The sequence below is a fragment of the Citrus sinensis genome, chromosome 5, assembly GCF_022201045.2.
Source record: "Citrus sinensis cultivar Valencia sweet orange chromosome 5, DVS_A1.0, whole genome shotgun sequence".
Classification (NCBI taxonomy): domain Eukaryota; kingdom Viridiplantae; phylum Streptophyta; class Magnoliopsida; order Sapindales; family Rutaceae; genus Citrus; species Citrus sinensis.
Window position 1 is genome coordinate 14,265,001 of NC_068560.1, and position 117,612 is coordinate 14,382,612.

General features: G+C 32.0%; 7 protein-coding genes and 2 non-coding genes across 19 annotated transcripts; 6 read left to right on the top strand and 3 right to left on the bottom strand.

Annotated features, from left to right (window-relative positions):
* Positions 1-20,429: 20,429 nt before the first annotated feature.
* On the top strand, positions 20,430-21,230 carry LOC127902537 (uncharacterized). Its single transcript, XM_052441839.1, has 2 exons — positions 20,430-20,593; positions 20,723-21,230. The coding sequence occupies exons 1-2, from the start codon at positions 20,431-20,433 to the stop codon at positions 20,983-20,985; spliced, it is 426 nt and encodes a 141-aa protein (XP_052297799.1). The 5' UTR covers position 20,430; the 3' UTR covers positions 20,986-21,230.
* Positions 21,004-23,985, top strand: LOC127902536 (probable cytokinin riboside 5'-monophosphate phosphoribohydrolase LOGL10). Its single transcript, XM_052441838.1, has one exon. The coding sequence runs from the start codon at positions 21,353-21,355 to the stop codon at positions 22,025-22,027; it is 675 nt and encodes a 224-aa protein (XP_052297798.1). The 5' UTR covers positions 21,004-21,352; the 3' UTR covers positions 22,028-23,985.
* A 145-nt stretch (positions 23,986-24,130) lies between these two features.
* Positions 24,131-30,404, bottom strand: LOC107178809 (uncharacterized). The gene is made up of 4 exons (XM_052441841.1): positions 27,544-30,404; positions 27,229-27,486; positions 25,554-25,689; positions 24,131-24,941 (listed from the first exon to the last, which is right to left on the bottom strand). Exons 1-4 carry the CDS (start codon positions 29,813-29,815, stop codon positions 24,428-24,430), a joined length of 3,180 nt encoding a protein of 1,059 aa, XP_052297801.1. The 5' UTR covers positions 29,816-30,404; the 3' UTR covers positions 24,131-24,427.
* LOC127902830 (small nucleolar RNA R71) lies at positions 29,190-29,298 on the top strand. Its single transcript, XR_008055468.1, has one exon. It is a non-coding gene; the product is annotated as a small nucleolar RNA R71 (small nucleolar RNA).
* A 4,379-nt stretch (positions 30,405-34,783) lies between the features above and the next one.
* Positions 34,784-34,892, bottom strand: LOC127902831 (small nucleolar RNA R71). Its single transcript, XR_008055469.1, has one exon. It is a non-coding gene; the product is annotated as a small nucleolar RNA R71 (small nucleolar RNA).
* Positions 34,893-40,241: 5,349 nt separating this feature from the next.
* LOC127902538 (uncharacterized) lies at positions 40,242-41,042 on the top strand. Its single transcript, XM_052441840.1, has 2 exons — positions 40,242-40,405; positions 40,535-41,042. Exons 1-2 carry the CDS (start codon positions 40,243-40,245, stop codon positions 40,795-40,797), a joined length of 426 nt encoding a protein of 141 aa, XP_052297800.1. The 5' UTR covers position 40,242; the 3' UTR covers positions 40,798-41,042.
* Positions 40,816-41,980, top strand: LOC127902535 (probable cytokinin riboside 5'-monophosphate phosphoribohydrolase LOGL10). Its single transcript, XM_052441837.1, has one exon. It carries the CDS (start codon positions 41,165-41,167, stop codon positions 41,837-41,839), a length of 675 nt encoding a protein of 224 aa, XP_052297797.1. The 5' UTR covers positions 40,816-41,164; the 3' UTR covers positions 41,840-41,980.
* Positions 41,981-50,124: 8,144 nt separating this feature from the next.
* Positions 50,125-78,480, bottom strand: LOC102609518 (protein unc-13 homolog). 2 transcript variants are annotated; one of them, XM_006465703.4, is made up of 27 exons: positions 78,126-78,479; positions 77,683-77,750; positions 77,209-77,384; positions 76,551-76,615; positions 76,039-76,372; positions 74,539-74,605; positions 74,237-74,390; positions 73,613-73,780; positions 73,173-73,283; positions 71,273-71,482; positions 70,464-70,565; positions 70,145-70,375; positions 68,632-68,706; positions 63,909-63,989; positions 62,813-62,992; positions 62,575-62,730; positions 61,426-61,518; positions 58,840-58,911; positions 56,673-56,790; positions 56,403-56,581; positions 55,155-55,236; positions 54,599-54,703; positions 54,388-54,494; positions 53,345-53,422; positions 53,097-53,192; positions 52,815-52,910; positions 50,125-50,550 (listed from the first exon to the last, which is right to left on the bottom strand). In XM_006465703.4, the coding sequence occupies exons 2-27, from the start codon at positions 77,688-77,690 to the stop codon at positions 50,377-50,379; spliced, it is 3,318 nt and encodes a 1,105-aa protein (XP_006465766.2). In that variant the 5' UTR covers positions 77,691-77,750; positions 78,126-78,479; the 3' UTR covers positions 50,125-50,376. The 2 variants fall into 2 exon arrangements, with proteins under 2 accessions (XP_006465766.2, XP_024952879.2); XM_025097111.2 differs by lacking the exon at positions 73,173-73,283 and having other exon boundaries at positions 78,126-78,480.
* A 17,496-nt stretch (positions 78,481-95,976) lies between these two features.
* LOC102609798 (uncharacterized) lies at positions 95,977-106,390 on the top strand. 10 transcript variants are annotated; one of them, XM_052440387.1, is made up of 8 exons: positions 95,977-96,159; positions 96,317-96,389; positions 99,980-100,076; positions 102,529-104,164; positions 104,265-104,853; positions 104,933-105,025; positions 105,367-105,468; positions 105,862-106,390. In XM_052440387.1, the coding sequence occupies exons 5-8, from the start codon at positions 104,662-104,664 to the stop codon at positions 106,255-106,257; spliced, it is 783 nt and encodes a 260-aa protein (XP_052296347.1). In that variant the 5' UTR covers positions 95,977-96,159; positions 96,317-96,389; positions 99,980-100,076; positions 102,529-104,164; positions 104,265-104,661; the 3' UTR covers positions 106,258-106,390. The 10 variants fall into 10 exon arrangements, 8 of the variants coding, with proteins under 8 accessions (XP_052296347.1, XP_052296346.1, XP_052296348.1 ...); XM_052440384.1 differs by lacking the exons at positions 95,977-96,159; positions 96,317-96,389 and adding an exon at positions 99,544-99,854 and having other exon boundaries at positions 102,529-104,000; positions 104,106-104,164; XM_052440382.1 differs by lacking the exons at positions 95,977-96,159; positions 96,317-96,389 and adding an exon at positions 99,544-99,854 and having other exon boundaries at positions 102,529-103,142; positions 103,221-104,164.
* Positions 106,391-117,612: the final 11,222 nt, after the last annotated feature.

Sequence of the window (117,612 nt, forward strand, 5' to 3'; positions counted from 1 at the left end):
AAGAATTCAAGGTGTCAGCTTTTGTTAACTTTATTAGTGTAAGGTGGGATCTTGGCCTTATAGATCCTGGTTATTTAAGTAAAGTGATAGTGATCAATGGTGCAATGAGACAAACTTTTGGGAGAAACAAATGGCCCCGTGAGAGGTTTGTGCTTGAGGTTACACTGCCCTGGAATGAAAAAAATGGAGCAATAAAAAATGATAATGAAATAAGATTGACTTCTATATGGAGGTGCTACCGTTGAATATGATGTATGTAGGTCGAAAGAGATTATTCGACGATGATATTCAGACTATTGCCGCAGAAGCACCACAACTTACTGAACCACCACCTTGTAAAACTAGTAGTAGAAATATTAAGAGTTCTCCAAGGAAGAGAAGAAGAGGCAAGAGACCTACCCCTGGCCTTGGATCCGATCGTCTTAGTCCATCAACCCCAACTCTTGAACCTATCATTCGATCACCATATGCATCTGAGTACATCAATATAAAACAACACTTGAGTCAATACATCAATCTGAATACATCAATTTGAAATAACACATGAACAGAAAACTGAACAACATATGCCAGGTGACAATGTATTAAGCATAGAACATATTTTTCAGAAGATTAAGACACCATCACCATCTGCACTTGAGTCAATACATCAATCTAAAACAACACCTGAACATTAAGCTAAACAACATATGCCATGTGACAATGTATTAACCACATAACAAGTTCTTCAGAAGCTTAGGACACCAACGAAATCGAATCTGCAACAAGATCAGCCGACAACAGAGTTTGTTAGTGATTTTAATTACATATACCCAGATTATGACCAAACTCTATTGCCTACTCCAATAGTTAACCCAAAAAATAACCAAACACCAGTACATGCAATTAGTCATACATCTGAACTAAAGAAAGATAATGATGTGACCAATGATTTCTGTAATGTTTTTGTTGGGGGATGAAAATGATGATGATGACTTTAGGTTGGGTGTGAATAACATAAATCCATCAATGTCTTAAATTTTTGAAGATAATTATTCATAGAGGGGTGAATCTGTCTCAGAGCTTGCCATAGTACCAATAGCTCCTGCTACATCAACATCTTTCTAGCCAATGGTTGAACCTGTGTAGTTAACACCACCAGAACAAACACTACCAACTCTTTATCATGAGTTTGCATTGCACCTTGAATTTTCATCTCAAGTTGACTAAGTCGAACCATTTGAGACAACTATAAAAGAGTCAAATACGATAAATAGAAGAAGTGGTAAAGTGCAACCATCTCATTTGTATGCCAACAAACGAAAAGCTGCTTTTGTCCAGGTAAGGGCTTCTCAAAGAATTGCACAGCGGAGGCAGGAGAAAAAACATGCTCCTGTTAAGCCTTCGAAAAGAAGTGGAAAGAAAATAAAGTTAAATTATGTAGACATTAAGTTTGTTCAGACCAAGCCTAAGCCAAAAAAGACAAGGCGAACTAGAAATTCATCAAGTGCTAGTCATTCACCACAGACATCAATGAATGATTTGCCTCATTCTCATGCTGAAGACGAGTTTCATTTATGGTTTGATTTAAAAAATGATGGCGATAATAGAAGCAAGATACGAAAGTAGTGGTAAATTTGATGATGATGATGGCAGTGATAACGATGATGGCTTGTTAGGGGGTTATGAAAGTGATAATGTTGATTTTAGTTTGATGCAATCATCAGATGATGTGCATCCATTCTGTACAAGGTCTCGTATATTAAGGGGTCAAATGTTTGAGGATGGTACAGATCCAATGAAGTTTAGGGTTAAAATGATTTTTAGAAAGATGAAGTCTTTTGCATGGGTTTTTTAAGATTTCTGTATTCAAAAAGAGTTTTCGAGGTAGAAAAGTGAAATTTGAGAGAATAAGGATACTGTGTCGTTGTTATGCATCCAATTGTCTTTTCAAGGTATATGCTTCATTGCAGAGACACGTTGAATGCTTCCAAATAAAAAAGTTTTTGTAATGTCCATATATGTTAGTGGATTGTGAAAAATCCAAAGCCAACAGTTGCTTGGATTGTCAGGAAGTAGCATAAGAAAATCACTATTGATCTTTCATTTTATGTGGAAAATATAGTCATTGACATCAAACAAATGTATGAAGTTGAGGTCAGTGCACATAAGACTTATAAGGTCAAAAGAAAACTTTTTGAGTCAGCAGGTGGTGGAGACCATGTTCAGAGCTTTAAGAACCTTTGGGACTATACTCACATCATAAAACAACATATGCTAGGTGCACTGGCAATGCTTCAAGTTACAAAATCAGGCACCCATGTGGGTAAGTGTAGGTTTCAAAGGCGCGTTATTAGTTTCCCAGGGCTTAAAGATGGTTTCAAGGTGGACTGTAGACTATTTATTAGTCTTGATGGATGTCATTTGAAGGGAACATTCGAGGGTGTTCTGTTATCAGTAGTTATACTTGATGTAAACCAAGAGATCTTTCCATTGGCAATATGTGTATATGAATCTAAGAACATTGATAGTTGGACATGGTTTCTGGGGCATTTGAAAGAGTACTTGGCTAATTCAAGGGAGTTAACTTTCATGACAGATAGACAAAAGGGTATATTGAATGCCTTAAACTTAGAGTTTTACGAATCACAAAATAGGTGTTTAAAATCTTAAAAAATAATTAAATTTTGACTTTTATTAATGTATTATATACTTACAACTTTTTCTACACATTTACAGCTTTGTATGATGATCTAGTAAACTGTGGTCGAAGTGATATATGGATAACTTGATTGTGTCAAAATTTGAGGGGACAATTTGAAGTTTTGTCATTTCTTTGGGGTAGCCCAAGAATAACATTTTGAGTTCTTTTTTCCTTGACAGGTATTGTGCGAGACATGTATTTTCCATTCTAACGTAAAGGTTTCCTAATGTACAGTTGAGAGACGAGTACTGGAAGGCTGTCGGGATTGTAAATAAGGATAATTTTACAAAAGCAATGAACAATATAATGAAGGTTGATGCAGATGCTTTCAATTGGCTAAGGAAAATCAACCCAAAATACTAGTGAGTTCATACTTTTGATAAATCAGTCAAATGTGATTATAAAACAAACAACATGACTGAGAGTTGGAATGCATAGCTTGAAGATATGAGAAAAGCACTAATAATCACCCTGATGGAGCATATAAGGAAGAAGATGATGCAAGTAATCATAGAAAGAAAGCTGAAATGTCAGGGATGACGCATTGAAGTTCCTTCTTACATTAATAAAAAGATAAACAAATTACTCAAGGTTGGAAGGTTCTGTCATGTTATACCAGTAAGTGAGATGATGTTGAAGTTGAGGATACCAACAAGTAGTATATGGCTAATAATAAGAAGTTGTATGTGGTTAATTTAGAGGAGCATACTTGTGACTGTGAGCTGTAGTAAATTAGTAGTCTACCATGCAATCATGCGATACTTTGTATTGCTTATTTAAGGGCTACTTATGAGCCATATATTACTGCTTGCTTTACAAAAGAGGCTTATCTAAAATGTTATTCAGGCATCATTCATCCTTTGCTAAACAAGTCTAAGTGACCACATATAGAGGCTGATGACAATTTTGTCTCTAAATATATCTAGACCACCTGGCAAGCCCAAGACTTGTAGAAGAAGGGAGGCTGGTGAAGCGTCATCCCACATGAGAAAATTCACAGTTTCATGCACATACTGTTAGGGATGGCAATGGGGAGGGGAGGGGAGGGGACCAATCTCCCCGTACCCATCCCCGATATTTTACGTATGTCCCCGTCAGAATTACTTGAGAGAATTCTCATCCCCTCCCCGAATAATAACAGGGGATCCCCAAGGGTCCCCGATCCCCGAATAACTAATACATTTTTTGTTTTCGATTTTAAGTTAATCATATTAAAATAAAAAATTCAAATAAAAGTAACGTTTGAAATATATCTTACATTAATATCCATTACAAAAGTCACATATATTAAATTAGTAAGTAACGCAGCATGTAAGGGATACAAACTTCTTTTACAAACTATCGTGAATAAATTAATAGTCTAATACAAAATTGTTACAAATAAAATCGAATTTATATTCAAAATTAACTTTTTCAATGGTGGCGTGGCACTTTATAAATGTGGACTATTTCCTTTACAACACAATAGTTAAGTCGGAGCAAATCAAGAGCAAATATTAGATTAAATTAGATATTAAAATTGTGATTCGAAGCGGGCAATTATAACATCTAAAAATAAATAAAAATAGATTTAAGTTTAAAACATTTAATGAATATTAAAATTAAAACAAAATTTTTGGCTAATAGAATTTACCGGGTTTTTTTAATGTCCTAAATAAAAATTTAGGACTTTAATTAGTTAATTAGGCCTAAAAGTTTAATAATATAAATATATTGATATTTGTTATTTTTACCAATATTTATAATTTTATAATTCAAATTTTATTATTTATTTACTAGTAATTTTAAAAAATAAAAATTAAATTAAAAATTAAAATGGGGAAATGGGTAGGGGATGAGGATTCCACCTCATCCCCGTCCCCTCCCCGAATAAGGAATTGGGTAAAAAAATTTCCCCGTCCCTTCCCCGAATAAGAAATTGGGTATGAAATTATCCACATACCCTCCCCGAATGAGGAAAATCCCCAAGGGTACCCGTCCTCGTGGGGATTTTTGCCATCCCTACATACTGTAGAGGCATCGGCCGCAATACAAGATATTGTCCTCATAATCCAGCCAACGCATGCAAGAAGACTAGATTAATGATGGTAAAGCTTATACTCCTACTTGGTTGATAAATTTATGTTTTTTACCCAATTATAACCAATTGTTCACTATCAGCTAATGACATTTTATTACATTCATAAAATTTAGATGCATTAGAAGACTTTAGCAGTAGTTTCAAGCTCTGGGGCATCATATTCAGGAATGAATGCTTTTGCCTCAAGGACAGGGACAAACACACCTACATAACCATACAGTTTTACTACACCATCAAGTACAACACCCATACTGACACCAGCAATAACACCAACACAACCATCTACTGTTGCAGGGAGTGCTTACGCTGCATTAGGTTTGTTTAACATTTATATTCAAAGGCATGACATATGTTTAAATATTTGGAAGATGAAGTTATTGATTTTGTTTGTTTATCAATGTAAGATAGTTTTTAATATATTTTAGCGTAGGTGTAATGTCAATGTGACATGAGTAACTTTGTTTAAAATTAGCGCAACAACTGTTATAACTTCAGTTTTGAGTTATTCATTGCTCTTATTTAATTTTGGCTTAAGTTTGTTAGTATTCCTTTTATCTAAGAGTTAGTTATGATACTTGCCTGATGAATAAGTTTAGGAGCACATTTGCTTTTTTAATCATGTTAGTTGAGATACTTTAGAGGCTTTTCTAGTATAAATTGAAGCTCTACTATCAGTTGAAATTTTCTGCACTTACAATTTATTACATACACATGATATAAGTTTCTACAATACATTTCATGGATGTGTTGTGTTTGCTGGTTAAATATAAGTGCTAGCAAGTGGTTCAACGAACAGACAACCAGTTGGACAAACATTAGAAGCTGCATTTGGAACACCACCTGCAAAAGAAATTTAAATTACAGAAGAAATAGCTAGTCCAAGAGGCACTTCACGATCAACCCCTCTTACAACAAAGATAAAGGGAGATCCGAAGGGCAAATCAGTCCTTCATATTTGTTGCAGGTTGTTCAACATGCTGTTGAGTTCAAATGCTTTGTAATGATGTATTAAATTTCCTGAATTGTGTTAAATTGTTTATAAAGTATTGTTGTTGGCTATTATTGCAGAGTATGCTATAGGTAAAGGCATAAGACAACATTATTCATTCATTAATTACATATTCACCATTAATAAATGATGCTAGTCATTTTGTATAATTTCGTATCTATGATGGTGTATTATGACAGTGAATAAATATGACAGTTGGAAAGTAGGAAATTTAGCCTAAATTTTTTAGTGTGTTGCAATTCATATTTTGGACAAAGGTAAGAGGAGCAGCAATAAAAATGTGCAGACATTCACCTAATTTTTTGTGAAATATTCATTGCAATATACATATATATAGTAACAACACTATCAATGTAATGAACTACAACTTTTGATAATGAAATATATCATTTTCATTACTTATGTTCGTGCTCTACTTATTTAAGCATTGTAATCATCGTATTTATTTATTTTCTACCCAAGATGATAAATGTACATAATAAATTGTAACAACATTATGATGATGGTATACAATAAGCTCTTTATTTTGTCTAATTTTGCAATAAGATTGGTGGTCATTGTTGTGAGCTTCTTATTTTCATGATGGAAATTTTGGATATTTTCTTCATCTTGCAACTTACCCAAGTCTCTTCCAATTACCTTGTACTCAAAGTTAGATGGTTTCCACCACCTAAAGTAATCGCAGCCTGGCTTCTCACATTTGTAATAAAGCCTCTTAGGATTTGTAGCAGATGTTAACATGAATATGTTAATAATATTGATTTTGATGATAACAAACTTTAAATGGTTTTTGATTAAAATGTTGGAGCTATTCCTTAATAAACGAAAGCCTTATAATCATTCCAATTATATTCATAAAAGATGGATCACTGTTAAATTGTAAATTAGAAAATGATTCTCTGCAAAATCTAGTTTAAAATGTGATTATGGAAATAAACGGCGAACATTTTATTTTAAACGGTTAACCGATTAAAACCAGAGAGCAACATATTGTCTAAGCTCTAACCGATTAAGAAAAACGGAAAACACAAAAAGCTGGGAAGACTACTGGAATTTAACGGTGAACCGTTTAGTGAAACGGTTAACCGATAAAATTCAGAATGAAAGATTATACCTGGAAACAAACGGCGAAAGCTTAACTGAAACAGATAAGGCTAACTTGTTTTGCAGGTTACTGGAAATAAACAGCGAACCATTAATTACAAACGACTAACCTATAAATTCCATAAAGGTTATTTTGTATAAATCTTTAACCATTTAGTATGAACTAACAACTGAAGTTTATCTTGCAGGTCTCTGGAATTTAACGACTAACGGGTAATCCTAAACGGCAAACCGTTTATTTGAAATTTGGCCCAACGGTAACTTTTGACCAGCCTAAACGGTTAACCGTTAATGTCTAACGGCGAACCGTTTTCGAGCAGACAGTCTAAAACGGCTAGTTTTTCAGCTCCAACTATAAATAAGCTTATTCAAATTCAAACAAGGTTGATCACAATATGACTATTGAGCTTATATTCGAGAATACAATCTTCATAAAACTTTAAAAACACATTCTTGTTTCATCTATTCACACATTGGGCATTGATTTATAATCTTAAATATTGTGTGAGAGAAAAATAATTTTTAATCTTTTACTTTGAGTGATTGTAAGTGTTAAGAGATTGGGCATTGTTGGGATATACTTGGGTTAAGAGATTGGGGATAATCTCTTGTTGTAAAGGTTCATTGACACCTTGGAAGTCAAGTGTAAGCATTTGAAGCTTTGGAGGCTTGCTTAGTGAAATCCTCAAGCCCGGAAAGCTTGAAGGCGTGGACGTAGACGAGGTTGGTCGAACCACGTAAAAATCTCTGTGTTTGAATCTTTCTTCCCTTATCTTTTTATATAGTATTTGATTTAATTGTTATTCCATTAAATTCATTTTAGATTTGAGTGATAATTTATTTTTAGAGTCAAATAATTTTTAGAATCCCAATTCACCCCCCTTCTTAGGTTGCACACTTGTATTTCATTTGGTAGCAGGGCTTGGTTATCTTGTTAGGACTTAACCGTCTAAAGTAAAAGATCTATGGCAACCTAAAATGACTCAACCTTTAGGGAAGGACAGTTCACAACTAGACCACCGTTCTTTAACGGAAATGACTACCTATATTGGAAAACTAGGATGAGAATTTATTTACAAGCACTAGATTATGAAATTTGGGAAGTTGTATGTGATGATCCGTTTTTGCCCCTAAATAAAAATTAAGTCGGGGAAGATATTCCAAAACTTTCAAGGGAATGGAATGAATTGGAAAAGAGAAAAGTTTCTCAAAATTCCAAAGATATGAATGCTTTATTTTGTGCACTTGATAAGAAAGAATTTCATCGAGTATCTAGTTATGAAAGTTCCAATGACATTTGGCACAAACTTGAAGTAGTCTATGAAAGCACAAATTAAGTGAAAGAGTAAAAAATTAGTAGGTACACTCGACAATATGAGTTGTTCCAAATGAAAAAAATGAGAGTGTGTACTCTATGTATACGAGATTTACGGACATAGTAAACACCCTAGAAGCCCTAGGAAAGGTCTTCTCAAATAGCGAGAAAGTTAAGAAAATCATTAGGTCACTTCCAAAAGAATGGAGAGCTAAAAGAACCGCTATTGAAGAGGCCAAAGATTTAAATACTTTACCTCTTGATGATTTAATTGGTTTTCTCATTTCATATGTAGAAGATTTGGCCGTAGAAAAAGGGCATGAGGAGAAGAAGAAAAACATTGCTCTCAAAGGTTCAAAATATGAGAGTGATGGGGAGAGTGATGGGGAGAGTGAACCGGATGATGAAGAGCTGGCCATGCTAGCAAGGAGGTTCAGAAAATTCTTCAAGAAAACCGGAGAGCAAAGAAATTTCAGAAACTTCAAGAACTAAAGGGAGAAGAAAGTGGTAATCACATGCTATGAATGCAAGAAGCCTGACCATATCAGAGTGCCCACTTATCAACAAACTCAAGAAGAAAGCCATGGTTGCAACTTGGGATGATAGCAATGAAGATTCAAGTGATGAAGAAGGGTCGCAAGAAGTATCAAACCTAGCGCTTATGGCAATATGAGGGGATGATGATCTCAATGAGGTAAGTGATCCCACCTATGATGAATTGTATGATGTTTTTAAAGAATTGCATAATGAGTTGATGATGATTGGTAAAAAGAATGTATGTCTTAAAAAGCAAATGGCAAAGCTTAAAAATGAAAATGAATCTCTAAATGCAAGAATTGCGTGCCTAGGAGTAGAGAACAAAACATTACATGATGAAATTGCATTATTAAATGAGAAACCTAGCATCTCACATGAGCATTTAGAATCACACATAGATGATTTGAAAAATGAAAACCAAATGCTTAAGAAAAAGAGCAATGAGTTGAATGAGATTGTTTTGAAATTTACAAATGGGCAAAAGATGTTGGATAATATGCTTAACTCACAAAAATATGGTTTTGATAAATGAGGACTTGGGTATAAGCCTAACTTGAAGCAAAAATATTATAAGAATTATTTTATTAAAGCTACCTCCACAAGTGATCATAAGATTGTATGTCATTTTTGTAATCAAGATGGTCATATGAAAAATAGATGTCCAGTAAAAAGAAATGCATTTGGGTTCCAAAAGGAATCACTACTAACTCTCAAGGACCCAAAAAGCTTTGAGTACCTAAAACTTGAGTTTTTCTTTGTAGGCCTTGAAGAAGAAGAAAAATAAATGGTACTTGGACAGTAGTTGTTCAAGGCACATGATCAGAAACTATGCATGGTTCTCAAGCTTCACCAAAATTGAAAATGGTGGAGACGTATCTTTTGGAGACAACTCAAAAGGAAAAATTCTTGGAATTGAAAATATTGGTAAAGTTTCCTCAACTCTAATTCAGAATGTATGTTTGGTTGAGAACTTGAAACACAACTTAATTAGTATTAGTCAATTATGTGACAAAAATTATAAAGTAATCTTTGATAAATTTAGTTGTGTTATTAAGAATTCATGTGATGGCAAGATCTTATTTGTTGGGAATAGATGTGGTAATGTTTATATCATTGACATAGAATGTGCATCTACTCTAGATAAATATTTTTCGGCATTGCATGATGATAGTTGTTTATGGCATAGAAGGTTAGGACATGCAAGTATGGATTTGATTTCGAAAATTTTAAAAAATAATTTAGTTAAAGGTCTTCCAAAAATTGGTTTTAAAAAAGATAAGATTTGTGAAGCTTGTCAATTTGGAAAACAAATCAAAACATCTTTCAAAAATAAAAATCATATTTCTACTTCAAAATCACTTCAACTTCTTCACATAGATTTATTTGGGCCTTCTAGATATGCTAGTCTAAATGGAAAATATTATGCATTTGTGATAGTGGATGATTATTCTAGATATGCTAGTCTAAATGACAAATATTATGCATTTGTGATAGTGGATGATTATTCTAGATATACATGGGTATTATTCTTAGCTAATAAGGATGATGCTATTGATGCATTTAAAGTGCTTTGTAAGAAAATTCAAAATGAAAAAGGGTATGGTATTGCATGCATTAGGAGTGATCATGGAGGAGAGTTTGAAAATCATGCATTTGAGACTTTTTGTAATGATTTTGGTATTGAGCATCAATTTTCATCACCTAGAACTCCACAACAAAATGGAGTTGTTGAGAGAAATAATAGATTCATTTAAGAAATGGCTAGGACTATGTTGAATGAAAATTCATTGCCTAAGTATTTTTGGGCCGAGGCCGTCAACACCGCTTGTTATGTTTTAAATTGTGTGTTGATTAGACCTAACCTTAACAAAACTCCATGTGAGCTTTGAAAACATAGAAAACCCAATATTGGTTATTTCAAAGTTTTTGGATGCAAATGTTTTATTTTGAACACAAAAGATAATCTTGGCAAATTTGATCCAAAATCTAATGTTGGTATTTTTCTTAGATATTCAAACTCAAGCAAAGCTTATAGAGTTTATAACAAAAATACACTAGTTGTAGAAGAATCTATGCATGTTACATTTGATTAATCTAATCCCTCCTCTACGGAGAAAGTTGTTGTTGATAATAATGTAGATGAAGACTTACAAAAAGAATCATCAAAAGATAATCAAAAGGATGCGTCTCATGGGAATCAAGATGAGCAACATGAAGAGATGAATGTAGAGCAAAATGAAAGTACTTCTCAATCACTCCCCAAAGAGTGGAGGTATGTTTCTTCTCACCCTAAGGATGTAACTTTAGGAGATCCTTTACGAGGTGTTACAACTAGATCATCACTTAGAAATACTTGTGAGCATAATGCATTTATTTCTCAAATTGAACCCAAATCCTTTGCGGAGGCGGAAAATGATGAATCTTGAATTATGGCAATGCAAGATGAGTTAAATCAATTTGAAAGAAACAATGTGTGGGAATTAGTTCCTAAACCGGAACATCAATCCGTCATAGGTATTAAATGGATATTTAGAAATAAGATGGATGAATCCGGTGTGGTTGTAAGGAATAAAGCTAGATTAGTGACTCAAGGCTACAACCAAGAAGAAGGAATTGATTTTGATGAAACATTTACACCCGTAGCTAGACTAGAATAAATTAGAATGTTGTTGGCATTTGCATGTTATAAAGATTTCATTTTATTTCAAATGGATGTGAAAAGTGCTTTTTTGAATGGTTTTATAATGGAAGAAGTGTATGTAAAACAATCCCCTGGTTTTGAAAATGAAAAATTCTCAAATCATGTTTATAAGTTATTTAAAGCTTTGTATGACTTAAAACAAACACCTAGAGCATGGTATAATAGGCTTAAGAATTTCCTGTTAGAAAATGATTTTTCAATGGGTAAAGCGGATACTACTCTCTTTGTCAAACATAAGGATAAAGACATACTTGTTGTTCAAATTTATGTTGATGATATTATTTTTGGTTCTACTAATGAATTGTTGTGTAAAGAATTTTCATCTTGCATGAGTAATGAATTTGAAATGGGTATGATGGGAGAGTTGAAGTACTTCCTTGGGCTGCAAATAAAACAAAATGAGGATGAAATTTTCATAAATCAAGCCAAGTATATAAAAGATCTACTCAAAAGATTCGGCATTGATGACTCAAAGACCAAAAACACTCCAATGAGCACAACAACCAAACTTGACAAAGATGAAAAAGGCAAAGAAGTGGATATCAAAATGTATCGAGGTATGGTCGGATCTTTACTTTATTTAACTACAAGTAGACCCGATATCATGTTTAGTGTATGTTTGTGCGCAAGATTTCAATCATGTCCCAAGGAATCCCATTTGCTTGTTGTTAAAAGAATTTTCCGTTATTTGAATGGAACCATAGATATTGGCCTTTGGTATCCTATGGGAACTCATATAGATTTAACATGTTATTCGGATGCGGAATTTGCCAGTTATAAAGTTGATAGGAAAAGCACTAGTGGAACATGTTATATCCTAGGTCACTCACTTGTTTCATGGTTTAGCAAGAAATAAAATTCTGTTGCACTCTCAACTACCGAGGCTGAATATATAGCTGCAGGAAGTTGTTGTGCACAGACTCTTTGGATGAAACAAACACTTAGAGACTATGGTATTAACCTAGAACAAACTCCTATTAAGTGTGATAATACCAGTGCTATAAATCTTTCAAAGAATCTCATTCAGCACTCTCGAACCAAGCATATAGAAATAAGACATCATTTCTTGAGAGATCATGTTCAAAAGGGGGATATTGCATTAGAGTTTATTTCTATAGAAAAATAACTTGCTGATATTTTTACCAAACCTCTTGGCGAAGAACAATTTTCAAAAATTCGGCATGAACTTGGGATGATGAAATTTTCGCATTAACGTCTCTATTCATGCTATTGAGTGTATTGAATTGATTGACTTATTGGTGATTTGATGATTTAATATTTATGAAATGCTTAAGCTTGATATTCAAATGATGTGAGTGCTTTGTTAATTCTTGATTGATTATATGAATTAATTGCTTGAATCATGCATTAAAATGGCTCATAAAACATTTTTAGATCAATTAAATGATCTTGGAATGTATTATTTGCTGGCCAAAAATTAAATCAAATGTGCGAAATTATAGATAAAATAAACGGATAACCGTTTCCAATAAGCGGTGAACCGTTTTATTCAAGAAACGAGATTATGATGTCTGTCTTATTACCCTTTCATCGTTTGATGCAATCGGTAAACCGTTTAAAAACAGAGAGCTCTCTAGCAGTTACTCCTTAGCCATTAAGAGATTAACCTTTCACCGTTTCCCATTCCTTACCCTCTGGAAGTTACCCTTTAACCGTTTTCGTGAATAAAAAACTGTTCAAAGGTTTTTCTTCTCCTTCTCCGGTTGCCCTTTCACCGTTTCGGCCATTGTTGCGCAGCCGGAGCTTCCTCTGCCCTCAAACCTTCATTTTTCTTATTTTTCTTGCCAAATCAAACCTATAACATCATTTCTTATCACCTTTAGAACACTTTCACCAATTCAAATCTTCAAATCAAGCCCAAAATAAAAAAAAATCCCAAATCCAAACCCTAAGTGCAGCCGTTCGAGTTTCTTCAATTTTTACCTGATTCTTGCCCTTTTTCAACCAAATTGAGCCTCAAAATCACATCCTTTACTTATTCCTAAACAAATAATCGGTTCATCTTCTTCTCCTCATGATTAGTATTAAAAATTGTTTAATTATCAAGCGATAATATGTTATTTTATGCTTATGTTATAATTTATATTTGTGTTTATGTAATATATTATGAATTATTAATTATGTTTTAAATATATTTAATTTTGTGTATTTTTATGTGTTTATTAGGAAAATTATTAATTTCACGTACTTCGAGGCTCCAAACAGATAAACGGAGGTCAAATTTGGATTCCGGAGGTCCGAAAACCTTAAGATCAGTCAAGATCGGCTTAAAATTGGGCTTGTGTAAAAAAAAGTTGACTTTTCCTGTTGACCGAGCACTGATTGGATGATGAAATGAGCTTACAATAGATATGAGTGCATGGGATAATTGGCAATCTTGACTAAATCTCAACCGTTCATGATTCAATGGCCATGATTGTGCCACGTGGCAATGGTTGGTGAAGCAAGTTGGAGGATCCGAATCTTTGTATTTGGGTCGACCCGATCCACCCATTAACCCGCCAAATCTCAACCGTTCTTTGGGTAAATCGGACGAGTCAAATGATGCCATGTGTGATGTTGACTTTTGAAGTTTGACCAGCCATTGGATCTTGATCTAAGGGTTGTGAGGAGCACATGCATGAAGCCTATGATGGACCGCAAAGCACTGGATTATGAATTTATTTTTCTATAAATAGAGCCTCATTTTTATGTTTTAATCATCTCTCTACAACTCTCTTCTTCTCAAATTCTCTCCATCTCCTTGTAATCTTGATTTCCAGGTGTGTTTTTAATATTTTGTATAATTATTTTCATTAATAAAATTAGTTTTATTTCCAATTTTAGTTGTTTTTATTTCTTTTAATTATAAGTAATTCAATTTTACTACTTCTTTTTATTTTAATTATGCTTAACTAAATAATATTAGTTAGGGGAAGGTGAAACTCTTAAGAAATAAATATGATTTAATCAAATTCTATGTTTAATTTTATAAATTAAATTATTTTCTATTTAATTTTATACATGTTTTATATTTTGAAAATTTGATTTATTGTAGACAAACAAATGAATTTGGCACAATAAATTCTTAAGATCTTAATATAAGGCATGGTGAAATGGTATTTTGACTTATTGTAGACAAATTAAATTTTGGCACAATAAATACTTAATCCATCATAAAATTAAAGGGAAAATAATAATAATTTGTATAATTAATCTTTTGAGTAATAAATCTAAAACAAATTGGCAAAAAGAATTTATTAAGTTTTATTTATTTCTAAGAGTGGATCCATAACCCTAACTAGTTCAATTCCATAGTTTCATTTAAATTAAGTTGTTTATATTCAAGTTTTAATTTCAATTTTTAGATAAAATAAAATAAACTAATTAAATCTTTTCTCTGTGGATCGACCTCGGACTCACCGAGTTATAATACAACAAGACACTCTTATACTTGGGAGTTAAAATTTACTTTTAAGTTGTGTCAAGTTTTTGGCGCCCTCTAGCAATTAAAGCGTTATATTAAGATTTATAAAATTCACATGCAAGTTAATAGTTGTTCATCTATCCTCTAAATTACCAAATAAATGAACTCTCCCAAATTCCTTTACCACATTGATGTTCACTCATTATCCAGAATATCATCAAACCTTCTTTTGTGCTCAAGTAATTAACACAATACTTATGGGGCTTCATTAAAAGAAAAACAACATTTTCGTTCTAAAATTCATTAGAAATTATATCTTTAGGCAATAGATTATTCACACATTACCTTGACCAATTAGCTGAAAATGCACAACATTGGGATACTGTTGGAACTTTTGAATTGACAAATAAGCAACAATCATCTCCATCTAGTGGAGGAATCCATAACCTTAGGGAAGATCATGATTTACAAGCAAAATTTGCATCCCTAGTTAGGAAAGTTGAAGCTTTGGAGCATAAAAAGAGTGATCAAGTAAAATCTGTTCAAGAAATTGCATGTAACATATGTAATTCGAATGATCATTTCACTCAAGAGTGTCCCACTTTGCCTGCACTTAAAGAATGTCTAAATGATCAAGCTAATGTTATTAACACTTTCAATAAACCAAACCCATATTCACAGACTTATAATCCTGGTTGGAAAAATCATCCGAATTTCAGTTGGAGGAATAATAATAATGCACAATCTTCACAAGCACCACCTCCACAAAATTTTCAAAATCCTCAGCCTTATGCACCATATGTTCCACCACCTTGGAAAAATCTGGAGGACACAATGCATTCATTCATCAGAAAGCAAGATGTTATTAACAATCAAAATGCACAAACTTTTTCTGATTTGAAAGATACACTTGCTAAAATTGCTTCTGCACTCACCATTCAAGAAAAAGGAAAATTTCCAGCCCAACCACAACCAAATCCTAAAATTCAACAAAATCCACCCACAGACCAAGTCAAGTCAGTTATAACTCTTCGTAGTGGTAAGGTTGTTGATAGACCTATGCCTGAACCTTATGAAAATGATGAAAATTCAAAGGGTAAGGAAGGACTAAATGAACTTACACCTAGTGAAGAAATAACTAGTGTTCCACCTGAACCACCATTTCCGCATGCATTGAATAAACCAAAGAAATCAAACCACTCTTCTGAAATTTATGAAATCTTTAAGCAAGTGAAAGTTAACATTCCTCTATTAGATGCAATCAAGCAGGTTCCTTCATATGCCAAATTTTTAAAGGACTTGTGCACTGTTAAGAGGAAATTGAAGGTAAGAAAGAGTGCTTTCATGGCCGAACAGGTAAGTACAATTCTGTCTACTAATAATAAGTTGAAATATAAAGATCCTGGTTGTCCTACCATTTCTTGTATTATTGGTAACCACAGAATTGAGCATGCTTTACTAGATCTTGGTGCTAGTGTTAATTTACTTCCATATTCAGTTTATCTTCAACTTAATCTTGGTGAGTTAAAATCAACTTCAACTACACTTTTGCTTGCCGATAGATCAGTTAAAGTACCAAAAGGAATAGTGGAAGATGTTTTAGTACAAGTTGATAAATTTATTTATCCTGTGGATTTTATTGTCTTGGAAACTGAACCTGTTGTGAATAATTACAAACCAATTCCTGTAATTTTAGGTCGACCATTTTTAGCAACTGCTAATGCTTTGATTAATTGTAGGAATGGTTTAATGAATTTATCCTTTGGGAATATGACTTTGGAATTGAATGTTTTCAACATGTGCAGGCAACCTAATGAAGAAAATGAGAATGAAGATGATACTGATGAACAAAAGGAATTGTTTGAATCTTGTATCGAGGAAAATATTCAAAAAGGGGATTTTTCTGAACTTTCTAATGTTTGTTTAGTTAATTCAATTGAGTCAAATAAGCAACTTAAACTTGATATTTCTAATATAAATTCGTTGCTTGATTCTATGCAGACTTCGCAAAATTATGATGACGAGCCAAAATTTGAGGAGCTTGGAAGTATTGAAAAGACAGAACAACAAGAAGCACCTAAAATGGAATTGAAACCTTTGCCTGAAGGATTGAAATATGCTTTTCTTGGAGAAGAACAAACTTATCCTGTTGTGATTTCTTCTACTTTAACAAGCGACCAAGAAGGTAAGTTACTAACTGTTCTTAAAAAGCATAAAAATGCAATAGGATGGACTTTAAATGACATTAAAGGCATTAATCCCTTAATCTGCACACATAGAATTAATTTGGAAGAAAATGCTAAAATATGTCAACAACCTCAAAGAAGATTAAACCCACACATGAAAGAGGTAGTCAAAACAGAAGTCCTTAAATTACTTGATGTGGGAATTATCTACCCTATTTCTGATAGTAAGTGGGTAAGTCCTACACAAGTAGTGCCTAAAAAATATGGAATCACTGTTGTTAAAAATGAAAAAGGTGAATTAATTCCAACACGAATTACATCTAGTTGGCGCATGTGCATTGATTATAGAAAATTAAATGAAGCCACTAGAAAAGATCATTTTCCATTACCATTCCTTGACCAAATCTTAGAAAGAGTAGCAGGACATCCCTACTATTGTTTTTTAGATGGATATTCAGGTTATTATCAAATTCCTATAGCACTTGAGGACCAAGAAAAGACCACATTCACATGTCCTTTTGGAACATTTGCATTTAAAAGAATGCCATTCGGGCTTTGTAATGCTCCTGCAACATTTCAAAGATGTATGTTAAGCATTTTTTGTGATATGGTTGAACATTGTTTAGAGGTCTTTATGGATGATTTGACTGTGTTTGGGAATTCTTTTGATGATTGCCTTGATAATTTGGAGAAAGTTTTAAAAAGATGTGTTGAAAAAGAACTCGTGTTGAATTGGGAAAAATGTCACTACATGGTTACTTCTGGAATTGTTTTGGGTCATGTTGTTTCTATTAAAGGAATTGAAGTTGACAAAGCAAAAATCGAAGTCATATCTAAATTGCCACAACCAAAAACAGTTAGAGATGTACGATCCTTTTTAGGACATGCAGGATTTTATAGGAGGTTTATAAAAAACTTTAGTGCCATATCTAAACCACTTTGTAACCTCTTATTAAAAGATGCACCGTTTGAATGGAATGATGATTGCCAAAAATCTTTTGAAAAAATAATTTGTCTTTTAACATCTGCACCTATTATGCAATCTCCTGATTGGTCTTTGCCATTTGAATTAATGTGTGATGCAAGTGATTTTGCTGTTGGTGCTGTTTTAGGACAAAGAAGGGATGGTAAGCCTTTTGTGATTTATTATGCGAGCAAGACTTTGGATAGTGCTCAAATGAATTATTCTACAACTGAAAAAGAATTACTTGCTGTGGTATTTGCATTAAACAAATTCCGTTCATATTTGCTTGGCTCTAAATCTGTTGTGTTTACTGACCATGCTGCTGTGAGATATTTGATGAGTAAACAGGATGCCAAACCGAGACTAATTCGTTGGATTTTGTTACTACAAGAATTTGACCTTACCATCAAAGATAAAAAGGGTGCTGAAAATGTTGTTGCTGATCATCTATCAAGACTCACATCCGAATTCTGCAATGATATAACACCCATAAATGATTCTTTCCCTGATGAATTTTTATTTTCTGTTACTTCAATGCCATGGTATGCTAATATTGTTAATTTTCTTGTTACAGGTAAAATGCCTTTGCAATGGAATGCTCAAGAGAAGAAGAAATTTTTTGTTGAAGTAAAGAAATTTTATTGGGATGATCCTTATTTGTTCAAATATTGCCCAGATCAAATTTTTCGGCGATGTATTCCTGATAATGAGGTAAGTAGTGTCATTAATTTTTGTCATTCTGAAGCATGTGGTGGTCACTTTTCTTCAAGAAAAACTACTGCTAAAATTTTGCAGTGTGGATTTTATTGGCCTACCATGTTTAAAGACACATATGAATTTTGCAAAAGTTGTGAAAAATGTCAAAAATTGGGATCAATTACAAAAAGAAACATGATGCCCTTAAATCCCATACTTGAAATTGAAATATTTGACTGTTGGGGAATTGATTTCATGGGTCCATTTCCATCATCTTTTGGATTTGTGTATATATTAGTTGCAGTTGATTATGTCTCAAAATGGATTGAAGCAATTTCTTGTCGAAATAATGACAGTAAAACTGTGATTAAATTTTTAAGAGAAAACATTTTAAGTCGATTTGGAATCCCTCGAGCCATTATCAGTGATGGAGGTAAGCATTTTTGTAATAAGTCATTTGAGTCTTTAATGAAGAAATATGGAATTACACATAAAATTGCTACCCCTTATCATCCTCAAACAAATGGTCAAGTTGAATTAGCAAATAGGGAGATAAAACAAATTTTGGAAAAAACGGTTAACCCAAACCGAAAAGATTGGTCTCTTAGACTTAATGATGCACTTTGGGCTTACCGCACTGCATTTAAAACATCATTAGGAATGTCACCCTATCGGTTAATTTATGGTAAACCTTGTCATTTACCTGTTGAACTTGAACATAAATCACTTTGGGCTATTAAAGCTTTTAATTCAAATTTGGTTGATGCTGGTAATGTGCGAAAATTGCAATTGAATGAACTTGAGGAATTAAGGAATGATGCATATGAAAATTCAAGAATTATTAAGGCAAGAACAAAAGCATTTCATGATAAAAGAATTTTTCGAAAAACATTTGAGATTGGTCAAAAAGTGTTGCTTTATAATTCTCGTCTTCATTTATTTCCAGGAAAGTTAAAGTCAAAATGGAGTGGCCCATTTGTTGTAAAAAATGTATATTCATATGGGGCCATAGAAATTGAGAATCCAAATAATGGTGTCACATTTAAAGTTAATGGTCAAAGATTAAAACCATATCTGGAACATCACCCACGTGACGAGGACACCGAAATTAATTTGGATGACCCACCAATTCTTGATTAAGTTTTTAATGATTTTTTTTTGTTTTACTATTATTTTACCGTTTCATTGTTTGACTTTTTTTTTTTCCTTAGATTGATGCACTGTACATAGTTTTTTTTTTACATTGTTTTTCTTGTGTAAGCGTGTTTGTTTGACAGTTGTACATTCTCTCATTAATTTTCATTTTACATCATGACCACCTCAATGAGAAAATACCTGTTCGCACATCTTAAAAGATTTCGGCGTATAAAATTTCACTTAAGAGGCCTGATACAAAGCTGTAAATCACATCCACTTTGGGATCTGCAACCACCAGAATTCGTGTCCTATGTTGAGGATCTAGAGGGACAACTCAGAACAGTAGAGAGTGGCATATATGAATTTCAAATGGAGCTTGAGGTTAACTCAATGAGAGGACGAATGTAAGTTCATTTTCCTTTTATATTGTGTGCTTCTTTTTGCTCGCTTTCACGCTTGATTTGATTTTGCAGATTTGTTTTTGGTGTGTTTTGATTTATTTTCCCGTATAAATGGCGGATAACGGTACTCCGTGACTTCTTAAGTCGGTATCTTCAGTTTCCCACAATAACTGAAACCCCAAAATCATACATGGAAGAAATACAACATAAACTCCATAAGCATTTTCCCTCTCTCCCTCAGAATGCCCTCAGGAAAATTTACAAAGCTCGTTGTGAACGACTGCGTTTGTTAATGATCAATGGCATTCCTTCTGACATTCGTTGGTTAATTGAAGCAAAGGTCCGATTAGCAGGTGAGTTTTCTGGTCAATTTGTTTCTTACATGCCTGGTTTTGGTAAAAGTACGTTTGCCAAGAAAAGGAGAGCTAAACGACTTGGCTCAAAATGTCATAACTGTGTGAGACTTGGTTGCAAACGACCAGATTGTAAATCTTTAGGAATGGTTTCTGATACTCGTGAAGATAAAATTAAATTCGTTAAAGATGGCATGAGTAAAGAATCGTTGGATGATATCTTACGATCTCTTGAGACGCATCGAAGCGGAATTGTGCAACGTGAGATTTACAATTTGTGGATACTATTCCAAAAACAAAGTGCACAGTTAAGTCTTGGGAATCTGACTCAAAAAGACCCTGTTTGCCAGTTTATAAGAAAACTGGATGGGAAGCCGATCCTCGACCCATAGAGGGCGTTCAAGCCGTTACTGGACGTAAAACCAGAGGAAGATGTGAGCCACAATCACAACTACCAGTAAATATCCTTTCACTTCACTGTTATTTTACTTTACTGTTATTTTATCATTTGCATTATTGCATTTAGCGATGTGATTTTGTATTTAATAAATATTTGGTTTTCTTTTACTGTTTGCTTTTTCTAATCATTACTTTCTTTTTACTGTTTGTTTTTGAATTATTGAGCCACGAGCTTTACTCGTCATTTGACAAATATTGCCAACCCATTTACAGCTGTTTCTCATTATTTATGTTACCAAGATCTTTAAATATGAGCTCATTTTTCAAACACTCACAACTTGTTTTTGAAAAATTAGTCCAATGGCATCATCTTCGAGTAAACAATTCAAAAATATTTGTGTGCTTTCTGGGTTTCACTATGGAAAGTACAAAGAGTTCGTTCAGGCAGCTGTAGATCTTGGTCGTGTCATAGCAGAGAGGAAACTGCATCTTGTATATGGAGGAGGTGAACGAGGGTTATCAAGACTTGTCTCAGAAGCTGTTTTTACCAGAGGAAGCCAAGTACTCGGCATTATCCCAAAACCCATGAAACCGCTAGTGTGCATGTCTGGCCCACCAATTGGAGAAGAATTAGTGGTATCAAGTATGCAAGAGAGAATATCTGAAATGATGAATCATGCTGATGCTTTTATTTTCTTGCCAGGAGATCTTGCAACTTTTGAGGCACTAATTACATTTGCATCTTGGGCCCACTTGAACATTCATCAAAAACCCATCGGTTTGTTAAATGTTAATAATTTTTATGACGGCTTGCTAACTTTTATTAACCATGCAATAAAGAATCATTTTGTTCCACATTCTGTAAAAAAACTCTTTATCTCTGCTTCTACTGCTAATGAGTTACTTGATCTTTTGCAAGCTTATACACCAGAGCCAGATCCACAGACTGTTGCACTGAATTGGTCGACTAATGACGGTAACGGTAACAGTAGCAGTAATAAGAAGTGCGATTTAGATTTAACTCTCCGTTTGTAAATATTTTCTGTTGTAGTGTTCATGTGATGTCTTCTACACTCTTTCTCTTTCCTTTTAAAACATTGAGGACAATGTCTTTTTCAGGTTGGGGGGAGGGAATAGTTGATAATTGTGGAATGTCTTAGTCCTGGTTATGTGTTTACAAAAAAAAAAAAAAAAACAAAAAACAAAAAAAAAAAATTTTTTTTTTCTGTAAAGACTAACTTAGGACAAATTTGAGTCGAAGATGGCAGGATATAGAGAATGTAGTCTCTCTAGAAACGCATCTTCTTAATCTTAAGGGTGTTGTTAAAAAAAAAATTGACTCTTTCTTCATCTTTGTTATTTGCTTTTAAGCTTCTGCATCAAGTTCAGGTGAGATCTCTTCTTCTTCTTCTTTTATTATTCTCTTTTATTTTTATTTTTTTGCATATCTGTAAAATTATAAAATGTTAAGATAATGTTTAGATTAGGTTGTGGGGTGGGGATAATTGACGTATATTTTAAATATGTGTGTTGTTTTTCTCTTTTCTCTTTTCTTTTCTTTGTTAAAAAAAAAACCAAAAAAAAAAAAAATTTGTTTTTTGTCTAGGATGGCCGTGTAAAGAGTCACGACTTTTGAGACGCATCCTAATAGTCTTGTTGTATTATATTTTGATTTTGAGATTCATAGTAAGTTGTTTTTGTTCCCTTTTCTTTGAATTACTCAAATTTGTGAACTCTCCACTTGGTTATTAAGTTATTTAATTGTTTACTCATTTAACAGGTATTATTGAATCATTCTTCACACACACACTATGACACATACTAGTGGGTTGTAAGTTAAAGTTTTACAGCATTTAGTTCTTTTGATTTATTAGGAATAGTATCTAAGGTAGTAGAAAGTGTATATTTCCAAAAACAAAAAAACAAAAAAACCAAAAAAAAAAAAAAAAATCAAAAAAAAAAAAAAAGAAGAAGAAAAAATGTTTTTAATTTTGTTATATCTAGAAACCCGAGTAATTAAGTCCGTAGGGGTGTTTCAACACCTAGTGCCCTAAGGTCAACTGGTCTGGGAGTCACTGGCATAAAGCTCGCTACATGGGTAATAGATATATTGTTTGTTTATTAGAAACCCGAGTAATTAAGTCCGTAGGGGTGCTTCAACACCTAGTGCCCTAAGGCCAACTGGTCTGGGAGTCATTGACCTAAAGCTCGCTACACGGGTTAGAAATGTAATATAAAAAAAAAAATGTGTGAATAATCTATTGCCTAAAGATATAATTTCTAATGAATTTTAGAACGAAAATGTTGTTTTTCTTTTAATGAAGCCCCATAAGTATTGTGTTAATTACTTGAGCACAAAAGAAGGTTTGATGATATTCTGGATAATGAGTGAACATCAATGTGGTAAAGGAATTTGGGAGAGTTCATTTATTTGGTAATTTAGAGGATAGATGAACAACTATTAACTTGCATGTGAATTTTATAAATCTTAATATAACGCTTTAATTGCTAGAGGGCTAGCAATAAGCTGGTTGGGGGGTGTGATTAGTATTAAAAATTGTTTAATTATCAAGCGATAATATGTTATTTTATGCTTATGTTATAATTTATATTTGTGTTTATGTAATATATTATGAATTATTAATTATGTTTTAAATATATTTAATTTTGTGTATTTTTATGTGTTTATTAGGAAAATTATTAATTTCACGTACTTCGAGGCTCCAAACAGATAAACGGAGGTCAAATTTGGATTCCGGAGGTCCGAAAACCTTAAGATCAGTCAAGATCGGCTTAAAATTGGGCTTGTGTAAAAAAAAGTTGACTTTTCCTGTTGACCGAGCACTGATTGGATGATGAAATGAGCTTACAATAGATATGAGTGCATGGGATAATTGGCAATCTTGACTAAATCTCAACCGTTCATGATTCAATGGCCATGATTGTGCCACGTGGCAATGGTTGGTGAAGCAAGTTGGAGGATCCGAATCTTTGTATTTTAATTTTATAAATTAAATTATTTTCTATTAAATTAAATGATATTCAGTTTTAAATATGATAAAATGAAATGAGCTTACAATAGATATGAGTGCATGGGATAATTGGCAATCTTGACTAAATCTCAACATAGGACACGAATTCTGGTGGTTGCAGATCCCAAAGTGGATGTGATTTACAGCTTTGTATCAGGCCTCTTAAGTGAAATTTTATACGCCGAAATCTTTTAAGATGTGCGAACAGGTATTTTCTCATTGAGGTGGTCATGATGTAAAATGAAAATTAATGAGAGAATGTACAACTGTCAAACAAACACGCTTACACAAGAAAAACAATGTAAAAAAAAAACTATGTACAGTGCATCAATCTAAGGAAAAAAAAAAAGTCAAACAATGAAACGGTAAAATAATAGTAAAACAAAAAAAAATCATTAAAAACTTAATCAAGAATTGGTGGGTCATCCAAATTAATTTCGGTGTCCTCGTCACGTGGGTGATGTTCCAGATATGGTTTTAATCTTTGACCATTAACTTTAAATGTGACACCATTATTTGGATTCTCAATTTCTATGGCCCCATATGAATATACATTTTTTACAACAAATGGGCCACTCCATTTTGACTTTAACTTTCCTGGAAATAAATGAAGACGAGAATTATAAAGCAACACTTTTTGACCAATCTCAAATGTTTTTCGAAAAATTCTTTTATCATGAAATGCTTTTGTTCTTGCCTTAATAATTCTTGAATTTTCATATGCATCATTCCTTAATTCCTCAAGTTCATTCAATTGCAATTTTCGCACATTACCAGCATCAACCAAATTTGAATTAAAAGCTTTAATAGCCCAAAGTGATTTATGTTCAAGTTCAACAGGTAAATGACAAGGTTTACCATAAATTAACCGATAGGGTGACATTCCTAATGATGTTTTAAATGCAGTGCGGTAAGCCCAAAGTGCATCATTAAGTCTAAGAGACCAATCTTTTCGGTTTGGGTTAACCGTTTTTTCCAAAATTTGTTTTATCTCCCTATTTGCTAATTCAACTTGACCATTTGTTTGAGGATGATAAGGGGTAGCAATTTTATGTGTAATTCCATATTTCTTCATTAAAGACTCAAATGACTTATTACAAAAATGCTTACCTCCATCACTGATAATGGCTCGAGGGATTCCAAATCAACTTAAAATGTTTTCTCTTAAAAATTTAATCACAGTTTTACTGTCATTATTTCGACAAGAAATTGCTTCAATCCATTTTGAGACATAATCAACTGCAACTAATATATACACAAATCCAAAAGATGATGGAAATGGACCCATGAAATCAATTCCCCAACAGTCAAATATTTCAATTTCAAGTATGGGATTTAAGGGCATCATGTTTCTTTTTGTAATTGATCCCAATTTTTGACATTTTTCACAACTTTTGCAAAATTCATATGTGTCTTTAAACATGGTAGGCCAATAAAATCCACACTGCAAAATTTTAGCAGTAGTTTTTCTTGAAGAAAAGTGACCACCACATGCTTCAGAATGACAAAAATTAATGACACTACTTACCTCATTATCAGGAATACATCGCCGAAAAATTTGATCTGGGCAATATTTGAACAAATAAGGATCATCCCAATAAAATTTCTTTACTTCAACAAAAAATTTCTTCTTCTCTTGAGCATTCCATTGCAAAGGCATTTTACCTGTAACAAGAAAATTAACAATATTAGCATACCATGGCATTGAAGTAACAGAAAATAAAAATTCATCAGGGAAAGAATCATTTATGGGTGTTATATCATTGCAGAATTCGGATGTGAGTCTTGATAGATGATCAGCAACAACATTTTCAGCACCCTTTTTATCTTTGATGGTAAGGTCAAATTCTTGTAGTAACAAAATCCAACGAATTAGTCTCGGTTTGGCATCCTGTTTACTCATCAAATATCTCACAGCAGCATGGTCAGTAAACACAACAGATTTAGAGCCAAGCAAATATGAACGGAATTTGTTTAATGCAAATACCACAGCAAGTAATTCTTTTTCAGTTGTAGAATAATTCATTTGAGCACTATCCAAAGTCTTGCTCGCATAATAAATCACAAAAGGCTTACCATCCCTTCTTTGTCCTAAAACAGCACCAACAGCAAAATCACTTGCATCACACATTAATTCAAATGGCAAAGACCAATCAGGAGATTGCATAATAGGTGCAGATGTTAAAAGACAAATTATTTTTTCAAAAGATTTTTGGCAATCATCATTCCATTCAAACGGTGCATCTTTTAATAAGAGGTTACAAAGTGGTTTAGATATGGCACTAAAGTTTTTTATAAACCTCCTATAAAATCCTGCATGTCCTAAAAAGGATCGTACATCTCTAACTGTTTTTGGTTGTGGCAATTTAGATATGACTTCGATTTTTGCTTTGTCAACTTCAATTCCTTTAATAGAAACAACATGACCCAAAACAATTCCAGAAGTAACCATGTAGTGACATTTTTCCCAATTCAACACGAGTTCTTTTTCAACACATCTTTTTAAAACTTTCTCCAAATTATCAAGGCAATCATCAAAAGAATTCCCAAACACAGTCAAATCATCCATAAAGACCTCTAAACAATGTTCAACCATATCACAAAAAATGCTTAACATACATCTTTGAAATGTTGCAGGAGCATTATAAAGCCCGAATGGCATTCTTTTAAATGCAAATGTTCCAAAAGGACATGTGAATGTGGTCTTTTCTTGGTCCTCAAGTGCTATAGGAATTTGATAATAACCTGAATATCCATCTAAAAAACAATAGTAGGGATGTCCTGCTACTCTTTCTAAGATTTGGTCAAGGAATGGTAATGGAAAATGATCTTTTCTAGTGGCTTCATTTAATTTTCTATAATCAATGCACATGCGCCAACTAGATGTAATTCGTGTTGGAATTAATTCACCTTTTTCATTTTTAACAACAGTGATTCCAGATTTTTTAGGCACTACTTGTGTAGGACTTACCCACTTACTATCAGAAATAGGGTAGATAATTCCCACATCAAGTAATTTAAGGACTTCTGTTTTGACTACCTCTTTCATGTGTGGGTTTAATCTTCTTTGAGGTTGTTGACATATTTTAGCATTTTCTTCCAAATTAATTCTATGTGTGCAGATTAAGGGATTAATGCCTTTAATGTCATTTAAAGTCCATCCTATTGCATTTTTATGCTTTTTAAGAACAGTTAGTAACTTACCTTCTTGGTCGCTTGTTAAAGTAGAAGAAATCACAACAGGATAAGTTTGTTCTTCTCCAAGAAAAGCATATTTCAATCCTTCAGGCAAAGGTTTCAATTCCATTTTAGGTGCTTCTTGTTGTTCTGTCTTTTCAATACTTCCAAGCTCCTCAAATTTTGGCTCGTCATCATAATTTTGCGAAGTCTGCATAGAATCAAGCAACGAATTTATATTATAAATATCAAGTTTAAGTTGCTTATTTGACTCAATTGAATTAACTAAACAAACATTAGAAAGTTCAGAAAAATCCCCTTTTTGAATATTTTCCTCGATACAAGATTCAAACAATTCCTTTTGTTCATCAGTATCATCTTCATTCTCATTTTCTTCATTAGGTTGCCTGCACATGTTGAAAACATTCAATTCCAAAGTCATATTCCCAAAGGATAAATTCATTAAACCATTCCTACAATTAATCAAAGCATTAGCAGTTGCTAAAAATGGTCGACCTAAAATTACAGGAATTGGTTTGTAATTATTCACAACAGGTTCAGTTTCCAAGACAATAAAATCCACAGGATAAATAAATTTATCAACTTGTACTAAAACATCTTCCACTATTCCTTTTGGTACTTTAACTGATCTATCGGCAAGCAAAAGTGTAGTTGAAGTTGATTTTAACTCACCAAGATTAAGTTGAAGATAAACTGAATATGGAAGTAAATTAACACTAGCACCAAGATCTAGTAAAGCATGCTCAATTCTGTGGTTACCAATAATACAAGAAATGGTAGGACAACCAGGATCTTTATATTTCAACTTATTATTAGTAGACAGAATTGTACTTACCTGTTCGGCCATGAAAGCACTCTTTCTTACCTTCAATTTCCTCTTAACAGTGCACAAGTCCTTTAAAAATTTGGCATATGAAGGAACCTGCTTGATTGCATCTAATAGAGGAATGTTAACTTTCACTTGCTTAAAGATTTCATAAATTTCAGAAGAGTGGTTTGATTTCTTTGGTTTATTCAATGCATGCGGAAATGGTGGTTCAGGTGGAACACTAGTTATTTCCTCACTAGGTGTAAGTTCATTTAGTCCTTCCTTACCCTTTGAATTTTCATCATTTTCATAAGGTTCAGGCATAGGTCTATCAACAACCTTACCACTACGAAGAGTTATAACTGACTTGACTTGGTCTGTGGGTGGATTTTGTTGAATTTTAGGATTTGGTTGTGGTTGGGCTGGAAATTTTCCTTTTTCTTGAATGGTGAGTGCAGAAGCAATTTTAGCAAGTGTATCTTTCAAATCAGAAAAAGTTTGTGCATTTTGATTGTTAATAACATCTTGCTTTCTGATGAATGAATGCATTGTGTCCTCCAGATTTTTCCAAGGTGGTGGAACATATGGTGCATAAGGCTGAGGATTTTGAAAATTTTGTGGAGGTGGTGCTTGTGAAGATTGTGCATTATTATTATTCCTCCAACTGAAATTCGGATGATTTTTCCAACCAGGATTATAAGTCTGTGAATATGGGTTTGGTTTATTGAAAGTGTTAATAACATTAGCTTGATCATTTAGACATTCTTTAAGTGCAGGCAAAGTGGGACACTCTTGAGTGAAATGATCATTCGAATTACATATGTTACATGCAATTTCTTGAACAGATTTTACTTGATCACTCTTTTTATGCTCCAAAGCTTCAACTTTCCTAACTAGGGATGCAAATTTTGCTTGTAAATCATGATCTTCCCTAAGGTTATGGATTCCTCCACTAGATGGAGATGATTGTTGCTTATTTGTCAATTCAAAAGTTCCAACAGTATCCCAATGTTGTGCATTTTCAGCTAATTGGTCAAGGTAATCTAGTGCATCTTCAGGATTTTTATCCCTAAATTCACCATTACACATCATTTCAACAACCTGTCTACTTTGGGGTATTAAGCCTTCGTAGAAATAAGTGACCAATCGCCAAGTTTCAAAACCATGATGTGGGCATATGTTAAGCAACTCTTTAAACCTATCCCAACATTGGTATAATGTTTCTCCATTTTTTTGAGTGAAAGAAGTGATTTGCCTTTTAAAAGAATTTGTTCTATGAGGTGGAAAGAATTTTTTCAAAAACTGTTCTTGCATGTTATTCCAAGTTCTTACTGATCCAGATCTAAGGTTTTGTAGCCAAGTTTTAGCTTTATCTTTTAATGAAAAAGGAAAAAGCTTTAATCTAATTATGTTCATGCTACAATTTTGGTCCGTGTATGTATTACAAACTTCCTCAAAATCTCTTAGATGCAAGTACGGATTCTCAGATTCTAAACCATGAAATGTTGGTAAAAGTTGGATAATACCTGGTTTAAAATTGAATCGAGATGCTTCTGGAGGAAATACTATACACGACGGTGCTCCGGTTCTGGTTGGATTCATGTAGTCTCTCAGAGTCCTTGGTTGATTCTGATCATGCCCATGTTGAGATTGGTTGTCTCCCTGATCAATTTGAGGATTAGGTTCGCCCAAAACGTTTTCGCCTTGATTCTCATCCATGATTGGTGGTGGAGATTGAGATCTACGAATTAACCTGCCACTTGAAGATCGAGACCAATGTCTCATGCAAGGGTTATGTTATAAAGATAATATTTACATAAATTGATAACAAAATAAAATAAAATAAATAAATAAGCAAATAATATAAGTATACAAAAGAAAATTAAATAACAAAAATGGTGGTTGAACCCACCAATTAAAAAAATAAAAAATGCAAAATTAAATAAATGCAGAAAATTAAATAACTGAAATTAAATAAAAGTTAGGAGTTAGCAGTTAGTAAGTTAAGAGTTAGTAATTAGAGTTAGTAGTTAAAGTTAGTTTGGTCCAAAATAAGTCCAAATATGTCCAAAGTATGTCCAAATATGTCCAAAGTATGTCCAAATATGTCCAAGTCTTGATTATGTTGAGGAATTTCGTCTAGGGATTCTATTGCAAATTATTTTTAATTTTATGGTCAAACTGTAATTTTTAGAAGTTTAGAATTAGCAATTTGGGATGAAAGTGAAACAATTGAAAGATATCGGGGTCCGAACGTAATTACCAGAAGATTGGGCTAGAAACGGAAACTGTTGGGGTGAAACGAGAATTATGAAAGATATGGGGACAAAAGAGAATTTAAGAAAAGGAAAAGGGGGCAAACGAAATTTTACATATAAGAGAAAAATAAAAACGGAAAAACAAACCAAATAAAAAACTTTTCCCCGGCAACGGCGCCAAAAACTTGACACAACTTAAAAGTAAATTTTAACTCCCAAGTATAAGAGTGTCTTGTTGTATTATAACTCGGTGAGTCCGAGGTCGATCCACAGACTGTTGCACTGAATTGGTCGACTAATGACGGTAACGGTAACAGTAGCAGTAATAAGAAGTGCGATTTAGATTTAACTCTCCGTTTGTAAATATTTTCTGTTGTAGTGTTCATGTGATGTCTTCTACACTCTTTCTCTTTCCTTTTAAAACATTGAGGACAATGTCTTTTTCAGGTTGGGGGGAGGGAATAGTTGATAATTGTGGAATGTCTTAGTCCTGGTTATGTGTTTACAAAAAAAAAAAAAAAACAAAAAACAAAAAAAAAAAATTTTTTTTTTCTGTAAAGACTAACTTAGGACAAATTTGAGTCGAAGATGGCAGGATATAGAGAATGTAGTCTCTCTAGAAACGCATCTTCTTAATCTTAAGGGTGTTGTTAAAAAAAAAATTGACTCTTTCTTCATCTTTGTTATTTGCTTTTAAGCTTCTGCATCAAGTTCAGGTGAGATCTCTTCTTCTTCTTCTTTTATTATTCTCTTTTATTTTTATTTTTTTGCATATCTGTAAAATTATAAAATGTTAAGATAATGTTTAGATTAGGTTGTGGGGTGGGGATAATTGACGTATATTTTAAATATGTGTGTTGTTTTTCTCTTTTCTCTTTTCTTTTCTTTGTTAAAAAAAAAACCAAAAAAAAAAAAATTTGTTTTTTGTCTAGGATGGCCGTGTAAAGAGTCACGACTTTTGAGACGCATCCTAATAGTCTTGTTGTATTATATTTTGATTTTGAGATTCATAGTAAGTTGTTTTTGTTCCCTTTTCTTTGAATTACTCAAATTTGTGAACTCTCCACTTGGTTATTAAGTTATTTAATTGTTTACTCATTTAACAGGTATTATTGAATCATTCTTCACACACACACTATGACACATACTAGTGGGTTGTAAGTTAAAGTTTTACAGCATTTAGTTCTTTTGATTTATTAGGAATAGTATCTAAGGTAGTAGAAAGTGTATATTTCCAAAAACAAAAAAACAAAAAAACCAAAAAAAAAAAAAAAAAAATCAAAAAAAAAAAAAAGAAGAAGAAAAAATGTTTTTAATTTTGTTATATCTAGAAACCCGAGTAATTAAGTCCGTAGGGGTGTTTCAACACCTAGTGCCCTAAGGTCAACTGGTCTGGGAGTCACTGGCATAAAGCTCGCTACATGGGTAATAGATATATTGTTTGTTTATTAGAAACCCGAGTAATTAAGTCCGTAGGGGTGCTTCAACACCTAGTGCCCTAAGGCCAACTGGTCTGGGAGTCATTGACCTAAAGCTCGCTACACGGGTTAGAAATGTAATATAAAAAAAAAAATGTGTGAATAATCTATTGCCTAAAGATATAATTTCTAATGAATTTTAGAACGAAAATGTTGTTTTTCTTTTAATGAAGCCCCATAAGTATTGTGTTAATTACTTGAGCACAAAAGAAGGTTTGATGATATTCTGGATAATGAGTGAACATCAATGTGGTAAAGGAATTTGGGAGAGTTCATTTATTTGGTAATTTAGAGGATAGATGAACAACTATTAACTTGCATGTGAATTTTATAAATCTTAATATAACGCTTTAATTGCTAGAGGGCTAGCAATAAGCTGGTTGGGGGGTGTGATTAGTATTAAAAATTGTTTAATTATCAAGCGATAATATGTTATTTTATGCTTATGTTATAATTTATATTTGTGTTTATGTAATATATTATGAATTATTAATTATGTTTTAAATATATTTAATTTTGTGTATTTTTATGTGTTTATTAGGAAAATTATTAATTTCACGTACTTCGAGGCTCCAAACAGATAAACGGAGGTCAAATTTGGATTCCGGAGGTCCGAAAACCTTAAGATCAGTCAAGATCGGCTTAAAATTGGGCTTGTGTAAAAAAAAGTTGACTTTTCCTGTTGACCGAGCACTGATTGGATGATGAAATGAGCTTACAATAGATATGAGTGCATGGGATAATTGGCAATCTTGACTAAATCTCAACCGTTCATGATTCAATGGCCATGATTGTGCCACGTGGCAATGGTTGGTGAAGCAAGTTGGAGGATCCGAATCTTTGTATTTGGGTCGACCCGATCCACCCATTAACCCGCCAAATCTCAACCGTTCTTTGGGTAAATCGGACGAGTCAAATGATGCCATGTGTGATGTTGACTTTTGAAGTTTGACCAGCCATTGGATCTTGATCTAAGGGTTGTGAGGAGCACATGCATGAAGCCTATGATGGACCGCAAAGCACTGGATTATGAATTTATTTTTCTATAAATAGAGCCTCATTTTTATGTTTTAATCATCTCTCTACAACTCTCTTCTTCTCAAATTCTCTCCATCTCCTTGTAATCTTGATTTCCAGGTGTGTTTTTAATATTTTGTATAATTATTTTCATTAATAAAATTAGTTTTATTTCCAATTTTAGTTGTTTTTATTTCTTTTAATTATAAGTAATTCAATTTTACTACTTCTTTTTATTTTAATTATGCTTAACTAAATAATATTAGTTAGGGGAAGGTGAAACTCTTAAGAAATAAATATGATTTAATCAAATTCTATGTTTAATTTTATAAATTAAATTATTTTCTATTTAATTTTATACATGTTTTATATTTTGAAAATTTGATTTATTGTAGACAAACAAATGAATTTGGCACAATAAATTCTTAAGATCTTAATATAAGGCATGGTGAAATGGTATTTTGACTTATTGTAGACAAATTAAATTTTGGCACAATAAATACTTAATCCATCATAAAATTAAAGGGAAAATAATAATAATTTGTATAATTAATCTTTTGAGTAATAAATCTAAAACAAATTGGCAAAAAGAATTTATTAAGTTTTATTTATTTCTAAGAGTGGATCCATAACCCTAACTAGTTCAATTCCATAGTTTCATTTAAATTAAGTTGTTTATATTCAAGTTTTAATTTCAATTTTTAGATAAAATAAAATAAACTAATTAAATCTTTTCTCTGTGGATCGACCTCGGACTCACCGAGTTATAATACAACAAGACACTCTTATACTTGGGAGTTAAAATTTACTTTTAAGTTGTGTCAAGTTTTTGGCGCCGTTGCCGGGGAAAAGTTTTTTATTTGGTTTGTTTTTCCGTTTTTATTTTTCTCTTATATGTAAAATTTCGTTTGCCCCCTTTTCCTTTTCTTAAATTCTCTTTTGTCCCCATATCTTTCATAATTCTCGTTTCACCCCAACAGTTTCCGTTTCTAGCCCAATCTTCTGGTAATTACGTTCGGACCCCGATATCTTTCAATTGTTTCACTTTCATCCCAAATTGCTAATTCTAAACTTCTAAAAATTACAGTTTGACCATAAAATTAAAAATAATTTGCAATAGAATCCCTAGACGAAATTCCTCAACATAATCAAGACTTGGACATATTTGGACATACTTTGGACATATTTGGACATACTTTGGACATATTTGGACTTATTTTGGACCAAACTAACTTTAACTACTAACTCTAATTACTAACTCTTAACTTACTAACTGCTAACTCCTAACTTTTATTTAATTTCAGTTATTTAATTTTCTGCATTTATTTAATTTTGCATTTTTTATTTTTTTAATTGGTGGGTTCAACCACCATTTTTGTTATTTAATTTTCTTTTGTATACTTATATTATTTGCTTATTTATTTATTTTATTTTATTTTGTTATCAATTTATGTAAATATTATCTTTATAACATAACCCTTGCATGAGACATTGGTCTCGATCTTCAAGTGGCAGGTTAATTCGTAGATCTCAATCTCCACCACCAATCATGGATGAGAATCAAGGCGAAAACGTTTTGGGCGAACCTAATCCTCAAATTGATCAGGGAGACAACCAATCTCAACATGGGCATGATCAGAATCAACCAAGGACTCTGAGAGACTACATGAATCCAACCAGAACCGGAGCACCGTCGTGTATAGTATTTCCTCCAGAAGCATCTCGATTCAATTTTAAACCAGGTATTATCCAACTTTTACCAACATTTCATGGTTTAGAATCTGAGAATCCGTACTTGCATCTAAGAGATTTTGAGGAAGTTTGTAATACATACACGGACCAAAATTGTAGCATGAACATAATTAGATTAAAGCTTTTTCCTTTTTCATTAAAAGATAAAGCTAAAACTTGGCTACAAAACCTTAGATCTGGATCAGTAAGAACTTGGAATAACATGCAAGAACAGTTTTTGAAAAAATTCTTTCCACCTCATAGAACAAATTCTTTTAAAAGGCAAATCACTTCTTTCACTCAAAAAAATGGAGAAACATTATACCAATGTTGGGATAGGTTTAAAGAGTTGCTTAACATATGCCCACATCATGGTTTTGAAACTTGGCGATTGGTCACTTATTTCTACGAAGGCTTAATACCCCAAAGTAGACAGGTTGTTGAAATGATGTGTAATGGTGAATTTAGGGATAAAAATCCTGAAGATGCACTAGATTACCTTGACCAATTAGCTGAAAATGCACAACATTGGGATACTGTTGGAACTTTTGAATTGACAAATAAGCAACAATCATCTCCATCTAGTGGAGGAATCCATAACCTTAGGGAAGATCATGATTTACAAGCAAAATTTGCATCCCTAGTTAGGAAAGTTGAAGCTTTGGAGCATAAAAAGAGTGATCAAGTAAAATCTGTTCAAGAAATTGCATGTAACATATGTAATTCGAATGATCATTTCACTCAAGAGTGTCCCACTTTGCCTGCACTTAAAGAATGTCTAAATGATCAAGCTAATGTTATTAACACTTTCAATAAACCAAACCCATATTCACAGACTTATAATCCTGGTTGGAAAAATCATCCGAATTTCAGTTGGAGGAATAATAATAATGCACAATCTTCACAAGCACCACCTCCACAAAATTTTCAAAATCCTCAGCCTTATGCACCATATGTTCCACCACCTTGGAAAAATCTGGAGGACACAATGCATTCATTCATCAGAAAGCAAGATGTTATTAACAATCAAAATGCACAAACTTTTTCTGATTTGAAAGATACACTTGCTAAAATTGCTTCTGCACTCACCATTCAAGAAAAAGGAAAATTTCCAGCCCAACCACAACCAAATCCTAAAATTCAACAAAATCCACCCACAGACCAAGTCAAGTCAGTTATAACTCTTCGTAGTGGTAAGGTTGTTGATAGACCTATGCCTGAACCTTATGAAAATGATGAAAATTCAAAGGGTAAGGAAGGACTAAATGAACTTACACCTAGTGAGGAAATAACTAGTGTTCCACCTGAACCACCATTTCCGCATGCATTGAATAAACCAAAGAAATCAAACCACTCTTCTGAAATTTATGAAATCTTTAAGCAAGTGAAAGTTAACATTCCTCTATTAGATGCAATCAAGCAGGTTCCTTCATATGCCAAATTTTTAAAGGACTTGTGCACTGTTAAGAGGAAATTGAAGGTAAGAAAGAGTGCTTTCATGGCCGAACAGGTAAGTACAATTCTGTCTACTAATAATAAGTTGAAATATAAAGATCCTGGTTGTCCTACCATTTCTTGTATTATTGGTAACCACAGAATTGAGCATGCTTTACTAGATCTTGGTGCTAGTGTTAATTTACTTCCATATTCAGTTTATCTTCAACTTAATCTTGGTGAGTTAAAATCAACTTCAACTACACTTTTGCTTGCCGATAGATCAGTTAAAGTACCAAAAGGAATAGTGGAAGATGTTTTAGTACAAGTTGATAAATTTATTTATCCTGTGGATTTTATTGTCTTGGAAACTGAACCTGTTGTGAATAATTACAAACCAATTCCTGTAATTTTAGGTCGACCATTTTTAGCAACTGCTAATGCTTTGATTAATTGTAGGAATGGTTTAATGAATTTATCCTTTGGGAATATGACTTTGGAATTGAATGTTTTCAACATGTGCAGGCAACCTAATGAAGAAAATGAGAATGAAGATGATACTGATGAACAAAAGGAATTGTTTGAATCTTGTATCGAGGAAAATATTCAAAAAGGGGATTTTTCTGAACTTTCTAATGTTTGTTTAGTTAATTCAATTGAGTCAAATAAGCAACTTAAACTTGATATTTCTAATATAAATTCGTTGCTTGATTCTATGCAGACTTCGCAAAATTATGATGACGAGCCAAAATTTGAGGAGCTTGGAAGTATTGAAAAGACAGAACAACAAGAAGCACCTAAAATGGAATTGAAACCTTTGCCTGAAGGATTGAAATATGCTTTTCTTGGAGAAGAACAAACTTATCCTGTTGTGATTTCTTCTACTTTAACAAGCGACCAAGAAGGTAAGTTACTAACTGTTCTTAAAAAGCATAAAAATGCAATAGGATGGACTTTAAATGACATTAAAGGCATTAATCCCTTAATCTGCACACATAGAATTAATTTGGAAGAAAATGCTAAAATATGTCAACAACCTCAAAGAAGATTAAACCCACACATGAAGGAGGTAGTCAAAACAGAAGTCCTTAAATTACTTGATGTGGGAATTATCTACCCTATTTCTGATAGTAAGTGGGTAAGTCCTACACAAGTAGTGCCTAAAAAATCTGGAATCACTGTTGTTAAAAATGAAAAAGGTGAATTAATTCCAACACGAATTACATCTAGTTGGCGCATGTGCATTGATTATAGAAAATTAAATGAAGCCACTAGAAAAGATCATTTTCCATTACCATTCCTTGACCAAATCTTAGAAAGAGTAGCAGGACATCCCTACTATTGTTTTTTAGATGGATATTCAGGTTATTATCAAATTCCTATAGCACTTGAGGACCAAGAAAAGACCACATTCACATGTCCTTTTGGAACATTTGCATTTAAAAGAATGCCATTCGGGCTTTGTAATGCTCCTGCAACATTTCAAAGATGTATGTTAAGCATTTTTTGTGATATGGTTGAACATTGTTTAGAGGTCTTTATGGATGATTTGACTGTGTTTGGGAATTCTTTTGATGATTGCCTTGATAATTTGGAGAAAGTTTTAAAAAGATGTGTTGAAAAAGAACTCGTGTTGAATTGGGAAAAATGTCACTACATGGTTACTTCTGGAATTGTTTTGGGTCATGTTGTTTCTATTAAAGGAATTGAAGTTGACAAAGCAAAAATCGAAGTCATATCTAAATTGCCACAACCAAAAACAGTTAGAGATGTACGATCCTTTTTAGGACATGCAGGATTTTATAGGAGGTTTATAAAAAACTTTAGTGCCATATCTAAACCACTTTGTAACCTCTTATTAAAAGATGCACCGTTTGAATGGAATGATGATTGCCAAAAATCTTTTGAAAAAATAATTTGTCTTTTAACATCTGCACCTATTATGCAATCTCCTGATTGGTCTTTGCCATTTGAATTAATGTGTGATGCAAGTGATTTTGCTGTTGGTGCTGTTTTAGGACAAAGAAGGGATGGTAAGCCTTTTGTGATTTATTATGCGAGCAAGACTTTGGATAGTGCTCAAATGAATTATTCTACAACTGAAAAAGAATTACTTGCTGTGGTATTTGCATTAAACAAATTCCGTTCATATTTGCTTGGCTCTAAATCTGTTGTGTTTACTGACCATGCTGCTGTGAGATATTTGATGAGTAAACAGGATGCCAAACCGAGACTAATTCGTTGGATTTTGTTACTACAAGAATTTGACCTTACCATCAAAGATAAAAAGGGTGCTGAAAATGTTGTTGCTGATCATCTATCAAGACTCACATCCGAATTCTGCAATGATATAACACCCATAAATGATTCTTTCCCTGATGAATTTTTATTTTCTGTTACTTCAATGCCATGGTATGCTAATATTGTTAATTTTCTTGTTACAGGTAAAATGCCTTTGCAATGGAATGCTCAAGAGAAGAAGAAATTTTTTGTTGAAGTAAAGAAATTTTATTGGGATGATCCTTATTTGTTCAAATATTGCCCAGATCAAATTTTTCGGCGATGTATTCCTGATAATGAGGTAAGTAGTGTCATTAATTTTTGTCATTCTGAAGCATGTGGTGGTCACTTTTCTTCAAGAAAAACTACTGCTAAAATTTTGCAGTGTGGATTTTATTGGCCTACCATGTTTAAAGACACATATGAATTTTGCAAAAGTTGTGAAAAATGTCAAAAATTGGGATCAATTACAAAAAGAAACATGATGCCCTTAAATCCCATACTTGAAATTGAAATATTTGACTGTTGGGGAATTGATTTCATGGGTCCATTTCCATCATCTTTTGGATTTGTGTATATATTAGTTGCAGTTGATTATGTCTCAAAATGGATTGAAGCAATTTCTTGTCGAAATAATGACAGTAAAACTGTGATTAAATTTTTAAGAGAAAACATTTTAAGTCGATTTGGAATCCCTCGAGCCATTATCAGTGATGGAGGTAAGCATTTTTGTAATAAGTCATTTGAGTCTTTAATGAAGAAATATGGAATTACACATAAAATTGCTACCCCTTATCATCCTCAAACAAATGGTCAAGTTGAATTAGCAAATAGGGAGATAAAACAAATTTTGGAAAAAACGGTTAACCCAAACCGAAAAGATTGGTCTCTTAGACTTAATGATGCACTTTGGGCTTACCGCACTGCATTTAAAACATCATTAGGAATGTCACCCTATCGGTTAATTTATGGTAAACCTTGTCATTTACCTGTTGAACTTGAACATAAATCACTTTGGGCTATTAAAGCTTTTAATTCAAATTTGGTTGATGCTGGTAATGTGCGAAAATTGCAATTGAATGAACTTGAGGAATTAAGGAATGATGCATATGAAAATTCAAGAATTATTAAGGCAAGAACAAAAGCATTTCATGATAAAAGAATTTTTCGAAAAACATTTGAGATTGGTCAAAAAGTGTTGCTTTATAATTCTCGTCTTCATTTATTTCCAGGAAAGTTAAAGTCAAAATGGAGTGGCCCATTTGTTGTAAAAAATGTATATTCATATGGGGCCATAGAAATTGAGAATCCAAATAATGGTGTCACATTTAAAGTTAATGGTCAAAGATTAAAACCATATCTGGAACATCACCCACGTGACGAGGACACCGAAATTAATTTGGATGACCCACCAATTCTTGATTAAGTTTTTAATGATTTTTTTTTGTTTTACTATTATTTTACCGTTTCATTGTTTGACTTTTTTTTTTTCCTTAGATTGATGCACTGTACATAGTTTTTTTTTTACATTGTTTTTCTTGTGTAAGCGTGTTTGTTTGACAGTTGTACATTCTCTCATTAATTTTCATTTTACATCATGACCACCTCAATGAGAAAATACCTGTTCGCACATCTTAAAAGATTTCGGCGTATAAAATTTCACTTAAGAGGCCTGATACAAAGCTGTAAATCACATCCACTTTGGGATCTGCAACCACCAGAATTCGTGTCCTATGTTGAGGATCTAGAGGGACAACTCAGAACAGTAGAGAGTGGCATATATGAATTTCAAATGGAGCTTGAGGTTAACTCAATGAGAGGACGAATGTAAGTTCATTTTCCTTTTATATTGTGTGCTTCTTTTTGCTCGCTTTCACGCTTGATTTGATTTTGCAGATTTGTTTTTGGTGTGTTTTGATTTATTTTCCCGTATAAATGGCGGATAACGGTACTCCGTGACTTCTTAAGTCGGTATCTTCAGTTTCCCACAATAACTGAAACCCCAAAATCATACATGGAAGAAATACAACATAAACTCCATAAGCATTTTCCCTCTCTCCCTCAGAATGCCCTCAGGAAAATTTACAAAGCTCGTTGTGAACGACTGCGTTTGTTAATGATCAATGGCATTCCTTCTGACATTCGTTGGTTAATTGAAGCAAAGGTCCGATTAGCAGGTGAGTTTTCTGGTCAATTTGTTTCTTACATGCCTGGTTTTGGTAAAAGTACGTTTGCCAAGAAAAGGAGAGCTAAACGACTTGGCTCAAAATGTCATAACTGTGTGAGACTTGGTTGCAAACGACCAGATTGTAAATCTTTAGGAATGGTTTCTGATACTCGTGAAGATAAAATTAAATTCGTTAAAGATGGCATGAGTAAAGAATCGTTGGATGATATCTTACGATCTCTTGAGACGCATCGAAGCGGAATTGTGCAACGTGAGATTTACAATTTGTGGATACTATTCCAAAAACAAAGTGCACAGTTAAGTCTTGGGAATCTGACTCAAAAAGACCCTGTTTGCCAGTTTATAAGAAAACTGGATGGGAAGCCGATCCTCGACCCATAGAGGGCGTTCAAGCCGTTACTGGACGTAAAACCAGAGGAAGATGTGAGCCACAATCACAACTACCAGTAAATATCCTTTCACTTCACTGTTATTTTACTTTACTGTTATTTTATCATTTGCATTATTGCATTTAGCGATGTGATTTTGTATTTAATAAATATTTGGTTTTCTTTTACTGTTTGCTTTTTCTAATCATTACTTTCTTTTTACTGTTTGTTTTTGAATTATTGAGCCACGAGCTTTACTCGTCATTTGACAAATATTGCCAACCCATTTACAGCTGTTTCTCATTATTTATGTTACCAAGATCTTTAAATATGAGCTCATTTTTCAAACACTCACAACTTGTTTTTGAAAAATTAGTCCAATGGCATCATCTTCGAGTAAACAATTCAAAAATATTTGTGTGCTTTCTGGGTTTCACTATGGAAAGTACAAAGAGTTCGTTCAGGCAGCTGTAGATCTTGGTCGTGTCATAGCAGAGAGGAAACTGCATCTTGTATATGGAGGAGGTGAACGAGGGTTATCAAGACTTGTCTCAGAAGCTGTTTTTACCAGAGGAAGCCAAGTACTCGGCATTATCCCAAAACCCATGAAACCGCTAGTGTGCATGTCTGGCCCACCAATTGGAGAAGAATTAGTGGTATCAAGTATGCAAGAGAGAATATCTGAAATGATGAATCATGCTGATGCTTTTATTTTCTTGCCAGGAGATCTTGCAACTTTTGAGGCACTAATTACATTTGCATCTTGGGCCCACTTGAACATTCATCAAAAACCCATCGGTTTGTTAAATGTTAATAATTTTTATGACGGCTTGCTAACTTTTATTAACCATGCAATAAAGAATCATTTTGTTCCACATTCTGTAAAAAAACTCTTTATCTCTGCTTCTACTGCTAATGAGTTACTTGATCTTTTGCAAGCTTATACACCAGAGCCAGATCCACAGACTGTTGCACTGAATTGGTCGACTAATGACGGTAACGGTAACAGTAGCAGTAATAAGAAGTGCGATTTAGATTTAACTCTCCGTTTGTAAATATTTTCTGTTGTAGTGTTCATGTGATGTCTTCTACACTCTTTCTCTTTCCTTTTAAAACATTGAGGACAATGTCTTTTTCAGGTTGGGGGGAGGGAATAGTTGATAATTGTGGAATGTCTTAGTCCTGGTTATGTGTTTACAAAAAAAAAAAAAAAAAACAAAAAACAAAAAAAAAAAATTTTTTTTTTCTGTAAAGACTAACTTAGGACAAATTTGAGTCGAAGATGGCAGGATATAGAGAATGTAGTCTCTCTAGAAACGCATCTTCTTAATCTTAAGGGTGTTGTTAAAAAAAAAATTGACTCTTTCTTCATCTTTGTTATTTGCTTTTAAGCTTCTGCATCAAGTTCAGGTGAGATCTCTTCTTCTTCTTCTTTTATTATTCTCTTTTATTTTTATTTTTTTGCATATCTGTAAAATTATAAAATGTTAAGATAATGTTTAGATTAGGTTGTGGGGTGGGGATAATTGACGTATATTTTAAATATGTGTGTTGTTTTTCTCTTTTCTCTTTTCTTTTCTTTGTTAAAAAAAAAACCAAAAAAAAAAAAATTTGTTTTTTGTCTAGGATGGCCGTGTAAAGAGTCACGACTTTTGAGACGCATCCTAATAGTCTTGTTGTATTATATTTTGATTTTGAGATTCATAGTAAGTTGTTTTTGTTCCCTTTTCTTTGAATTACTCAAATTTGTGAACTCTCCACTTGGTTATTAAGTTATTTAATTGTTTACTCATTTAACAGGTATTATTGAATCATTCTTCACACACACACTATGACACATACTAGTGGGTTGTAAGTTAAAGTTTTACAGCATTTAGTTCTTTTGATTTATTAGGAATAGTATCTAAGGTAGTAGAAAGTGTATATTTCCAAAAACAAAAAAACAAAAAAACCAAAAAAAAAAAAAAAAAATCAAAAAAAAAAAAAAAAAAGAAGAAAAAATGTTTTTAATTTTGTTATATCTAGAAACCCGAGTAATTAAGTCCGTAGGGGTGTTTCAACACCTAGTGCCCTAAGGTCAACTGGTCTGGGAGTCACTGGCATAAAGCTCGCTACATGGGTAATAGATATATTGTTTGTTTATTAGAAACCCGAGTAATTAAGTCCGTAGGGGTGCTTCAACACCTAGTGCCCTAAGGCCAACTGGTCTGGGAGTCATTGACCTAAAGCTCGCTACACGGGTTAGAAATGTAATATAAAAAAAAAAATGTGTGAATAATCTATTGCCTAAAGATATAATTTCTAATGAATTTTAGAACGAAAATGTTGTTTTTCTTTTAATGAAGCCCCATAAGTATTGTGTTAATTACTTGAGCACAAAAGAAGGTTTGATGATATTCTGGATAATGAGTGAACATCAATGTGGTAAAGGAATTTGGGAGAGTTCATTTATTTGGTAATTTAGAGGATAGATGAACAACTATTAACTTGCATGTGAATTTTATAAATCTTAATATAACGCTTTAATTGCTAGAGGGCTAGCAATAAGCTGGTTGGGGGGTGTGATTAGTATTAAAAATTGTTTAATTATCAAGCGATAATATGTTATTTTATGCTTATGTTATAATTTATATTTGTGTTTATGTAATATATTATGAATTATTAATTATGTTTTAAATATATTTAATTTTGTGTATTTTTATGTGTTTATTAGGAAAATTATTAATTTCACGTACTTCGAGGCTCCAAACAGATAAACGGAGGTCAAATTTGGATTCCGGAGGTCCGAAAACCTTAAGATCAGTCAAGATCGGCTTAAAATTGGGCTTGTGTAAAAAAAAGTTGACTTTTCCTGTTGACCGAGCACTGATTGGATGATGAAATGAGCTTACAATAGATATGAGTGCATGGGATAATTGGCAATCTTGACTAAATCTCAACCGTTCATGATTCAATGGCCATGATTGTGCCACGTGGCAATGGTTGGTGAAGCAAGTTGGAGGATCCGAATCTTTGTATTTGGGTCGACCCGATCCACCCATTAACCCGCCAAATCTCAACCGTTCTTTGGGTAAATCGGACGAGTCAAATGATGCCATGTGTGATGTTGACTTTTGAAGTTTGACCAGCCATTGGATCTTGATCTAAGGGTTGTGAGGAGCACATGCATGAAGCCTATGATGGACCGCAAAGCACTGGATTATGAATTTATTTTTCTATAAATAGAGCCTCATTTTTATGTTTTAATCATCTCTCTACAACTCTCTTCTTCTCAAATTCTCTCCATCTCCTTGTAATCTTGATTTCCAGGTGTGTTTTTAATATTTTGTATAATTATTTTCATTAATAAAATTAGTTTTATTTCCAATTTTAGTTGTTTTTATTTCTTTTAATTATAAGTAATTCAATTTTACTACTTCTTTTTATTTTAATTATGCTTAACTAAATAATATTAGTTAGGGGAAGGTGAAACTCTTAAGAAATAAATATGATTTAATCAAATTCTATGTTTAATTTTATAAATTAAATTATTTTCTATTTAATTTTATACATGTTTTATATTTTGAAAATTTGATTTATTGTAGACAAACAAATGAATTTGGCACAATAAATTCTTAAGATCTTAATATAAGGCATGGTGAAATGGTATTTTGACTTATTGTAGACAAATTAAATTTTGGCACAATAAATACTTAATCCATCATAAAATTAAAGGGAAAATAATAATAATTTGTATAATTAATCTTTTGAGTAATAAATCTAAAACAAATTGGCAAAAAGAATTTATTAAGTTTTATTTATTTCTAAGAGTGGATCCATAACCCTAACTAGTTCAATTCCATAGTTTCATTTAAATTAAGTTGTTTATATTCAAGTTTTAATTTCAATTTTTAGATAAAATAAAATAAACTAATTAAATCTTTTCTCTGTGGATCGACCTCGGACTCACCGAGTTATAATACAACAAGACACTCTTATACTTGGGAGTTAAAATTTACTTTTAAGTTGTGTCACCTCACATCTCTCTAAAAAATTTCAAACTTTCTTACTATTCACCATGGCTGCACCCCTTCAAAGAAATCTCAGGAGAAAATCTATGCCTCCAAGGAATCCTATACCACCACGGGAAGTCTCTGAATTCGAAAGAATTCATTTCCCCATGCCTTCCTTGGCCAAGCGATTCAAGGATCGCTTCAATGGTAGAAAGGTACTTGACTCTTTTTATGTTGAAATAGATGATTTCAGTATCTTAGTTGTATGTGGTAGAAGCATTAGTGATATGCTTCAGCCTTCGGAGTCTGCCATTGACTTTGATGACCGAGTTTATCCCAATTTAGTGCGAGTCTTTTATTCAAACATGGAAATCTCCGCAACTCACCTAGATAGGATAGTTACTCAAGTCGGCGGTGTGCCTATAGAATTTGATGATGAAGACCTAATTGGCTTTCTAGGTATCTCTAGTGAGGGTCATGATATTTATACCTCTAGGAAAGCCATTTCTTTTGACGGTTTTATTCATGTTGATAGAGTCCGTAATATTTGTCGCCGTCGAGACTTGTCTGATGAGATCTGTAATCTACCTTTTCGGTCTCAACTTTTACCTCTCCAAGTTCGCATTTTTCATACTATTTTACAGCACATAGTGACACTTAAGAAGGGTCACTCGGATGAGGTTACGAGGTTGGACGTTGGCCTATTAGATAGCCTCATTTCATGCCGTCCCATTAACCTCGGTTATGTTATTGTGCGGCATATGTTGAGTACTCTCGCGATTAACCACCGCTTGCTTCCATATGGCAGTATCATTACTAAGATACTGCGACACTTTGAGGTGCCTCTTCTCGATACCAGTTATATGGAGACTAGACGGATTGACCTAGAGGCCATGACTAGTATCGGTTTTTCTAGAAAGAATGGAGAGTGGATAAAGACTAAAAATTCCAAAAATCGGGATACCTTGATTGCTCCAGAGGACGATCGGATGCTCAACGATGTCTATCCTCCCAATAAGCTTCTAGATTTTAGATTAGGAGCTCATCCCCATCCTCCGCGTCGCCGTTTTGTCCCCCGGCCTCCAGCTGACTCTGACTCTGAGGAGCGTGTGATGGATGCTGACATTCCCTCCTCTTCTGAGCCGCCTCTGGCTCTCGAGCAGCCTCTTGCTCCTGAGCCATTTGTTGTTCCTGAGCAGCCCTCTTCTTCTGAGCCACCTCCAGCGCCAGTTCAGCCCCCTGTTTCGGATGTTATGCAGCAGTTGGTTGCTGATGTTCGCAGGATTTCGGAGCGGCAGCAGCTGATTATCTATCGTTTGGACACTTTCTCCTGTAACCAGTAGCAGCTACGTTCTGACTTTCAGACCTTCCAGCAGCAGAGCATTGATCATCAGCTTGAGCTTATTGCTGGACAGTGCACTCTTCTCTGCTATTTCGGTTATGATCCGGGGAGCACATCTTCTCCACCTCCATAGTTTTTGAGTTCTATTTTCGCACATACATTTCATATTTTGTTTGTTTGTGTGTTGCTATGTGTATTTTTATGTATACACTACTACATCTAAATGATCTTGATGGATTTTGATGACATGTTTTTGTGATGTTCTTGATGTTGGATGACTTGATATTGACTGATTTGATATTGGTTGATGGAGTTGTTGGTTTCTTGGTAAATGGAGTTGTTGGTTTGTTGAATAATGGAGTTGTTGTTACTATATTTTGGAAGTGTTTTTAAATCTCATCTTGTATTAGTGGTTTTGTTCATTTTTAAGGGGAAACTCTGCCAAAATTTTTGCTCGCCAAAACTGAGTAACTTCTTTCTTTAACGGATTTACGGTTTTCTTTTCTCTCTTTTCTTTTTGATGATGAAGGGGGAGATAATTATGGGGAGATTTAAAATGAATTTAAAAATGCTTTCTTGAGCAAAAATCTTTTTATTCGACATTTCTTAATTTGGCCATACATTTAGGGGGAGCTTTTATTAAAGGGGAGCAAAATATTGAATGAAGTTTATCATCATAAAAAAGGGGGAGATTGGTAACATGAATATGTTAATAATATTGATTTTGATGATAACAAAATTTAAATGGTTTTTGATTAAAATGTTGGAGCTATTCCTTAATAAATGAGAGCCTTATAATCATTTCAATTATATTCATAAAAGATTGATCACTGTTAAATTTTAAATTAGAAAATGAGTCTCTACAAAATCTGGTTTAAAATGTGATTATGGAAATAAACAGTGAACCGTTTATTTTAAACGGTGAACCGTTTATTTTAAACGGTTAACCGATTAAAACCAGAGAGCAACATATTGCCTAAGCTCTAACCGATTAAGAAAAACGGAAAACACAAAAAGCTAGAAAGGCTACTGGAATTTAACGGTGAACCATTTAGTGAAACAGTTAACCGATAAAATCCAGAATGAAAGATTGTACTTGGAAAGAAATGGCAAAAGGTTAACTGAAACAGATAAGGCTAACTTGTTTTGCAGGTTACTGAAAACAAACGGCGAATCGTTAATTACAAATGGCTAACCTATAAATTTCAGAAAGGTTATTTCGTATAAATCTTTAACCATTTAGTATGAACTAACAATTGAAGATTATCTTGCAGGTCTCTGGAATTTAACGGCTAACGGGTAATTCTAAATGGCAAACCGTTTATTTGAAATTTGGCCCAACGGTAACTTTTGACCAGCCTAAATGGTTAACCATTAATGTCTAACGGCGAACCGTTTTCGAGCAGACAGTCTAAAACAGCTAGTTTTTCAGCTCCAACTATAAATAAGCTTATTAAAATTCAAACAAGGTTGATCACAACACGACCATTGAGCTTATATTCGAGAATACAATCTTCATAGAGCTTTAAAAACACATTCTTGCTTCATCTATTCACACATTGGGCATTGATTTGTAATCTTAAATATTGTGTGAGAGAAAAATAATTTTTAATCTTTTACTTTGAGTGATTGTAAGTGTTAAGAGATTGGGCATTGTTGGGATATACTTGGGTTAAGAGATTGGGGATAATCTCTTGTTGTAAAGGTTCATTGACACCTTGGAAGTCAAGTGTAAGCATTTGAAGCCTTGGAGGATTGCTTAGTAAAATCCTCAAGCTTGGAAAGCTTGGAGGCGTTGACGTAGGCGAGGTTGGCCGAGCCACGTAAAAATCTCCGTGTTTGAATCTCTCTTCCCTTATCTTTTTATATTGTAATTGATTTAATTGTTATTCCATTAAATTCATTTTAGATTTGAGTGATAATTTGTTTTTAGAATCAAATAATTTTTAGAATCCCAATTCACCCCCCCTCTTGGGTTACACACTTGTATTTCAGCAGATTCAGAAACTTTGATTGTGGCTTATTCACCACAGTCAATACACGATTTGTTTCTAAACTTGATGACCTTGCTGTTCACTTGCAACTTCTCTTCTTCGTCTTCATTAAAAACGTTGGTGGAACTTTCCCTAGAGGATGACATTCTCACTGCTTTGTTGAAGCTTTTGTAGCAATACTTGGATTTCGATGCTTTGGGGCACGTGGTTATGTACAGGGGTCTTTGTAAATTTATGAAGCAATGCTGTGCACAGTTAATTTGAATTTTGAACTAGTTGGACACATGTAAAATTTTATGCCATTTATCATAATTTGACATACGATGGCATAACTTGTAATTTTCCTAACTAATATGCCTAATTAAGGAAAACTAATTACTTTTTCAGGCGCATGAAGTCATTTCTACATTTATTTTTTTAATCTTTTATTCACAATTTACATATTAATATTTTAATAGTTAACTTTTTACATTTTCAATGACTTAACATATATCAATTATTTTTGTTGACTTGATAAAGCTGTTACAAGAATATTCTATTAGGGTAGGAATACTTTTGTACTTTCATGAGTCAACAATAGTTAATAATTAAAGATAACGAGTTTTGAGAGTAGATTAATGTTTTCAATAGTAAGCAGAGTGATTTGAATATTGTCACTTCATTAGGGGATAGCACGAAATTAACCTAGTTTTTAATGAGTATAAAAAAGTTTAGTAAATTGTTTTAAAAGTAGAATTTAAAATGAAATAAATAAAATCTAATTTGATAAATTATTTGAAAAAATTATAAAATAAAATATATGTGCTTCCATGTTTTATTTAATTTTTATTTAAATTTTAAATGAAAATAAGAAAGACATGCGCCATAACAATATTGCGCAAATAAAACAGAAAAATATATGGGCCTTGATGCAATTTAAATGCGGGAACACGAGACATAATAAAAAAGCTATTTTCTACTCTTGTTCACAAAAAGTACCAAATAAAATATTACGTTAGAAAATATCTTGTTATTTTCTAAGATATTTTCCATTCATATGTTCTATTTTATCACAATGATACTCACATTTTCATAGAAGGGAGGAACTTGAAACTCTTAGTATCATGATAACCGAGTAAATGGGGAGCCGGTGGTTGCTAAGGAATATAATTAAGAGACAATTATTGTTTTTCGAAGCAAGACAAGATTACACAAATATTTGTAATAAATATTATTTACAAAGTCTGTTCGATGTGTTGAATTACTTTTGTTTATTTATGTTTCCATTAAGTTACACTTAACAGGTCATTCCACCTTGTATTTTTATATGTCAATTCTTTTAAAAACACTACACATTAAAAATAAGACTTAATTTTCCTCATTCAATTAAAGTTAATTAAGTAGAGAGAATTTTCTCTCTTATAAAATATGAGTGGAACTGATATCCTTCAAATATTAGAGATGATAAAAAATTTAAAATGTGCTTCATAAATTCAATATAAAATAATCTAAAAAATTATTTGATTGTAAATATCACTACTTCTCATATTGTAATATAAGTAATTAAAAGAAAAAAATGTCATCACCAACAAGTCATTGTTACATCTTTGTCTCATTAATTGAGTTCTTCTAGGATTATTAGATTGGCAAGCATAAAAAATTTAAAATGTGCTTCATAAATTCAATATAAAATAATCTAAAAAATTATCTGATTATAAATATCACTACTTCTCATATTGTAATATAAGTAATTAAAAGAAAAAAAAATGTCATCACCGACAAGTCATTGTTACATCTTTGTCTCATTAATTGAGTTCTTCTAGGATTATTAGATTGGCAAGCATTTTTCATCCAAGTTACACCAGTCAATAGTCATAAATATAAAAATACGAAGGAATTGTTATTTTGAATCTCTGCATGAAGATGACTCTAAAAGCTAATTAAATTGTCAGATTAGAACACAACAGTAGTGTCTTGAACCTCTTTAACAATAGCAACGTGCTGCAAACTTGCTTGGTAGTCTACACATTGGATTCAGAAAGATCTTCGATGACAATTGTCTATTCATATTGCACAAACACTTTGAAGATGAACTAGAAAAATTTCTTACATATTGTACAAATGCAAAAACCAAAATTAAAACTGAATAAAACAAATGTTTAAAGGTACTTCAAGACAAAATCTTGTCGAAAAATAGAATTACTTTCTGTTGGACTGAGAGTGTATATTCACACAAGTTAAAGATACAAATTTACCTTCCACTTCTTTCTTTGGCACGATTACCTCTAAGATGAAGACTTGGGTATCTTGTATTGTTTCTTGAGAAAATGGGAGGCCTCTGAATCACTCCTGTGGCATAGTATTCTCAACAGGGTTTCGCTGTCAGCACCTAATTTGCCTCTCGTACCCAGCATATCTTGAGAACTTCCAGATCTCAAATCATCAATCAACTCCCGCGTCTGCAAATGATTATTGATTAGCATGGCGAAAACTCTAAGCTGCAAATAGTTCTCAAAATTTATAGGGTTGTAAAGCTTGTTGATATTCCAACAAAAGAATATGAAGATTCAGTTCTGTGACAACTGAGGCACGATCTAGACTTCATCTAGTAATGTTACTATAACTGCAGGAAATAATTTTTTCATCATAACTTCTAGTAAGGAGACTCTAACTATGAAATAAAAGTTGATAGTGTCTGGCAGGTAATGGTTTTAAAGATAAGGTTTTCCAAGCTACAACACTTCAATACCATATAGACCCTGACAGCACACGGTAAATTAAACCGTGCAAAACAGGGTTGAAATAAGAGATTCACAATAAATGCTCCATTAAGTTAAAAGAGTTGATTTCGTATTACCTCCTCCTTAAAATAACAATCTTTAAAATAATCCCAAAACTATTGTAAATCTCAACTCCCTCCATTTTTGTTCAAAAGATAAGGGCAAAAGTGGGGTGTGTTGATGAATTTTTTTTTAGCCTCTGAACCGAAGGAGGGTAAATTGATGTATATAATAGTTTGAAGAATATTTTAAAGATTGTCATTTCACGGGAGTAATCCAAAATTAACCCAAGTTAAAATTTCAAACATATAATGATATTTTGGATTGCTTTCTTCTACTTAACTTTAAGCACAACTAAAGCTTATGGTAAAATACCTCTACCTGGTAGCGAATATTTACAACTCATACACTTGATATCCCGTGATTTCATCCCACATTAATAGAGGGTTAACAACAATAACACCTCGAACCCAAACGCTAAATTTACTTCCCTAATAATATATTGGATTAAATGCATAATATACTCTTCAGAAAACCATTATAAAATCCTAATAACCTCATTTTTTTTCCTTTTTAGTGAAAGTGATGACTTTTCATTGATCAACAGCCTCATCAAATACAAACTTTCTGGAATAATGCATTTTCTTCATGACACCCTTTTTTTAGTTGTAAAACCAAGAAGCTCTATGTAGGAAAAATGGATTTTTATTTTTTCCTCACCCTACCACGATACTGGACTAATTACAGGCTTATTCTTCAGTAGTTATTCTACTAAATGAACTGCATAATGTCCTAGCGGAAAATGTATTATCAATTCTATGTAACCAACAAAAAAGGAATAAATTATTTCTATGCACGACTGCATTTCTAGAACACAGAACAAGAAACTTCATGGAAAAAGGACTCTTCTTCTTTACATGTTTTATCTTCGATGAGTCTGAATATTATTGCCACCAGATTTTGCAAAATTGCAACCAAGGGGAACATCTCCCTTTAAGAATAAAGGAGAGAGGATAAGTTCAACCACAGTAAAGGTTATCGGTCGTGCCAGCTAGTTTAAATTGTGTGACTCACCATAACCATCAAATAACTTGATAAATTAACAAAAAAAATTATGATAGTTCTCACGAATTAACACTTCAGATTGTGGAGTGTTTTTATTTTTTATTTTTATATTTTTTTGTGATAAAAAACAAAGAAACATGTATTAGGAAGAAATACATGTACAAATAGTGAACAAAAAAAGAACCCCTTGAGATCACAAAGAGTTCTATACAATAGAATACGGATCAGTTGTAAGTAGAGGAATATAAGATCTAACAACAAAGACAAACTCGAAAACAGAGTTAAGCCAACACCCCTTACCAGATCATGGAGATTTTGGTATCAGAAAACAGTTACAATAATCATCAATTCATGCAAAGTCTATCAACTAAAAGCTGAAAATAAGGCAATAATGGTCCACATCACGGGTAAATTTTGATTCCCCCTTTGTAAATTGACACACTTCAGTTTACCACCCAAACTATTGAAATTTGAAAACATCAACCCACCCCCATATACCGTTCAAAAGATTAGGGCAAACGGGGTTGCATTAATGAAAAACTTGAACTGTATATGAGGGCATATTGATGTTTTCAATAATTTGGGGGTTAAGTTGAAGTATGACAATTTATTTAGGGAGTAAATTGAAATTTACCTAAATCCTAAACAACAGGGGGAAAAAATTCTACCTCTAGTAACGAAATAGGAATCCTACTCCAACACAAACAAAGGAAACCAAGTCTAACCCAAATAAATTACAAAACACGACTCAAACAAGCTAAATAAAACCTAAATTAAACAGAACTAAGGAAAAATAAACATAACTCCTAAAGAAGCCTAACTGGTCTTGCATCACTTCGGTTCCCTTAAACATTCACAATGAAGATGTAATAACTAACCTCATAGCCATGCAGCTTTACTACATGCCGAGCACGTGCTACTTGATTCTCTACTACTCCTCTTGGAAGCCCATCTCCTCCAGAAATAAAGAATTCCTATAAAATTAAGTGTGACATTAAATCATACTTAAAAGCATTTTCAAGAGGGCAAAGACTCAATTTTCAGCATATCTCTAAAAGCAGCTTATGAAGATTTCTTTTAAATGAGACTACATCTTTATAATACACAAGAACCCTGAACTCCCAATTATTTATATCTGACAAGAGGCCATCTGCAAATACCTTTAAGATCTCTAAGTCTTCTTCTAGCTGTTTTGCATCACTGGGGAAGAAGACGCGAAATGGGCCACCATTTAATAGCACACGGAGTAAACCATCCTGAAAAATATATGTAGAATATATATAATTAATAAAAATAAATGCATGAATGTAGAATGTATATAATTAATAAAAATAAATACATGAATATAGCACCATAATGTATACTTCCAACAATCTTTTCAATTTTGTAAGTGAAGGAAGGAACAGACCAGGGATGCTTGAAGTAGACCAGTTACAACGCGATCCCTTAGCGGCTCCACAATAACATCACATAATTTACTTAGTTCCTGAAACAGTATGAATGGCAGTTAGCCCCAACCTTAATTTCAATAGAATATACTAGTTTTAATAAATGCACATGATCATATGATTGACCCAGAGAATTATAGACCATTTCTATTGGCTTAAACTTTATAGATTAGAGGTTTCTCAACATTCATATCAGATTTTTTTTTTTCCTCAACAGTCATATCAGATTCAGAACCTGTCTAACACAGTGAGTTTCAATCATTGATAAATCCGCGTGCTGTTAATAAGGTATAGTGCAGAGTTCAATCCATACGTGCATTTGTATTTAGATCCATGTTTCTTTGAGTGTATTTGGTGGATCTACACGCCAAGTATTGTATTTGGTCGCACATATGAAGAGATCCATTGGGTTGAAATATTTGTTCAAACCTTATCTATTAGCTAAAGATTTTAGAATTAATCATGTGCCAACAACAAAATTTCCTTTAATTTAGCACCAACAGCCCTAGCAGGTAGATTGACAACAATAGTGCTCCAGTCCAAGTGTAAAATAGTAACGACAGTTTAAAATTACCAAACACAGTATAGATACCATATTTTTCACAGTAAAAGATGTTGCCTATGCATATATTACTAAATTGAATACTATTGCACCAAAAAGAATTCATGTCTTGGCACTCATGTTGCTACCATGCAAATTGGTGGAAGTCCAAAACTACACCTCTAGCATTTTCAAAATCATATGTAACTCAGGCTGCAGGTGACCAAGAAATTACAGTAATTCAAGAAAGCAACCGTAGGCAAATTGTGTTGCTTGGAGACCTACATTTTCAAGATTAAATACTAATGTTTCTTAATAGAGAGCAGTATAATACTTCAGCAGGATAAATTTTAAAGTCCCATGCTTTCTTTTGTGCTCTTATGCTACACAAAGGAAAATAGGGCAGTATCAAGACAGTAGCCAGTAGTCAAATGTATTTCTTACAGCACACACATTTCTTACCACATCCAGCGGTTCAATTAATGATTCCAACCTAGATTTGGAAACACTAGGTTTATACAAGTTGTCAATAAATGGCTCCCTCAAATCCCAAAAGATAATTTTAGTACCTGTGCAACAAGCAAAAGGTATACCAGTGAACAAGCTTTTTTCCCAAGAAATTAGACTTGTGATGCTAAGAATAAGACTAAATGTAAAAAATAAACAAATGTACCAGTAAACTCGCAAATCCGGTCAATAGCAGCATTTATATCCTTTCTACTGCCATCAAATGTGTCATTCTTAGTGAAACTTTTAGATTTCTCCTCCACTAATTTCTCTGTCAACAAAAGGACCAGTGGGAGAATTTGTAATGGTTAAAACTTTTGAGGAGACCAACGTGTACAACTTTTCCAACAGAGAATAATCAGGGCAATCCATCAATTATTTAGGTAAGCTATAAAGAACATATAAATTTGTTATCAAGACAGATGCAATGCAGATTTTATGCAAAGTTCTGCATCACCAAAAGGCAGTCAAAATCATAAGATAATTATCTGAGAAATGATTTGTCAGCCCAAAAACCACGATGATAATTACTTCAGAAGTTTCATCAGCCAAGATCAAGCTATGCCCCATTATTATTTTGAGCATCAGCTCAGAGAGACAAGGAAACTTTGCAAAAGGCCATTATGGTTATACATACCCTTATCAAGATGGTTATGTGATTTAACCAAACTCAAATAACTAGGATGATTTAAAACAATGATCACAAGTTTAGAGATACATACTGAGAAAATTTTCATGGGGCTTTTTCCTTGTCCAGCGCTCCAAAATGCTATCTTCCAACTTATTCAGTTGACTAATTGCATACTGTTAATGGCACAAATAATTTGTATCAGCAATAACTAAGCTACAGATATCTACAAATAAGTTTTTAAATAAAATGCATTACTAGAATAGTTATAATTGTTTTGAATTTATTGAAACAATAAGTCATTAGCAAATTTTTTATAATGGATGGAAATCAGTGTGCAATGATCTTTAATCTTTATGGCTATTATGAGGTCTGAACCAAAACCAACACTATCAGCATGTTAAGTTACTGTTTGGCCCAAAGCTCAAGCGACTAGGTGAGGGCCAAAATGGGTATTCAATTTCTAGAACTCCCTTGCCATGCATTTGCACGTGAACCAAAAGACAACTACCAAAGACTTGACAAACAAATCACACAACTTATTACAGCTTATTCAATTAGAAATCACTTGGTCAAGCTGACTCTTACGCCGTGCTAAATTACCGATTGACCTAAAAGTTTAAGCTATTAGATAAGAGCCCAACAAAATCTTTCAAGCTCTTATAGGCCACACTAAATCCTAATGCAACCACTCTAGGAAACATTTAACTGTCAATTCCAAGTGCAGACTCGAAAAATTCTTCAGGAAATCTAAGGTAAAAGCTTAAGTTATAGGTGGGAAGGCCCAATTGCTTTTAAGAAACCAGAAGAAAACTGATGTAATACAAGTAAATTTTGGGACTCAAGGACATAAAGATGTTCGTCCTTGAATAATCAAGCACATGTTTAGTCTTTTTGCAGTTTCACCCATGACAAAGTTGGAAGCTGCCATTTCTGGGTTTGACTATGTACCAGCTTGATATTGTTATCTGAATATGGAAAATGTAGAATGCAGTATGGTAAAAGTCTGTAATTTTAGCACAATCTGAACTTTTTGAAAGTGGAAACTGAGATTACAATTGCTCATTATCATTGTTATATGTGTCTTCACCTTCAAAGAAAACAATTTCTTCAGCTGTGGGAAGAACTAACAACTGGCATAAAAAATTGAATGTTGAACTCTAATATTTCAACTTCTGAATTGGCTATGCTAATCATAAACTTCAGAAATTCACTAGAACAGCAATAAATAAATAAAATACCCCACCCAAAGGAAATAAAGAAAGGCAACGTAAGTATTATACAAACATTTAACTTTTCTCAAAAAAATAAAAAATATAAAAGGTGAGGTTAGAACACTCACATGTAGTGTATTTAACTGAACACAGAGAGCAGCTGTAGTCAAGATGTTAATTTCACTTGACCTTCTTTCCTCAGAAATCCTAGGGTCAAGTATTTCCTTCTTCACAAATGCCTTTATTCCAGCTTCCTTCCTGTATCTCGTGAGGACAGGTTCAGGTGGGACTAAATCCTCCTTGCTCCCTACATGATATCCCATAGTGGAAGTGTAAGTCTCTGTGGAAAAGGATCAAACATAATCTATCGACTTAGAGAGTGCATATAAAGAACATACCCAACTTATCAGTAACATGGTTTGCATACACTTGAAAGGCATTATCAATGCCGCGGAACAGTGCATTTAATTCAGTAGACCTCATTGGAACTTGAAGAGCAAAAAACTGATCAACTGTCTGCAATAAAAATCATTCACAAAGAAATAAATAGTACAGCTGACATACTGGACTAAGAGATATGTTGGTAGAGTTAAAATATCAAAGCCAATTCTAGTAAATAACTTCTTAAAACAGTCAGATTCTGAACCTCCACTAAAAGATTCTGCAATTGAAGTAAAGGAGTCTGATCAAATTTTGGTGTAAATTTGACTTGTATGTTGATTGAGACAATCCTTCATAATTGGTTGAATAATCCTAAAATAAGTTAATAACAACATACAATGTTGTGCCTTCTAAAGTTATTAGTTATAAATTGGAAAATAATCTATTTGGTGGCACACATAAAATGTTTGATAATGAATAAGTTATTAGTCATTCAAGGAAAGATTTAATTTAGGAATCTATAATGATAAATGAAGATAACATCAGGCAATATGGCTGAAAAAGGGAAGAAAATCACGGTTTACTATTTTTGAGTTCGTAAACAATTTGCATTTGAAAAAATTCTCATTTTTTTCTAGTCTGCAGTTACAATATAATATTTGGCCCCTCACATTTTATAAGAAACTTAATTATCATAACTTATTCAGTACCAAACATTCATTTTTAGAAAAAAGAGTGCAGTAATGTATCACACATCTAAATTACGTAGCATTTCACATTAATAAGACCAATCCAAAATGCAATTAATAGCCAGCTGAACATTTTTCTGGAACTCAGATCTCAAACTAGCTAACTCAAAAAAAAAAAAAAAAAAAACACTACATTCATTGTCGGTGTTATCAACTATTGTCTATATCATAAATATGTAGTCTTTCAAAGTTAATAGCACCTGAAGTTCAATTTATTTATTTATTTTTACAAGAAAACTATGAATATTTATATTGATATGAAGAACCAGGTATCCACCCAAAATCAGTCAAAGCTATACAAAACAGTAATATTCCCCAAAAGTCTGACTTAATTCAAAAGAGACTGCCCCAACCCAATACAAAAATGAGCAGGATACAATCTAAATTCCTAAAGCTCCCCTTAGGTTGTTACATTTTCAAATCAACCTTGTTTGTTGAGTAATTAAAGTGTTTGACACCAAGTTTGTCTAGTTTCTACCATATACATGCAAATCTAAAATCTAGAATATTAGAGGGAGAAAAAAATATTTGCATGACAGGTAACAAAGGGAGACATGAAAAAGAATAAGGACCATGTATTTCTAACCATCCTAAAACCGGGATTTACTTCTAGAAAGACCAGATTTCAAGTTTTGTGTGTGGCTAAATTTTAAGTTAGGTTTCAGGTTTTGGGTAGAGTTTTTAAGCTAAGATCTTCAGCCACATCTGTAAAGGCACTGCATGAGGATTTCTGTGTGTGTGTCAAGGACTCCTTTCTGAAGATGATCATGTGCGCTACCGTTGAGTCTTGTTCTTCCCACACCCCCCCCCCCTCTCCTCTTCTTCTTCTTTATATTTCTCCAAGAGGGAAAGACGAGGAAGGTGAGGGGTTGTTTATAATAGTGTTTGATTTAATTTTTATGCTAGGTTATCTTCAGTAGTATTATAGAGTATTACTCCAGTGTTCTTGGAACATAATAATGGTTTTGAGTAGATATCTCCTTTATTGGTCCCCATGAGAGGTAACAAAGTGAGACATGAAAAAGAATAAGGACCATGTATTTCTAACCATCCTAAAATCGGGATTGACTTTTAGAAAGACCAGATTTCAAGTTTTGTGTGCGCTAAATTTTAAGTCAGGTTTTCAAGTTTTGGGTAGAGTTTTTAAGCTACGAATCCCTCTAAAAATTAGAGATAATATCCTCTAGGAAATAACTGCCTTGATCTTCTGGCAACTGGTTGGTTGAACAAAGTTATCATCATCAAGGGTATATGTTCCATATTATAGTAGCCATTCAATGTTCTCAGCATCGTGCCTTGTACTGATAATACCTTCCACAACTACAATGGTGTATTAAGGAAAAAGAAACCAATAAAAATCCGTACAAATTATGTCATTTGCAAGACAATGTGATGAAAATAGGCAATAAGAACACAAACAAACAACTCCTCATACCTCCTCAACAATCCTATAAACTTCAACAATAGAACTCGCATGCCGCTGTTGAGGCGAGATTGGGTCCCAACGCTGCAAAAAAATTATTAAAAAAAGCAATATAATTAATGAAAAAGCTGCAGAACACCAAAAAGTATATTAAAATTACAATTGGAATATGTTATTGCAAAACCATCAATTTTAAGTCTAAATTGCAGAATGGATCACTGAAATAAATTTGAGCAAATTGAACAGCACACATACATTTGCTCAATTCCAAAGGAGAGATTATAAAGTGAGAGATTCAAACTCACTTTGATTACCAATAGAATCAGTGTTCAATTTTGACATCTTACAATGTACCATAACCACAGAGAAATCATTTGTGGAGACAAAATAAAGCTTGGTTGGTTGTTGGCCTTCAGGCAAACTTGTAGATCAATAAGTTCTAATAGCAATACTTCTTGTTTTGTGTACAAATGCTGGTGATTGGACTGTGGCTGGCCATTGGCCCAAAGGGAAAGAAAATAGTATGTTTAAGTTTGAAACTTTCAAGAGACTATTTTGAGTGTGTATTCCACAGTAGCATAACAAATGTGGGCTTCGACAATAAAGTTTGTGCATGATAAACAAATAGAAAGTGAAAGAAGGGGGAAAAAAGATTGAGAGAAAGGAGAGAAAATTCAGAAGAAATAAAGAGGTAATATAAAAAACTTTTTTCAATCATCATCATATCATTCATTCAAAGTGTAATTCAATACTGAAGACTAAGGCCCTATTTATAGTGGCAAAAGGCCTAACCAAAGAATCTACTTCCGATGAACACAAATAAGGAAAACAACAAATAAGCAACCAAATATGACTCAAACAAGAAAATAGAGCCTGCTCAAAATAAATTTAAGCTACAAAGGTAGTCTTGCTATCTTACATCGTGACTGACAAATATCACAAAAGTTTCAATGAAAAATTTATATTCTGATCAGCGTACTTGTAGCAAAGCATAGAGGGTTCATGTTGCCTAATAGTGTTGACTGCATCCAAATGGAAATAAATTATAACAGCTTAAAGAAAAAGCAGTGCACAAGGAAGGTTATGCAGATTATTAATTTCAATTAATGCTCAAGTTAGTGCACTTTCACATGGGAAAGCAACAAATGCCCTCCCTTCAAAATGGACAAAACGATCCACTTTGAAAGCTGATCATTTAAAAGGAAACTCCTCTCTAATGTGTACATCATTTTTCTTTCTTTTTTTAAAATAACAAACAGAGAACCTTTTATAGAATATTAGAATGGAATAAATATTACGTAAGTGAACCAGAGGTCCACAAACTAAAATCTTCCAACAGTGAAGAACACTAAAGCTATACAAAACTTTGAAAAAAGAAACCCAAGAAACAGGAATAAGAATTCAAACCAAAAAAATTAACCCAAAACTGCATTGCAATCAAGCTGAAATGAAAAAGAATGAGGAATCTTGAAAATCTTTGGAAGTTGACCCTCAAATAGAAGAAAAGAATCGAATCCTGTCCCATAATCCATTAATATCTTGCTCTTTTTCCACTACAAAAAATACGGCTATTTCTTTCTTGCCAAATCACCAAAAAGAGAGCTAGGACTGTGTAATGTGTTCAATTACTAAAACATCTCTGCTACAAACAAATGAGAGTATCATAAACCAGTAGACAGAAGTTTCAGGTACCAAAACTGCCCATCCCTCCTAGATACATTTTCGTATATTTTCTAAGTTCATTTATTTGTCTCTCAATCACTCTCCATTGCTGTTACATCAAGAAAGTTTGAAACAGCTTGTGGAAATTAATTATCCTTTTGGGAAAAGAAAAAAAAAATTGAGGTTCTAAGTGTGCTGTCATTGCTCCTTTGTGCGTGATCTGATAGGAAAGAAATGATCATATATTTGAAGATGACAGGATTAGAGAAAAGGGCATTGTTTATGGGACAACAAAAATCAGTTTATTACATCCTAGTGGACTTCTGCAACTAATAAGTTTTAAGACTAATCTTTCTTTTTCATTCTCTTACTTGTGAAGGAGTTTTGGGTTGTTTTTATTTTATTTTGGTGACATGGATTTGGCACAGCCAATGTTGGGGCTTAAAGCTTGGAGCTTTTCTTGTGCCTCCTTCATTCTGGGGCTGCTTTAGAGTCACTGATATTTTTATTTACTCAATTATCATCTTCCAATTCATGGATGAAATAGGTTAGTTTTAGATTATCCCTTGACTTTTCATATCTAAATATCTTCCATACAACTCTTTCTCTTAAGAAAAAATAAAAAAAAGCTAACAACACCTACCCAGCAATCTCATCAAGGAAGAAGCACAACACACTTCTTGTGAATATAACAGAATCATTAAGGAAAGAAAATTTCTTATGATCTAATTTAACATGTCTAAATGAAGTAGGTTTATCAGCACCGTGAACAATCAAAAGAAAAAATGGCAGGGCCTATACATGTAGAACAGCTACAGTTCATTAAAGAAGAAGTAGAGAGCAGCATTCTCAAGTCCTGGAACCCAATAACTGGCTGAAGAAACAAAAAATGCAAAAGTTTTAATTGAGAAGTAGCAAATAATCTCAAGTACTTACCTCTTGTTGAATTGCTCGCTCCACCCAACTTAAAATTCTTCCAAGCTGGGAATTGATCCAACGCAGTACCAATGTTCCAGATATAGACTCAATCTTGACAAAATGTAAAAGACTTGTTAATTTAGTGAAAAACCTAAATAAGATAAATTGGATTTTATCATCATCATCATCATCATTATTTTCTGATAAGAAACTCAAAATTTTATTAAAGATGACCGATCAATAATGTGAAGTGGACCAGATTTCCACCAAGCAAAAAACTAGAACTTTCCTATCACAAAAACATCCAATATTTTGTATTTACGTAAATATGAAAACTAGGATGTTGAAACAATTTCTATTTAGCGAACAAAAACATAGAAATGAGAAGTTGGATGTTGAAAAATGGTATCTTGAGATAAAGCAGAAATTGTGAGAGAGTTGGCTACACCAACCATAGCATACCAAAGAAAACATTGAACCGTAAGATTCAAAGGAGGTCCCCTAAAACATGTATTCATTTGATATAACTACAAATAAAGCATTCATTCCCTAGCAATGGTAAACAGCCTAGAGATGAGCATTTATTGTGGTCGCCTATCATTAGAATTTTGGGGTCTACAGCATTCCCTACCATAGGTATACTAGCAATGCTATGATTCTATAAATTTTAATGAGGGTATCGATGCAGAAAGGGTGAAAAAAAAATCCGTTTTTAATTTTACTATGCAGGCATTGGTTTGATCCATGTCCTCTAGTCATAATTAGAAATCAAACCGATCCAAGGTGCAGATTGGTCCAATCTAAAGCTAGAAGATTCAGCACAGAACCCTGTGAAAAGAGTAAAAAGCATACCATTGAAAAATCATTAAGCATCTTGTTTTATGCCATACACACATATGTATTCCAAACAAGCCACTCGAGATGTGATGGCCTTTATGCCCAAATAACATCAAGTTATGGGACAGCATATTACCACTACTGGTTTTTCTTTCCTTTTTCTTTTTTAAACTTTAGCTCAACAGATCCAAAATTCCTTTCCCATGAAATACAGCTATTCTCTAGTTCCAGGATTTGAAAGTATACTTTACTTCATATTTATAGAAAAGAAGAAGAAAAGAGAAACAATGAATAAAAAACCTTACATGCAATTACATCGTCTTGTCTTACCTGGTATGGCATTAATTTTCTGCAGTAGACAGCTGCAGTCTCCTCTTCGCATGTGGATGTGATAAGTGATATTATATACTGCTCAAGGCTATCAGCAGCTGGAAATACAGATGCCACATCCTCAGTCAAATGTTCGGCACCATCACTAAAAGGTTTCTGAGGATGAAAGTTCGTTAAGATCAGCAAATTAATGATATATGCTTGTATGAACCCAAATGACAATTATAAACTAGCTTACCAACTTGTTCCCATATAGCTTGTGAAGAAGTGAGGCAGAAACAATAGTAGCTTGTGGATGCCTCTTAGATAAAATAGGCATGAAGATGCTTGAATCTCTTTTTAGAAGTTTTTTGGTCTCTTCTGCAAGCAAAGCCAAAGGATGTTCATGGATTTCTGATTTATCAACAACCTGCAGAATCTGCACTGAAAAGTGAACATCAGAATATGAGGGAAATCAATTCGACCTCTCATTGTTGCATAACTAAGACTACAGGAAATCTGAAAATAAAAATATTGGGCATTTTTGTATTGCATAAAATATGTATTGGACGACTGTACAGGCATTTTCTTTATTCACCTCAACTGGAAGCATTTTTAGGGTGATTTTTTGATGTGATTCAGCTTTGTACAACAATGAGTTTTTTGGTTTCTTAAAAATCATAATAGTCATTAATCACCTCGGTTAAGTTTCCGGGTTTGAGACAATATTTGTAACATTGATTGCAAATATAACTAGTTGACAATGGAACTAAGATAGGACAACAGATAGAAGAGACAGAAACGTAACATGCTTCCTTCTCCTATTAACTTTTTTTTTTTTTGTGTGAAATATAACCGATTACAACTAAGCATATAAAAATATATATACACCCTAAATTTTGGCACACGTGTTACATGAGCGAAAATGAGAAATAATTCATAATAAATAGTAGGGCAAACTTCCTTTTACCCCTCAACTACAATGACAATCTTCAATTTAATCCCAAAAATATGAAGACCTCAATTTACCCCATTATTGTTCAAAAGATGAGGGGAAATGGGGTTGCATTGATGAATTGTTTTTGGTTGTCTTAACTGTAAATGGGGGTAATTTAATGTTTTCACATTTTTGAGGGGTAAATTGATATTATTATTCTAAGTAGGGGATAAATTGAAGTTTACTCTAAATAATAAGAATACTATGATATTGTTATTCTAAGTAGGGGATAAATTGAAGTTTACTCTAAATAATAAGAATACTATGATGATGTGGCTTTTGAACATAATTTCATGCAGTTAAAATAAATCGAACTTATCAATTAATATAATCCACCAACATTGACGATAAGATTTACCCTTGCAAATGAATTCTTAATGGATGAAAAGATGTTCAATTCGATTTGATCTCGGTCTGTGACAGACACCGATTGCATTGCCTGCAGAAAATGTTAATAGTGTGAGTCAACAATGTAAAGATATAACTATGGAACAAGTAGAACACTTTTCTTTTTAGGAAAGATAGATACAACAAATTGGACTAAAAGCCCACGGAAGAAATCAAAACAGCAAAAAAACTTGAAACAACCACACTCATCTGCCAACACCATCCAACAATTATGTAACAAGGTCAACACTCATTAAAAAAAAATTCCAGAAGTAAAGATGCTATGATCTGCAAAATCTTTGCTTCTCCACCAAAGAATAAACTTGCAGAATTCAATAATTATTTTAGACACGTAATGAAGGATATACAGTAATTTATGAAGATTGTCTCTTGGAACATCAGACGGTTGGGTGATGTTAGAAAGAGAGGGATTATAAAAGATGTTATGAAGAGAATAAAGCCAGATATTTTTATGATTCAAGAAACCAAGCAAAAAATGCTTGGTAAAAAGGAAGTAGGCAGCACTTTTGGTACTATATTTAAGGAATGGATCTTTGCACCATCCTCCGGGAAATCAGGTGGCTTGGCAATGATTTGGAATAGAAAAGCAGTTGACATTGTTGATTGACTAATGGGGGAGTTCTCTATTCCCATTAAAATTGAGAGGTATAATGGCAGTGAGTGGTGGCTGTCTAGTGTTTATGGTCCTTGCAGACCTAAGGAAAGGACAGATTTTTGGCTAGTGTTAGCTGGTCTCTGTGGCCTTGTAGTCCTTACTGACTTACTGTTGTGTGAGGGGAGATTTCAACGTTGTTCGGTTTCCATCTGAAAAATCAACTGGGGTAAGGGAGAATACCAGCATGAAGATCATCAAAAGTTTCATCAGAGATGCTGAATTAAAGGATCCAGGCTGGTCAATGTTTCCTTTACCTGGTCTAACTTGAGAGAAGAATCAATTTGTTGCAGGATGGACAGGTTTTTGTTCTCTAATGGGTGGGAAGATTTCTTTTCCTTCTTTCAGGTAAAAGGCCTTGGCTAGGGTGGCCTTTGACTATCGGCCTATCTGGATGGATACCAATTTCAAAAAGTGGGGTCCTATCCCTATTAGATTTGAGAATGTTTGGCTTCAACACCATTCTTTTAAAGGTTGCTATAGAAAATGGTGGGAAGAGACTTCAGTTACTGACTAGGCAGGTTATAAATTTATGAGGAAGTTGAATTTGGTAAAATGCCATATCAATGGCTGGAACAAAGAAACTTTTGGAGATGTTGAAGGGAAAAACAGATGTTCCTTGATAGAATTTTGGAATTGGATAATTTGGAAACTGAGGGGAGGTTGAATGAGGAATTAAGAAAAGAGAGGAATGATGTAGAAAACCAGTTTGATCATGCAGTCTTTAAAGAGAACATCATGTGGAGACAAAAAACTGAAATTCAATGGGCCAAAGAGAGGGATACCAGATAGGGATGGCAAAAATGCCCAGCCCATTCCCACGGGCTTTGGCCTGGGCTTCGCACATGAGGGCCTGGACAAGGACTTAGGAAAAAAAGCCCGGGCCAAACCCAAGCTCTCTATTTTTTAAAAAAAAAAATTATAAATTAGAATAATAAATTGAAATTTGAAAAAAAATGGAAAAAAAAAGTAAGCTTAAATTCCTAATTTATATATCAATAATGAATAAAAAAACTTAAAATTATAATACTAAACTCTCTTTTAAGTGTTAATTAGTTGAAAGAGTGCTTGAATTAAAGAATCCAGTACTAAAAAAATTAAATTTTTAAACTTTTATTTACTTTATTTATTGTTTTATTTCGAAATATTTATTTTCCTTAATTCATTGTTGATTATAACAACTTGATTATTATTAACTCATTTCAAGTTTACAACAATTTAAAAAAAATTGAAAAAATAAATAAAGGCCCAAGCCCGGCCCAGGCCCGGGCCCAGCCTTACACTTCTTATCTACTGTTTGAAGCCCAGGCCCAAGCCCTTAATTTGCCAACCCTAGACACGTACTCTGTTTGTGGAAGATGAGAACATTGAAAAAGAGACTTTTTTCAAGAATTTTTATTCCAAAGATTAGGTCAACAGGCCAGGGTTTCAAGGGTTAAATTGTTGTTCTATTTCTGAATTGAAGGCTTTGTGGTGGGAGAGACCATTTGAAGGGGATGAAATAAAGAAGGGTGTCCAAGATTGTTGCAGAGATAAATCTCCTGCTCCTGATGGGTCTCCTTGGCAGTGTATTAGGATTGTTGGGATATTTTGAAGCAAGATTTGTTTGAAGATTTTTACAATTCTGGTGTTGTGAACTTAGTTACTAATTCTACATTCATACGCCTTATTCTGAAAAGGAATGAGCCAGCGAGGTTAAGTGATATCAGACATATTAGTTTGGTGACTAGTCTTCATATGATCATTGCCAAAGTGTTTTCTTTAAGACACACAGAGGTGTTAGGGGAGACTGTTTCTACTGCTCACGGTGCTTTTGTAAGAGATCAACAGATTTTGGATGCTATCTTAGTTGCCAACGAAACTGTGGAGGACTATGGAAAATCTAGAAAATCTGGTCTTGATTTTAAAATTGATTTTGAGAAAGCTTGCAACCACGTAGTTTGGGATTTTTTAGACATTGTGATGGAAGCCAAAGGATTTGGACAAAGATGCAGACACTGGCTGATAGGTTGTCTTCAATTAGTTAGCTTTTCAATTTTTCTCAATGGAAGACCGAGGGGCAAAATTCAAGCTTCTAGAGGCCTTATCAGGGGGACCCTCTTTCTCCTTTTCTTTTTACTTTGGTGGTAGATGTTCTGTGCAGATTGATGGAGAGGGCTCAGGATGTTAGATTAATTGAAGGATTTGTGATTGGGAAGGACAAAGTAATGGTTTCTCACCTTCAGTTTGCTGATGATACAATCTTTTTTCACTCTGGTGTTGAGGAAAAGTTTACCAACCTTCTTAAAGGGTTGACTTTTTATTTTGGGCAGTTTCTGGGTTGTGAGTAAATTTGAAAAAGAGCTCTTTTTCTGGTGTTAATATCTCTGAGAACAATTTGCTTGACTTTGTTTCGTAAGTGGGGTGTGAGTGGAGATTGACCTTTGAAATACTTAGGATTACCTCTAAGAGGGAATCCCGCAGCTGTGGAATTTTGGCTCCTGTGTTAGAAAAAGTTGAGAAGAGATTGGATGGGTAGAAGAAAAGCTTGTCTCTCTAGAAGAGGGACTAGGGAGGTTAACATTGATTGAATCAGTTGTCTAGTCTGCCAACTTACTTTATGTCTCTTTTTCACATTCCTATTTCAGTTGCTAAAAGAATAGAGAAGGCTACGCGGGATTTTTTTGTTGGAAGGAGTTGGGGAGAGAAAAAGGGATCATTTGGTGTGAAGTTGAGAACAGTGACTCAACCTATTTGTGAGGGAGGTTTAGGGTTGGGTAATTTGGTTAAAAGAAATAGAGCCTTGCTCGGTAAGTGGCCATGGACATTCCCTTTGGAAGTTAACTTTTTTTTAGCATCTGGTCAATAAAAGTAAGTATGGCATGCATGAAAATGGGTGGGACACTGTTGATGTTAAAAAAGGACGGGAGATGCCCTTGGGTAAATATATCAAAGGGTAAAGCTGGTTTTTTGTCAAATTTTAAGTTAGTTATAGGTAATGGACAGAAAATTAGATTCTGGAAGGATGTTAGGGTGGGAAAGAGAACGCCTAGTGAGTCTTTTCCTTAGTCGTATGGTCTTTCCTTAGGTCATAATTGATCTATAGCTAGTATGGTGAGGTTTTCATCAATGCAGTGGAGTTGGGACTTCAGATTCATTAGAAACTTCAATCACAGAGAGCTTCAACACAGTTCTGATTTGCTTGGGATTTCAGAGGGAGTTCATATTCATAGCATAAAAGAAGATAAGAGAGCTAGGACTATAGAAATATCAGGAATTTTTTCTACCAAATCATACTTTCTCAGTCTTATAGATGACACAAGCCATATTTTTGCACCCCGTGATTTGGAAAGCTAAAGTTTCCTCAAAGGTGAATATGATGGTATGGGCTGTTGCTCAAAGGAAGATTACTACTAATGATGTAAAACAGAAGAGAAGACCAAGTATGCTTTATCCTCGGATTGGTGTGTCTTGTGTAAAAATGCTTTGGAAAGTATTGACCACTTATTTCTTCACTGCCCAGCTGCTTTCTTCTTATGGTCCAAGCTGGTTAGACTTTTAAATTGAGTTGGGCAGCACCTGCAACAAGCTTTTCTGTTCTCCTTAAAAAAATTTTGAGATTGTGCACTTATGTCTATATTTTGGGTTCTATGGATTAAAAGAAACTTAAGAATCTTTTAGAACAAAGTGATGGAGGATTACATGTTTCTTTGGGACATAGTTAAATTCTGGGCTTTTCTATGGACTTCTATCTCTCCAGAGTTTAAAGATTTGTCCTTCTTTATTTTGATTAATTGGGAAGCACCTATGGTGTAATTTCATTGGTTAGAATTTTGATCTTACAGGATTTACAGTCCTTGGGCTTGGGGATTTTTGTCTTTATGGGCTTCTTGTCCCTCCTCTATGTATATTCCCTACATCTAATATACTTATCTTGTTTCCGAGCAAAAGAAAACAAAAAGCAAAAGAAAACCAAAAAAAAAAAAAGAAGCAATTAACAGCAGGTATATAACATGTCCAGAAAGAAGTATGGTCGACATACCATTTCAGGTTCTTCCAACAGAAGCCTTCGAGCAAGCATTGCGACTGATACTACATTTTCCATCATCACTGGGCACTACAAAGATTCATGAAGGCGATTATAATTCTACATAGCATAACTAGGAAGATGGCCTTAAAAAGGCACACGAAAGAAAAGTATGATAGTTAAAAAGTTATGAACAATAAATAAATAAATAACTTGGGAGTTGTGATTATATCCAAAAACATATGCGCAAAAAATGGAACAGGTTGAAGCCTCTCATCACAAAAAAAGTATAAAAGTATCGAATTATGAGTATCGAGTTTATATATACCCCATATCATTGATAATATTCTATTGAATAATTTAAAATTTACCTAAGGTTTCAAATAAAATAGGAAGGACAAAGAATGGTATACATTATCTCACACTTGTGCTATTAGACACACAAATAGTGTTCAATTACATATTTAAGGCTCAAACATATTGTTTACTTAAGACATAATCATCAAGCTAACGGCACTAAAATTTAGGAAATTTTTAATAGACAACTAATACAAAACTCCATGAGCATTTCTCAGTCATCAAATAAAATATGTAGCTTCACAAATTCCATTATCACTTAGTATCCAAAATTGTAGGTTATAAACCGTTTCATACATTAGCTCTAGATTTTGGTCGACTTAATGAGTACGGATGCTAACAAGTCGAACTGAGCTGGATATTTGGTTATTCAACCGAACTCCAGTAAATAGATAAAAGTTTAGCTTGAGTCAAGTTTGATCAAGACTCAAAACAAAGCTCAAACTCAACTCAAATTGCCACTTTGAGGTTAAAGTTCGAGCTCAAAACCTATTGATGAAAAGCATGTTTTAAATCAAAATGGTCTTTTCAAATCTATAAAACTGTTCTCAAAAATTCAAATTTTTAGAGAACTTCTACTGATTACGCTCAAGAAATGTCTTTTTCAATGAACAACAGCTAGCCGGGCAGATGGAAAATCTTTGTTTCTAAACTGTAGAATTTGCAATAACAGCCTTAAACGTAACATGAAGCTCAAACTTGGCCTTTTGGTTAAAGAGATGGAGTCAAATGAAACATATTTAATCTGAATACAATTAGTCTGCTAGAACTTAGTTCATTTGCTCCGTACTAATGAAAAAGAAAGAATTCAATTAACCCTTCCGAAGTCATAATTATAACAAAAGATTCTCCAATAGTTTTTTAATTTCAGAGACAACAAAATAAATTAAAATATACATATCCAATTGCAACAACAAGAAATCTCGAAACTGAAAGGATGATGATGGTGGTGGTGGTGATAACAATAGTAATAACAATGATAACAATACCAATAGTGATAATAACTAGAAAGAATAGGAGAATGCAGATTAATTAAAGTTAAGATAGCATACTAGGAACATTAATAGCACAGGCACATGTACAACTAATGCCAGATCAAACACATAGATTTAGAACTATTATCGAACACAATCAGTAAGCCATAAAATTGACAGGTCTGCAGGAAACCAACCTCAGCAAAGTGCAGATGGTAGTCACCCAGCTGTTTATCAGCCCATTTTTGGATGGGTAATAAGAAAGAACGTAAGAAAGAGAAACTCTGCGAACCCCCTTCTGCTTCAACTTTTGAGAGTAAACTTTTTAAGTGTAGCCTCTCTTGTGGACCTCGTTGTTCTTTCAGCGGTATTTTCTTCAACTGGTCAATGGCATGTTGCAACATTCCTTGCTCACTTGTGATAACATACTGGGATGATACAAACAGTGACTTCAATGACCTCATGATACTTGCAATCAAGATTAAAAAAAAAAAAAAACACATATGAAAGTATTACCTGACGAAATAACACCAATGCATAGCATGTGTAATGCATTGTCTCCGTGATTCCTAAAACACGCCATGTCGACTTTAAGAGCTCAAGAATTTCTTCCACTTCCTGGAAATAAAACAAACTACAGTTGCTCCAAAGAAATTACAAGCAAGTAAAATGAATCAATCCTTATTTCACCAAACTATTTGCTGATTTTACTTTAAATAATAGACAGACACATATAGGATGATACAAAGCTAAAAAGATTGTGTAGATAGAAAAAAGATTAACAAAATGTGAAAAGGTTTTGACCAACTGAAAATGAGGGCATCTCCTAAAAGGAAACTATTTAGCATGAGAGGGTTAAACAAATTCAAGAGCGATATCAAAGCTAAAGCCCTTCCCAATGTACAAAATCAAGCTAAAACTTCTTTCGTTCTAAATGATGAAGAAAATTTATATATCCAGACAATTTTTCTTTGATTGATAGCCTAGCTGGATAATAAATTCGAAACAGTACTTAAAGATTTTAAGAATGGATACTTTTAGCATAAGCAATTATATTTTGATAAGAAAACTAAGAGTATTTGTATTAATAAATAATGGACGGCATAAGCAATTACTAATATTCTAATAAGAAATGGAGTTTTGGCATGACCAACTATTGATCACAAGAATTTTTAGACAAAATAAATCATTCACTCTGGCAAACTTTAGTCTAAAATTCAAGCAAAAATTGCTCAAAGATAAATGACATTCCAAATCCTTGAAAATTCGAGATGTTCTTCCTCAACATCATGCTACCATGATCTTTTAAAGAAAAATTTAATCACCTCTGTAAGCTTCCCCTCATCTAAAACATCAAAGACACTGAGAAGAAGCTTCTCATACAGTCTAACATTTAGATGATAACCATCTGCCCAGTGGCACACTTCACCAGTTAAGTCACCCCGAGCTGGCCTCTCAGCAAGTGGAATGGCAATCTCTCTGAGAGATCTCAGACATTCTGTTCGTTGGAGTTCACCAGTTGATGATGGAAGAGACTAATAACAAGGAGAAGAAAAAACAATGCAAAGAAGATAAGGGCACTGGTAAAGCACACCTAAAACATTCCAACATATGAATAGATGCATGCTAAAAGTTAAAGTCATAAATGCCATATTAACAAAAGTGGTAGCATAAACTTAAATAGTAATGAAAAGAATTATACATGATCAGCCCGGAAATATAAGAAAATAATGAACAGCGGGGAGGGGCATTACAAGAGTTAAACAAAAACAATCAAGACTATAAAATTATACTGCTCGTAACTAAGACAAAACTTTGTTTATTACTAGAGTTAGTTTGGTGGTGATATGTTATAACAATAAACTTAAGAAGATGAACAAAAAAAAAAAAAATTGTTGGATCAGTGCACGCATGGGGCAACATATGAGAGAAGATAGCAAAAGCTGGTGGAGGAAAGACCGTCACTTCCATTTTTAATACAAGACAATTTTGCCAGATGCAGACCACCCTTAGAAGTTAAAATATTTAATTGAAATTTTCAACTGCTTTCTGAAGGAGACAAGGGGGAAAAAAATCTACTAACCATTTTCGAACTAGGATTGATAGGAAAAGTATTAAAAATTAAAGCACATGTTGTCAACAACATCAATGGTAGAAGAGAAGATCAAGCAATAAAAAAGTTTAAAAGCTATATCTAAATTAAAAGTACTGAAATATCCTTTTATCAAAGGCAGATCCTTGTTTCTTATTAAAATGAAATAACATATTAAGAATATTTAGCAGATTGGAAAAGAGTAAAAAAAGGAGGAAGGAAACTCTCAAAAAAAGGAAAAACTCTTTCAATCTTGGGATCTTATTGCATAATTTGGTCCTTTCTCAATCGACAGTGGTCAATGGTTGCACGAAAGAAATAAGGTTCTAGCATGGAGATATTAGGTGAAAGTTAGTTATTTTTTATGGCTCCATCAGAAAGCCTCAGGTGTGATAAGATTGGCATATTTCACCAGCTTTAGGTTACAGTCAAAGCTATGTCAATGCTACCTTGAACAAGTTTTCAAAGCAGTGGGAGCTCCAGCTTTGAGAAGTCAGCCCTGCAGAAACTTCCAAGCATGTTAATGCTAAATTAACATGAGAGAGTTCATATTTCTGTCCCCTTTGTTTAACAAGCTTAGAAGCTTCTTCAATTAGACATTTCTCTAAGATATCGAAAATTTATAATCTTTAGGTGTGTGCTAGCTGCTCAACTGCACCAACTCACATTGTTCTTTATGGGTAAGGATAATTAGTAGTTGTTATTGACAACTACAAACAGAATTACTTTGTTCCCTTCCCCCCTGGATATGCCAGTTTCTGTTACTACTGGAGTTTCAAAGGCATCATGTCCTTATTGCATCGTTCAGCATTATAAATGCTTTTGGTCGATTTCAGCATCTGATTCTCAGCCTTATGCGACCAAGAGGCTATAACAGCCCGCAGACACAAAAATATAGTGAAAGAGTGGTATGGAATTTCCAATTCATATCATTCAATTAAAGCATGCAATATCCAGTTTTCAGTAGCATTTGAAAACAAAAACTAGACAAATCTTAAATATGAATACTCAAATATATATATTTCGAACAAGAGATTCTATGGCTAACCGAGAAGGAAAGAAATTTATTGTTTCAATTCCATCACGAGAAGCATTTTATACTGTTTGTAAAAACAAGTCCATGATATTTATACCTCAGATTCCTCAATCTTTGCCAAAAGAATACTCAATTCATTCACTCTTCGCCCAGATTCCCCGAACCCAACAACAGGGTGATTAATAAGCCCCTCCTCCAACATGTTTAACTGCATTCATGCAAGTTATTAATGTCACTTGGAAACGAGTGACGCATGACCACCATCCAGTTTTCCACCAGACTAGTGCTACACATCCCAAATTTGTTTATCCCAAAAAATTATCCCAAATGATGTAGTATTCATCAATTGGTTGGTGAGATAATCAATTAGCTCACTTGGATCTTATAAAGAATTATCAACCACTTGATTAATGACACATCATTTCAGATGAAATTTGGGATACAAGATTCAGGACATCTATTATTACTCTTTTTACCAAAGGTAGAACATAGGGCAAAATGAGACAAAAGATAAAAATGGATAAGATACAGACATACCTGCCTTTTTTGCCAGCGTATATAGGACTTCTTGTCCGAAAATTCTGTGCGTGAAATACAGCATAGCAGTTCCAATGGAATAAGTAGGGTATCCATCCTTTTTCCAACTTTTCCTGTAAGAGCATTAAGCAGACCTTGTCTTGTCCTAATGTCCATTGCTTCAGAAATCTGCATCCATAAGTACATATGGGAAATGAAATTGCCACAACAATTTTTTTTTTAATTAAAAATAATTGCCACAACACTTGGAAAACCAGAAAATCACAATTTATAGCAAATCACAACTTAAACACGCATGAGATGATAGCTAAGAGTAAATAACAACAATATATTGGTGTCTGCTTAAAGGGCTAGTTGCAAAACAGTTATTTTATTTTATTTTTTATTTTAACCTTTTCATAATAAGACACTGAAAACGTGTTAAGGAAAAAAGAAAAAATAATTACTTAGTGGCTTAGGAATCCACAAAGCAGCCAAAAATTTACGGTAAAGAAAGAATGCAGTATAAGGTAAAATACAAACAGTTGAGATTTTATGCATCCACTAAACAGAAATAATCCCTGCCACCACAGCAATTGTGGCACAAAGAGGTAGATTTCCCAATAAAACAACTAATTAGAATACCTCCATCTGAACACGCATGGTCTCCAACAAACCAACCAAACCAGGAGCACGTTGAGATTGGGTGACAACATTATCATTTTTACTACGACCAAGCTTCTTCATCAACTTTGACTTTTTATCTTTCCTTTTTTCCTTAGACGGTACGATAAGGCCACTGTTTATATAACAGAAAATGAATAAGATAAGTAAGAGAAATATAAGAACAGAGGCAGCGTAGTTCAGAATGAGATGACAAGAGGAAAATGTCATAAAAGTAAGATGGGAAAATTTTATGCAAAAAATATATAAATGAATAAGCTTACCCAGCAGCCCCAGCACAAGCCAAAAGGACTTCATATGCAGTTTCACGAAGGTCATCATCCGTAATACCTGAAAACAGCAAAAACAAACAAGTATCCATAGCTTTAGCTAGTGCATTTTAATTCACAACACCGGTTCAAGCTTCTTATGAGCTTACTCGTGCAGATCATCAGATAACTTGAGGCAACTACCATATCACATGGCTTTTGAGGCATGTAATAACCTCAGAAAGAGAATTCACAATACATTAATGCATACCTATATCATCAACACCGCTAAGTTTACAAGGCAGGAACCTTTCAAACACATTTCTTATACTGGTACTCACCTCTTTATGGTTACGGAGAAAAAAGGAGTCTCATAAAGCCTTAAATCCACAGTTGAGTTTACATGATGTTATTTCTTATAAAATAAAAATTAAAAAATAAGCAAAAAAGAAAAGGCAAAGAGATTGACATGTTGTAATTCCAGTGGACTATTCAAAGTCTTCTAGTAAGAAAGAAATATTTAAAGAAAGGGACATGTTAATCATTGGAATACTTATTTGTAGATGGCAATACAAAAATAGAAATAAAAAGTATAGACATTTGTCTTTCAAGTGAACTATTCAAAGTCATCCAATGAGGGAGACGAGTTTTAGAAAGCTTCAGTTGATCATTAGCATTCTTATAGATAGATGAAAGTAAACCTTTGAATATGCTGTAAGAGGATACAAGCATTTTGTTATTAAGGAGAAAAATCAAGCCCCCAACAAGTTTGAACCCATTACACAGTAGATGTGAGGTTATTCAAACGAACTACTTCATGCATTCCAATGACTAAGGCAGTTATTTTTTTATAAGAAACAATGAATGTCTGCCTCACTTTCATAAGACACAGGGATTAAGTGTGCTGGAAGAAGCAGTGCAGTCGTGAGGCAATTACTTGGTTTATAGGAAACTATGAATAATTAAATTAATCATATTCAAATATAAGTATTAAAATTATCCCCAAGGGATAGCCAAGTTGGTTTGGCCTCTTGTGATGGATGTAAAATTTCAAGGGTTCAACTACAAGGGAATATATTTTATTTGGGTGGGGTGTCTAGTGACTTAAAAAAAAAAAATGTAAGTATTACAATAGGGTAGAATCAAAGCTATAAAAAATAGCAATGGCACCCAAAAATCTGTTTTGAATCCCAAAAAATCACCCACCATTATAAGAAACTAAGCTAAGAAACTAAGCAGGATTAAACATCCAATCACCAAGATAACTAAGACATGGTTATGTTAAAAATTTAAAAGTAATGTTAATTCTAGTATCATTTGCATACTCTGATAGGCTTTGCTGTGACAAAATGAAACTAAAACAGCCATGTGTAACACCTTTCCAGAAAATGACACAACCAATTTCTACCCACAATGCAAGCTAATAATGAATCCCTTCCAATTCTTTTGCTTATGTCTCCATTATGGCATATGTAGAAATTAACATATTAAGCACACTTTGTTAAATGTCATTACCTGTAGTAAAAGAGGGTAATTTCACCACAAGATCAGAAGCATCATTTAGACGCCGTCTTGAAACCTGATGACTATTAATTTCCTCAATATCATCATCATCCTCAAAATCTTCAATGTCATCCACAGTTAGTTCTCTTTCTTGTGTAGAGTTAAAAGACTCCGACCTAGATGCAGCCGACACAATAGGAGATGGTGCAAAAGCAGGAGGTGGTGTTGTAACAGGAACTGGAGGTGGAGTCAAAACAGTAATGGGGGGTGGTGCCCTTCTTGGAGGTGAACCAGAAGATTGAGGATTTGTGACCAAAAAGAATTCATCAGCTGAGCCTCCATTATTCTGGAAAAGGCATACCACGTGATCTTTAAACAGATAGATGACGCAAAATAAATAAATAAATGCATGTGCCAGTGAAACTAGACTTTATTAACCAATATATCATGAATAAGAAGCCTCTATGATGAGGGTGGGCTAGGACAGTTAATATTAAAATACTAATAAGTAGCCAATAACTCACCATTTGGGGTAAATCAGTGTGGTCATGAAAATCTCTAATAGCCTCAGAGAGTTCAAGCATTCCACCTACATTAATAAACAAAAATGAAGTCACTAAGAAAATAGAAACTAAACACAAACAATTATGGCTCAAGCAATTAAAACAATATGGGTTATTATCTTATGACTAGTTTAAGAATGGCAATATATCAAATGACTACAAGAAATATGATGATCTATCATTTTACTATCATATCTTTACAAAACATATCATTTCACTATATTTCCCGTTAGCACTATTATTTAACCAGTTAGTTGACTAACAAAATACCAATTTTGCATTTTTGCTCTTTATATGATTTTTTTTTTGTTAAAAAAACAAATAAACTATTACAAGATTATAAATTCAAAAGATAAAGTAGCTAAAAATAATCCCTATAAGCCTATGAATTTAATATCCAATATCTCTATTTGTGTAGTTTTTTTTCAAGAGTAAAATTGGTACTTTATTGGTTAACTAACTGGTCAACTAATGGTACCAATGGAAATATAGTAAAATGATAAGTTTTGTAAAGATATAATAGTAAAATGATAGACTACCATACTTCTTGTAGTTGTTTAATATATTGTAATTCTAAAGTAGTCAAATGATAATATTCCAAACAAGATACATGCATTACCCTTTTTAGCACAACCAAGGACATAATCAACACTGACTTGGTCTAAATCCACATCGTCAAGTGTAATCGCACCAGGAGGCATTATAACTTTCTTAATTAAGCTACCAGAAAGTATGAAATCCAAAAGAATGCGTCGGTCGCGTCGATATCTCTGTAGAAGCTCCAAGGCATCTTCCCTAAAACACCAAATGCCATTTATTTCATTATTTATAGTAATACTGTCTTCAGGAGCATTCTCGATACCATTATAAGCATATTGCAATTAGCAAATAGTTAAAAACACTCTTCAGTCAATTTTGTAGTGTTCTGATGATGCACTTAAGTGCATTTTGGATTCATGCTTCTCCATATTTTATTTCTGAAAGCACCATACTAAAAACCACTTTCAGAAAAACTCACTGCTAAAACCAACAAAATGTTTTTTTTTTTTTAATACAAAAGTATAGAATGAGATATTGATAGAAAGACGCGTACTCTTCCATTGTAAATTGAAGAAAGAATCAGAACTAAATTCCGTAAACTTCGACCGCTACCTCCACGACCTGCCAATGATTAAAGAAATTAGATTCTATCATCACACACGCCACACTAACTATCAATTGAGAGATGATATTATAATCGTACTGGATCCAGCAAATTTATATCATCACATTCCAATTGAGAAAAAAAAAAATGCATCTGATTTGGTTAAATGTAACTCTCTTGATTTAACTCTCTAGCAACCAAATAGAGCATGCCGACTCAAAAGAATAAGGAAGCAAATGATCAACAAAATAAAGTCTAATTCCTAATTAAGAAAAAAAAACACTGATTCAGTTTAAGTAACTTTCTCGGCAACCAAACGGAGCATGCCGATTCAAAAAGTAAAGAAGCAAATGAGCAAGAAAATGAAGTTGAGAAATGATAAGAAGACGTACTAGAGTAGATTCAGAATTGCGAGAGACTTAAACGACGCCCGTTTCGGCGGAATTGGATCTTTTGAGACTTTGTTTGGAGAATGAGAGATCGCAGAAGCGTCAATGAGAAGGCAAAGATTGAGATGTGGCGAAAAGCCGAAATACAAGAAAAATGAGAATAACGATTTCTACCGAACTGATATTTGAAATGGTACGTTTTAGAGACTGTGGGCTATCTGATCACTCTCCGAAGTTTCCTTTGGGGTGAGAGACTGAGACTTGAGTGTAGAGAGATAAAGGCTCACTACTCACAAGATTCAAGCAGCAAATCCGAGTTGGAGAGAACTTTTTTGTCTTTTTTGATTTTTTTTATTATCATATTCAGATATAGCGATAGAAGGGGAGCCGAACAATAGTAATACAGCGCAGCATGGCATGTCATGCGGCTGCCTTATGTTATTTTTTTCATATTGCGGACGTAACCGGCCACACTTATCAATTGTGAAACAGAGAATATTAAAGGTAATTATCAAACAATCACCCTCATTTAAAAAAAATATCAAACTAATCAATTCAAACTAGAATACTACGAAAGACCCCCTCAATTTAACTTGAAACTATACTACTACTTTTTTTTCCTTCCTGAATAATATTAAAATATATGTAAACTATATGAAAATTCTATACTAATTAGAATAATAATAAATTAATAATATTAATTTTTAATATTACATTATAAAGTTAATGATGTTTTACATAAAAATTTTATCAAAATATTTTATCAATTTTTTGACAGTGCAATACGTTATAAATATGTAGACCTATAATATTTGTATATTAGACAAGTCTAAAATATCTAATGTTTGATATTTTTTAAATAATACTCGTAAATCTCTTGTGTAAGTTAATTCATATAAATTTATGTAAGATTAATTACTTTATTCATAACGATGTGTATTTTTTTATGATTACATTTATTCACTATTTTTAAGTCACAATAATTTATATAAGTACTTGTAATTTACAATTATAAACGTAATGATAATTTTTAATCTATTTCTATTAGTGTTATTGTGATTGATGATATCATAATTCAAAAACTAAGCCTTTTTTCTCTTTTAATGTTGTTAATAACTATCATGGCTAGCACTTGGCTAATATTAATTTGATTAAACTAAATTCATTTGTGACATTATTTTTTTTTTAACTAGTAACATTGTTAATCTAATATTATTATTTTAGGGATATGGTTGGGAGAAGCTAAATATAACTTTTTAACTCATACAATCCCTCATGAATTTAACTCGGTAGCAAGCTAAATAAAGAAATCACCCAACCGTTCCTTTGGGGTCGAGTAATATTGTTATTTATAATTACGATTCTTATTCACATTGCATTGTAAATATTAGGAAAAAAGATAATGACAAGCCCCTGTTTGTGAAATTGTCACAAAAAGACCTTTATTATTTTAAAAAAAATGGTCACATACACCCTTTTTGGACAATTATACCCCTTAACCAAAGTGAACCATGATACTTCTTATGGACATAATTGTTCAAAGCAAGATTTATGTGGCAATTTTGCTAAAGCATGAAGGATCAATGCACTTTCTATTAAAACATTGGGTAATTACAACTTTAATACTACTAATATTGAATAATTTAGAAACATTTTTTTTTTAAATGAAGTCAAATTATTTGAGTAATTTGCAATATCATATATCATTATGTGATTATATACTAAATATTGTGCAATTCATTTATATGTATTACAAAATTATTACAATATTGGTAGATTATAAAATCAAGTATCATTGAAATATAACATTTAAAAATAAGTGTAACATTAGATAAAATATAATTTATGTATCCAAGTGTGTAAAGATAATATTATTAAATTTATTTGTGTTAATAGTTTGTTGATATTTTTTATTTCTACTGCTATAATAAAGATCTAGAATGAAATGTATTAAAGTTTGATTAAGGCAGTAAAACTACCACCAAAATGAAAAGTTGATTTATTAAGTTTTAATTTCTTAGAAATTTTTTCCTTTATAAGTTTGATGACTTTATATAGTTTAAGTACTATTAAACCTTACTTAATTTGTTCAATTTTTCTCCACATAGAACTTCATAAATTAGCAATGGCAGACCAACATGGTATTTCAACATGAAAAAATTTGTTTAACTTGAAGAGCATTTAGGTAAAAAGTTGATACATCTATTCATTAGCTATTTAATATCACTTTGTTTATTTAGTTTAAGTATTGATGCTTGGCTCCCTTTAATGTAGTTAATTTAGATGATTGATGTGGTTTTGGTATGGCTTTTTTGCTATTGTGGAGTTTTGGCAAATGTCAATATTAGTGAAATTTTTGGAGTTGCTTTTACTTCCGATAATGTGATATTGCGAACTTTGGTGTTTTCTTGTTTTGTTACTATTGATTTATAGTTTGTAATGGATTTTTTTATTTATGTGTTTTATGAATTGTGACTTTGTTATGTGTTGGGACTTTTACTATTTTGTTTTGAATTGAGGACTTTTCATTTAGTGTGTAAACACATAGTTAATAAAAGGTAAAAAGTAAAAATTGTACAGTTTAATTAATACCGGTGAAAAGTAAAAACCATAAAATCCAATTCAGTTAATACAATTGAAAATGAATTTGAAAATGGAGAATCAAACCGAACCGCACTAAAACTTTTGGTTTAGTTCTATTCAATTCTAAATTTCATTTGGCTCACATTATTTGGAATTGATCTGTTTCGGTATGGTTCGATTTGGTTTTGGACCAAAACCAAACTGAACTGTGAATTGCCCACTCCTAGTATAACATGGGATTTATCCTCAAAAGCAAGTTTAAAAAAAATACAAGGTTTATACTCTATATTTTGTAAAGGTTATTGGAGCTTATCGCACTATTGACTTTGACTAATTAATGATACAAATTAATGGGTCATCAAGAGTTATTGGTAAATATTTATTCATTGGGTTTCAAAATTGGGCACGATATTATTTTGATGGACGTGTTATAGCATCATGACTATTAGTAATTATGAATGTTTAAATGCTAAGTTAAGAGACCATCCTCATTTACCCATTCACAATTAATTGATCAAATTCTAAGGGCTTTGTAAGATTGGTACTAAGAGTGTCATGCAGTGGCAATGAAGACAAATTCTTAGTTGAGAGAGTGGGTTGAAAACGATTTTAAAAGAAAAGAGAAAACTTTTTAAACCTACCATGTTATACAATTAAATTTATATGAGTATATTTTAAGGGATTCAACATTCGATGCACAAGTTAATCTACGTGATAGACTTTGTACTTGTGAATTTCAACTTGGCCAAGTACTGTGCAAGCATTTAGTGGTTGTTTATAGATATTGTTCACTGTCATGCTATGATTTGTGTTCCTTTTACTGAACATGTAATGCATGGGTGATGACATATGCCGAATCTATTTGCCCAACATGACTTTTTTTAATAATATTTTATTTTTTGTCAATAAGTTATTATTACTTGGTTAATGGTGGATACATGAGTGGGATGGTTCTCTTTAACTTTTTAGAGGACAATGTTACCATTTGAGTGACGTTATAGATAGGTACCAACTTACTACCAACAGAAGAGTTATTAAATATAAAACACTCAAGTACTCGAAATGTGATTGAATGATGTTTTGGATTTTTGAATGCTACATAACTTCATTACAACAGAAATGTCTTTTTTTGATATAGAAACATAAATGGATAATGAATTAACTCTATATATTGGCAATGACTTAGAGGTTATTAATACCATTGAGCCCTCAATGAGTGGATTATTTGGTGACAAATTTTGGCCTAAGAGATTTAGAACACATGGCACACAAGTAGACAAGCACGAAGGTTTTTTTATGACCTTATAGAATTCAAATTATTTTACATTGTATTATACTATTATTTGACATTTGTTATTGTATTGTTCGTTGACATTGGATAATATGCTATTACTTTTTAGATATTCTACTATTCTTAGAGTTTGGATATTGTATTGTTATTTAAGATTGGATATTATATTGTTTTTTTACATTGGATATTATATGACTCTTTGAGTTTGAATATTGTATTATTCTTTTATATTGGATTGTATTATTGTTTGACTATTGATACAGTATTTGAATAAGTAGAATGAGTTTCGTTCCCATTTTAACTCCGAGAGGTTGGGGTATGAACAAAATTTTTTGAACAACTGCTGAAAATAATTCATTGATTAACTCATTGGAATTAAGCCGAAATATATATGGAGGTCTGATTGTGGTTTTAAAATGGGTATTTGCAATAAATAGAAATCAAGATGGAAGTGAAATTGCTAGGTTATGGTTTGAAAGTTTCTCTTCCCATTGAATCTCAAGTGAAGTGGTTCAAGAAAAAATATTGTCTTATGCAAAATATCTTATATGTTAGTAGTTTTGGTTGGGATAATGAGAAGGTGATGATAACATGTGAAAATGGTGTTTTTTATGAATATGTTAAGGTAAAGTTTCAAACTTTTGTGTTATTTATACTACTTGATTTTATATTACTGATACATTGTTTTTATTTTCTTAAATAAAAAAGAAAGGATACAATTGGCTTATTTAATAAACTATTTCCACATTATTACAACTTAGGTGATATTTATGGCTGAGATCAGGCAACTAGAGCAAACGCACCGATAATGCAGATGATGATGAGGAAGAATTTCATCAAGGTGAAAAATTTGGCATCAGTTTAGGAGATAAGTCAAATAATTAGCGTTTATGGAAGATTTCATTGATGATATGTCATATACTCCTTAAATGAATACTGCTCCTCATCAACAAGTTAATTTTGTTCTAAGTTATTTAATAAATAAGTCTAGGAAAAGAAAAAGTAAAAACAAATCATTTGATCACATGTGCTCAAATATTGGGACAATGGTCGAGTCGCTGGCAGCAATGGTCCCTAAGCTAGATGGTTTGATTAATGTACTTTCTAATGATAAGAATATATCTGATTTACAAGGCAAGTTATATGGAGAAATAAGCAAAATTGAAGGCTTGGCTGATGAAAAAATTATATGATGCAACTACTATGTTGATTTTAAACCATGATTTGCTTTATGTATTCTTTACCTTAAATAATCACCTCAAGAAATGATATGTTATTCAAATGCTTCATCGTGAGATATAGTCTGATATCAATTACGATATTGAAACTATGTACTTGTGTTGTTATGTTGGGATTTTGAACTTATGTGGTAGGTGACTTATTTAACTAATGGTGCTTGAACTTCTATATGTATTATGAAAGGATTTTTAGTTTTATGTTGGTGGAACTTATGTTTTATTGGAAATAATTTTGGATCTATGTATACATTTTATGTTTGCTAGTTATTCTTTTTACTTCAATTTATTAGCTTTTTACTAATGCATAATAGAATGGCAACTTGCTAGTTGTATGTTTGCTATTTTTTTTTTTAGTCCAAACAAGTTTTATAAAATTACCCATGGATTTCATAATATTTTCACATAAATATTTTATTATTAATTAATAATAATAATAATAACGTAATAACAATGATGATGATGATATTATTATTTAATTACAATTACAATTATTATAATTTATTAGTTTTATAATTATTGTCTTTATTGTTATTATTTTCAATTTTAGTATTATTTGCATTCTTATTACTGTTAATAGTATCATAGATACAAATTTTAAAAGAGACAATAATTAACAAAGGGCATTTTAATAACTTGCAACAGTTCATTCAGATTCTATGATAAAGTAAACATATCAACATAAATAGAGTTCATTCTTATTTTGATTTATATAACTCAAGTAAACAACTTATTCTTATTCTAATTTCTCATTTTCATTCCAACTCATTCTAATTCCAACTATTCCAGTTCTTGCTTAGTAAACACATCATAATAATATACAAAACATTGATTATTTTTTATTGTAATTATTTTTAATTATGTATAATTTAAATATTACAATTTAAATTAAATGTATTATCCCATGAATGGTTGGGGATAAAATTTTAGCTTTAAAAATGTAATCCTAATGGTACCTCTATAACATATTTTTGTTACTATTCAAAATTATATAGTGGACCTTTGGTTACTTATCCCAACTTAACTTGTTGGCCCAAACCTAGATTAGTATTATTTGCACCAAAATATTCCTATCCCATTTGCTTAGGCTTGGTAGAAAAGCCCGGGCCGGCCCAGGCCCGCGGGCTTTAAGCCTGGCCCGTGGCTTGAAAGTATAGGTAAGGGCTCATAATTAATAAAGTTCATAACATATGGGCTCAGTCAAGGGCCTAAATGAATATAATAAATAATACAATATATATATATATATATTATATATTATGGATAACGGCTTTATATATATATATATATATTTTAAAAAATGTATAATATATTATAAAATTGAAAAAAAAATTAAACAAAACAATAAAAAAATCGGGCAAAGGGAAAGGGCAAAGGTTTTGTCACAAAATGTCAAAATTCCTAAATTGGTAAATCTCTATTAGTTTTTTTTATATTAGTGGTTGATTTGTATGTTATGTACGGTACTTGTATTGTTAGTATTTTTATATTTTGTGTTGGCTAATTATGTATTAGAGAATTATATTTAAGTTTTTAGCCTATTGTAATATTATGTATTGGATAATTATGTTTTGAAAATTTATAGTTTTATTTTTTAAAAAAAAATTTGAAAATTCGTAAAAGTCCGGGCCCGGCCCGAGGCCCTGCCCCGGCCCGCCCAAAGTCCGCCCAACTTGGATGGGCTTTGAGAGGGTCTGGACTTATTTAACATTATATGGGCCTGGTCCTGGGCTTGGCAAAGCCCGGCCCAGGCCCTTAAATTGCCAACCCTACATTTGTTGGTGATAACTTTGAGCAAGAAATATTTAGGGTATAATAGGTGTAGCATCCCTCATAACCCATAAGCCCTCACAAAGAATGAAGAAGGAATTGAAAGGCCAAGGGTATAATTGAAAGATCTCAAAAAATAAGCTTTAGACACCTTAATAGCTTGAGAACAGCAGAGGATGTCTTCTGTAATATACCAAAACTGTCACATATTAGCTTGAGACTACCGAGATAATGACAGCTCCACTAATAAAGCCATAACACATCATTAAATCTTCGTCCACCAAAATTTTCTCCAAAATATCTCAGTATAAGTCACATGAATCAAATATGTGAGACTATGACCACAAAGGCAGTCGTCAGCTCCATCATTAATGAATTTGGTCACTTCACAACTCAATTGGTTTATTTAAAATGAGCCAATTAGGAGTAAAGGGCAATTCTATAGAGGGCAGATGTTCAATTCTAGAAAGCCCAAAAGCCTCAATGAGAAAGGCCAGATTACTTACATACCCTTACTTGAGAAGGGAAATAGTTAGTGACCATTCGACATATGTCTAAAAAGACATAAGATGCCCTTAGGGGCATTTCTCTTTATAAGATTAGGTTAGTCTTACCCAAAAAAAAAGACAAGTTCCCTCACTTATATGAACACAAAAATTCTCTCTTTTAAAAGGTTTCTTTGACACCCTTCATCTCTTCAACCTTCAGTTAATTTGACTGTTGAAATGTTGTCACCAGACACCACTAACATCACATTTAACAGTTATTTTCTTTGATTTTAGCTTTGTCCCAATCATGACCATCCTTAGAAAACTATCTAGAAGAGACTTAGTCTCTGTTATCACCAAAATCATCTATCGAAGTGAAGATCTCATGGTGTTTTTAGGCTTAACCAAAATCAGACTAAAACACCAAGATATTTAATTGCAACCAAATGTGCCTTATATGTAGAAATTTTTGAATGAAGGTTTTTACACTTCTATGAAAGTGTGGAAATTTTTTTATATCATATGACTTAATAGTTAAACAAAAAAAAAAAAATTGATACAGTAACAAATTAAAAAAAAAACTTAATTCTCATTGTATTCAATATGTGTTTTTTTGGTATTTTGTTGTTCTCATTGTATTCGATACTTTTTTATATATATATTTTAATAGCATCACCACTTTAAGTATAACACAATCCAAACTATCCTCGGTAGTATCGGAGGGATATCGACTTTATCCATATTAGTGGAAAAGAAATCTGCCCGTATTTCATTGAATTTGAATATACCGGAACTCAATTAAAGTGAGAGGGTAAGTGAGTCCTAGATGATTAACTCTATAATAGTACAATATAGATTTCTACTTTCATGAATATCAGAGAGATATATGCTCTATACATGTGACTATTGGAGAAATCTAACCTTACAGAGATTTATAATAAAAATCTACTAGACTATCTTTTATTAACTTGATTATAGAACAACATAGATTTCTAACTTCATTAATATCAAAGGGTATTTGATCCACCCAAATTAGTAAGAGAAATTTACCCCCATTAAATTAAATTTACTCATGTTCAAATAAATTAGTAGGAAAATTTAGATCAAATCTATCATGGCACAATCTAAATTTGTTGATATCTTATCCACCCATTATTACACTTGGTCTTGCTTTCAAAATTGACTTTGAGAAAGCTTATGATCACGTTGATTAGGACTTTTTAGATTTTATGTTAGAAGCTACGGGTTTTAGGCAAAAGTGGAAAAGTTAGATGAGGGGCTGCTTAAATTCAGTCAGTTTTTTTATCTTCCTGGATAGTAGACCTAAACTTAAGATTCGTACTTCTACTAGTCTTCGATAAGAGGGCCCTCTCTCTCCCTTCTGATTCACAATTGTTGTCAATGTACTCAGCAAATTAATGGACAAGCCCCAAGAATCTAGGTTGGTTAAGGGTTTCTCAATTAAAATTTTGGCTTTTCATCTCCAATTTGCTGATGACATAATTTTCTTCCATTCCAATTATATAGGAAACTTTCATAATCTTCTCAAAGTTGTGGATTTCTTTTGTGCAATTTCTCGTTTAGAAATTAATTTGAGGAAGAGTTCAATTGTAGGCATAAATTTCCAAAATCAAAAGTTAATTGACTTGGCTTCTTTAGTTGGGTGTGAGATTGAAAATTGGCATCTAAAGTACTTAGGATTACCTATTGAGGGGAAACCTAGGAAAACTGATTTTTGGACTCCAGTCTTGGAGAAAGTTGAGAGGAAATTAGATGGGTAGAAGAAACCTTGTGTTTCCAAATGATAGAATCTAACTCTTATCCAATCTGTTATGTCCAACCTTCCTACTTATTTATGTCTTTATTTTAAATTCTTGTGTCAGCCGCTAAAAGGATAGAAAAGACTATAAGGGATTCTTTGTGGAAGGCATAGAGGAGGGTGAAAAAGATCATTTGGTCAGTCATAGGGTAGTTTCTCAACCGTAATCCAAGGTCTTAACATGTATATATCTGCGGAATAGAAAAGAATACACCAACCCTAAGAGCCCCTGGGATTAATTGTGGATCCAACGCAATAATAGAAAGAGTTGCGTTTGGTCTTATATTTTGTATTTAAGATCTTGGATATCTAGATAAATATGTAGCAAACTTTATTTATTTTTAATTAAAAATGTTGGAACTTTCATTAATAAACAAATTCTTAAAAACCGTATAATATTTCTAGACTTGTTTATGAATTTAGCTAATCGTTAACCTTAATCAAAAAAATCATTCTTTGCAAAAGTCTGTTAAAATACTGATTTTGGAAAATAACGGTGAACTGTTTACTGAAAGTAGTTAATCAATTATTTCCAGAGAGGTGCTAGTTTGTAACCATGAACCGTTTAGCAAGAACAACTAAGCACAATTTGTTTTACATGTTTCTAAAACTAAACTGCTAATCGATATTGTTAAACGACTAACCGATAATTTCCAGAAAAGAATTACATTCTAACCATAAACTGTTTAGCAAGAACAGATAGCCAAAATTTGTTTTGCAGGTCTCTAAAAATAAGCGGCTAACCGATAACTTCAAACGCTAAATTGACTATTTGAAATCTCAGCTCTTAGCACAACGGTCATTTAGACTAATTAAAACGATAAACCAATAGCAATTAACGACGATATGATTTCTTTTTAAAAGTCAACAACGGCTAATTTTAGCTCCAACTATAAAATAACTTAATCAAATTCAAATAAAGATAGATCTAAGAGTTATCATTAAGCTTGCTACTGAGCATATAACCATTACTGAGCTTTAAACTTGTTTTTGTTTCTTTGATTCACACATTGAACATTCGTTTGTAATCAAACACATTGTGTGAGAGAAAATTCATTTGTAATCTTTAGGGGTGTTCGCGGATCAGATTTTACGGATTGGACATCAATCCATATCCGATCCATGATTTTGTAGATTATAATTTTTCAATCCAATCCAATCCACGGATTGATAAAATTTAATCCAAATCCAATCCATACATCTGCGAATCAGATACGGATTTGACTCAATCCATATTCAATCCATACGTCTGCGGATCAGATGCGGATTTGACTCAATCCATATGCAATCCATCATTTTGCGCATTAGTTTTCGAGTTAAAAATTTTTAGTTCTCTCCAACTAATGAAATAAAAAAATCTAATATAAAAATAATTTTGCTACTAATTAAATTTAAAATTGAATAAATTTAAATAAATTAATTGTTTAAATAAAGCTAAAATAATACATTTAAAGTTTCAAAATATAACACATTGAGACTAATTATTCAAATAAAGCTACAATAATACGTTCAAAGTTTCAAAATATAACATACCAAGCTTAATTGTTCAAATAAAGTTACAATAATACATTAATATAACACCGAAATTAATTGTTCAAATAAAGCCACAATTAATTGGTCACTCAATTGGGAATCAATTCTTCCTATTCTTTTCTTGTTTTCTATCTATTCATTGGGATGTATTGGATGGCCAAAACGTTTTTGTTTATTTTTCTATCGCAAATCATAAACCGAATTTGATTGTAGTTGAGTAATAAACGATCTTAATGGATGTTTGACTGATATACGCGCGTTGCTCTGTGTTTGCTATAGTATTTTGTCTTAATTATATTTATTTTATTCTCTATTTCGGCTGACCACTCATTTAGGGATACTAGCTAAGAAAGAGCCTAAAAAAGATCTGACTTAGTGGATCTTATTAAGACAATACTTGATTTTGGGTTTCCCAAGTTAAGTTAATCTCAATTTAAATAGGGTCATGTTTGATATAAAATTAGTGATGAACAAGACATAAGGATTCACCTTGTAGGGTAAATGAAACCTAGATTGATTAATGTTATATTTAATGTTGGTGTAACAATTGGTCATTGTTAGGTTGCATTAGATATAAGATATCCAACAAGCGACAGTTAATGATGCACAAAGGATTCTGCCCAGTGTTGTAGTAGATGTTGTAGCAACGGTATTGTAATTGAAAAATAATCAATGCCATTAAGTGAATTTATTCACTCAACCATTCCATTCTCATTGGTTTTATCTTTGTGTTTGACGTGAGAATTTTCTTTACTGCATTTTTATTAATTTATTAGTTTTACTAGTTTCGTTATTTTTAATTAGAACAAAACTACACTGTTAATTGTTAAGGTTGTTGTAGCAAATCTGATAACATTAATCCATGTGGAGACGATCTGAATACTCATCAGTATATTACATGTTGTGTACACTTGCACATTGACACACATAGCATTAGAGATTGAACACACTAGTTTCCTTTAGAAGTTAATTCTCTTTAATGTTATATTATAAAAAGTAAGTATGGGTTGCATAAAAATAGTTGGGATGTAGTTGATGCTGTTAAATGTTAAGGGGGTACAAGATGTCCTTGAGTGTTTAATTGAAAAGGGAAAACATATTTTTATCCAACATTAAGTTGATGTTCGTAGTGGGCAAGGAGTTAGACTTTGGGAGGATTGTTGGATTAAGAAGGTTGCTCTCAATGATCTTTTCCATCGATTATATAGGCTTTCTTGAGGTCATGAGTGCTTTATAGCTAGCATGTTTAAGCACTCTATTATGAGTTGGAGTTAGGATTTTATGTTGTTTAGAAACTTGAATGATAGAGAATATGATCAATGATCTGAATGAGGATAAGAGAGTTTGGAATTTGGATAAATCAGGATGTTTCTCTATTAATTCTTACTTTTCTTAGTCTTATAGATAAACCCGCTGCCCCCTCATTTCCTCATTCTTACCTGATTTGAAAAACTAAAGTCCTACCAAGGTGAAAATGATGGTTCGGTCTATAGCTCATAGAAAAATCAGCACGAATGACATTGTTCAGAAAAGAAGACCTAATATGGCTTTATTTCCATAATAGTGTGTTGTTTGTAAAATGCATTAGAGAATGTCAATCATCTATTTCTACACTGCTCTGCTACTTGCTTTTCGTGGTATAAATTACTTCAATCTAAGCTGATCAGCTCTTGCCTCATGTTACTCCCTCCTATTGGAAAGTTTTTCTTGATTAAAAGGGAAAAAAAAAAGCAAGGGTTTTATAGGATTATGCAGTTTTGGCTATTTTTTGGGTTGCATGGAATGAAATAACACTATAAGAAATTTGATATTTTAAGATGATATTTTTTACACCACTTTGAAACTTGATCATGAAATGATATTTATTGTGACGAATTTATGAAATCATATCCGATTATTTTGTCCTGACTTGTGTTATATTTTATGACCAATAATTTTATTTTGGGACACAATATTTGGTCTCTAATTTAACATTTGTATGACAATCATTATTTTAGTCACTGAAAAACATATTATTTTGGCATAAAAATTTCCCTCCGAATTTAAAACATTTTGGGACAATCTTTCTTCATTTGTGACAAAAGAAATAGTTGCAAAAATATAAGTATAGGCAACAACACTATTGCGTAACTAAAGAATAAGTGTAAATTTAACTAAACTATCCGTAACACATATATTAGTCTCTAAAGCTATTTTTATTTCTTATAATTTTAAGACCTCATTTTTCGGTCGTGGATGTGTAATTACAGGGAGAAAATGAAAAGCAGTAGCCGAAAGTTTTTGTGACCAAGTTATTTCTTTTCTGAGACAAACCATGAATAACGCATAATATTAGTATCTAAAGGTATTTTGATTTCTTATAATTTTAAGACCTCATTTTTTAGTTCTAGATGAGTCACTATGCATTGCTTGGTCTCTAATTCAACTTTTGTAATGAACATTATTTTAGCCACAAAAGGACAAGTTCTTTTTTTCCTTTTCTGCACAAAAGTTCCCTTGAAAAAATAAACATGCCATGACGATATTATTAATATCATTAAACGTAATAATAGGTGACGAAACTATAATAAAAATAAATTGGATGATATTTATCATTCATGACTCCTTTTTAAAAAAAAATTGTAAGCAACATACTAACTTTAGTTTATACATAATTACTTATAATAAAATGTAATTAAAAGATTGGACAAAATTATTTTTTAAGTTTGTATAAACCATTAATTGACTTAATAATAATAATAATAATAATAATAATAAGGGAAATTATCATTGCACCACTTTTTTCTTATGTTCATTCAACCACCACAAAATTCTAACATGTTTTATGCACCACTTTTTTTTTTAAATTTGTATCAATTAGCCACTTTTGCACTAATACCATTAAATAATTTAAACGAAATCATAATTTTATCTCTAAATAAATTAAAAGACTATTTTATCTTATAAAAAATTTAAAAATAAAAAATTATAATTATAAAAATACCCTAAATTTTAATAAAAATAAATCCTAAAATTAAAAATTTTTTAATAAAAAAATATGATTATAAAAATAATTGCAAATTTTTTGGATATAATAAAAATCCCCTAAATTATTAAAATTTTGGGATTTATTTTTTACAAAACAAAATCAATTATTTTAATAAATTTTGTGAAATTATATTTTTTAATAAATAAATTCAATTATTTTTTATTAAATTTTTTTTAAATTATAATTTTTTTAATAAAAATAATTATTAAATTTTACAAAATCTAAATTTAATAAAAATGAGCTAAGCACCTTTATTTGGAATTTATTTTTTATTAAAATTAAGGGTAGTTTTATAAGATGAAATGGTCTTTTGTTTTTCAAAGTTTTTATTAGATAAAAAGGTCTTTTAATTTATTTACGGATAAAATTATCATTTCATTTAAATTATTTAACGGTGTTAGTGCAAAAGTGGCTAATTGATATAAATTTAAAAAGAAATGTAGTGCAGAGAACATGTTAGAATTTTATGGTGGTTGGATGAACATAAACCAAAATAGATGTGGTGCAATGATAATTTCCCTAATAATAATAATAATAATAATAATAATAATAATCATCATCATCATCATCTACTGTTACTTACTCCCTGGAAGCACCACCAAGGAAACCAAAGCCCTCAGTTAATGAATGGAGTTTTTCACCTCTTATTAAATGTTTTGTTCTTCATAAAAATATATCCATCTTCTTCTTATTCCCTTATCAAATTATCAAATTCAAAGTTACCATTTCAAATTTTCCTTTTAAAACCAAAAACCCATCTCTAAAAATCTATTTCTTCTTCCATTTTTTATTCTTATTCTTCATAAAGCCTATGTTTCATGGTAGGAATCAATTTCTTAACGAGAAGAGAAAAGCCCATTTTGGAAAAGACTTAATTCGATTGGGGATTTTTAATTTGTTTTTGTAAATTATTTAGAGATTGAATCGTTCGTACTATCAATTGATTTGGCCACTCACGGGGTTTTTCCACTGTGAGATAATTTAGTAAATTTTGCTCTTATTGTTTATTAAGTGTAGTAAGATGGGTCCTCTAGTTTCTTGTAATTGCATCTCTCTCGAATGCATTAACTGCTCGGTATTCGCTTCTTTGTAAGATCTGGAATTATGAGGAAGCTACCCTTCTCAACAATTTTGATAATCACAACTTTCTTGACAAAGGAATATCAAAACTCTGCCTTGTGAATGAACTTGATGCTAGCCTATGCTTGTTGTTTCACGTAATATTGTTTTTTTTACTTTTTTTTTATTTGTTGCCGATTGAAATGTTAAATGTCCTACATTTTCTTGTTTTATTATTTGGTGTAGGCAATGGAAATATCCAAATTTGGAAATATTACAATCAGAAGGTCAAACAAAAGTCAATTACCGCATTTTCTTCAATCCAGGGTCAGAAACCTGATGTACAATGTTAAAATGCTGTTATGGACTCACAACAGTAGTCTAGATATCTAGTACTTTCTGATTTATGTAGTTTATAGGATTTAGCTTAGTTGCTGATGGCAAATTATGAAACCTAGATGCCAAATCTTTGTCATATATGGAATATCATTACATTTATTTGAAGTATACTATCTATATCTGAAATTATGAATCATTGGTACTTTTATCTTAATAGAGAAAATTGATAGTAAAGTAGTTACACATATATGTTATTTGTTTTTATAAATGAATATAATAGGAAAGGACTTGTTATTTTCTTCATCAAAGTAATGAAAGAAGTCTGAGATATGATTACATATGTCTTTAAATTATTAGTATTTCATCCACCGAGAGAGAGGGGAAAAAAAGATGGAGCCTTGTACCTGTTATATAGCATTACCAGATGAAGGAAAAAGAAGTAAAATTTTCACTTAGTTCATCTGCAGTTATTGTGATATGATTAGATTAGGGAAATCAAATCATAGTAGTTGACGAAATATTAATAACTTTTAAGTGGAAAACATAAGGATTGCACTGGCATACAAGAAGGATGATTATACTTTTTAACTTCCACTCAAAACAAGTGCTTGCAAAGACAGAGAGCTCATCATACTGTGATATGATTACTATGCACATGTGTTTGGATCCCATAATCTTAAGAACTTCTCTGATGAATTTTTCAGTCTTTAAAACTACACTGAACTGCCTGGATTGAAGCTGACTATTTTTGTGTCATTCACATGAAAGACATAAAGCGTGGTTCCATTCTCTAGTTAAAATTATGTTAGAACAGTTAGTTTCTTGAGGCAACATTGAACTCTTTGGTTCTTAAATTGGTTCAAAGTAGCCATTATGGAACTACAAGTTTGGTTATGCTTTTAGGTTGATTGGTTTGTGCGCTTGAAAATTGCTTGCTTTCTAATCAAACTAGTTCATTACAAGTTATGGTTTAATTAAGTAATTATTAAACCAAAATGTAACCAATGGTAAAATGTACAAAAAATGGTCAAGGTAAAAACAATTTCTAAGGGTGACTTTTGGTCATTCTCCCCCATGTTAATAAAAAGATTTAGTGCCTTCTATGACAAATTATTAAAGCATGTTTGCTCTCTAATTCCAAAATATGTGGTAGATATTTATGTTCCAGTAAAGCATGCTTTCTAAATCAAGATGCTCAACTTACTGATGAATAACTAGTCTACAATATGTCCAGACAATGGGTAAATTGGTTTTGAAGAGTGACTTGAGATAATAAATGCTTGCATACATGCTAAATGCTAATTAACAAATATTAGTGGTATTGATTCTTATGAGAATTTATTTCTTTTGCAATTTTTAAATTTTTGAATCATTTGCTTCTGGCAACTTGAAAAGACAATCTATGGCACAAAAAATCCTAGCCCAGGTCAAGTTGAGAAGGCAAAATCATTCTTAAAGGTAACTTCTAATTCTTTTTTTTTTTAAACAAATGAATTTGCTATTATTCTATTTGCACAAATTGTTATACTGTTTGATAAAGAGCTTCAACTTGAATTGTTAAATTGTAGCAATAATTATGCTTTATGAATTTCAAAATTAGTTATAGGAGCATGAAAGAGCTATCCTTGCAGCACTCGATAAACTTGATGATATTTCATATGGGAGTGAGCCACTTTGTCTCTATTATCTTAGTGGTGTTCTCTAAGTCTTGTCTATTTGTATAGTTTATGGTTGTGTTTAAATTTCCAGATGATTCTCCCAATGAACGGCAACAACACTTTTCCCATAAGGAATGTCCTAGAAATGTACAGGGAATGGTGACACATCAAAGTACTATGACTACTACTCATATGGACAAGAAAAGGAAGAATAGAACTATTGGTTCTTCTTTTTTCAATTCTGCTCAATCAAAGGTACATGTATAAAATGAAATTCAATCTTTTAATTTGTTAATGCATTTGAATATTAGTTTTAGTTTTTAATTTGTTACTGGATTTGAATTTGAATTTTTGATCTTCTTTACTACATATTAATGAGTTTTTGGCCAGTGCTATGGCCGTTGCCGTGCTAGATGTGATCACATATGAGAAACTTGATAAGAGGTATCAAATTCTACAGTTACAGTTGATTGTGCTTCTATCTGCATCTTTTTAGAAGTTTCTTATGTTAGATTTGTAATTTTGTTATATGTGGTTGTTATGGAGGTTGTGTTATATTCCAATGATCTAGTGATTTTTTTATTGTATTTTCTGTAAAAAGATTTCCTCATAGTAACTTCCAAATTATAGAAGAAAAAATAAGAATAAGTAGTCTCTACTAGCAGCCTATTTATGTTTTGAATAAAATAAAATAAATTATTATTTTACTAATTGTATTGTTTATAGTTTTAGTCAAATTTTATTTTAATTAAAAGATTTAATTTTGGCGGCATGAGATAGATGCCCCACAAAATCAGTTTATTAATTTATTTTAGTAACACACACTTATTATTACAACCTTTCATAAATTTCCACATGTACTAGTTTAACTCACTTGGGTAACTCTTGGTTTATCACATCTTTAAACCATACTTTATAAGGTTTTCATTACAAATTACTTCCACACCCGCCACTTCTCCACTGTCTTTGTGTTTCACGCTTTTCAAAGAAACAAAGTGACAGATGTTTTCTAAGGTTTCTCTTAGGTTTTTTTATTAATTTATTTTATTCATATTCCAACTATACATCTTTCTTTCTTTTTTTTTTTTGTTTTTTCTTCCCTTGAAAGGGCAAGTACACTTACTGACATTTATTATATTGCAATTTTTGTGTAGTGATTTTCATCTAGCAGCTATTGCTCCTTTTTCTTATCCACCAAGTTTTCCTAGGGATTCTCCATTCTACACTCATCAATGTTTGATTTTTTTTTGTTTTATATTATTTTTATATTATATTATGCATTCATTATTATACTGGTTTAAGATTTCAATAATTGATAATTTCATGAGCCATGTATGGTTGATAGAGTAAGTAAACTTACTAGCACATATTATATTGTACTTTTTGTGTAGGGATTTTCACCCAGCAGCTTTCGCTCCTTTTTCTCATCCATCAAGTTTTCCTTGGGGTTCTCCATTCACCAAGGTTTGATTATTTTTCTGTTTTATATTATATTCTGCTTTCATTATTTCATTGATTTAATATTTAATATTTTAATAATTAATAGTTTTACGAGCCATGTGTTATTGACTTTTTAATATTTATACTTTAATAATTAATAGGTTACATGTACTGTTATTTTTTTTAAATATTGCAAAATGATCACTAAATATATTAGTATAATTTAGACTTTCTATAACAAATTATAGAAAAACAATAAAATATAAAGAATCAACTTCCTTAAATATTGTTTCATCACCATTAAAACATTATGATAAAAACATTTCAAATATATATTCAATAAATTAAAATATTTAATATTTTAATAATTAACAGTTTTAGGAGCCATTTATTATTGGCTTGTAGGTATTTATACTTTAATAATTAATAGGTTCAAAGTATGTTTACTAGTATTTTTTCTCTCAATACTGCAAAACGATAACTAAATATATTGTTATAACCTAGACTTTGCATAACAAACTCTAGAAAAATAATAAAATATAATTAATCAACTCCCTCAAAGACTGTTTCATCACCATTAAAACATTATCGTAGAAATATTTCAAAAATATATTTAATAAATGACAATATTTAATATTTTAATAATTAACAGTTTTAGGAACAATGTATTGTTGGCTTTTTTATATTTATATTTTAATAATTAATAGGTTCAAAGTATGTTTACTATTATTTTTTTCTCAATACTGCAAAATGATAACTAAATATATTGTTATAACCTAGGTAGCATTTGTTTTTTTGTCTGAAATCTGAATGGGTCTGAATTTGGCTGAAGTCTAAATATGTTTGAATTGTGAATTCCATATATCTGAATGACATGTTTGTTTTTTCTTTTTCAATATTTAAATATAAATGGCATCTTGTTTGTTTTTATAAATCACAAACATATGAAATATGATTATTTGACATTTATGTCCTTGTGAGAATGATTTATACTTGTTATAAATTTTAAGAGTTAAATATGTGCACATTATAATTAAATCAAACATATGTAGAATTAATCTTAAAAATATTATTAAACAAATCACAAACACAATCTGAAAGTCGTATTAATATAAGAAAACTAAATAAGAGGTTGAAAGACAAGTGATGGATGTTTTTAAATGCTTTTTCCTACTGCAGTCAGAAATGTTGATAAATAAATTGAAGGTATTGTATATATTATGTATATGCAACTCTGCAAGCACGAGTGAGAGTGAGAACAATCAATTAATACAAAATCAGGAAGTCAAATAAAATGACCAATCACCATCAATGGTGTAAGCGACTGAGGTAACAATTTCATCAATAAAAATTCAAGAAATCACGTATAAATCAGCACTGATGTAAAAATAGAATATTTATAAAAATTGTAAAAAATAAAAAAACATACCTTAGCACTAGAGATTCAATGGGCTGTGCTTGAAGAATTTTAGTGCTAATGAAAACGGGAACAAATAGAAAGAATAGTTGAACGTGAATTAGAAAGAGATAAAAAAGGATTAGGTTTTATAATATGGGAAATATTTATATTTAATAGGGATATTATTGGAATATAATTTTTATTTTCTATTTAGACTTTTTTTTATTCATATAAAAGTCACTGAATTTTAATTTTTTTATTCAGACGTAAATATCTTAAAATCAAATATAAGTTGCAAAAAAAATAAGTAAATTTGAAAAAAAAATCTAAAATTAAAAACTTTTCAAATTTAAGACATTTAACAAACAAGCTCCTAGACTTTGTATAACAAATTACACTAGTAGAAATGCCGTCATTTGCGACCAATCTTTTTGCGACCACATGATTTTTTCCACTAAATCCTATTTTCAACAACCATATCGATTAATGGTCGTGGATTATAAAGGATGGGTAAACTCAAATGTGTAAAGTTTTTGCGACAATTATTTCATCTATTGCGACCATGTCTTGGCCACATATAATGTTATCTGAGATAAATACTAATTGGTCGCAGAATGTCGTATAATTTGCGACAACACAATGATTTAGCTGTAGTAACTACACTTTCTGTGATGAGATTTTGTGGCCAATATATTTGGTCGACAAAAGTGATAAATGTGCGACAAATATTTTTCTGATTGCAAAAAGGAATATAACCAAAGAGATTGTTTTTGTGGCCAGATCAATTTCGTCTCAGAAAGTTCATATTTTGCAACGAATTTTGTTTTTGTAGTGGAATTTCATTTGATCAAAAATCAATAATTCTATTGTCATAGAAAACAAGCATATGATAAATAATGTTGAAGTCAGCATTTATGATAAGTTGATGATTCCGCTGTAGAATATTCAAATACTATTTGTATTTATAATAATGAATAATTCATTATTATTTTATAGAATAAAAGACAATTAATTTTTTACTTCTTTATTTTTATTCACTAATATATTTCTTTAAAACACAAACTCCATGTTTTTTTCATTATTTTGCTTGCTCATGATATATATGTACACACACCCCCATGTGCTTTTGCTTTATACACATGCATGGTTAGCAGCCTTGTTGACTTTGAATTTGTGGGTTGGTTGTATTTAATTATAGATTTCGTATACTAAACAATATATCTCAATTATTCCAAAAGAGTTAATTTAATGGTCCACAAATACTATTGTAATTTGCATAGAATAAATGGTCCTATATATGTTATCTTACATGAAATAATTTTTTTTGAGAGAATATTATAATCAATTTTCATATTAAAAGATTATCGTATAAAGTTATATTAATTTAAAATTAGGATTTTTTTCCTAATTTTTTTAAATCTAATGAAAAAATTAGTTTAATTATCAACATGAAAATTTAAAATCAATATTGACCATTCATTAAACTAAGAGTGATTAGGAAAAAAAATAATTAAAAAGGATTTTTGTCCTATTATTTTGTAAGAAATCCTCATTATTAGTAAGCTAGCAAAATAAGTTTTTTTTTATAAATAAAATTAGCAAATATTTAATTGGCGGGAGAATCAGTGTAATACTTGCCATATAGTTTTACCTTATTTCACAATCAATTGTGGACATTTGGTGCCGCCACTTTTAGTCTCAGAAAGAGAAAATTTAATATTATTATTTATAAAAAGATATGTTAAAGAACAAAACTTAAGTGCAAAAGCAACAGCTTTGTCTTCCTATTAATATTATTATTTTACAAAAAGATATGTTAAAGGACAAAACTTAAGTACAAAAGTCACATCTTTGTCTTCCTCTTATAATCCCCTGAAATTACTTTCCCTCACTTGGTTTGTCTCGCTCAACTACAAAGTCAATTTTTTGCTTTTTGTTGCACATTCAGATCCAAAATCTCTAACAATGTAACTCCAAACCTTTTAAATTAGCTTGTAACTACACATTATTGAAGATAAGTTTGCTGCAATTATTGAAATAGGAGGGGACAAGGCTTCAAATTTCGGCAGACCAAACAAAGGACACCTAAGGTTTTATTTTGCATGAAGTTTTTTTTTGTTGAAATTGGTAGGCTTAGATTGTTGGGTTATTTTATTCCTTTAGTGTTTTTTATGGCTGTATAATATGAAATGATTATTATTTTTATTGTTTGCAGATAAATTTTGGGTCTTGGTCTGCTATCATAAGAGTAAAATTTCACATGGAATAGTTGTTTCTTTGCCGCCAAAAATTGAAGTCATTTGCTCAATCAGGTAATATGACGATACTTTGAAAAATTATGTCTTTATTATTTTTTTATAAGACTTTGAAAAATTATGTCCTTATTATATATTTTTTAGGCTTCTTTATTATTTTGTCTTTATAATTAATTCTTTATGAAATAATTAAATAAAAATATATCTATCAATTCACGGTTGTTTAATCTAAGTAATGTATCATTGTTGCATGTTTCTTGAAACTAAATATTTCCTTTAACTAAAATAATATTAACAGAACACACAGATGGATAAAAGTTGGATGCAAATTTCAAATCGTTTGGGTAAGGAATATGTGGATGGTGTCAAGGCTTTTGTGAATTTGGCTGAGAATCATTTAAATGAAGAAGGAAAAACTAGATGTCCATGTAGAAATTCTCAGAATATAGAGTTGAAATCATTGGATGATGTCGAAAGACATTTGTATAGACATGGTATGTCATTTAGTTACCAAAGATGGGTATTTCACGGTGAAGAAATTGATTTATCAAGTTATATTCAAACTCCAAGTTCAATTAATGATACTTCTCATATTGAAGAGGTAGAAGATGATGAGATGTTAGAGATGTTGAATGAAATAGGGGGCCCATACAAATGGACTGTGGTTTAGATGAGTCAAATAATAGTAATGCATCTGATGTTCATATAAATGCTGACAAATTTGGTGAGTTGTTTGATGAGGCTCAAAAGGAACTTCACCCTGGTTGCAAGACATTTTCAGCCTTAACTTTCCTAGTGAAGTTTATGCACATTAAGGTATTGAATAGATGAAGTAATAAATCTTTTGACATGTTGCAAATATTAGAAAAGGCTTTTCTAGCATGTGCCAACATTCTAGCATCTCATTATGATGCTAAAAACATGTTACGAGATTTTGGGTTAGGATATGAAACAATTCATGTGTGTAAGTATGACTGTGCTCTATTTTGGAAAGAACATGAAGGTAGAGATCATTGTCCAGAATGTGGTGAGTCACGATATAAAAATAATGATGGGAAAGGTAAGAAGAATCCGCAAAAGGTGTTGCGTTATTTCCCATTGAAACCAAGGTTAAAGAGGTTTTTTATGTCAAAGCACACAGCTGTTGATATGCGATGGCATAAAGAAAAATGCATTGACATAGATGGGGTTCTAAGACATCCTGTAGATGCTGAAGGGTGGAAGGATTTTGATAAGAAACATCGTTGGTTTGCTCAAGAAGCTCAGAATGTTAGGCTAGGACTTGCAATTGATGGATTCAATCCTTTTGGAAGTATGGATAACTTATATAGTATGTGGCCAGTTTTGGTTTTTCCTTACAATCTCCCACCTTGGAAATGCATGAAAAAACCTTTTCTTATGATGTCATTACTTATTCTAGGACCTAAAGCACCTACAAAAGATATTGATGTATATCTACGTCCATTGGTGGAAGAATTGAAAGAATTATAAGATGTGGGTGTACAAACATATGATGTCTCGAAAGAACAATATTTTCGCATGCATGCAGCAATGTTGTGGACTGTAAATGACTTTCCTGCCTATGGTGACTTGTCTGGATGGAGTACGAAAGGGTACAAGGCTTGTCCTGTTTGTAATAAAGACGCCAAATCAAAAACAATTAATAAACAAAATTTGTTATATAGGTCATCGTCATTATTTACGTGTTGGCCATAGTTGGCGAAATAGTAGAGAATTTGATGGTGAGCCAGAACATAGGTCTCCACCTAGAATGTTCACATGAGATGATATTTTATGCTAATTGCAGCAGCTACCTCGTACTAAATTTAGAAAAAATGAAAACAACTTAGATAGAAAGAGGAAGCGATCACCTAATGAGCTTAATTGGACTAAAAAAAGTATTTTTTTTTAGCTACCTTATTGGTCGAGTATGAAAATTAAGGCACAAGCTTGATGTTATGCACAAAGAGAAGAATATATGTGATAGTTTTTTGGGTACTTTATTAAATATAGAGGGAAAGACAAAAGACACAAATAAGGCCCGTTTAGACTTGGAAATCCTGGATATTAGAAAGGAATTACACTTGCAGCTTAGAGGAAATAAATATATTAAATCTCCAGCATGTTATACTTTGACAAGTGATGAGAGAAAACAATTTTGTAAGTTTTTGAAGTTGGTGAAATTACCTGAAGGCTACGCATCCAATGTCAGCAAATGTGTTAATGTAAATGATGGTAAATTATCTGGCTTAAAAAGTCATGACTGTCATGTTTTATTACAGCGACTTATTCCAATAGGCATACGTGCATTTTTGCCGAATGATGTATGTACCGCCTTAGTAGAGCTATGTAAATTTTTTCAAGATTTATGTGCAAAAACCTTAAAAGTTTCAGATCTGGACAAACTAGAAAAAAGGATTTTTTTTAGCTCTTTGTAAGCTTGAAAGGATCTTCCCCTTAGCATTTTTTGATGTGATGGTTCATTTGCCGATTCATTTGCCTTGTGAAGCCAAAATTGTCGACCCAGTTGGTTACAGTTGGATGTACCCTATTGAACGGTAATAACTATAAGTTTACATTATTACTAAGTATTTACTTTTCCCATACACATATTTATCAATATTTTTTTATTATTATCACCACATATTTTTGGGTTTTTTGAAGAATTTTGTGAAAAATAAAGCTCATCCGGAAGGTTCAATAGCTGAGGCTTATATTGTAAATGAGTCTGACATTTTGCTCAATGTATCTTCATGATATTGAAACAAAGTTTAATCGTGATGGGCATATTAATGATGAAACTCAAGAGGGGCAAAATAATAATAGACTATCAGTTTTTGCTCAAAAGGCTTGCCCATTTGGGGGAAAAAGTTTTCTCGAACTATCTCAACACAACATGAAGCAGCACATTAGTATATCTTAAATAACTGTGAAGAATTGCAACCATACCTGAAGTAAGTGGAGTGTATAGCTTATTTATTTCTAAGAAATTATCATTTCAGTAGCTTTGACTCTTATTTAATAAGTACATGCAGTGAACACTTTAACCAATTGAAGATGGAAAGTAATGTTAATTGATTACAAAGACAACAGAAGCACTTTCCTAGGTGGTTTAAAGAGCGTGTGAGTATGCCTAAGTTAAATAGATTATATAATTTAAGGTAGTTTATATATATGATTATGTCTTCTTTTTCCATGTAGATGATATCATTGCATCATGAAAGGTCAGTTGCAGCTACTAATGAATTGTATGCCCTAGCATGTGGACTTGATCTCCGTGTTAGGTCATACTCAGGCTGTGGCGTTAATGGAGTTCGGTATCACACCTTTGACCGTGATAATCGATTGACTACTCAAAATAATGGCATTGTTGGGGTTGGGGAACATGAACAATAAAGAAATAGAATTTTATGGTGTTTTAGTTGATGTGCTTAAGTTGCAATATTTGTTTCAAAATCAAGTGATATTGTTTGTGTGTGAGTGGTTTGACACAAATGCTAAGAGGAAAAGAATTTAGAAAGATCTTAGCTTAACTTGCATAAATGTGTCCCATAAATGGTACAAGAATGATCCTTTTATTTTGGCAACTCAAGCACAACAAATTTTTTATGTGAATGACCCTAAATTTGGATCTCATTGGAAAGTGGTGCAAAAATCACAACATAGACACATATGGGATGTCCCAGAGATAGAAGGGAATGAAGAAGCTGATATAAACAATATTAAAACACCAATTCATACTGTTGAAGAAGATGTTAATTTTGAGACACAACAATTTAGTAGGCAAGATGCAGAGCCAATAGTTTTAGAAGTAAATTTTGTGCTTTCTCAAGAACATATTGTACATAATGACGATTTTGAATTCATAGATGATTGCACTGATGAAGATGAAACATTAAGTGACAATCATGATGATGAGCCAATTTTAAATAGTAATGATGACACTGATGTAGATAATTAGTTATGTGATGATAAGTTCAAGTAAGTAATTTTTTACTTTTAATGAATTATGTGCATAAATTAAATTGTTCTTTCATTCTTTTATCTTATAATCTATATAATTTCAATATTTTGTTGTGTACGCAGATTGCATGGCTCCTGGGAGGCATCAAACCATTGCCAATATTATTCATCCATCTTCTAATGTCCTACCAGAAGATATTGCTATTTCAATGAGTAGAAATGTTATGAAGAACATGTTTCATCTAATTGCAGTCTTTTTATTTTTTTATTATTGTAATGCAGTTGGTTTAACAACTAAAAGAAAATGACGTGGCCCGTCTCGAGGAGTGGAGTTGGATCGATTATTACAAGCTGGAGAAAGGATTCATATATTATTTACAGAAGAAGAAGGGAGACCCATATATAATCATACTTCTAGGTTTGCTAATGAGATTGGTGTTGCTGTGAGACTGTTTTCTCCAATACAATATAAGAGTTGAGGTGTGATTCCTGATGAAGAAAAAAAGGTTGTGTTTGAGCGATTGTTGGTAAGTGAAATTGAGTTTGAAAGATTTTATTTAATATAAATAATCATTAAACTTATAAGCCAATAGCTTTTATCTAAGGATTAAATAAGTGAATATTCTAATAGCTGAGAGACTTGTTTTATTGTCCTTTTTAGACAAAATTTGAATTTGACATGTCAATGCCACACATACTCAACTATGTGACTCATTCTATGGTTGAGCGATATTTAGATCATAGATATAATTGTCACAAACACTTCAAAAAGTATGCAACACCATCTGAAGCACGTCAACATGCATATAAAAATATCTCTCAACAAGATTGGGACTGGTTATGTAATCACTTTGAGAGTGACAAGTTCAAGGTAACTTTTCTTTTGTTATTAATTTTAATTTTGTAGAAGCTATAAATGATTTTTTTTAAGAAAAAAATCTTACGTGAAGGAAAAAGTAAGAAAAAATGTTGATAATCGCAAAAAACTCAAGTACAATCACCGAGGTGGATCATTGTCATTTCCTGGCCATCGTGAAAAAAAAGTAAGTTAAAGATTGTATTTACACTCTAATTTGGATGGTCTTACACTTTCTAGTTTCTGATTTATGTTATTATACTAGTAGGCTATTGTTATGGAATTGTAGAATGATTTATGTATGTGTTAATGCTTGAGAGTAGTTGATAAATCTTTAGACAATTTTTTTTTTCTGGATGATGGCCTATAATGGGCTGAAATTAACTTTTGAAATTATCAGCTGCAAATTAGTACTTGTGGTTATGTTGATTGTTACTTGAATAATGATTTATGTTTTTATTCTACCTCTACTAAAGTGTAGATACTTGTCTTAATTTGTTTTTTGAATTTTGTTGCATAATAAACTAGAGGAAAGCCATTGGAGAGCAACCTAATGAGATTGAACTCTTTTATATCACACATTTTAGCATCAAGAAAGGTTGGAGCAATGTAGAAGCACAATATGACTATGTAAGTATAAATAAGCTATGATTCTTTTTGCAATACATATGTGTTGGAAACATTTTTCCTCTAAAATCAAAAGAATGATAAAATGAAAATAACAATGGTCTAATCAGATATTTAATATATTTTAATTAGTTCTGAAATTTTAATGATAGGTTTATTATATAAAATATAATACAAATTATAAATGAATAAGGAATGTTGAATTAGAATAAAAGCTTCAAAGACTTTTATTGGCAAAATTTTATCTTTATTTAATAAGTTGTAATGTGGTTCAATTGTTTTACATTGGTTTTATTTATGTTTTTCGTTTTGGCTATAAATAGTAAAATAAGCCTAAGAAATCTATACTACACGTTTATTTCCTTTTACTATATGGTTGACTGATTTCATATGTAGGAAAAGATGAAAGAAATGGAACAAGAACCTATTGCTAAAGATGGTACACCTTTGTCACCTAAAGAAATTGTTGACCTTGTTGTTGACAAGAACTTTAGAGGCTTTGGATTTAGGCCTACACTACCTACTTCTAGATCTAGAATATCATCACAGGTAGAAAATGAAATGCAAGGGATCATTGATAGTCAAGCAAAAGAGTTAGAGAGCACACGTAATGAATTAGAAAGTACTTGCACTGAGTTGGGTAAGACATGTGATGAGTTGAAAAAATGCCAAACTGAATTAACTGATACACGTGCGATAGTTAATAAGCAGCAGGAGCACGTGAATAAGCAACAAGAGCGCTTGGATCGTATTGAGAAATTCTTTTTCACTGCCCCTTATTTGATTACCTGACTTGCATGCTTTTGATCCATGACTTTCATTCTAGTTACTTGGTATCTCTTTTTTGTGTTCTGAAGTGGAAGAATATGTAACTGGTCAATGATCATTGGCTTTTGGTTTCTTTTGCATTTTGGTCATATGTTATCAAACTTAGGGATGGCAAAATTCGGGTCCGAGTCCGTGTTTCGCCTTCCCGGTTTCGGACCCGGATGTAAACCCGGATATTTTTCTTCCGGGTTCGGTCCGGGTTAAACCCGGAAAAATCCGAGTTTTCGAATTTTGGGTTTATAACCCGGATGATTGCTAAAGAGAAGCAGCTTTCCATCTCTTTCTTCCTCTTTCTTTCCATCTCTTTCTTTCTCTTTCTTCAGTGAACTCCTTTCTAATCCCTAATATATTAACACCAATAATGAAAAATTAAAAAACAAAGAAATAAAACCCAAGATACTGGAGCACACAAATTCAATTATCAAACATAATCATGATGTCTTGATGATGATGATGACAAATTGGGCTTTGTGGGGTTAGGTCAAGAAAAGGGGAGAGCATAAATGGCGGCTGAAGTTTATTTTTTCCAAATAGCAAATGAACATCTGAGAGTAAATCACAACAAATTTTAGGTTTCTAGATGCAAAACAACTGGGGTTAGAAGTGCAACAGCCAAAACCGAGATCCCGATTCGCAAAGGTGGACAAACAGCGGCCAAAACCCGTGACATAGCTAGACGAACGATGGCTGATGATGAAAATGAACACGAACACAGTGAAGGTGGTGAAACGATGATGAGTGATGACAACGATTTGATGAAAGGAAGGGCTGAAGAGAGAGAGGAAATGTTTGGATTTGGTTTGGTGGCCATGGTTGTGAATATGGGCATTAGGGTTGATTTTTTTAATTTTTCTATTTATATCAAAATAATTTAAAAATTAATATTAAAATAAACTTATCCGGGTTGGTAATTTTGAATCCGGATACTAGATTTAATTTACTCCGGTGCGGGTTGAACCCAGACCGGATTTTCCGGGTTCGTCCGGGTTTGGGTTAAATTGCCATCCCTAGTCAAACTACTCTTCTTTTACATGTCATTTGACAAGAGAAACACGATCCAACATTATATATGTAATTATTATTTCAGTTATTCAATTAGTCAAACTTTTTTTCATAATTTCATTAATGTTTTAAATTTGATTATGTAACATGTAACATATTTGATTACATTTATTCTCTTCAATATGTTGCTTCGTTTTGCAAAAAATAAAAAATAAAAAATAAAAAATAAAAAATAAAAAATAAAACATAAAAATAAAAATAAAACATAAAACATAAAAAATAAAAAATAAAATTAATTTGACAAAATTTTATATTCTGCGACCACTATAGGTGGTCTCAAAGGAAATTAAACAAACATCTAAAGATTCAGCCACAAAGTCAATGGCCACGGAAAATATTCTAAAGTGAATGAATTACCTTACCTTGAAAATAATTAATCTACGACCAACAATTTCTCATCGTAGAAAACATGATTTTGCGACAGCCAAATTTTGTCTCAGAAACATGAAAACCGCGACCAATAGTTATTGGTCGTAGAAAACTTATCAGCGACCAATCAAGTAGCCGCAAAATATAACAATCGATAAAAGATGAATTAATCTGTGGCAATGTATTTTTGTCGCAGAAATATATTATCAGTGACGAAATTAACAATTGGTCGCGAAAAAGATTCCTTGACAGACATAATGTGGTGAGTTTGCGACAACCATTTTTTGGTCGTAGATAAGTTTAAGCGACCAAAATTGTATATTCTGCGACCAGTATTCTGGTCGCAAATGACGGCATTTCTACTAGTGTTATATAAAAATAATAAAATATAATTAATCAACCCCCTCAAATATTGTTTCATCACCATTAAAACATTATCGTAGAAATATTTGAAAAATATATTTAATAAATGAAAATATTTAATATTTTAATAATTAACAATTTCAGGAGCCATGTGTTGTTGACTTTTTGATATTTATACTTTAATAATTAATAGGTTCAAGGTATGTTTACTGTTATTTTTTGCTTAATACTACAAAATGATAACTAAATATATTGTTATAGCCTAGACTTTGTATAACAAACTATAAAAAAATAATAAAATATAAAGAATCAACTCCCTGACGTACTAGTTCATCACCATTATCATATAATTATAAAATGGTACTTGCAAAAATTACACTCAATTTAATGATTAAAATATATCAGATTTAATTTTCATAAAATCACCAACGTGGAATAGGAAAAAGAATAAGAATCAAAGTACATAATTAATAAACTAATAGATTGTTTACTGTAACAGAATTTTGATGATGGATAAGAATTGTATGTGGTTATCAAATAGATTGTCCAAGGAGTTTTGTGACGGTGTTAAGTCCTTCATTAAAATTGCTGAAAAAAATTTTAGACCAAGATGGTAAGACACGGTGTCCATGTCAAGATTGTTTGAATACCCGATCATTTAATGTAAAAACCATTGCAAGCCATTTGATCCTAAAAGGATTCTATAAAAGCTATTAAAAATGGACTTTACATGGAGCACAACCTGAAATTGGCAGTGGTAGTGCTAGTTTGAATGAGGATACAGATCTTGTGGGTAATGATAATGATGATGATAGATGTCTTGAGATGTTGTCTGACATGTGTGAGGAAACAAAGATGAATATTGCAACAGGTCTAGCAGAATCAAATAATATGGAAGCTAGAAATATCTTCCATGAATTCAAAAAATTATTTGATGCTACTAATCAGGAAGCATATCCAGGCTATTCTAAGTATTCAACTTTAACTCGTATTGTCAAGTTAACGCACATTAAAGTACTTAATCATTGAAACAATCAATCATTTGATATGTCACTCCAATTCTTGAAGGATTTGCTTCCTAAAGGTTCAAACATTCAAACGTCATACTATGAGGATAAGAAAATGCTGCATGACTTAGGATTGGGGTATGAATTAATTCATGCATGTAAAAATGATTGGGTTCTATTTTAGAAAGAGAATATTAATGTTGATAAATGTCCTATTTGTGATGAGCTTAGATATAAATTTGATAATGGAAAAGGCAAAAAGATCCCGAAAAATGTCTTACGTTATTTTCCATTAAAACTTAGACTACAGAGGTTGTTTATGTCAAGACATTCAGCTTCTGATATAAAGTGGCATAAGAATAAACATGTTGAAACATAGGGTATTTTAAGGCATCCAGCTGATTCTAAAGATTGGAAGGACTTTGATAACTGATATCCTCATTTTGCTCAAGGTCCACGCAATGTTAGATTATGTCTTGCAACGGTTGGTTTCAATCTACTTCGTAATATGAGCAATGCCCATAACACATGGCTAGTAATTCTTGTTCCTTATAATCTACCACCTTGGAAATGCATAAAAACCCCAGTTACGATGATGTCACTTCTTATTCCCGATCCAAAAGCACCTGGGAGAGATATTGATGTGTATTTACAATCTTTGATAGAAGAATTGAAAGAACTATGGACTGATGGTATTGACACTTATGATGTATCTAAAAAGAAAACTTTTAGCCTGCATGCATGTGTTTTGTGGACAATAAATGACTTTCTAGCTTATGACAACTTATCAAGTTGGAGTACCAAAGGCTAAAAGGCATGTCCAGTATATAACAAAGATACATCATTATAACCTTTGATAAATAAAATATGTTACATGGGTTATCGTCGGCTCTTACTGTCACAACACCATTAGCGAAATAGTTTAAAATTTGATGGGAAACCAAAAAAAAAAAATCCAACACCTAAGGTGTTGTCAGGAGATGAGATTCTGAAACAACTTGAGTGTGTCAAACATGTACAATTTAGCAAAATTCTAAATTGTTCTGGTCAAAAAAGAAAACATTCTTCTAAAGACTTGAATTGGACAAAGAAAAGTATTTTCTTTAAGTTACAAAATTGGTCCAAACTAAAGTTACGTCATAATCACTACTAAAAAACACAAATTAATGACAGAATCTTTATAGCAGATAACATTGCATCACAGATATATCATGTATGTATGACGTTTTCGTGACATATAATCATGTGTCAGGACTACATGACTTATTCGTGACTAATAACTTACTGACATAAATGAATGATAAATATATGTCATTTTGAACTTTTTTAATTTTTAATAAATTAAAATTACAAGTCATTTTACATATTATTCGACATCGTTTGCAAAGCATGATAAATATTGTCATAGATTGAAATGACATCATTTCAAGCCACGACAGATGCATGTCATGGTATGCAATGACGTTGTTTTTTTTATTATTGATTCGTTTATTTTTAAGTTTTCTATAATAACACTAATTACAAAAATATCATTATAATATGATGTTGATTTTTATATGATTCGATAATGTTTGTGCACCATGATAGATATGTGGCATGAATTTTAAATATAATTGAAATCTAAAAATTAATTTTTTTTTAAGTTAGCCCTCTTTTATGACTAACTGCACCTCCGCCTTAATTTTAAAAAAAAAACTCTAAATGCCAAACTTCCTTCTTTTTAACTCATGCCACCCCTTTTATTTTCTCCAAAGGAGCCAAATTAGAACCAGCCGCCTCCAATTCCAAACGATCCAAACTAACCCCCTTCTAATCGGTCCATGCTCAACGGATGACGTCTCCACCGCGTCTGCAACCAATATCTCCATAACTCCTCCACTAGCTCCGATATGTCGTCTCGTCTGTCCTAACTCTTATGTGTTATTTTTGTGAAAATTAGCTTAGAAATTTTTCTTACGAAGTTGTGATATTTTAGAATGAACATTTAGTATAATGATTTGATTGTTTTTGTTTCTTATTAAGTTAGAATTAAATTATTGCGAATAGAATTTGAGAATTAGAAAAAAAATTTATTGATCTTTTCTAATTTTTTTTTTAATTATTGAAGTTATGTTAGGGATTTAGATCGTAAAGTTTAATTGTACACCATATAAGAGTTTAAGTATTATGGCAGTTATAAATTTGTAAATAATTTTCTGGATTGTACACCATTACTTTATTGGTCCATGAAGTGTTTAAAGTGAAAGATACATGTTTGAGGCTTTTTATTGTTTATGTTTTACATTGAAAGTTATCGGTTGGGTACAATGAGATTACATCAAGATAATTGAAAGTTTTGTTGGAGCTGCATTTTCTCATATTATATGAGTCAATTTGTGGCTATATTGAACTTTATCAAAGCAAATAATCCTAATGCATTTTTTAAAGATAAAATTGATAGAAACTTAGTTTTTGAGATTATCCAACTGATTTTTTTCTTAATTGAATTTCCAGGTGGCAGGCAACTAAGTAGTGTTTTGGACCTAAGGACCCCATGCTGGATTTTGTCCTGAACGTCACACAATTTGTTGGATTGTAGTTTGTTGATGAGGTGGTTTAGTTTTTTACTTGCTAGTTTAAGTTAACGTCTAGCATTTGTATCGATCATCTCTTATATACTGGAATTTTTATGCTTTTAATGGAAAATATGGAGTTTGATGTAGCCTACAAAAGAATGATGTTCTTGTTCATGTTATGTGATGGACAATAATTGTATTTAGTTTAAAAGAACAAATGATATATTCATGTTATTATTATGTAGTTTAATTAAGTTGAAATTCTATTAATTTGTAATATTTATATAACTTTGGAGTGTATACACACTAATTCATCATCAGCATCGTAATAATAATAATAATAATATATTTCAAAATTGAAATTTAATTCATTAACAAATATAATTAATGGAATAAAAGTAATAATTAAATAAAATAATTTTGTAATTCCCGCCCAACTCATTTAAAAAATTTTAGAATTTCACTAAATTTATTTAGATTTTGGAATTCCCGCCAAATTCATTTTTATATATCCATTTCTTATGATAGATATTAGTCATACTTTGAAAGTGTTTATGATAGATCTTAGTTATGCATGATAATTTGTCATCAAAACATTTATGACTGAATCGTGACGGATAATACATCATACACTACATGACATATAAAATCTATCATCAAATTTTCTTGAAACCAAAATCAATTACAGTCATTCAACTGTCATGCCATATTGCAGATGATGGGCAAAAACCATCATAAATGCCTTTTTTCTAGTAGTGAATGTTGACGTAATGCACATGGAGAAAAATATATGTGATAGCATCATTGGGACATTGTTGAATATCAAAAGGAAAACAAAAGACATTATCAAGGTTAGAAAAGATTTAGAAAATATGAATATTATAACTGAGTTACATTTAATACCTAATGGGCCAAGGGTTTTAAAACCTCATGCATGTTATACACTTGCTTTAGCTAAAAGAAAAGATTTCTGTTGATTTTTAAAATCAGTTAAGTATCTTGATGAATATGCTTCTAATATTTCAAGGAATGTGAATGTTAATGAGGGAAAGATTTCAAGACTAAAAAGTTATGATTGTCGTGTGTTATTGCAGCAGTTGCTTCCAATTGGTATACGACCATATTTGCGAGAGGATGTCTACATAGTACTTGTAGAGTTGTCAAACTTCTATAAACAAATATGTGCAAAAAATATGTGTGTTAGTGACTTAAATAAATTAGCCAAGGAAATTGTCTTAATATTGTAAGTTGGAGAGGATATTTCCACATGCTTTCTTTAGCATTATTTGTCATTTGGTAATACATTTGCCATTAGAAACAAAACTTGCTAGCCCTGTTGCATTTAGGTGGATGTGTCCATTTGAAATGTACTTAGGGAAATTTAAAAATATGTGAGAAATAAAGCTAGACCTAAAGGTTCTATTGCTGAGGCATTTATTATGGAAGAAGCACTTACATTTTGCTCAATGTACCTTAGTAGAATTGAAACAAGGTTTAACTAACATGAATGAAATTATGATAGACAAAATGAAGAAAAGTCTAGTTTATCAGTATTCGACCAACGCATAAGGCCATTTGATAAAAATGAAGAAATACAAGTATCTTGAGAACTTATAGAAAAAGCTTATTGGTATGTCTTGAACAATTGCGAGGAATTACAAGCTTAATAAAAAGGAGCAATGTCTTTTAAACACACACACACACACATGTTGTTTATATGATTTTTTAATTTCTAATCTTAATAAAAAAAATTTTATATAGTGAGCATGCTACAAAGTGAAAAGTACACAGTCTTTCTAATATATCTAAAAGACAAAAGGAGCGATTCCCTACGTGGTTTAAAAATTGGGTTTGTAATGAATTAATTTAATAATTTAATATTTATATTTTATTCAACTTTAGGTTTAAATTACTTTTTCATTATTTCTTTGTAAATGATGACTATACGTTGCGAAGGGTCAATAAAAGCTACTAACTAATTCTATTCATTGGCTTGTGGTCTATAGCTTGTTGTGTACTCATACTCTGGATGTAATGTCAATGGAGTTCGATATCATGTACACTCCTGTGATAAGAATCTAAAAACTCAAAATAGTGGGGTTATCATACGAGGTCAACATGGCAGCATCGATGTTTACTTTTATAGTGTTTTATCTAGTGTTGTAGAGCTAAATTATATTTCCAGAAATCAAGTTATCTTATTTAAATGCAATTTGTTTGGTACCGATTTTAATAAAAAAATAATACAAAAGGATTTCATCTCACAAGCATTAATATAGGCAGAATGTGGTACAAGAATGATCCTTTTATTTTAGCAATTCAAGCCCAGTAAGTTTTATATGTTATTGACTATAAATTATGATCAAACTATAAAGTGGTAAACAAAATCCAACACCGACATGTGTGGGATGTCCTAGAAATAAATGAGACAGAAGAAAACATTGAAGGTGTAGGTGTTGTTTACTAAGAGAATGAATCATCTGATATTCAATTGGTTGTTGAAGAAGAAAATTTGGATGGTAGACAATTCCATCAGCATGATATGAGTCTTGAAGAAGTTGACAATGATGGAGTACATAACGAGGGACTAATGCTTCAAGTTGAGGTTTCTGATATTGGGGTAGAGGATGAAACAATTGAAAATTATTGTAGTGATAATCAAAATATTTCATCAAAAGACAATGACAGTGACGCCAATTAATCATGCACACAATACAATTTGGTAATTTTTTTTGGCATATAATATGTATGATTTATTTTAAGTTTTTTGTTTATATTATTATATATCAATCGCATGTTTATAAAATAATTATTATGGTTGATTTAATTATGTTGTGTAAACTTGTAGGATATTAGATCATGGCTCCTGGAGGTTCTCGTCGATCATGTTTAGTAGCAGTGGCACAAGCATGTGATGGATTAGTTTTGCCAACTAATTAATTGTGTATTTCTAACTCTAACACCTCTCTTGGTATTTTATCTAGTCATATTTTAATTTTTTAATTCGTCTATTATTGTTTTTAATTGCTAATACTGTTGACATCATCATCATCATTATTTTATTTTTATTTTTATTTTTTGTAGCTGCTAATACTAAGAAATACATGAGATCCAAGTTAAGAGGCTTAAAACTTCACAAGCTTATTCAGCAGTCCCAAGCACCATTGCCAATTGAGTTTTGTAATACAATGAATGTGCCTATTGGTGCTAATGCAATAGTGCTAGCTTCTTATATTGGTGTTGTTCTACTCCATTAAGGGCAAAGAAATGGAAAGATGTGCTAGAAGCTCAAAGGACATTGATGATAGATTAAATTGCGATACTCTTTTATTTCATTTCATGTTTAATAGTTCACGGATCGATGTAGTCTTTTGTTTTTTGTACATATTGAATGTTAGTAACGTTTGTGGTATTTTTTCCTTGTTCACATTGTAAAGAAAATTTGTCATTGATGTCTATAATCCAATCATTAGAAACTACTTACCAAATAAATTAACGACGAGGTTCAAGAACTTTCACCACCAACTAAAGAAATATTTTGAACAATATCCTACAGTTGAAAAGGCAAAGCCAAATCCACTCAAAGATCTTCACCACAAACAAGCAAAATGGGAGAGTCTTTGTGATTATTTCTCAAGCGAGGCATTTAAGGTACACTTTTAAAGTATCAATTATTAATTGTTGGTGGAATACTTCTTTGTGTTTAAGAAGTGGATTCACTTTAATTAGTTTGCGAACACATGCCATCTTTTCAAAGAAAAAAAAAGTAATTCAATTTAAAACATTAAATGAATATCGATAATTATAAAGTTTGAATAGGCCAAAGCCAATAACCAAAGCTGATTGATTTATAGATAGAGATTGGCACATGTACTTTTTTCATTTACATCCACGACTACCATACATATTCATATTCTTGATTGTTTCATATTACATATGCTCCTTAATTTATATGTAAAGTTTTATAGATGCAGATCAATCTCTTTATCCATTACTCTTAGAAAAAAATTTAAAAAATGTATTTATTTAATATAGCAGAATTTCTCCAAAGGATTGAATAATGTTTATAGTAAAATATATTTTTGAGGATTCTATCCATGAATTGTATTCTATTGTAAATATTAAAGTGAAACTACTCTGTTAAAGCACTTAGGAAAATTAAAGTTTATGGCTCATGTAGGTGTTGTGCATTATTATAAACTTTTTGTTAATTTCATTTTTTGTTTCTTTTGTGGCCATTTTTTTCTAATATAAATTAATTTGTTGTAAATTTTTTTGGCTATTGTAAAAGTTATGCAATGATATATACAACTGGAAAATTAAAAGTTATGTATTTGCTAGACTTTTTTGTTGACATCATATGTAAAATGACCTGTATATGAATCAATTTTAATGTCTTTTAATGACTTGAACCTAGGTCAGCTTGCCTACTTTACATGATGACATTGATTTCAAATAACAGTTGTCAACTTTGCTAAGTTATTTAATGCTTAATAATATGTTCTAACAAAACCAACTACAGAAACGATCAGGAAAAAACAAATAGAATCATAGTAGAGTGTCTTCTCTACATCGTGATGGATCGAAGTCTCATGCGCAATATATGAATGAAATGGTATTTGAAATGATGGAGACTTTGTTTTAACTTTTTCTGTTATGTGCTTGTATCATGTTTATCAATATTAAAATGTTTTACTTCTTTTATATTGGAAAGACAAAAATGCTTGGAGAGTCTCTTGGGCTGATTGCTTTGTTCAAAAAGATGTTCTAGAGTAAGGCCAAAGGATGGAGTAGTAAGGAAGCAAAAGCTAAATACGTAAACAATTCCAATTTATTTACATTTACTTTGGAAATTAAATTTATATATTTATTTTGAACTAAAAGTATATTTGGGATTGAGGACATGTTTGCTTGAAAATTTTATTTTTACTTTATGTTATCATTTTACTTATATTTTTGCAAGTGCTATCTGTTTTACTAAACTATTTGTTTATTCTTAGTCAATGGAACTTATTATTCAACAAGCTTGTACGATTCACTTTCTTTCATATATGTGTTTAGTACTATTTTTAAAGGTTTATTAATTGTGTAATTTCTAATTATGCAGGACCAAATGATAAAAATGAAGAAAAACTCCAATATCGAGGAAAATGTTGAGCCATTAACTGATAATCAAATTTGTGAAATTATTTTGGAAAAGAAATCCAATTTTGTGAAGAAAATGATGTCCTTCAAATTAGCATCTAATGTAGTATTGTCCCAATAAAATCAGGAGATGGCGAAGACGATTAAGGAGCAAGCAAAAAACATTGAGGAACATGATAACAGACTATAAGTAGTTGAAGATTTCATAAAATTCATGAAAGAGCAACCATCTTTTTCATTTACATCTTCTTCTTATCCTGCATTATTTGATTTTCAATCTCAATAAGGCCTTTTTAAATACATCTACCATGAAATCTTATTATTAATTTTCTTGTGTTTAGGTCATTGATAGTGATTTATGACTTTTATATTTATATTTCTTTGTCAAGAACAATTTTTATTTGGATTTCAGTGTCACAACTTGTGTTTGAATCTTTTGGATTATAAATAAAGATATTAAATTATTTTTTATGTTAGTCTCATTGTTGTTGATTAAAGTCTTCTTTATATTAGTCTTATTATTGTTGGTTTATTTATTAATGACTATGCCTATATTTAATAGTCACACCAACTCTTCTAGTAAAATGTAACTAGTTGCAACATAGTAAAATGCATTGTCCTTAAAAATAATGTGAGACAATATTACTTATCACTTAAAATGAAAATAATTGTCATAGAATAACCTTTTTTGAATCAAAATTTTTTGGTCAATAGATATCAATTTTTGTGACTACAAAATGTTGTCGTGAATTTTTCTTTTGATGACAATTTTGAGTAGTCACTTTAACTTTTTGGATATGATAAAAATAGTCATTAAA

Coding starts and splice junctions, on each gene's coding strand:
- LOC127902537 (XM_052441839.1), top strand. CDS start 20,431: ATGGAAGAAATACAACATAAACTCCATAAGCATTTTCCCTCTCTCCCT. Junction 20,594..20,722: donor AGCAAAGGTCCGATTAGCAG/GTGAGTTTTCTG, acceptor GCAAACGACCAG/ATTGTAAATCTTTAGGAATG.
- LOC127902536 (XM_052441838.1), top strand. CDS start 21,353: ATGGCATCATCTTCGAGTAAACAATTCAAAAATATTTGTGTGCTTTCT.
- LOC107178809 (XM_052441841.1), bottom strand. CDS start 29,815: ATGAGACATTGGTCTCGATCTTCAAGTGGCAGGTTAATTCGTAGATCT. Junction 25,690..27,228: donor TTTAACAAGCGACCAAGAAG/GTAAGTTACTAA, acceptor TTCTTGTTACAG/GTAAAATGCCTTTGCAATGG. Junction 24,942..25,553: donor CGATGTATTCCTGATAATGA/GGTAAGTAGTGT, acceptor TGATGCACTTTG/GGCTTACCGCACTGCATTTA.
- LOC127902538 (XM_052441840.1), top strand. CDS start 40,243: ATGGAAGAAATACAACATAAACTCCATAAGCATTTTCCCTCTCTCCCT. Junction 40,406..40,534: donor AGCAAAGGTCCGATTAGCAG/GTGAGTTTTCTG, acceptor GCAAACGACCAG/ATTGTAAATCTTTAGGAATG.
- LOC127902535 (XM_052441837.1), top strand. CDS start 41,165: ATGGCATCATCTTCGAGTAAACAATTCAAAAATATTTGTGTGCTTTCT.
- LOC102609518 (XM_006465703.4), bottom strand. Junction 76,373..76,550: donor ACACTGATTTACCCCAAATG/GTGAGTTATTGG, acceptor TGCCTTTTCCAG/AATAATGGAGGCTCAGCTGA. Junction 54,495..54,598: donor CCGGATTTGCGAGTTTACTG/GTACATTTGTTT, acceptor CTTGTTGCACAG/GTACTAAAATTATCTTTTGG.
- LOC102609798 (XM_052440386.1), top strand. CDS start 104,662: ATGTCAATGCCACACATACTCAACTATGTGACTCATTCTATGGTTGAG. Junction 104,854..104,932: donor TTGAGAGTGACAAGTTCAAG/GTAACTTTTCTT, acceptor TCTTACGTGAAG/GAAAAAGTAAGAAAAAATGT. Junction 105,469..105,861: donor TAGAAGCACAATATGACTAT/GTAAGTATAAAT, acceptor TTTCATATGTAG/GAAAAGATGAAAGAAATGGA.